This window comes from Ictalurus furcatus, chromosome 20 (assembly GCF_023375685.1).
Source record: "Ictalurus furcatus strain D&B chromosome 20, Billie_1.0, whole genome shotgun sequence".
Taxonomy (NCBI): Eukaryota; Metazoa; Chordata; class Actinopteri; order Siluriformes; family Ictaluridae; genus Ictalurus; species Ictalurus furcatus.
Window position 1 is genome coordinate 1,106,804 of NC_071274.1, and position 144,179 is coordinate 1,250,982.

A 144,179-nucleotide genomic window follows, 5' to 3' on the forward strand; every position below is an offset into this window, starting at 1 on the left:
GACACAAAGCCACTTTAAATAGATTCAAACGTCAGGTTTTTTCATATTAATAAGTTCGTATGTACACAGCTTACGTTAATATTTACACACAAAAAGAAAAACAGGGAGGGTCCGTGACTGGTGTTTAGTAAGATTAGATTATCTGAACACTCCTTGAAGTAAGCGCAAGCGTCACATACAGAACTGATCGCTTTTTTAAAACGGCAGAGCGTGGTAGCTGAACCTTTTCAGGCCGATACCATCTCTCACACCTCATGGTTTTTTTTTCTCTCAAGTGGCAGCGCAGGTTTTTCCTCACAACATTCTGTCACGCAGGTACACAACCACATCCGTGCATATTCGCTTCAGTCCTAAAGGTGTCATCGAAATAACCTTTAACGTTTAAACATAGTGTATAGTGAGCGTATAGTGTGAGGTCAAGAAGACTGTCGAGCTCTGTGGCACACACAGGAAGTGAGTAGGAGTGCATTTGGCACAAACAGGATGTGGGCTCAACTTTGCAAGTTTCCTATAAGTTTACTGCTCTCCCACAAACACAGGGTGAAATAAAGGTTCACATGCTGCATGGAAGTTTATGTGAATTTGAGAATATCTAACCGCTGCTTGATGTTATTATTACAACCTGTCTTTCTGTGTCAAATGGCTGTGCATGTTTGTACATGTAGTATTTGTAGACTTGCATGGTTTTCTAAAAGGCATTCAAGTACAAACCAATTAACACTTTTTTTTTTCCCTCCTCTTTCCTTCTTCAGATGGCGAAATTCCGCAGTCTGTTGTTCAGCTCAGCGGGAGAGCAACCTCGCTGTATGTGCAATAACTACAGACCCCCTCAGCCCATAAAGGGACGCAAAGTGCGCTCCAACTTTAAGTAAACTGCAGAACGCACCTCTGACCACACCCACTGAACGCATCTCAGCCAATCGTAATGCTTCTTTTCCTCAGAACTCTGCAAATCAATTCTAAGTTAATTCTAAGTTAATTTGAATAATTGACTCAAATTAAACAAATGCTTTTGGGTTGGTTCAGATGAATCTGGTTCAGATGAATCCGAAGATAACACAAAATCTAAAAAAATTTTTTAAAAATGCTATGAATCAGTTGGTTCATTTGTTTAAATTGACTCATTTGTGAACTCACAGTTGATTTGGTTCAATTGAACCAGTTGCCATAGTACAAAAGACTATTAAATGCTGTGAATCATTTGAACCGTTTTGTTTTAGCTGGTCAAGATGAATCAGTTAATTTGAACTCTAAAATTGAATTGTACAAAGTATTATGAAATTAACCACTCATTATTTGGTTCATCTAACTTTTGAAGAACAAACCCGACATAATAGAAAACGCATGAGTCAGTTGGTTAATCTATTCAAATGAATCGACTCCCAATCTCTTACAATTAGTTACATGTAAAACTGAAGACCTTATTGTATTAATTATTAATATTTTACTTTTTAATTGTGAAGACCTTCCACATTTTAGGAAAGAAAGAGTAATACTCACTATCCTCATTAGTTTCAGCTTCCTTTATTCCCGTTGTTGGATTATCTACTGAATGTTTAGTTTTTATGTGTTTCAGGTTGAGATGTGTGAAATGTTCAGGGTGCAGAGTGCAGCGTAGAAGAAACCCTCTAGCACTTTTCAACATATAGGACTTTATGAAATTCACTCGACAAAGCAGCTAAAGTATAGAGAACTAGAGAAATTATAAAATGTTAAGATAAAGATTATTGCTTATTGCTATTAATGTTAAGGTAAAACAGTGCCTGTTGTTTTCTGAGAGGGTGGAACTCTTACGAATAATAAATTAATATATTTAAAGATTATACAAGTGCCTTGTTTTTGTTTGAGAAAATTGAAAGCATTCACACGTCGGTTATAAAGCTATAACAGTCTGGTGTCTTTTGTACAACTGATCCTAAATGAAACATTAATGACGTACATCATGACATTTTGTTTTGAAAGTGACTCGCCTGCTAATCCTTTCAGACTATTCTTTAGTCTTCTCTCATCTGTTCTATACAACTAGCTACTGATTAGCTACTGACAAGCGAAAACATCCCTCAGGCTCTTTTTACCATGATCACATTCAAGGAATATTTTGTTCTTAAACAATTAAGCGAATGACTCATTGACTCATTTGTTCAACCGAATCAGTTCCTTGTTTGAATTCTTCAATATTACATAATAAAATAAAAAAATTTGAATGAAGACCTGACTCATTTAAACAACCTTGTATAAATTTGCCCAAAATATATCAGCTGCCATATTGGACTTCTGAAGTATTACAAAATAATAATAATAATAATAATAATAATAATAATAATAATAATAAATGCTTTGAATGATGAATTGACTCATTTGAACAACCTTGTCTTAATTGGCTCAAATGAATCTTTTGCTGTATTTCAATTCTGAACTAATATAAAGTAATAGAAAATGCTTTGAATAATGAATTGACTCATTTGAACAAACTCTTCTGATTTTGTTCAAACAAATCAGTTGCTGTATTTGGGTTATTAAATAATAATAATAAAAACAAAAACACAATAGGCTTTAAACGATAAACTGATTCATTTGAACAAACTCACCTAAACTGTCGCAAATGAATCAGTTCCTGTGTTTGAATTCTTAAATTTTACTAAACTATATAAACACTTTGAATGATGAATTGACTCATTTGAACAACCTTGTCTTAATGAATCGTTTGTCATATTTCAATTCTGAACTAATATAAAGTAATAGAAAATGCTTTGAATAATGTGTTGACTCATTTGATTCAATTGAACAATCAACAAACATGAATAGGAGAAAATATAGAACGACGTGAATCAATTGGCGATTTGCCTCAAATGAACTGAATCTATGGAGTGAGCTCACTGGGGAAGTTGAAGCAGCACTTACAGTATATTATGGTAGAACACACACACACACACACACACACACACACACATATATATATATATATTGTTTGTCATTTTGTGTTGTGATCTAACAAGCACGTGCAATTAAACAGTGAATTCACACCAGGCCATTTCACCTTTGTTTGCGCTGCGATTATGAAAGACGTATTCATTAAGTGTTGGCACACATTTCTGGATACCATGCTCCCACTTCTCATTACTGCATTGACATGTGGCTTGTGTAGGGTTGTGTGTGATCGTGGCGTTTGTCCTTTTTGAGGTCTCTGCCAGCTTTGCTTATCCAAGCATGAATAGCTTTATTCAGCCTCAGTTATGACGGCATGAGACACAGCGAGAACACTGGCCTGTATAAAAAAATCATATAAAATAATGTTGTGCTTTGTTTGAGCATTTGGAGATTAAACGCCAAGGTTCGTCTATAATATACGTTACAATATGACCTCGACAAATCACAACAATCTGCTGAGACTTCGAGCCTTGAATTCCTTAAATATAGACAGCAAAAATATTTTCAATCATATGCAATTAAATCAACATGACCAGGTCGGTGCATCCTTCTGCGCGTGCTAATAAAAATCACCGCTTATTAGACTTAATGAACATTTAATTCTGCTTTTGCTCTTTTGTACCCTGTAAATCTATTACTAAAAGGAGATATTCAGCCTTAGCATGTGCATGAGCAATACCGAGATGTCAGTTTTTATCCTCTGATTCACATGGGTTTAGATCCTGAAAAGTCTCCTATTCAGAGTTTGACAAAAGAAAGAATGTGTAATTACGTTCTCCTACGCTTCGGGCTAGTGCAATCAGTCTAAATACATGTCTCACTCTCACTGTCTGGTTACAGAGGAGAGACATTAGAGTGCAGACAGACAGGGAAATGGAGGAGTGATGATAAAACGAGCTGGAGACAGACAAGAGGAAGAAATGAGAGGAAGTGAGACGTATCAGGAGTTTAAGCGTCCTCTTATGGTGCACTATCTGCCAGCATCATTCATTACATAACAATAAAGCCAATAATAATAATAATAATAATAATAATAATAATAATAATAGTTTGTATAGCTCCTTCCATATTGAAATACACATTAACTGCTTCTATGCAAAACTCTTCTGCAACTACAAGGAAAATATTGACTTCCTGTTTTCTTTCAACCCCATGTTTGTTAGCAACAAGCTAGCTAGCTAAGTGTAATGAGCGACGTATATTTTCCTCCTCAAAACACTGAACTTTATAGACAGGGTTATAGGGTTATACATACATTTGTCTGTATGTTGATTGATCTAAAGCATATACAGTACAGTATAACGCCTTCAAAGATAAGAAGTGCTGCTGTGTTTGCTGTTTACGCCGTGAGCCGCCATGTCGGTCTGACGTCACGCGCTGAACTCGGGATTGAGTCGACCGTCCCAGTTTTCCGTGTTTGAGGGGGTGTCTTCTTTTGTTTTTCCGAGTCAGAGGTCGGAAAAACAGAGTAACCAGCCTTAGTTGATCCTTTTAAGGAAATAAGACAGAGGGCGGAGCTAATTTCAGGGCCAGAAAAAAAACATACAATTGAAGCATGAAGTAAAGAAACTAGGCCGATCCGATCCACTGCACGACAATATCGCAAATGTTTAAGAAAAACAGATTCTTAAAAGTATTTCTTAATTGTATATAAGCGGTGGCTGGTCGCGATATTAAATAGGCAGGATGCAAAATATTCTATGACTTATCGGTAACTCTGCATAGCTATTCATCACAGGAGTGAAAGTATTCTGCCTCCTCACAGGAACACAGTCACTGAAAGCACAACAGGAAACAGACACTGGTCCCTCCATTAGGCAGCTCTTTTTTTTCAAAGCACACAAATATTCTTTCTGTAATTTGCCTATTTGTCTTCTAACTTCCTTCTAATTTCTCCTCCAGTCCTCGGGTTGATGTTACCGGGTGCGTCTGAGCAGAAAAATACACAAAAATGTGCTCTGAAAGAGGAGAAATTGGGGGGAAAACATTTTAGATAAATGCATGCAGACAAGATAATGGCATTTATGTAAATCAATATGCTACACTGTGTGTGTGTGTGTGTGTGTGAGAGAGAGAGAGAGAGTGAGTGAGAGAGAGAGAGAGAGAGAGAGAGAGAGAGAGAGAGAGAGAGAGAGACAGAATCCAGGAAATTGAGTTTAATTATCCTAATGTGTGCAATCGGGGGTTTCTGAGGTGTTGGCAGATGATGTTGATGTGGTTAGCGATGGGAAAGTAGGCTGCAATTCTGTGGAATAAAAACCCTTTGCTTGCACCACACACACACACACACACACACACACACACACACACACACACACGGGCACAATGTCGATCGTTCGATGAAGGTTTCAGAGTACTTTAATAGTAGGAGCATAGTAGTTACCCGAGGATTTGAGTTGCAAACTGGCCAACACACACACAAACACATACACACTTCTCCAAAGCGGCTTAGCATCATATAGCAACTGAAAAAAAAGGACTGTGCTATCCATTTCACACGTAGCTAAAGCAATATATCTGTTCCGCATTCCTTGGCATGAAGACCAACTAGCATAAAGCATTAACGGGTCTGCTAGCCATAAAGCTGTTTTTGAGGATTTGAGGATTTATGGCGGTATAACTCTCTCACGCATGACTCAAAAAATGGTTAAAATGCTTGTTTTAGGGATGGACTGATCACTGCTTCTGTGCTTTATTGTTGATCAGCTTAGCGCTAAAGTTTAACAATCGTAGTTAGCATCATATCTTCACAGAAACGTAAAAGGGAACTAGCACTAAAACTAGCCCTGAAACAAAAGTCCGTTTTCTTTACATTTAATTTAAACTTGACGCACTCGCCAGAGATAATGTTTACTTTTTGCTGTTGTTGTACAGAAGTCAGCAGAAGAGTGGGCGAGTCCCGGGGCTGTGCAGCTCGCTGATAAGCACGCTGATAGGGACGGGGTGTGTGTGACCCTGAGTGTACAATTATGCAACACCCAGTGCACAAATACACAGCGTTTCTTTTTTTCTGTTTGAATAATGCCTGATGATTAAAAGCTGTAAAGGAGTACTGTTGGATAAACACAATACCCAAATCAGTCACTGTGATGTAATCAGCAACAGACTGAATGCATTCATGAGTAATGCATGACTGTCCAAATAATGTCCACAGACATGTTGGCTCACTGGAGGGACTTGATTACTTCGACTGAAGTGAATCGTTAAAACGAACTGAACGTCGTAAACAGATTAGAATTTATATTAATAAAGAAATAATAAATAGACGGAGTTAGACGTCAGTGCGAAAGAACGCTACATGGTGCACAAGACAACCTCATGCAGACATTCACAACAATCAAGTAATACGATTGTTGTCATTTTGATTCGTTTGATTCACCAGAAACTCACCAGAAACTCTATAATCTGGACAATTACAGTTACAGTAATAACTGAAGTTAAACCTTTAATACTATTTCTTATAATTAATAGATATTAAAGCTCATTTTATGGATTTGATTCTTCTGAATCATTCATTTAAGTGAATTGAAACTTTCACATGTTGATTCATTTGATTCACCACTTAGAGTGGTGTCCAGAAACTCTAAACTCCATGCTATTTAAAGTAACTGAAGTTATATCTTTAATATTATTGCTTACAAATAATAGCCACTGATGTTACAGTGTGGCTCATTTTAGGGACCTGATTCTTTTGAATCATGCACTTAAATGAATCTTTGCATATTTTGATTCATTTGAATCTCTAATCTCTAGACTAACTGAAGATAAATCTTTAGAAGAGAGTCCTTTAAAATGAACTAATCATTCAAGTCAAAAACACCTATAAACATCCATAAACATTAGCATTAACACTCAGATGAATGAAATGAACATCATTTGTTGAGTGAGTTTATTTATTTATTAGCATGAGTGCTAATGTTGTTAATATGGACGCTAAAACACAAATATGTTAGCCATTTGTGAGAAAAGTGTTGCTAGGCAACTGGGAGACATGTACTGTATGCTAAGCACAAGCTTGGAACAAGAACTGAGGAACATGTTTGCTTAGCATAAGTTAGCTAATTACTGAGGTGATTTAGCTAGCACATATACCGACAATGAACAGGCAGGATGATCAACCCAGTCAAAACTATCAAGAATATCAACTTTTCTTTCAGATGTGTTGGTAAATTGCTAAGAAATGATGACTTATCACTAAAATTACAAACATTAGCATCGAGTCATTTGGCGTTGTTGTGAATGCTACAGTAAAGCTAATAATTTTATCTACTCCATCTATTTGTATATTAGCAGTTCTTTCATTTCTGTTAGCTTTTTAAGCTGTCTAGTTACAGATACTACATTTATAATCAGATGTATACTTTTATAATCAACTGTTGCATCAAAAGGCGTACTGTCAGTTACACCAGTTTGGATCTTTGAAGGTGAAATTAGCAATAAGATTACTGAGAGAGATTAATCAGTAAACTTTAAGACCTGTGCTACAGGATTTACAGGTGTGTGAGTGCACACTGCAATACAGATAAAAACAAACACACTACTTTGTGTTGCTGCCGATTCAGTGCTTACCTAATAACCTTCTAGCTCTGAGCTGAATTATATTTGCCGAAATCGTAGCAGCTAAATTGATGTTTTACGTCCTCTCAAACTCGCTTGTAGCCGTTTCTAAGCCGCGATTTTGTATTTAATGTTAGCTAGCATTAGCGTATAACCTGTGATACCATGTGAGCGAGAACAGGGACGAACTTGTGGATGTTCCACAACCTTAAATATAACCGTCATTGGATAAACGTACGATGGAGTGATCATTAAAAAGTAAATAGTCGTCTAAGAGGATAAACAATAAAAAAAGCTCCATTCTGGAGGTTCGAGGTTGGAGATAGAAGGCACTAATTACGGTTACTCCTCTATGATGTGAATGCACTGTTAACCTGTCTGTATGCTTGCAATGAATTATGGGAAAGGATTGACACCGAATGACTATTTTATGACTGTAACAAAGAATTTGTTAGAGCAGATCGTGTGTTGCTTTAGCATCAGTTGGTTACTGGTACAAACACTATTTAAGCATGACTAGCATGACTAACATTTGCGCTGCATGTATACGCCTGTTACAATTTTTATTTCTCCTGCACACGGTTGCAACTCTGAACACAAACGGCCTCAGGGGATTGTGACGCGCCCAAATTACACATCTTGTCTGTATGCTTGCAATGAATTATGGGAAAGGATTGACACCGAGTGACTACTTTATGACTGTAACAAAGAATTTGTTAGAGCAGATCGTGTGTTGTTTTAGCATAAATTGGTTACTGGTACAAACATTATTTAAACATGACTAGCATGACTAGCATTTGTGCTGCATGTATACGCCTGTTACAATTTTTATTTCTCCTGCACACGGTTGCGACTCTGAACACAAATGGCCTCAGGGGATTGTGACGCGCCCAAATTACACATCTTGGGTGTCTTGGTTTATAATCGTAAAAAGAACAACACCAACACCTTATCTTACAGACTCGGGTGTAAATGAGCTCTGTAATTTATCACGTGAATGTACAAAGCTCTTTCTAGGTAAGAGACGCCCGGACCTGAATAACGAGTTCAGTAAGTACGGAGTGTACTTTTAGTGCTTATCATCGTTTCTCATCCTCAGTGTCGGTGAGTGAAAAGATTGGCTGCTCCAGAGGCGTTTTTACACTCCAGATCTACGTTTCAGATCATGTGCGTTGTCATGGAGCAACTGAAACCCATATTTCTACTCGAGTGGATTCATTCTGGAATGTGTTTACTCACTTCCAGATCTTACTTACGTTACAGGACAGTCATCTATCTCGTAGCGTTCATTAGCACACCCGGTTTGTTTGTCTCACGAAGTGAAAGTGTGAATCACTGCATCGCACAAGTGACCACATGTGTAAAGGAAATGAGTGAATTATTCAACCACAACATAATTTTTTATTTTATTTAGAAAGCTAACCCTAAGAAACTTTGAGGAGGGCTTTTAAAAGGCTACGTGGAACCAAGCTAACAGAACAACATATCATAAAATAAATCATACATTTTTTTTTTCATTTTAAAAAAGGTTCTAGAACCCTAAAATGTTCCCCAGCTTTTAAAACGTCGATAGAAAAACCCACAACTTTACAACAAAGGATTTGTACTGACATGTCAGTTAAGCAGGCAGTTCTTGCTCATGAATTTGTGCCTAAAAATGACCGGACTCTGTAGTAAACGCTAGAAGTTAGGCTTGTGAGAATACTCGACAAACTCTACTATAGCTAGCAGAGTAGCAGTTTGAGGTAGTTAGTGACACGAAACCAAAACGTTTCATTTCCGTCAGCTAGTTTGCTAACTAATGTGAAAAAGCTACTTGCTAACTAGCTAGCAAAGTGAAGTTACCGAATACATTCCATTTCAGACTGAATGACTTTTTAATGATGTTTTAATGATTTCATCATCCATGGGAATATTATAGAAATTTATTATTACTATCATTAAAACATTATTACACACTTTTACACTTACGCTGCATTATTACATCTAAGTGTCCTTAAGAGGCACACAAAATCAATAATCATCTTCCATCCTGCTTTTTTCCGTCTCTCAGGTTCATGACAACCTCCTCGCCTCTCTCTCTCTGTCTGTCTCTCTCTCTGTCTGTCTCTCTCTCTCTCTGTCTCTCTCTCTGACTCTCTGTCTCTCTCTCTCTCTGTGCCTGTCTGTCTGTCTGTCTCTCTGTCTGTCTCTCTCTCTCTGTCTTTCTCTCTCTCTTGCCCTTTTGCCCTCTTCCCTTACTTCACCCAGTGTGAGATCACTGGCATGTGGGTGGAGGTGGGTGGGGTTTTGCTCTGCTCTAATCATGACTTGCCACCTGTTCTTGGCACCCTGTTGCCCACCCTGTTGACCCCGATGACATACCCTTGGGGCAGCTGCTTACAGAATCTACCACCTCGACTTAAAGATGGTTAAAAATCCCCCTTCTGGTTAATACGACCTCCATGTTGGATTTTTTTACCCAGTGAGAAGTGGAGATCCTGAATATCTTGTTCCTGGGTACAGAGGAACTACAGGGGGAACTGATTCCTGAGCTCTACACTGCCACCTGTTGGTCAGGATAATATCCGCAGCTCTGTCAATGAAGGAAAATATTTAGACTATTTTACATTGTTAAAAAAAAAATGAATTAAATGTAACTATAAACAGATAAAAAATGTTGTGTTGTTATTATATTACTACTGCAAACATTTATAAGCAATGTTATTAAGTATATATTTATTTATTATTATTATTATTATTATTTTTTTACATATTATGTATCCATGAAAATATAGTTAATGTTTATATATATTTATAAATATTTAAATCAAATTGCAGTTTCAAAAATTGTTGTATACATCTCTACAAAAAAGAGCATGTACTAAATTTGCTTCCAATTAAATTCTCTAACCTCGGTCATGTCTCTCCACCATGAACAAAAAAAGTCTATTTGTTGTTACAATAGTGAGATAGCTGCATATTTAGAACATGTTTGATCACCTGAACTGATATACAAATATATCTAAAAATGGTCAGCTGTGGTAATGACGTCTCCGTCCTATTCCGAATTTTAGATTTGTTTGAAAATACAGTGTTCTGTGTTCGACGGTTCCGCCTCTACATGCTGTGATCAGAGATCAGACAGATCCGTCCTGATATCTGTAGGGGTTCGGGGGAATGGGCAGCGTGCCTTTACATGTCTACTAACATTCCTCACCTACATTTACATGTATGGCATTTGGCAGACGCTCTCATCCAGAGCAACTTACAGAAGTGCTTGTGCTTTGAAGTCTCCATCAATAAATACATCCTGGTACTGGTTCACTGGGTCATGGACTAATAACAATAACTAATAATATCTCTCTCTCTCTCTCTCTCTCTCTCTCTCTCTCTCTCTGTCTCTCTCTCTCTCTGTTTTTTAGCTATATTGAAGTATTGATAGCTGGTTTTAGGCAGGAGAGCCACAGACTTCCCCCTTCTTCAGAAATGGTTTGTTCCATTCTGACACACACGGCCCTTGTATTTCAGGTGTTTCAGGAGCGTCCCTTGTGTTTCAGGTGTCGTTGGATGTCTGACTCTTGACTTGAATCTTGACATCTTTACTATATAAAGTTTTAAGGTGGAAGCAAATCAGGATTTTTTTAAAATGTAAAATTAAAATGTGACGAACCACATTTGAAAATAAATGAATCGCACATGAAAACGTTGAGTCACATGAAAATTAAGAAATCACACGTGAAAATGATTGAATCGTATGAAAAAAGTGAAAGTGGTCTAAAAACCATGTTGGAAGTAAAGTGACTTTCCTGTAAGGGAATTTATACAAATCATCAGAATTTATTCCAACGTACCGTTTCACCTTCAGACTTTATGCTTTAGAAAGAAATCACTTCAGGAAGAAAACGTTCGTCTATAAGATTTCGGCTTTTTAGCCCTGAGACGTCCTTTTGTCCTTATGTTTATAGTGGAGACGCTTCTGTGGCTGCAGATTTAGTGCGTCATGTTAAACTGGTAGCCATAGGGTTCCATTACTTTTGAGCAATATTGTCCCCATAGAGAAAGAGAAAGACAGAATGCTTGAGATGCCTCACTGAGTGTAAATCATGTAGAGGCCACTGTGGATTTTTGTGCACCACCTTAAGCAGGTACACTGAGTACAGCTGGGCCTCAAATAAAATGTGTGTGTGTGTGTGTGTGTGTGTGTGTGTAGTGTGTGTAGTGTGGGGGTGGATCCTTCTGCGGTACCAGGCAGCACCTTGTACAGGTACATTGACACAGTGAGCACACGCATGCACTCTCTCTCTCTCTCTCTCTCTCTTACATGCTTTCAGGTTTTAGTCACATGATCATGGATTAGCTGTTGCACAACATGCCTTTTCACGCCATTCAGACACACACACACACACACACACACACACACACACACGCACTGCTTCCTAGGAATGTGTAGGGAGATAGAATGAGAGGATAATCGTTTAAGTGTCTCGCTTTACATACTGTGTGTGTGTGTGTGTGTGTGTGTGTGTGTGTGTGTGAGCAGACAAAAGGCAAGCTGACCAAATGCACCACCTAAGAGATTATTAGAGAGAGAGAGAGAGAGAGAGAGAGAGAGAGAGAGAGAGAGAGAGATATGGATATCTCCCTCTGCTCTCATCTTTCTTTCTTTCTTTCTCACCCTCTTTTTCCTATTCTACATTTCTTTCTCCATCTCTTTACTCTCTTTGAATCGTTCTCTCTTTCTCCATCTACTATATTTACATTTCTCCTTTAACCTCTCTTTTTTTAAAAAATCACTTCATCTATATCATCTATTTCAGCCATCACTCTATTTTTATCCAAACCCCCCATGACTGCTTTGCATTTTCCCACGGCCTCTCTCGTCTCCTTTTTTCTACCTGTTTCTCTTTCTCTTTCTCTCTCTCTCTCTCTCTCTCTCTCTCTCTCTCTCTCACACACACACACACACACACACACACACACACAGCCTATCACCATCCTCCTCGCTCCCTTTTCATCTCTTTTCTCTTCCTTGTTTGTAACGCCTCAGTGCTCATGGTTTCCATAGCAACTGCATGTTCATGGAGATCATGTAGTGGAAACTTCGGCCGATTCAGAGGTAAAAACGCCCTTTAATCTTTTCCCCACAGACAAAACACAGGCAGATACACATGTGTGTTTTGTCTGGATTTCTCCACAATCAATTCCAAAACTACAGAATGTTTATCACTAAAAAAAATCACAAACATGATAAAATAAACCCCCTCACCTAACATCAAGCTTCTCAGTAACGAATCGTTCGATCACACAGGTGAAGGTGTAGATTTATTTTCTGTAATAGCAGCTCACAGGTTTATATTAATGCGCTCGTGTAATCGTTGACCTGTGAGGAGACATTTCTATAACATTTACGGGAAGGAGTCTCCAGTGTCAGCGCTTTGTAACCTTACACACTGCAGTTTCTTTGTCTTATTAACTTCAAGGGAGAGAATAAAGAGATGCTGGTGAGGGAACGACTGTTTATAGCTGCTGTAAAGTAAGTAAGAACAGGAACAAATTCGTTTTGAGGACGTTCTAAAATATTAAAACACAACGGAAACACTTATAGAATTTGTAATGGCTTTAATCGGAATTGTATTGGTTTTAATGGAAACTGTAATGGTCCATGTGGGTCTCTACTGGTAATTTGTTTCCTCCTATTGTTGGCAGGTTATGTCTAGTGGATACCACTAAGGACCAGTAATGCTAATGGTGATTTAATGGTTAGCTGATGGTTTGTAATGGTATACATAGTGGAAACCATTAGAATTTCTGTATTATGAGTTCTATAGTTTTTTTTTCAGCAGGGAAAAGAGGAATAAGAAAGTAGAACTATCCAAAGGCGTAGTTTTACATTTCAGAAGTGGAATGGTCAATCCTTTCCTCCCGCGAGTTTATAACTCCATTTTGATGGCGTTAATTGTTCCACACATTGTAGATGCGTTTTTGGCAGATTGGTGCACCTCTTCCCATCTTTACTTCTGAAAGACTCCGCCTCTCTAAGATCCTCTTTTTATACCCAATCATCTTACTGGCCCGTTCCCAATCAACCTCCAGCTGTTTCTTTTTTACTAACACTTACTTTTCCAGCCTTTTGTTGCCCCGTCCCAACTTCTTTGAGACGTAATGCGGCCATGTATGTACGGTATGTATACTCAGTTTAAACATTTGATAACTTTTCTATGTTCTGTTGTGAATAACATACGGGTTTATGAGATTTGCAAATCATTGCCTTCAGTTTTTATTGACATTTTACACCGCATCCCAACTTTTTTGGAATTGGGGTTGCAGTAACACATTCAGGAAGAGAGACGCAAACTTTTAAACTGATATTGTGCTGTTTTTTTTTTTTTACCATGTGATAAATGTATAAATATCTTGCTAGCTGGTTTAATCTGTTAAAGTTTATCCATGAAAGTTCTCCCTTAATGGTAGTTACTCAGAAAGTCATGAAACTCTATTTGAGTACACTGTTGTATGTTGCATCTATTGTATAAATCTAGCTGAATTAATTAGTAATATATATATATAATTAGTTGTTAAAAAAATATATATATATATATATATATATAGTGTCTAATTCCAGTACATCTTTTGTGCCGTATTTGGCTCCATTCATCCATTCCCCACAACACCATGCTACCACCACCATGCTTCACAGTAGGGGTGTTTTCCACATGTTTAAGCGACCATATGAGAATTTCATGTTGTTGTTGTTGTTGTTGTTATTGGTTGTTTTTTTAAAACAACGTCTCTACAAATCAATGCAGTCCTGTGAACATTCTGTCTCATGTGACCCGTGGATCTGTCGAGCTCTTTTAGAGTAATGAAAATTCTGCTTACTCACTAACCCCCTGTTTCATTATTTTCCCAAGAGCTAAATCTTCTAGAAGCTCATGAAAGCCGCACCTGTTCGGCATCGTATCACCTGAAACGCACGTCCGATCGCACAGACACTGCAGATCAGCTTTCACTCTCCGATTTGTGGAGTCTTTGTTCATTTCCTGCGTTCCCTCAGGTGTTCGGTGATCTCAGTAGCGGATTGTGTGTTGCTGAAATACAGAGCCGCTTTATTACTGAGCCAGATGGAGTGAATGGTCTGTCAGGACATAAATAATATAAAAATCAGCCTGTATGTGGGAATTATAGAAAACCGTTCTGATTTAATTTGGGACAGTATGTGATGTAATAAACACTAGCAGCACTGTCGAGGCTTTACTCTCCCCCATGATTCCACACTATAAAAAGACAATCTGATTAAGTTTGTGTGATAAAAAGACGACAGGACCTTACAGGCAGTCAGATCTTAACAGTAACTCAAGTGTCACCGCTAACTCAGTGTGAGTCGAGATGGAAAGATGAAAGAAGAAATAAAAATACACAAACCACCGAAACGCATCTGGAGTTTGTTTGCTCAAGATGTCAAGAACATGAAAGTGTACATTTAGATATGTGTGTTATTAATTATACCATATTGTGGTTCTAGCAAATCTGGTTCTACTTCAGTGACTCGACCTGCTCAGGGCTTTAAACACCGGCTGTTATTGCGTTAGTGTCGTTGTCACAGAAAAAGCTTTTGGCACCGAAGTTAGCCACAATGTCTTTATTATTATTATTATTATTATTATTATTATTATTATTATTATCATTATTACAAATGTCATAGTGAAAGATTGCTCCATATTACCTGAATGAATTCCTCTAGGCTATATAGTTTATATTAGTAGTTATTAATCTAAACTAGTTAAACTGGTTAAAAAAAATCCTAGAAGTTGCATCTATACTTTAAATTTTTACTTTTGTCAGTTTATTAAATCTGCTTTGGCCAAATTTAAAAATGTTTAAAAACAGTTGACGCGATTACACGTTATTGGAATACTTTAATCTTTATATTGGTCAGGAATTTCATTTTTATTTTGTTCTACAAAGTAAACAAGCTAAAGATACTCTATACGTATATTTTTATTTAGTTTTTAGTGCATTTGTGTGTTCTTTGTGCAGCATTTTATTTTTATTCATTCATTCATCTTCAGGTGGTGCTGGTGGTGGATCTGGAGGCTGTCCCCGGATAACTGGCACGAAGCGGGAATACGCCCTGTATGGGACGCCACCACACACACACACACACACACACACGCACACACACGTTTTTGGAAGAAGGGAGGAAACCAGAGAACCAGGAGGAAACCCACACGGACACAGGGAGAACAGGACACAACCTCAAATACAAATACAAAAAAGTACAAATACAAACAGAAAACTCTAGAAAGCCACACTACAAAAATGACAGTCGATTTAAACCCGGATATTGAAATGAACATGCGCTGAAACATGCTGTGTGTCGAGCTTTAGCATTTGCATGTTTATATAATGAGTAATGAATCTGTTTTGGTAAGTTAAGGCCACCCCACACGAGCTCTGTGCCCCCCTCTGGCCACCCCAGTCAGTCCTGTGCACAGGTAGTGACACTAAGCGGATTATTTTCTCATGCTGACTTTCCACTGAAGCTGCTGCGTTTTTGTTTCCTGACATTTCCGGCATCGCATAAATAAAGCACCAACCAGGCGGCTTTATTTTATTTTATTTTTTGCATGTTCCTAAACCTTTGGAAGTGGTTTTCACCACGATGGGCAGTTTGACTACTAATTATGTTCCTGAGGTTTAACCCTGCTTACATAACATCATGCTTATGCTGATACGACTGGATGCATGCAGCTTTTCCGAGTGGAATCAGATAATCCAAAACATCAGATAAATATCACGCATCAGATGAGTTCACAAGCAGTTTCGGGTCTTAAGGTCATATAGCGCTTTGGAAAAAATGGGTTCTTTGATGGTCCATTGGATAAATACAAGTTCTTAACTTCCAAGACATGCTTGTACAATTCCTTTTCTAGTCTGTCTCGTAGTCTCTCCTTTTGTCTATTGAAGTCTTTTGAACTTTTTTCTTATCACTTCACTTAACCCTTTGAAGTTGCCCTCTGTATGTTATTCTTCCATGAAAACAGAAATGATGCTCACGTTAATTCTCACTCTCCTTTTTTTTTTTTTTATATTCAACAATACCGTTGCAAGCAAATGGCTGGTAGTAACCTAGCATGTAGCAACGTTAATCAGATTAGCCAACTACAAATAAGCACTTAAACTACAATCGCTGAACAAAAATATGAATGAAATTTTTCAATTTACGCTGAACTGATGTTAAATCAGTGTTCAAATCTGACTAGCCTAGCATGTCGCATTGCAATGCTAAATTTACATTTAGCTACAATCTAGCTAGCTGAATTTAACATCGAGTACGGCTCCGAAGACTTTCATCACTTCTTAAGTTTTGCACGTTACGGTGTTTCATAACTGAAACGTTTTTTTAAAATGGCCAATCAAATGATTCTGATTCTGAGTTTCATGACTCGAATTAGCTGCGAATGACCTGAACACACTGCTACGTGTTACTTTACTCAGTCATGCTACAGTCAGCCTGAGCTCTCTGGAACTCTTTTGTTCTTTTGTTATTTATAAATTCCAGAAGAGATAAGAGATAAGCGTGTGCCATGGAAGTACAGTATGGAAATGATGTCCCAGGTCACACGGTCAACTTTGATTACACAAAGATAAAACTGATCCAAGATGTAAATTCTACAATAAGCCTGGACAAACAAAAGCTGCGTTCATCAACTTCTTTGGTCCATGTGCATTGCAGAATTTGCATCTTGCATCATTTTGAACTTTGTTTAATGAAAAAAGTTGACTTTTTTGTGTCTTGGGTCGTCATTTCCATGTTCTCATGGCACGCTCTTATCTCATGGAATTTATAAATACTCCAGAGTTCCAGAGAGTCCAGGCTGAGTGTAGCGTGACTGAGTAAAGTAAAGTAAAGCGGAAAAAAAACCAACATTTTTTGTGTTGAATAATATAAATAAAATAATCATTAATTGGATGGCACGGTGGCTTAGTGGTTAGTACGTTGCCTCTAGGGTTGGGGTTTCGAATCCAGCCTCCGCCCTGTGTGCTCAAAGTTTGCATGTTCTCCTCGTGCTTCGGGGGTTTCCTCCGGGTACTCCGGTTTCCTCCCACAGTCCAGAGACACTTGTTGTATGCTGATTGGCATGTCTAAACTGTCCGTAGTGTGTGAACGTGTGTGCGATTGTGCCCTGCGCTGTCGAGGATGTCCAGGATGTCCCCCGCCTCATGCCCCGAGTCCCCTGGGATAGGCTCCAGGCTCTCCGCGACCCTGCATAGGATAAGCACTACAGAAAATGGATGGATTATTATTATATATATTATAAATATAAACTTTCAATCTTTGTACTCATGTATGACAGAGCAGTGCTATTACTGTTGTACATGTATTCATTTTGCAGACACACGGCTCTCCCACGGCATGTAAACACATCGCACAATTATCGAGAATCGGACACAGTTGCACGTTACAATGTGATTAGATTAGATGAGATTAGACCTAGAGCTCAGAACATGACAAAGACCTGACAACATGAGACACAACCTGATTCCTCATGCAACAAAACAGATTCAGAGTCAGAATCATTTTCAGTATCAGATTCAAGTTCAGAGTCAGAGTCAGAATCAGATTCGGGTTTCCGATTCACAGACTAAGAATCAGATACAGAGTTAGTTTCCGATAAATAAGATTCAGAATCAGAATATATATTTATAATTCACATCAGTGTGATGTGTTATGGTGTCTTACTCTACCGTCTTTCAATACATAAAATAAAACTACATTAAATCTAATAAACCGTAAACGTGAAATGAACAGTGCAATAATGACTAATAATCAGTTTTTTTTTGTCACATGTAGAAACAAATTTGTGGAGAATATTGTTCTAATTACAGTATCTACAGATGCTATAAATATTTTATGCAGGCTATTGTAGGCTATTTTAAAAAAATGCTGTAATATACAAATAAGACAAGATAGACATTTAAAATCTCAGAGTGGATTACAGTTTATTTTACAGGTGCAGCCCATGAGATATGGATTCTAAACACATTAATCATTAAATGAAGGTAAAATAATAATAATAATAATAATAATAATAATAATAATAATAATAATAAAGCTGATGCCCGGTTAATCTCCAAAAGTGAAAATAAAGTGTGTACAGTAGTGTTTAGACATGTGCTTACCCCGCCACCTGGTGGTAAAGCAGTAACACTACAGGCTGCCTTGGCTTTTTAACGTCAGAGAAAAGGCATCTGTTATTTTACTCTCCAGTGAATAACACCAGTCTTTCATGACGATATCCGATTATTACCAGGTGCACAGACAGGTGCAGCCCCAGTCTATAATTTCTGCCTTTCTCCTACTGAATGTGTCAAAATGACAGAGTGAAAAATACTGTGAGAAATTCTGGCACGTGAAGTTATTTCTCTTTTACTCAAATGCTTTAAATTCTTTCGTTTTTACTCTTAACTGGTTTGATATGTTTTCATACTTAGCCCTTCATGACGTTTTATAACCGTTTCTTTTCCCTATATTGTGCATTTACAGACTGGAACTGGTTTATAACGGAGGGTTTCTGATCACGATGATGATGATGATGATGATGATGATGATGATAATGTGATAATAAAGCTTTGTATGAAATGTTAGTCATTATTACAGCATGAAATAAAGGAACATAAGTAAGTAAGAAATAAAAGACCGTGTGTTCCAGTAAAATCACGAACAGCAGAGTGGTGCGATGAAGCGGAGATACTGTTACCACTCTGAAGATCATTTTCCAATAACAGCACACCCTGAAGTGTTTTATTCTTCTTCCAGCACAACGATTCACAAACTCTAACGATTACAACTATAATACTTACAGAATGACACGTTTTGAAAATCTGTTTATAGTTACATTGAATGTTGTGTCTGTGTGGCTTCCATCCGTTCTTTAGCTTCCTAAGAGAGGTTCTGTTTAGAACCCTTTCTGAGAGAGAAACCATCAGTTGTAGGATTCTACACAGAACCTCTTCGAAATTTACACTTTAAAAAAAAAAAAAAAAAAATGTGCTGAATTACTTTTAGGAGCTACAGAAAAACCTCTATACTGAACACCGTGTGCTTACTGAAGATGAATGGATGAATGAAAGTATAATGAACGACTCAATGGATAAATTGATGGATGAATGGATAAAGGGATGGTTGAGTGAAGGGAGGGAGGAGTAGGTGGATGCACGGTTGAATGAACGAATGAACGAATGAATGAAAGAAAATGGATGGATGACTGCATGGACAAGTGAATACATGGATGATAACCGAGTGGAGGAATGGATGAACGGATGAATGAGTGGAGGAATGGATGAACGGATGACCGAGTGGAGGAATGGATGAACGGATGAATGAGTGGAGGAATGGATGAACGGATGACCGAGTGGAGGAATGGATGAACGGATGACCGAGTGGAGGAATGGATGAACGGATGACCGAGTGGAGGAATGGATGAACGGATGACCGAGTGGAGGAATGGATGAACGGATGACCGAGTGGAGGAATGGATGAACGGATGACCGAGTGGAGGAATGGATGAACGGATGACCGAGTGGAGGAATGGATGAACGGATGACCGAGTGGAGGAATGGATGAACGGATGACCGAGTGGAGGAATGGATGAACGGATGACCGAGTGGAGGAATGGATGAACGGATGACCGAGTGGAGGAATGGATGAACGGATGACCGAGTGGAGGAATGGATGAACGGATGACCGAGTGGAGGAATGGATGAACGGATGACCGAGTGGAGGAATGGATGAACGGATGACCGAGTGGAGGAATGGATGAACGGATGACCGAGTGGAAGAATGGATGAATAGATGGATGAATGGGTAGATGGATGAGGGATGAATGAATTATTTAATATGGTGATAAAAATGAATGAATGGATGACGGATGGACGAATGAGTAAATAATGAATGAATTAATGAATGAATTAATGAATGCTCGAATGAATGGATGGGTGGATAGATAAATGGTAGATATATGGATGATGGATGAATAGATTATTTAATGTGGTGAAAAAACGAATCACTGGATGGTTTGATGAATAAATGAATGGATGACTGGATAAATGAGGTTGTCATTTATGCAAGTATAGAAACAATTAAAATGACAAACAGCATCTTTAAATTGACGGATGGATGGATGGATGGATGGACGGATAAAAGCATAACGAACAACTCAATGGATAAAATTGATGTATAAATGGATAAAGGGATGGTTGAGTGAAGGGATGGATGCACAGTTGAATGAATGAACAAATTAATGAAAGAAAATGGACGGATGAATGCATGGACGAATGAATACATGGATGAATGGATGACCGAGTGAAGGAATGGATGGATAGATAGACGGATGAGGGACGAATGAATTATTGAATATGGTGACAAAAATGAATGAATGGATGATGGATGGATGGATGAGTAAATGATGAACGAATTAATGAATGTCCGAATGAATGGATGGGTGGATAGATAAATGGTAGATATGTGGATGATGGATGAATAAATAATTTAATGTGGTGAAAAAATGAATCACCGGAGGAGTAAATGGACTGATGAATAGATGAATAGATTATTGGATGGATGGATGGATGACTGAATAAATGAAAGGCTAAATGAAGTTATGTCATTAATACAAGTAAGTAAGTAAGTATGGATGGACGGATGGACGGACGGACGAAGGAAGGCTGAATGAACGAATAAATGAATAAATAAATGTAGTTCTGCCACTTTTCACAGATATAGAAACATTTGAAGTCAGAAGTTCCACATAAAGGTGTTTCTGTCCTCTCTTCTGGAGGATAATTCGGGTCCAGCGGGGGCGTGGAGACGAGTGCGGGAGTTGGATGATCTGTAAAAGTAGTTCTCTGCATCAGCGACCCTGCATGTCCTTGTTTCCACAACACTCTCCTCACTTCATTAGCCTTGTAAAGGTTAAACCTTCATCTCAGCTGAGACTTCACCCACAGCCCCCGGCTTTTTAATAAGCACTTTTTAGCAAACTGTAACCGGATCTTTCAGGTCCTGAAGCCTCCCAGAGGTCCGGGTCTGAAAAATAATAAACCTCTGAGGAGATGTACAAGTATTTTATTATTTCCATTTGTTTATGCAGACTACAGGAGGCGTGTCTTTGAGCCCATATATGGAAATGCGGGTGTGTCAGTGAGTGTGTACATGCAAATACAAGCAGCTCTGAGTGGACATGCCCAGCTTGCCTTTGTTTTACCTTAGATATAGATATTTATATTTTTTAAATTTCTCAAACAATTTAGTACGAGATATACACAAAAACAGAAGCAATCAGGATGGGGCAAATACTTTTTGACAGCACTGTATGGAAGTCTTCAGGTAGACAAAATTAATCTATTGCCTTTGGCGTATATAGAATACAGGTTGTATATCTTTGAGTCCATATATGGAAATGTGGGTGTGTCCATGAGGACACGCCTTTACGTCCATAGATAGGAACCAGGGTGTGTCTTATATAAAGCCATATATGGAGGTCTTCTAGTAAAAACAAAGAATGTTTGTATACATTGTCAACAACAGGCGTGTCTTCAAGTCCATATATGGAGATGTGGGCGTGCGATTAAGTGTGTTTATGGAAATATGAGTCGTCTTCGGTCCCAGCACGGGATTCTTAGGGAGACTCGGTAGTGTGAAGCAGTTAGGGATTAAGGGAGTTACTGTGTTTTCATCCACATACTGAGTTATTAAAAAGGGTCACAGAAGTATTGCGGAGTTCCACATTTTCTATTCCCGCTCCATCATCCATCCGTCTATCCATCCATCCATCCATCCATCCAGATCCTCCTTGTCTGTAACTTGAGTATTCACTCTCTCGCTCACTCTCACTTTTTTTTTTTTCCTGCCACTAAATAATTCAAATCATTCATCCTTGAAGCTGACAAGCACTTTACTTCTGGAGTGCAAACTAAAACCTCGCTGTCTGTTAAATCTCAATCTCTCAGACTCTTCACCCCTGATGTTAAATAAAAAAAAAAAATATGAGAGAAGCCACATTTCAAAGTTTATACACCCCCTACCCCTTAAACTGTATGTCCAAAAAAAAAAAAAAACTCCCAGAAAATTTGAAATATAACCAGAGATTCTTAATTAAATGAATGAATGAATAATTAAAGAAAAAAACATTTTGGTTGTTCATTCCTTTATTTCTTCTTCTTTTTTTTTTTTTATAGAATGAAGGAATCAGTTCATTAATGTTTGTTCATTCGTTCACACGCCTTTAATTAATTTAGTTCTTCTTCAGTATTTATTTATGTAGTAAATAATTCTTTCTTTCTTTCTTTCTTTGGCAAAAACAGTCACAAAGACCTGAAAAAAAAAAAAATGAATAAAATCTAATGTGCAGCAGAAATCCGACTGCATTTTCCCAGGTTGAACAGCAGGGGGCAGCACAGCCAGCAAAGTTCACACCGAAACAGGTTCATCATGAACAATCTCTCTGGTTAAGGAGGAGATTGAGACACATGTGAAGAGGTAAGGAGTTCAATCAGTATTCAGGATTCAGCTGCGATGATGGATAACGTGTCTGATCAATCTCACGACGCCTGCTCTCGGAAGCGGCTGTAAACTACACACGGGCTCGTAACCGGTCATACCTTCACATTCATATGAACATTCTTATAGACTGTATAAGCGGTATAAATGATCACACGTAGTGCTTGCACGCGAGTAAGGAGACGTCTGTGTGAGACGTAATAAAATAAACATGTTATTACACAGGTATACCTACTATACTGGGTATAATTCATATAATAAAGAGTTTATTATTATGATAAACAGTGCGTCAAACATGAGTACAGTGGAAAAGTCTCATTTACAACAAACATTTTAATTTAATTAATTACGTGCGATTTCGCCGATTCGGGTAGTTTGCCACAAAAAAAAGCACAAAAAACTCCACAAACTGCATCGAAATTTAGAAAATCGAGCTTTTTTTGGCCGCAACTGCCACAAAAGAATCTCTGTGAAATCCTGTACGGACTGAATATTAGACTGACCACGAGCAGTTTAATTTCCTCAGTAAAACCCACTCTGACTAATCCGAGCTGATTGATGGCTTATAATCACCCGAGTCGCTCCGTTCGTGACGAATCGATCTCTCCGTACTCGGGACATTTTTATCCCGAGACTCTGCGTGTGGCGTGGAAGTGTTTCCAAATCCACTTGTGTGACAAGGTTCTTGTTAAAACTGTTTTCTTTTTAAGCGAGCCTTCTGAAACATCCTTGCGTTTGATCTCTCTCTCTCTTTTTTTTTTTTTTTTTTTAAAAATCTGTTCTGCCTCGAACCGGTTTGCAATCGGGATGAAAATGGAGCGACAAAAACAACATAATGGCTTCCTGCTGCGCTCATGTTCGATTTACTTCGACATTCCTGTAGCTCCGACGTGTTTACAGGACGTTCTCCAGCCTCGGAAATAAAGGAATTATTTAACAGAATCTACATAAAGGGAAAGATTATTTTTGAGGAAAATGGAATGCAGAAGTGATTGACAGGATAGAAGAAGTAAAAACGCATGTCTTATCTAGAACTACAGAGTTCATGTTGTGGGACGTGACAGGTTAAAGGGATTAGTTTTTGAACAAATATGTTTTAAAATTGTATTTTTCGCTCTAAATATGATGTGTTGAATAAAACATGCTGTGATTCTGTCTAGAACCTTCAGCACCTTTTCGAGCACAGATAGTTAGCATCTTTATCATTTTCACTCCAAGCAATTAGTGTCTCTGTGTCCATTGGTTACAGTGAAAGAGGCGTGGCCTCTGTGTCAATCAGTTACCGTGAAGGAGGCGTGGCTTTTCTTCACATCATATCTCACTGAAACGGCTCTTAATCTTGGATTGGATCATCAGACTGATATTTCAGTTACTACATAATTCCAATGACTGTCTTCCATTGATCCATTTTTCGAATTGAATGTTTCTGAGAAGTGAGGAAGTTCTCTAAAAGCATCGCTTCAGTTCAGGAGGTCTCATGCCGAGATCCGTCATAACGGCCGCTGGGATCCTTACACACGATCAGACATGGAACATGTCTCACACACACTGGATCTTGCTATAAGTGGTGCCTTAGAGTCCCCCAGACCACCAGGGGGTGCTATGATTTTTAAGGTCGCCCGCTTGTCGTGTGAAAAGAATAGAAACTGCAATTTATGTTAACTAAATTTAAATCAATCACCTACAGGTCTTTTCAGAATGATCACAACTCGAATAATTTGTTTCTTGTAACGAAGGACAGGGGCTCAAACAGCCCTGAGGGTGCCAATACTTTACTTTTGTTAAAAGTAGCATGAATATGGAGTGCAGTCTTTCTCAGGGGACATTAAAATACCGTAAAAACAAACAAACCCTGAAGCAGTCATGCATTTTCTTCCACTGAATCTTGGCGACTGTTGACCAATCGATAGCCTGCACTCATTCTAGCTCCACCCACACATCCTACTTAATCATATTCAGTATTTTATTCATTTATTTTTTACACATGGTCATTTAATAAATCGGGGCCGGAGCTTCTGATGCAGAATTAGACAGATGATGGAAAAATCGCAGCCCACAGAAGTGCATAAAAACAAAATAAAATCCATTTTAAAAAACACTTATTGTAATTACTATCAGGCAGTCAGTTATTTCCTTTAAAACATTAGCGTGAAATCTTTAAACGAATCTAATTAAATACAGTATAATCACATAAATTGTCACCTAACCCCACCTCATTCGTTCAAAGCCCCGCCCCTTTTACAGTCATCTCCATCTGAACTGATGGTCACTATAATACAAATCAGCCATAACTGGACATTATTATTCCTTATTTTTTTTGGTAGAGTTCGTGTTCAGACAGTGAATTACAGGACAGACGGAGCTTCCGAGCAGGAATAAACCCGAACTGTATTTACAAGTTCAATCTGCGTGCGCGTTCTACAGCTACGCCACGTGAGCACATAAAACGTGATTCAGTCCTGACCTTGAAGTTCATCTGTAATAAACCGGGTTCTTGCAGGCATCTAATATACCACAAACCCCATGCTGATGGATTATGAGAAAATAACTCTGTGGTAAAATTAAAGCATTTCATCACTGAATTATTAAAGTACATTCGATCTGAATTATTGAAACCTTTTTCTAGGTGGAAGAATTCAGCGTAAAGGTTTAGCCACGTCCGTGATTTAAGCAGCGTCGAGTCTCAGCACTGCAGTCTGGATAATAAACGTGGCACTGACTGCTGATGGGTTTCAATGCTAAAAGGCTAACATCTGTCATCTCTCAGGCTACAACGGTAGCTCATTAGCATGCATGGTGCAGCTTCAGCAGCTACACGCTGAATATAAAAATCGATCCGTTAAGGAAAACGAACATTGTAGACGTTTCACCTCAAACGGTTTGGAATTCATTTTTAAACGAAATTCGCTGTTTTCTCTCAAGTACCTGGATTTGTTTTTACTTGTTTCAGTAATTCCAGACTTTTTTTTTTTTTCGGGATAGAAACCCAAACCCTACAGCTTGTCACGTTATCTAAAAAACGCCAAAAAAAAAAAAAAAGCCAAAAAAAAAAAAAAAAACAAAAAGTGTAAACTCTTTTGTTCTGAAGATGTCGGAAAACAAAAGTTCCAGCTTTACCCCTGACAGTGGAGACTCCTTCCATAGATTAAGTAGTAACAGCTCATTCACAGTCGCTGTTACTATAGAAACGATAACGTATTAGAACGAGCGCGTTATTATAAACCCGCACTAAACATGTCGGAGAAAGTTAATCACCAACCGATCAGACTCTATAACCGCACAGCACGGTGGCGTAAAGTGTATATACACCGTACCACGTCCCGGTGTTCTTCTGAAAAAGATTCCGTCCGCGTCAGAGTTAGCCAAACAGTTTATAATAACGTTATAATTGATGAGCTAATTTTCTGCATCGTGTGGCGTTCGCATTTAAAAAGGACGAGCGCTGCTCGTGTTTCCCAGAATGCTAATTTGGATATATGCTCTTGTCTAAGATTTACAGCATAGAAATTCCTCTCATTCCACTTCTCCACGATCAGCAAATCTACCCTCGGTTAGTCGTTCCCTGCTCCGGATCTGCTGACGCTCTCCGTGTGCGTTACCCAGTAAAACGTTCTCCCGGAAAATCAGCCCGGTTTTACAGCGTCGTCTGTCGTCGTTAAGGCTAGTGGGCCACGTAATTAACTATTCGGAATGAGACAGATAAGCCGGCGCGATGACGGTCTCATTCCTCCGACTGAAAGCCGACCCCTGGAATTTAATTACTAATACATGAGCTTTAATTGAACTTCTGTCGGAGTGCATGCCCGGAGTAATTAAAATGTGACCGAGATACGCTTTTAAATGTTAATCAGAGAATCTGCGCCCTATTATGAAAAAGCGAAGATGGAGACGAGATCCTGAGGAAGGCGCGCTGGAGTCATCAGCGAGGCCCTGGGTATCCAATCTCAGTGTTAACGCCATCTATCACATCCCCCAGGCAAACATTATATCTCCTGCGGTGCTGCGAGCCCGTTTAGTGGATGATTAAAAATGAATTTTATTAAACAATATATCAGAGGTCTTCAATCCCTGAGAGTCTCAAGAAAGTGCATTTTCGAACTGCTGCAGCTCGCAAAACACTGTTCATCATCACCTGGAGCTGGTTAAAACCGGCACAGAACGGAAATATGGGACGTGCAGAGCGTGTTTGTGGGTTGGATTAAAAAAAAGTACCTAAGTATATGCAAATGTCTGACTATAAAAATACTTTACGAACCCGTGCTTTTAAGGATAATACACAATCTTACATACTATACCGTATTGATTAATATTTTAGACATTATTTGGTCTAGAGGCTTATTTCAAACTCTCTTATTGCAAAATCCACTCACAGTTTAGCAGTTAAAAAAAACATCCGCGTTTGGATCATAATCCGATTTTCACGATCTACAATTTTTAAGCTGTAACGTAGATGTACGAGAAACAGCAAGCTTTCAAACAAGACCTTTTAACGGCTATGTGTTCTGTTATTCAGTCCCTACACCTCAGTCGACCGTCCGGAGATCACGAGGGTGAATCCTGGCGATACAAAAGAGCTAAACTGGCCGTGAGCTCTGGGTGCGAGGGGTACAGGGGTGACACTAGGCAATGAGCATCTGTGAGCTCGTGTATTTAGAAGGCGGCGGATAGCAGAAGGCTTTCCCCTACATGTATTACGCTGCCCTGCGATGCTGAAGGTAGCTTCACGTGTTTCTTAGGATGAGTTAGCCTGAAATCCAAACCGGGGGGGAGGTACAGCTTCGAGTTCTTTGCTCATGATGACGTATAATAAAAATACAAACTGCCAAAGTGTGAAAGTAATAAAAGGAAAAAGTAATAAAATGAGAAAGAAGTCTGCTTCCAATCGCCCAGATTTCCTGATCTCGGTTTCCCAGTATTTTCCCATCTAAAGGAGCGTTAACGAGGTAAGAAATAAAACACGGCATGGTGGTGTGATTATTTTCCTACAACAGCACACCCTATAAAGTGTAACTTCACATACTAGAGAACTACTCCAACTTTTCCTTCATTTATTCATGTACAGATGTCCTGTGAGTCGAACCCACAACCTTCCGGTCTTTAGCGCAGCACCGAGCCGGCTCCGTCCCGACGCCAACCTCACGTCTTAAACAGCAGCAATAAAACAAACCTTTTACATTTTAAACGTTTATCGATCTCCATTAAACCACAATAACACGCTCTGATATAACTAGCTCATAATAATTACAGCTTAAACACTTCCTGATATTGATATTATATTATATTATACACAGTAAAGCATTTATGATTCTCCCAAAGCTTTTTTTATGTTGGATAATCACGGCCCGATTCGAAACGTTTATCACAAAATTTGTTTAATTCAATCCAATAAAACTTTAATCATCCAATAACTACAACTGCTCATTTATTACAGACATTAAGTTTTCGGAAAAGATTTTTTTTTAAACATCTCTGGATTTTGCGGTGATAATAAATGAACCCCATACTGTACTGTGGTTAGGGATCTAAATCTACATCTCTGTAAGACTGCGTTGTGACGACGTCTAGTGTTAAAAATCATGTTACAAATAAAACTCAAACCGAATTCAATAAAGTACAACATTTTTAAAGAAAATTGTTCCATTGTGCGTTTTCAATTTTGATTTGAGTTTTCATCTGGGGTTGGAGATGAAAATGCTTTTTAAAGCAGTGCAAAAATAAATAAACAACCAACCAACTAAATAATAAATTTGTAAATCGGACATTTCATGTTTATTTTTAATAGACTTGTTAGAATTGCACTGCAGACTATAATAGTCAAAATAATTCATTATAATAAAAATTGCTTTTTATAATGGGATTTCTCTCTTACTATGCTGTATTTTATGTAAACCTTTACACAACAAATATAAGAGTAAATAAATAGTAAACAAAAAAATAACCTAAAACCGAACCTAAATAGTAGACGCAATATAGCCTGCCTCTTCTTCTGAATAGAAGATGACGTAGTGGTGATTTTCTTTTGGCGTGGTCACATGATATAATTATGGCACACTGTTTACAGTATAAGCACTTATTACGCCTATTATAAACACTATTATAAAGTGAACCTCCGCATGACGTCGAGTTGGAGGATCTCAGCAGCCAAAGAGCCGAGTTCCTCAGAGCGCCTCTTGGGCCGGGCGTGGTTCTGTGGACCTGTGAGTATTTATATTGATCTCTGGAGCAAGTTAGGATTCAGAGCTGAGCACTGTACAGGAATGATCTGATCTTCAGCTGAAGGCCTTTCAGTGTAAATGTCTTCCTCCAGTTCTACGCTCAGACACCGCAGAGCCACATCCAGCACCCGGCTCCGGGACACGCAGTACTAAAGGGCTCCTCCCATCAGACAGGCCGAAAGGTCACCTTTGATTTGCTCAGGCTGCCGCGGCTGAGCTGAATCTTGCCTGGGAAACGTACGGAAAAAAAACAGAACAAAGAACAAACAGGTTCGATTGTGGAAAATCTCCGAACGAACAACGGATCAGCGTGTGTCAGCGCTCCTGCGGTGCCGTAACCTTTCATTCGGTCAGACTGAGACGGAGGACGAGCAAACCGCGGGTGCGATCAAAGTCCGAGCAGACAGATTTTTATTCAGGCAGGTGGTGAAGACGAGTGTTTAGTGGGAGGGATGATGGAGGTCGGTGGAGGTGTGAACACCAATTGCAGAGGTTGTGCTGACAGATTAGATATAAAAAGAGCAGAAAAGCAAGTAGCAGCTTTAACCCGAGACCTCTCACCACCAGCAGCTGTAATAGGCTTTATGATAAATTTAGAAAGCGAGCGCAGCAGTGTTCAGATTCATGTCTAGCACCTTTGTGATATCATTTTAATTGACTGATGGTGACACGAGATTTTATATCACAGTGATGAAATTAACGCTCTTCACAGAAACGGACCCTGATCTAAAACGCTTCTTCCTGCACGACGACACGCCAGGCATCCACCGAGTGTTGATACTGTACTAAAGCAAAAATAAATATTAAAAAAAACAAACAATGAGGCATGAACCTAATGTCCACCATTTTGCAAGCCTGCGTACACGCAAGTGGCGTATCGAATCGATCAATCGAGCCACAGTTTGAAAATGATTCTCCTATACAGAAATAAACCCGAGATTATTACAGCGAAGGAGCTGAAAAGCAGTCCCGGCTGTGGATTTGAGTATTCAGGTCAAGTATGAAAATACACCCCGAGTCCTGGGAATGAGCACAAGACAGAGACTTCATGCCGATCACTAATGAGTTGACTATAAACATGCGAGAAGTATTAGGAAAAGAACTAGGTCAATAAGCATGCTTTTAACCTTTATTTTAAAAAAAAACAAACAAAAAAAACAAAACAAAACCAGATTTTACAAATGCTAAAAATATCTACGTGCTGTTGCGTCTGTTAGCTCGGAGATCCAGGGTCGCAAAGCGGAAGCAGATGGATGCACGCGCAAACCGTTTATTCTTAAATCAAAAGCAAGTGCAGGCGAAAAGTCAGACAAACAGAACAAAACCAAAAGTCGAAAAATCTAAACTCCAAGAACAGAGAAAGAAAAGCGCTCAGAGAGGCACGCTGGAACGGCAAGACCGTGGTGAATGAGGTGGTAAATACACAGAAGGGTAACTGAGGGCTAACAGGAAACAGGGGACTTCCATAGACAGGTGTGCGAGAGATAATATCCAAGCTGGACTGGATTGTGGATTCACAGTGGCTTTTGGATTGATGGGGGTTTGGAATGAGACAACCAGTCACTAGTGGGTGCGGTTACACTGCTAGTGGGCGTGGTTAGATTAGATTAGTAGCACTGATGGCCATCATTCTTTCATATCCCAGCTAATTCTCATCTAACACACAGCAGCTAAATCAACCAGGAATATAGAGTGAATTTAAAGGAGCTGAAGAAAAACATCTGCAGGTTAAAAATAAAATAAATAAAGTCACGTATTGTTGATTCTTATCGACAAGACAGAAGAGATACCGGAGCGTTTTATCCCTCCAGGACATGACCTGTGATTTAGCACTGGCATTCAAACCTTCGCTTTTCCGATTTGGGAATTCAGTGATGACCCGACGTCCCGCTCTTGTGGTGAATGGCATTTAACGATTAGATCCGCATGATGCGGCGTATCTCTGGAAATATCACAAAACCACAACAACAAAAAAGAAAAGAAAAAAAGCAAGCAGCAGCGAAAGGAAATTTGTATTCAGTCCGCAGCAGTGTTTAGCCTCGGAGTTGTTATAGATCTTAACATCTATAAGGATACGAGGACTCACTACGAGTGGTTTAGACACTTAAAACACATTATGTCCATAGAACACGTTATGTTTTATATTGTTACGTTTGTCACCATGTGATTTTCTTACATCTCATATAGTATTGTTCACACACTACAAAAACAAGCCTACTAGAAAGAAGCCAAATATTCTGAAATATAATCAGGTTGTTTTGCATCAAGCAAGAAATAAATAAATAGTTTTGCTTGCATAGAAATCTTAAAACTAGCGTAAAAGTTTAACCACTGAAAGACCGTAATGGACCATAAAACGAGACAAAAATACCAAAGTTTCAGCAATTTGTGCTTATTACAAGCAATGGACACTCAGTTATTCAAGAGAGATTTACTTACAATGAGTATTTTGGTGTCTCGACTGAGCTGACTTTAAGAATTGACAGCTAGGGGTAACACAGAACAGGTGCGAGTGATCAGTGGGGCGTGTGACATGGTCATGTGATGTACTGGGGCTGATGGGTAATGTAGTTCAGTGTGGATTTCAGCATAACCGTGACACATAGCTGCTTCATTGAAAATTAAGGTTATACAAGTGGTCTTAGTCTTAAAAGAAGGAAAACCATCCTGTTCCTCTGCGAGGAAATTACACACACAGTTGTTGTGGCTGGTTACTGGTTAAATCTAGCTCAAAATGAGCTGGAATATCTTATTAAGACAAAGTTAGATATATTTTGTTAGAATGAGATTACTGTACTTTTCTAATGCAGAAATGTATTTTCACACAAAAATAACACTCATTTCCCAGAAACAAGGCTTTTTTTGCTAAGTTTAAATTCCTTTTTTTTTTGCCGTGTATGATATTGTTCATGTGTGAATTTCAGGGCACAACACGGTGAAATTCACCTTCACATGTCTTTCACGTGGGATCGTATTCTCATTCACGTAACCACATGTGAATTGATGGTCGTTTTTCCTTTTCGTTTTTCGGTCAGTGTAAAATGTCTGTTTTCTCTGCACCTTCGTTATATCGCATTACGGCTCTATCCCCGGTTCCTCTTCGTTATGACTGACAGGACGGTCAAGTGCTCTAATCGTTGCCTTGGTGCTCGAAATAAGAGCATGCGCAGGTCTGACTGACGGCGGAGCGTTAAACGATATCCGCTGTATTTTTCTTCTGCCTGATCCACGGCGTTTGCTCATTATTTCTCAGGAAGCGAACACAGATACAAACTCAGAGCTGCCCAGCCGCAAAATATGCACAATAACGAGAGACTATTTATGTTAACAAGCAAGGACACTGTTCTACTGTAAACCCTGTGCTCCGGGGCAAAAACATGGCTGCCACCATTACAGATACTTCCTGTCAGTTTCCATCGAATAGCCAAAAATGAGCCGCGTGTAACCGGGACCAGTACTGGCTGGTTCTGTCCGGGTTTTAGACCTCGCTATAGAGGAAAGAATGGGAATGTTCTGGATATAAAAGATCCTGGAAATGTAGAACCCTGGAAATTGAAAGTTCTGGAAATAGAGCCTTGAAAATATAAGGTTCTGGAAATAAATGGTTCCGGAAATGAAAGATTCTGTAAATAAAAAGTTCTGGAAATAAAAGGGTCTGGAAATAGAGCCCTGGAAATACAAGGCTCTGGAAATAAGTGCTTCTGGAAACGTAAGGTTTCGGAAATAACAAAGTTCTGGAAACAGGGCCCTGGAAATATAAGGTTCTGTAAATAAATGGTTCTAGAAATGTAAGGTTCTGGAAATAAATGGTTCTGTAAATAGAGCATTGGAAAAATAAGGTTCTGGAAATAAATGGTTCTGTAAATAGAGCATTGGAAATATAAGGTTCTGGAAATAAATGGTTCTGGATATTAAAGATTCTGGAAATAAATGGTTCTGGAAATAAAAGGTTCTGGAAATAGAGCCGTGGAAATACAAGGTTCTGGAAATATATGTAAGGTTCTGGTAATACAGATATTCCGACTGTAGCTCTGCGAAGGAACTCGAACTGCACCTTTAATAGTTTCTTGCTACATGCAGAATTGAGGTTTAGCTTTGAACATCTGCAGAACCGGTGAACATTAGCGAGCTGTTAGCATGCCACAGCGAGCCGGCTGTTTCACTCCGACGCCTCCTAACACACCCTGCAGAGTTCTCGATCAAAGTTCAACGAACGGCGTACAGCCGAGGCCGACAGAACAGCGTGTGCTTCCTCGTTTTCATGACTGGTTACTCGTCTAAATAATTCATGAGTGCGGCCCTGTTGTCCACGCACCGGCCTTTACAAAGCACGGGGAAGTGGTACAGTTCTGCAGTGCTGAGAGCAAAGAGTCAGTCATATTAATAGATGTATACACTGTTCACATGGCTGCATGTCTTCATCTATCACCGCTCACATCCGCCGTCTGAATGTCAATGAAGCTCATTGTGTGGAGGGCAGATCTTCTATTGCATTAAATTGCTCTTCAGAATATTGCTCTTTCTTGGGGATAATGCAGAGATCAAAGTGACATTTCCACACACTGCATCCCTCTGCATTGTCTCTCATCCTGCTTTCTTTTTCTTTCATGCAGAATAAAAGCGTATATATTGTCAGACTGATTTTTAAGTTTTAATCCTTTCACATATCCATACATAGTATGAATGAACTAAATAATGCATATGCATATATTTACAAGAATTTCAGGGGTGCCAATATTTTTGAGCCAAAAATCTTTGTGTAAGTTTTTTTTTCTTCTTTCTTTTCTCATAATTTATGATTTCTCTCATAATTGCAGACTTTTTTTTTTAATCACCTTTTTGAAAAACCCATCTTTACCAAGGGTGCCAATAATTATGGCGTGCCAGAATTATTGGCATTCTTCGTGACAGTAGGCCAAAATGATTAAAATATTTCACCTCAAAATTGGAGAAAATATATTCACTCTAACAAACATCGTTCTAATAGGAATTTAAATAAATAATAATAATAAAAATATATAGTATTTTTGTTGTTAGAAATATGTGGTGCAAAATTATTGGCACCCTTTGAAAGAACAAATTGGAGAAAATACAATACATAAGTATCACTCATAGGCAAGATAATTAACAGAATTATTATTATTATTATTATTATTATTATTATGATTATTATTTACATTGTTGGGATTTGAACGCTATGGTATGAATTTTAAAGGCGGTTCAAGGCTTGCATTGAGGCGTCACTAGATGTTAAGTATGGGGTGCCAATAATTTTGAGACCAGTATTTTGCTGAGAAATTAACATTATATGACACACATTGCATGAGCTGTGCATTTTATTTATTCGTTCTTGTTCAGTTTAAAGAGCAGTGGCAGTAATGTTGGAGGTCACGTGGTTGGAGGGCACGTGTAAACGTGGCCAACTTCAAAATTATTGGCACCGTTAATGTTAATTTTAGTGTAGTGTGGAGAGTGTGGTGTGTAAAGTGTGCGGTGTAGAGTGTGGTGTAGAGACTGTTGTGTAGTGTAGAGAGTGTGGTGTGGTGTGTTTGATGGGAAGGATTCCCATTTCATTAGATTGCTCTTCCTCGAGGGGGCTGAGGTGGGGGGACGGACCGCTGAGATCAAAGCGTGAGTCATAGCGATCTGTGCTATTCAGTGTGTGTTATATGATGCAGAATTGGGCAGTGTTGGCAGTATTGGGTTAGAGTCAAGAGCTGATAACAACAAGAGCTTTCTCTTTCATTCATAATAAAGTTTAATTAGTGTGATACCTTGTTACGGTTTCAAGTCGCATCATAGCGTTCCTCAGTCTTTATTTATTTTTTTAAATATATATTTTGTATTACTGATCTCACTTACAATGAGTAAAGGACAAAACCCAGCTGTCATATTTACATATTAATATCAGCATCAATGTATATTTATGGTATTCTGTATTTACAGTACACTTCGAATATCGGCGCATGAGTGTCTTATTGACGTATGATGTACATTCCTTACACCATTCCAGATCTCGATTATTTGGGAAAGCACACATTCGCACTGGTCAAAATGGGAGCTGAAAGATTCAACATTAACTGGAGTGTACCAAATGATCCAACTCACTGAAAAGACCTAGAAATCCCATCACTACTACTACCTGTGGAAGAACATTTCATTAAGTGTGTTGTGCTGTATGGTTCTCCACAATGGGAATATTGAGTACTGGAAATATAGAACCCTGGGAATATAGGATGCTGGGAATATCAGTGACTGGGAGGTAGGAGCCTGGGAATATAGTATCCTGGAAATATAGGACCCTGGAAATATAGAACCCTGGGAATATAGAACCCTGGGAATATAGAACCCTGGGAATATAGGACTCTGGGAATATAGGATGCTGGGAATATCAGTGACTGGGAGGTAGGACCCTGGGAATATAGTATCCTGGAAATATAGGACCCTGGAAATATAGAACCCTGGGAATATAGGACCCTGGGAATATAGGACCCTGGGAATATAGGATACTGGGAATATAGGATACTGGGAATATCAGTGACTGGGAAGTAGGACTCTGGGAATATAGTATCCTGGAAATATAGGACCCTGGAAATATAGAACCCTGGGAATATAGGACCCTGGGAATATAGGACCCTGGGAATATAGGATACTGGGAATATCAGTGACTGGGAAGTAGGACTCTGGGAATATAGTATCCTGGAAATATAGGACCCTGGGAATATAGAACCCGGGGAATATAGTATCCTGGAAATATAGGACCCTGGGAATATAGGACCCTGGGAATATAGGATGCTGGGAATATCAGTGACTGGGAGGTAGGACCCTGGGAATATAGTATCCTGGAAATATAGGACCCTGGAAATATAGAACCCTGGGAATATAGGACCCTGGGAATATAGGACCCTGGGAATATAGGATACTGGGAATATAGGATACTGGGAATATCAGTGACTGGGAAGTAGGACTCTGGGAATATAGTATCCTGGAAATATAGGACCCTGGAAATATAGAACCCTGGGAATATAGGACCCTGGGAATATAGGACCCTGGGAATATAGGATACTGGGAATATCAGTGACTGGGAAGTAGGACTCTGGGAATATAGTATCCTGGAAATATAGGACCCTGGGAATATAGAACCCGGGGAATATAGTATCCTGGAAATATAGGACCCTGGGAATATAGGACCCTGGGAATATAGGATGCTGGGAATATCAGTGACTGGGAGGTAGGACCCTGGGAATATAGTATCCTGGAAATATAGGACCCTGGAAATATAGAACCCTGGGAATATAGGACCCTGGTAATATAGGACCCTGGGAATATAGGACCCTGGTAATATAGGACCCTGGGAATATAGGACCCTGGTAATATAGGACCCTGGGAATATAGGACCCTGGTAATATAGGACCCTGGGAATATAGGACCCTGGGAATATAGGACCCTGGGAATATAGGACCCTGGGAATATAGGGCACCTAGATCATTGGACTTAAATCTCTGGGAACATAAGGAAGTGAAGTAGTGGGAAATCGACGACATCCATTTGATAATCCTGTTTACTGGTTAGACAGTAAGTATTTTTGATTTCTCTTCTCCTTTCAGCGGGTAGGTATTTGTGCATGTTCCCGGTTAATTTGGGTTTTACTTATTATTTTGGCTCGGTTGACTCGCTCTCATCAAACAAAGGAAACACATTCTAGTCTTCAAAGCTATTCTTTTATTTTATGTTGCAACCCGACTATGATGGGTGTGTAACACAGTCAGTGCTGTATTTCTCAGCTTCGTGACCTTGTTCTTTGCGGTTTTTTGTTTTGTTTCTTGATTTTTTCCACCCGCTAGTTCTCCAGCCTTGTGTTTCTCTGGCTGTGACCTCAACCAGCCTTGTCTCGGATGTGATAATGGATCTGCCAGCATTAAAGCCGTCTGCCTGCTTTATGACCCCTGGCTTCGCTAACAACTCTGAGAAAAACTGTAATAAAAACACTAAGACCCTGATTCACCACGATCACAAATAAAGAGGCTAATTTGTGCGAGCAATCGAAAAAGTTATGTGTGCAATAAATGTCATTAAGATATCATAATTTCTAAATAAAAACCCTTATTATTTTGAGGCATTTGAGATCCCAGCATCTAAGACCTGGAATGTTTGTTAAGTCTCTGTAGAGACGTAGAGTTATTTTTTTTTTCATATCCCCTCCGAAACTATTGGAACGGCAAGACCAACTCGTTTGTTTGTGCTATACACCAAAGACATTTGGGTTTGAGATCAAAAGATGGACATCAGATATCAGCTTTTATTATTATTTCATCTAGATGTGTTAAACAACATAAAACATAGAACCGTTTGTAGCAGACCATCCAAGTTTTAGGTGACTTCTGAATTCATTCTGCTGCTACCATCATGAGTTCCATCACCAATTAAGATTAGTGAGAATGTTCCAGAAGCAGCCATGCAAGCCCAAGCCATGACACTACCTCCACCATGTTTCACAGATGAGCCCGTATTGTGTTTTGGATCCACACCAAAGTGTAGAGATCCTTTCTTTCCAAATTGTTGTATTGGCTATGCCCAGTGTCTCTGTAATGCCTCTGCTTTTCTCCCATAGACAGCTCTCTGATCTTCATGTTGGTTTATCCTTTTTAAACGACAGATGCAGGCTTCACAGGTGAAACTGAAGGCTGAAACCAAGAGTAGATGTTCAGAACTATTTATTGTTTAAACAATCAATCAATCTAACAGGACACACCCAGGTAACAATAAACACCAGTCAGTCACGTGTTGCGATATTTTTATTTGCCTACAAATTGTGTGATCTGATACAAAACGTGCGATGTTCTATGTCGATTAACACGTCTACATATAAATACGAGGAAATACAAGCTGAAATTCTAAACTCTCTTCTCATATCTGTCTTTCGATCTCAAACCCACGTGTCTTCAGTCTACAGCGAAAACAACTGAATTGTCCTTGTCGTTCCGATAGTTTCAGAGGGGACTGTACTGTATATACACACACACACACACACACACACACACACACACACACACACACACACACCGAGCTTTAATAAATTAGGTCTTTAGCGTTTAAACACAACCCACTTTTGATAAATTGATGCAAAATCAACAAGTAAAACGGAAGAATTGGAACCTTTAAAATTGAGTGGACTGTGATTCGGCTCAATCGCTTAATCTCGATCCAAACCTAATATACCAGAAATGAGACGAAATGGTGGTGTACTTTTAAAGATTTGAGCCTCATGCAGACCGAGTCTGAGTGGTATCCTCGTGTCTGGATGGAAAGACTGACACTTGAAAGACCACCTGATGTGCTTTTGATACAGTCAAAAAAAGAAATCTCTCCGTGTTAATGATAACGTTCTGATCCAGTGGAAATGTTAATCGTGTGCAAAAGTGCTCCGTTCTGGGAAAATGTCAGCGCCACCCTCTCCATTATGCTTCCTGTAATTAAAAGACGCTTATGGACTCTTTTTTTTTTTTTTTCCTTTTCTGCTACACAGGCCTGGTGATATTTTATTTTTTTTAATGATTGAGCGTGTCATTGCTTGGACCCCAGAGTTGATGCGGAAGGTGCATTCCCTTCACTTTTTCTCTATTATAAGATTGAGCTCTCTTTATTTAGGAAGAAGTTTGTCCTTTGTATAAACACACAGGAGGTTACAATGCTAGAATGCAAAAAAAAAAGAAGCCAACAAACAAACAAACAAACAAACAAACAATGTAGCTTGTCATGTTACAGAGAAACCACAAAGCTTAAACTCCTCTCTTATTCAACAAGAACACGGGTTTTTAATTGGTTTATGTGGAGCGTCCGCTGTACAGGTCCCTGTGAATGAGTTGTTACTATGGAAACGATACTGTGTTAGAACCTCAGGACCTGTAATTATCCAACAACGTACTGTAACCTTTTTTTTCTAAATGTTTACAGTTCATTATACTTCATAATGTTCAGAATGGCACAGTTTTAGTGATTTGAGCTGAAAGCTCTCTCTCTCTCGCTCTTTCTCTCCCTCTTTCTCTCTTTCTCTCTCTCTCTTGCTCTTTCTTTCTCTCTCTCTCGCTCTTTCTCTCTTTCTCTCTCTCTCTCGCTCTTTCTCTCTTTCTCTCTCTCTCTCTTTCTCGCTCTTGCTCTTTCTTTCTCTCTCTCTCGCTCTCTCTCTCTCTCTCGCTCTCTCTCTTGCTCTTTCTCTCTCTCTCTGGCTCTTTCTTCCTCTCTCTCTCTTTCTTTCTCTCTCTCTCGCTCTTTCTCTCTCGCTCTCTCTCTTCTCTCTCTCTCTCGCTCTCTCTTCTCTCTCTCTCTCTCTCTCTTGCTCTTTCTCCCTCTCTCTCTCTTTCTCTCTCTCTCTCTCTCTCTCTCTCTCTCTCTAACTCTCTCTCTCTTTGCTCCTTTATTTCAAGATGTAGCAAAACACCCCTGAATGAACATCTGCGTGTGATGACAGATCCAGTACAAAAAGCATAATCTCTCTTTCAATATTAACCCGATCAATAATTCCAGTTTCACCCGCAGGATAAAGACGTCACCGGCGTCGGATTTACACGTGCTTGCCAGCGTATGAAGCTCAAGCTTTGATCTCTGCGTTTTTCTGCTCCCCTGAGGAACAGCGATCTAATGAAGTGCTAATTACACGGGAATTCTCTCCTCTACTCCGTCAATGAGAGGCAGAGTAAGAGGACAGAAATGCCGACTAATAGCTTGGTACACATAACTGAGTAGAAACACTACAATCGTCATTTGAACTGATTCTATTATGGCTTTATATACAAATCTTTACATTTACTGTTATTTTAGATATTATATACAGTATAATATCTACCCATAAGCATGGATTTGTTGTGCAGAAACGTGCACTGTAAAGTGTACACTTCTTAAAGGAGCAGTGTGTAATGTTACACGCCCCCCTGCTGGACGGTAGACAAATTGCAGCTGGAATAAAATCACTGAAGTCTTCATTCACAGGGACTCGAATGACAAATGCTCAAAAACCAGTAAGAAATCGTATTTGTTAAAGACCAACATGTCATACTTTTTATCCAGTTATTGTTACCTTTAATGTTGTCAAAACAAGTTTCTCACTTACGTTATAGCAGGTTCGGTCACCGAAAAGAGAACTGCAAAACAAAACAAAACAAACAAACGGAAACAGTTACAGCTTCACCTCTGACTGTTACAAAGACTTGACACTGGAGACTCCTTCCATAAATACACACACAAAAAACCATATCAATGATTACCCGTGTTTTTTAAACGAACGAGCTGTTTCTATAGAAACGATGACGTATCAGAACGAGCGCATTCGTATAAACCTGTGACTTGGAGCTGCGCTACTGTCAGAGCTGCTGTTAGAGAAAACTAATCAACACTCTCCTTTACATATCGTGAAGTTCTGAAAGTTTGAAAGGAAAATATAAAAGAAAACTGGAAGTGAACAATAAACATTTTCGTTTATAACAACACACAAGACTAATTATAATGCACACGTTCAGCGGGTGTGTCCGGGGCCGAGCAGGAAGATAAACAGGAAGTAAAGAGGACCGTCTCAGAGACAAAATGGCAGCATTATGGCTCACACTGTCTGTGCGTAATCTTATTCTATTAAATTAACCTTCACCCAGCGCTCCGTCTCGTCCCGCCTCCGCTTTAATGAAATGTTTCTGTGAAAAATGGCCCCGGACCTTCATAAAGTTGTTTATATTCATGATTCACAGCCATCAACTTCTATCAGCTCAGCGGTCAAAACACAATAACAGTCCCCGTCTTATAGCGGCTCCTCGGGGAACTGTGAATTCATAAAAATGTAAAAAAAAAAAAAAAAAGAAATACATTAAACAAATAATAATAAAAATAAAAACAAACCGCACAGAGCAGCGCTTTGCTGCTGCACACAATCTTCATGACAGGACACAGGCACGCTTACGGGACGCTCATTAGCATCTTCTGAATCAGTATGCGCAGGAGGTTCGCTCTCATGACCGCGAGAGCTGAAAGAACGGTAGAAGTGACTGCTCCAATCTCAGAGAGGTGAATGCTGATGAGCGTTGCTTTCCTGAAAACCGAGAGCCCCCCGAGCGTTTGAATAAACACTCGCTCGCATTTCTAATGTGTAAATATGTATTACATTACAGCGGTATAGTAGTAAAGCTGATTATGTGAATGATATGAGATGCACACACACACACACACACACACACACACACACGAGTCATTCATGCACATTCACTTCACACTCAGGCATAAAGCGTCATTCAGTCCTGCCGTAACGTTAAATCAACCGTTCGCACCGATCTCCTTTCCATCACACGACATGCTCGGTGCTCGGTTCCACGTGAGGAGGAGGACATTTCTTTTTTTAATCACAGCCTGTTTAATTCTGGATTGTGATTGGACTGATAGTGTTGATGAATTTTCTATAACGGCGGACGGTAGCGCAGCTCCGAATCAAAGGTCTATATTAATAACGTTAGCGTTTCTATAGCAACAGCTCCTTCACAGGGACTTGCACTGCGGACGGCGGGCGGATTTAAGGAATTGTCAGCATTTCTGTGAGCATTATTTATGTTTACGTAACGTTTACGGAAGGAAGGAGTCTCCAGTGTCAGCACTTTGGAACAGTCAAGCTGCGGGAACGAGTGTTCATACCTGCCATGACGAAAATGAGAACGGGAACTACCTCTTTTCACGGACATTCCCCAACACTACATGTCACTATAAATAGATAAGAAATAAAAGTATGACCGGTAGTTTTTAAATAATAGAACTTGTGAACGGTAATTTGCGGTGGAATAAGAGGAATGAAACACGTTGGCTCGTGCTCTTATAGGAAAATAATCAACTATAACTCCTTTGAGCTTTTTTTTCCATCCATCCGTTCATTTTCTGTGCCACGTATCCTACACAGGGTCACGACGAACCTGGAGACTACCCCATGGAACTCGATGCGTGAGGTGGGGGACAATCACACACACACACACACCCATTCACACACTAAAACAATTTAGACATGCCAAGCAGCCTGAAACAAGTGTCTTGGGACCGGGGAGGAAACCGGAGAACCCGGAGGAAACCCCTGAAGCATGTGGGAGAACATGCAAAGGTTGCACACACAGGGCGGAGGCGGGATTCGAACCCACGACCCCGGAGGCGCGAGGCGAACGTACTAACCACTAAACCACCTCCAAAAAATGCAGTAAATCAAATAAACACCCGAAACGCACAACAGTCATTAGGATTGACTTTTTTTTTCTAGAGGAATTTGGACACGAAACAGAGGTCTAGAAAACCGACACACTTATTTGCAATGAGAAATGCAAAATAAAAAAATAAATCAGGTTTTCACACTACTGCCTCGTAGTGTTTGGAAATGACCTCGGTGCTGATTGGAAGGTTGAAGTGGGTCAGCTCTCATCATTCGGGGGTTAAATGGGTAGTGGGTTCAAATTTCAGACCCTACAGTAAATCTTCAGTATCTCAGCACTGCGTGTGTGTGTGTGTGTGTGTGTGTGTGTGTGTGTATGTCTCACTTATAAATACCTTTGCTGAATAAAATCAATGGGAATGTGCTCTAACTCTGGATTTGAGTAACAGGTGCCAGTTTGTTGCTCTGTTACAACATAACACATATTTATATGCACATCAATCAGAGTTTATTTAAAAAAAAAAAAAAAAACACTTAAAATAAATGTTCCAAAGCAAAGAGTACACGGTGTACGCTAGAGAGAGCCGAGCAGCAGCAGCAGGAGCACCAGGACTCCGATATAACCAAGGATAAAAGCTTTGCTTGTCCACTGCGGCAGAAATCAATGTCTTGAACGCAGCTGGCTGCCTGCCTACACACACACACACACACACACACACACACGCACACTCACACACACGCACACTCACACACACACACACACACACACACACACACACTGCTGAGGGTTAGATTGATGAACAAACTAATACTTGTAATACTAGGGAAAGAAAAGGTCTACAGAGAGGTGTAATGTTCTTTATCTCAGAGGGAACTTTGACTATATTCAGGATATTTTCACTTATTCTACAGAAAAGCAGCTAATTACGCAACATTCGCACGAGATCAACCAGCGAACAGGATATATGCTTAGCTTAGCTACCTAGCTGGATCGCGCTGTAGTACATTTCGTCTTGTAATCTCACAAAACGGACTTCTATCATTCTCTAGAGATGTTTCAGTTCTAAACCTCGCTAAGAAACCCCTCCTTACCCTTCACAGGGATGTTATAACCACACACCTTTTCCCCGTAGCCCTCCTGCAAACATGCAACGCTACGTTCAACACACGTACTTACTCACCACTGTGAGCCATATTCAGAGTTACGTCCAAAAACGGCAGTGTGTGTCAGTTTTTACGCAGAAAAGGTTACGTGTATTCAGAACGGGTTACGCGCATGCTTAATTAGATTTCCCGAGGTCCACGTCGAGAAGATTCAAATCTGAGAATCACTGAAATCGGATTCGTAAGTGCAGATCGCAGCTGTCGTGATCCCGATGCCCGTGGCTAGAAAAGTGCACAAAAGACGTCAGATGGTCTGTGGGCGGAGCCTCCGAGGCTGAGACTAGGTTTTGTGTAACTTCTTGGTAAAGCATTGTGAATGCTAATGAATGGCAAGAAAACGAAAAGTCCATTTTATTTTCTTGCATTTCCATTCCCCAAAGCAAGCGAATTTGCATAAGCATCAACCCCCCAAAACAACAACAACAACAACAAAACAAAACAAAAAAAATAATCAGAATCACAGATATTATTCATGCCTACTTCCTTCGATGAAAACCTAAAAGTTATGCTAGTCAGGAAGATGTTTCCTATAGAGACAGTAAATGGACTGTGTGTGTGTGTGTGTGTGTGTGTTGACCTGAATGTGCCATATTAAATTTGGCATCGTCCACACTGATAGATGGTCACTGGAGAACACCCGAGTGTGTGTGTGTGTGTGCGAGAGAGAGAGAGAGAGAGAGAGAGAGAGAGAGAGAGAGAAAATGCTATGGACCTCCTCAGGTGAGATCTTTGCATGAAGGTTCCTCACTTATATACACATACACATATCATAAAGATTTGATTAGATGTGACTGAACTTCTTGGATCTTGTATCTGGGCAACCATGTGTAGAGCGTAACCATGGTAACCTAATGTCTCATCAGCAATTCAAATGAAAGTGCACAGGTGTGATGTGCTCATAAACTCCCTCCCACATCACCGTCGCCAAATATGACACAACCATCACCTCTTTAGCTTGCTGAACAAAAGTATTGACACCCTAGAACGCGTGAATCTTGTCATGTTTTTAAATGATGAAATAATAGAAAATGTATTGTTTATAATGATAATTATTAGTATTTTTGAAAAATTATTATTACAGGTAATTAGTTAAAATGTGTGTGTCCTGTAACAAGCCGAACAATTAAGAACATAAACGAGGGTCTAAGTTTGGAGACAGTTAAAGAGTTAATGTCGATCAAATTACTGGAGAATATTGGATCACAGTTAAAGAAAGAGATGCGGATTTTCGAAGTATTTTTCAGCACTGCGTGGTGTTTTGAATCATTTTGACTGCAAGTGAAAATCCACTGCGCTGATACACCCCCCGACATACGGTAAAATACATCTTCAACGTGGAGCACTGCAGTGTTTCCTCCCTACGTGTTCAACACAACGGTGTTCAAATTTAATACTTAAGAATTCAATGGTTTTAAACATTCTAATCTATCCGTCTTATTTTTTATTTTTTTGCTTCCATACCATAAAGTTCCAGTGTTCAGAGCTCTTTGGGATTCGCTACAAATCCGACTCACAGCTGGGACGTAACGAGGGTCATGAGGACGGATGCAATTGAAGGTGAGAGCTTTATTATAGGAGAGATAGGCAGACAAATCCAAACCATGAAACATAGGCGTGGTCAGAACAGCTCAAAGGGTCAGGCCAAGAAAAAGAAGGGGAGGGGTGGAGCCAAAGCCAGAATAACAACACGTGATCACAGCTTGGTAAACAACAGAGAAAAGTTCATCATACTTCACAAAGACCTTGTGCATGAGCAGTCTCTTAAGTAGCGTGGCGTGATTGTCAGTGTGATTGGGAACAAGTGTCTGTGATTAGTCCCCGGGATAAGGCGACGTGTCTGTGTCTTCCATTGGGAGTTGTAGTCGTCGGCCATGTTTGTAGTTCCTGGTGCATTCTGGGAAACGGAGTGACATGGAAACAGGAACCTGGGAGGTCTTTTGTTTGAGTACCATTTGAGTTAATTTGAACTGAAATCATTACAGGATTTATAGGTCTGTGTAAATTAGACAGACCCGTACACTACACACTCATTTTCCCCAATTGGCCTCTTTTGCCCTCCATTAGCTTCTTTTTCTGTGATTGTCTGTTTGACCTATTTTGTCTAATAGAGGTTAAGTGCTCTTGCTGAAATGTTCTCAGGAACTCTGTGTTCTTTTGCAGCCGTTTAGGGACTCGAACACAATGTGCTTTTTTTTCTTTTCTTTCCCCCGTAATGGCTATTTAAGACAGATTAATTTGAGAAATCAGAAAGAGCTCCTGGTTTGTTAGGGTCATCCGGGCCATCGTGAACGCTTTACGAAGAAGAAGAAGAAGAAGAAGACGAAGAAAGTCGACGCGTTTTCCAGACCGTTCCGCGTTCCCGTCTTTCTTTCGCACAGCTGAATAAACAGCATGACCGGAATGCGGCTCGATTTATTTTGAAAAGATCTGTTTACAAAGCAGCTAATTTTCCAAAGCAAGCGCTGGAGCGGGAAGCGCAGACGCCGAGCCGCCACCTGAGTCACGGCGGGGTGGAGAGGAGCAGAAATAACTCTCTCTTTTATTCGCAGCTCTGTGAATGAGAGTGCAAACGGCAGCATGTTCGTAATAAAGAGATCAATTACAACGCGCCATTAAGTCTCGCGCTCGTGTTGCAGACTGCTTTCTTCTGCACCGTGTCTGCTGGTCGACTTCCAAAGGCAATGTTTCGCGCTTCACTTCACCAACATCTGTACTGCAACGAATAAAAATACAACGTGTTAAATGCGTGTTCGGATTACCAAAAAAAAAACAAAAAAAAACGAACGATCGAGCAAACAAACAAAAATAAACAGTTTAGATTCTGGGAATTAATTACAATATAAAAGACTTTTAGAGTCTCTTAGAGAACACATTTGTTCTATTTGATTCTTAAATCCTTTTCAGTGAGCAGACGTGTAGACTTTTGCACAGAACTTACACGGTGAATAGAGTTTTTTTCTATAAACACACACTCACGATAAACGCAATCAAAAGCGCCATGATATTCATTTTACCTTAATGACTTTGTAAAAAAAAAAAAAAAGCATCGTGAAAGTGAAGCTAGACTATTATTCAGAGTAATTACAGATTACAGAGGCGGGGTTTCGGGACTGGGGGCGGAGTGATACCAAACGGCGCTAAGAACAGTACTAGCTCACGGATGGACGCCACAATAACGCATGGAAGCATAAAGATTAGACGGTTTATAGCAATAAGTAAGGAATAAAGCACTCTGTTCGTAGGAAAATAATCAGTGATGCAGCGCTGTTACGTGTACCACAGCAGAGTTGATTATTTTCCTATAGCAGCATGTCCTGAAGTGTTTTATTCCTCTTATACTACAGCAATTTGGCAATAATGATCATTTTAAGCTCCTGTTGTCACTTATGTTATAGCAGCTATAAACAGTCTTATCCTCACCAGCCCTCTCGTTATTCTCTCTCTCTCGAAGGAAGAAAAAAAAAGAGCATCTTGTCATGTTACAGAGAAATCACAAAGAAATCTTTCCTGAAGATGTCGGAAAAGGTAAAAGTTAAAAAGCACTGGCACTGGAGACTCCTTCCTTAAATGTTTTAATGAATAAAAGAGTAGTCATTGGCATATTTATGTGGTATAAGAGAATAAAACAAATCAAGTCCAGAGTAGTAAAAGTTACTTTTCTTGTTTTCCTACAACCGCATGACATGAGGTGTTTTATTACCGACATCAAACCCTCTCTCAGTGTACCGCCTCAGTTCTGCTCCGAGCGAAGCGTGCTCTTCTTCCAGAGATCACAGAAATATTTAACACTCAGAATCTTTTTTTCTCTCTTTCTTCCCCAGCCTTTCATTTCCTTTTCTGTGCAATATTCAGGAATCCCCAGGTATACACACTTCAACATGTGAAATATGCTTTCATTGTCTTTACTGCGCTTCTGTATACAGCACCTGGGTGCGATAAGCTTCCTCGAGCCGCTGCCTACACCTACACGCTCCAGCAATACATCACTTCCTTCTCCACGTCGCTCCGGTGCCATCCATCATCCGGCTGCGGCAGTCACGGCCCGCGCCTGTGGGAAAACTCTCTCTCGGGGAGCGGACGAGAGCAAAGCCCAGGTCTGAAAATAAACCATGCGAACCTGACAGAGGAAAAGAGTGAATTATACAAACAGGCAAACTCAGCTGTATATTCATGTGCCTATATATTCAGCTTTTCCACAGAGACGGAGCGCTCGCTCGTGTTCGTGAGTCAAACTCTTACGTAAAATCAGACGTGGGAGTTTAACACGCGGTGGGAAAACGTGAAAGTTTTATTTCTGGGATCGAACACGTCGTCAAATCCATGCAGCGTTACTGCAAATCACGTGAATTTGTAACGGTCATGTGTGAATATTAATGAGTTGGTGTGAAGATCATGTGAAAATGAATGAAAGACATGAAAATAAACGAGTTGTACTCAAATCATCGTAGAAATCACGTGACAGATGAATCGTGTGAAAAATCACACGTGGAAACGAAACCGCGTGCGTTACATGTGAAACATTTCGCTGAAATAGAAATGATTCATGTGAGAGTCGACTCTTAATGATCAGCTGAGAACAAAATCTCCATCGGTAATACATCTGTTTTTTAAGTAAATATATACATGTCGGTTTTTTTTTTTTCACAGGAAGTGAGATCATAACTGAAATGGTGTTTAGATCAGTGATTGCTTCAGCACATCAGGATGTTAAATGAAGTGGCAAAAGTTTTGCATGTTTACAGCATTTTTTTTTTTTACGTGTTAAAGGAGTCATAAAGGAATTAGCAAGGAATCAGAAAAGAGTCAACAAGGAGTAAATAAAGAATCAGCAAGGAGGCAACAAGGAATCAGCAAGCAATCAGCAAGGAATCAGCAAGGAATCAAAAAGGAATCAGCAAGCAATCAGCAAGGAGTCAACAAGGAATCAGCAAGGAATCAGCAAGGAATCAACAAGGAATCAACAAGGAATCAGCAAGCAATCAGCAAGGAGTCAAGAAGGAATCAACAAGGAATCAGCAAGGAGTCAACATGGAGCCAAAAAGGAATCAGCACAGAATCAAAACTGAATCAAACAGGAGTCAACAAGGAGCAATTTGAACAATCTGTTAACCACTAGTGTCCAGATCCTTCCCAGTGCACCTTTTACCCTTTTAGAGCTAAGGATTTGTGTGAGGTGCGAGACTGAAGTCCAGCGTGCAGCGAGGCTTTCCCTCTGATCTGCAGCTGTAATTAATTAAACTGTAATTATCCCAGTCTCCAGTGCAGGATGTGTGAGATGTTCTCCAGCTCTCGAGTGTATGGAGTTATTTAGATCGGAGATGTGAAGGAAGCAGCTGGGGCTTTCACTGGATCCCTTAGATCATGACTGTTTGTCCAGAAAGGGTGTGTGTGTGTGTGTGTGTGTGTGTGTGTGTGTGTGTGTGTGCGCGCGTGCGCGTGTGCGTGTGCAGCTGCATAATCATTACAGCTTTGAAGTGTGTGAAGCTACTCTTCCTTCATCGAAGGAATCTCTCCACAGCTCGTGGGAAACACAGACCTGTGACTGTCATGTTCGATTTATCTGCTCTCTCTCTCTCTCTCTCTCTCTCTCTCTCCATCTGTGTCTCTCTCTGTCTGTCATTCTTTTTGTCTCTCTTTATGTCTGTCTCTCTCTCACTGCGCCTGTCTCTCTGCTTCAATTTGTTTGTCTCTCTGTCTGTGTCTCTCTTTCTCTTCTCTCAGTTTCTTCTCTCTCTCTCTCTCTCTCTCTCTCTCTCTCTCTCTCTCTCTCTCTGTGTGTGTGTTTCACATCTTCACAAAATGCTGCAATCCAAAAGCAAATGACATTTTCGATTCACTTCCTGCAGTTGAGTCGATTCAGAATCGACTCAGTTTCTGACTGGAGTTTAGTTGGAAGTGTATTGAGACCGCCTCGCTTAGATGCTTTCGAGCGTGATAATGATTGCTGCTTAAAGAACCACACCGGGGAGCTGGGGAGCCGGGGGGCCGGGGGGCTGTGGGCTGGGGGGTGGATGCACCAGGGTTCCATTCAAACACACTAAACACTGCATATGTGAAAGCTCTGTAAGAAACAAGGCACAATTAAGCAAAATGACTCACACGAGCAGCCGTGTTTGTATGAGTCGCTCTACACAGCTGCACCTCACACAAATCACACAGCAAATTACAGTTACATAGTTACACACCATGTCCAGAACCACCACTTTGACCATAAACTGGCAGTCAATCAAGGTAAAAGCTCACACTCAGGACCAACGCAGAACCATATCAGGATAAGTCGTGGAATGAAAAGACCTGCCTCTTTAATGAGCACCTACATCAGCGCTAATCACGCACCGCTTACGCCACTCCATTAGCTTGTTGGTGTTAATAGACGCGAGAATAAAAAAAATGCTAATTTCTGTTTAAGAATGTTTGCAGTCAGAGCGGCTCACAGAATTAAAGCGGCGATTAGAGAGAGTAGGTGCGAGTGAGCGATGGTGTTGGGTTCTGCGTCCTGCGTGTGCAAACATGTACACAAAACCTAAAACTTCATTTGAAAAATGATGAACAAGGAACATGTTCCTAACACGCGCGTACGCAGTGACAACGCACTGCACATCGTTATATTATTTCTGAAAATGTAGTAGAGGTTATAGCGATGTTCTGTATATTATGCTTTGTGAATTGTTATGTCATGTTTATATCACATTAAAACACTAACTGCAAGTTTGAATGATCTGTCATTCAGTGCTTATTTATGGAAGTATTTTGCGGACAATACTCAAAAGCAGTTGCAAACTGTATTTGTGGACGCATAAACTGGGACAGCATTCAAATGAAAACGCCATTCGTGCATTACCGTTTGCATTTTCATTTACATGAACGCACCGCGTCTGCCGAATTTCAAAAGGAAACGCAAAGTCGATTTGCAATTGCATTTCCCGTGTGTTCTGAATTCTAATTGCTTTTGAACATTGTCCGCAAAATACTTTCATACTTATTTCTCTACGTCTAGTTGTAACTACAGTGAACGTGGGGAGGCGGGGCTTTATGTACACAGCCACGAATTGGAGGTCAAGGAGTCAAAAGGAGTCAATGAGGAATCGACAAGGAGTTGACGAGGAATCAGCAAGGAGCCAAGAAGAGTCCACGAGGCGTCGGAGGAATCAGCAAGGAGCCAAGGAGAGTCGACGAGGAGTCGACGAGGAATCAGCAAGGAGTCAACAACGAGTCGACGAGGTATCAGCAAGGAGTCCACGAGGAATCAGCAAGAAGTCAACAAGGAGTCAATAAGGAATCAGCAAGGAGTCAAAGAGAGTCAACAAGGAGTCAACGAGGAATCAACAAGGAGTCAAAGAGAGTCAACAAGGAGTCAATGAGGAATCAGCAAGGAGTCAAAGAGAGTCAACAAGGAGTCAATGAGGAATCAGCAAGGAGTCAAGGAGTTAACAAGGAGTTTTGAATAAATTGCCATTCGGCGCTTATTTCTCTACGTTGAGTAATAACTGCAATACGTTGAATATTTTAACATTATTAATACAAAATTACAGTGTGAATTTGTAAATGTTATAAGTTTAATAATCATTTAATAAATACAGAATTCAACAGCGCTGTTGAAAACCTTTGAGGAAGGGATGAATTAATCTAAAGCTGAAATGGTGGTCAGAATAAAACCTGCAGATGATTTTGCCTTTCAGATTTATTATTTTCATATATTTCAATAGATTTCTCTGTAAAGTTGTCTCTCAGATCCACTGCAGTGGACGTGGAGGTGTGGGTCGGGCTGCAGGGTCGAGGGATTTGCATCAGCCGTGGCTAACATGATGGTCAGAGCTATGTGAAGTGTGAAATATGCAGCCTTTGTGAACCTCAGTGTGTGTGTGTGTGTGTGTGTGTGCGTGTGCTATTTGACCCCCCACATTTGACTTCCTGCTGTCAGTCCACAGGGAAGAGACACAGGTTATTGAGCTTCAGTGGAAAATCTGTAGACCGATCATGTGAAGCATCTGCTTGCCCATATGAGGCATCTGACTGGCTGAAGGTAAACTACTCTATCAAAATGAAAGCTAAGCTTAAATTTGCTAGCAAATACATCTAAATGCTAAATTTAAACTACACATAATTACGTATCGTCAATCCTTGAAGTTTCTTTTAACATTAATGCTAGCTACAAACACCAACACTAGCATGCTAAACAACTCAGCTGCAGGTAACTATAAGTTGGCGTTTTGTTTAATGCTAGTTAGGCTGCTAACTTAATTTATGCTAACTAGCTAACTAAGATTAACCAAAGCAACAAAAAAAGTGAAAAAATTGAGATTATTATATTATTATAGTTTGGAACTAAAACAAATGACATAAATGAGAGGGAAACAGCTTTAATGAAAAGCTTTGTGAGGTGCGCGTGGGTGTGTGTGTGTGTGTGTGTGTGTGTGTGTGTGAGTGGCAGGTCATCAGAGTGTTTTGTGACATAAATGTAACACATTTTGCACCACTAGCAGGTTGTTTTCATTTATTTGCTTTCCCATCTGTCACCACCTTCTTTCTCTTGTCTTCTTGTCAGCCCACACACACACACACACACACACACAAACACACACACACACACACACACACACTTTTTTTTTTAACAGTAAATAACTGAAAGTAAATGCATTGCAAGTAAAACAAGCACACACAAATTATCCTTATTGTTACTGTCATAAGCAATCCCAGTGAAGGGGCATGGGCTCTGTATTTGTCAGTCAGTGAAGGAGGTGTGGCCTGTTAAAAACAACAACAATTTAGCACTGAATCATCTGAATCATATTAAATGATTCACTGCTTTAAACGAATCTTTGAACATTAGATTGCGTACAGACATGTAGTTCTCTGCACCACTTTATTTACCTGATAATAGAATTGATCCTGTTTGTCAAATACTGTTTTCACATTCATAATGTGTGTGTGTGTGTGTGTGTACTGCTCAAAACTATCAGAATTCTACAGCTCAAAGCTTCTCTCTCTCTCTCTCTCTCTCTCTCTCTCTCTCTCTCTTTCCATCTCTCAGCTGTGCTCGTTACCGCAGAAAAAGACCTTGGATGAGTCCTGCAATGTCAAACACATTTGATCCCGCTCGTATAAATTGCTCGGAGAATCAAACCGTTACAACACAGACCTAGCATTTACGCCCTAATTTCCCACACCGCCTTTGATGACTGCTTTTATAGCACGGCGCCGGACGCGGGGCGATTTTCCACGCCCCTGTTCAACACGGCAGCTTGCATTAAAAATAATGAACTACATAATTGCCCATTTCATTACTGGCCCACAGATGACACACGGCCTTTCGGTGCTCTCTGTGAGGGTAATTACTTTCGGGGACCTCCGTGCCCTTTGTAAGATGTGGACCGTGGGTTAGTGCCGAGCTTGTTTATCAATCGGTTTGCACTCTGAATGAACAACGGGGTTTTTTCCCACCTTCCAATTTCTACAGTAATAGAGAAAGGAGGGCAGAAAGTGAGCAGTAAGAGCCATTTTGGAAGCTGTGTAAAGCTTTTTTCATCAAGCAGTTTTGCTATGAATGAACACTGTTGATCATTTGAGATGGTGAGTTTTGATGGAGAACTTTATAGCTGCCAAATATTGTTGTGTTTATAGAGTTGGTCTTTTATAGAGTTCGTGTCAGAAACAGTTTGCTAATGAATACAACTTTCTGGAGACTCCATCCATCCATCCATCCATCCATTTTTCGTACTGCTTACAGGGTCTGGGGGAACCCGGAGCCTATCCCAGGGATCTCGGGGCACAAGGTGGTGGACACCCTGGACGGTGTTCATAATCGCGCACACATTCACACACCATGGACTTTGGAAATGGAAATCAGCTTACAGCGCATGTCTTTGGACTTGGGCAGGAAACCGGAATACCCAGAGAAAACCCCCAAAGCACTGCAGTGGAAACCCATACAAACTCAGCGCATGCGGGGCGGAGGCGGGATTCTAACCCCCAGCCCTGGAAGTGCTATGCAAACGTGCTAACCACTAAGCCATACAAGTGCCTGTGTGAGATGTTACTATAGAAACGATACGTCTATATGTGGCAGGTGATATAACTTTATTACACTTTACTCTCACTAGCACTGTAGCTACGTGGTTAGCTAGCTAGTTCGTAAATCCAGTTATCCACCTGTCCAGCTGTCTAATGAGCTAGCTAGCTAGAAGGAAGAAAGAAAACAAAACACTACAACTACCCGACGTTGTTCTTGGCACCGAGGGCAGTTCTCTTTACTTTATATGTACTTTCGAGTCAAGAAATTTACATTCTAATTTACCAATTGCTTCCTCTGCACTGCGGTTTTCCTTTTATCATTTGCAATATCCCCATTTTTGCCTTTAATTCTGAGGGAAAATCGAGGTTTTATTATTTCAGGAATGTTCCTGAAACAGTAGTGGAAGAGAAAAACTGGGCTGGATATATGAAGCAGAATAAAATGCTTGCAGGCTTATTTTGAAAGAGTCGACAGTAAAACGAAGCACTCACCACAGGGAGGGAATGGTATATAGGCTATGCAGAAATGGTGAAAATGAGGCCATAGTGAGGACAGCAACCATACATCATGTGGAACTTTAGTGCACTGGATTTAATCAAGGTCAACCATGTTTTAACCGTCTAAAGCAGCTATAATAGTGGCTCTGGTGGTAGTTGTTAGGCCAGGTCTGAAGATTTTTTATTTTGCTCAACAAAACTATTTCTAGTACTTATAATTTGTGGAATTAGTACCAAATTATTAGACATTACAGGCTAATTACAGCTCTGGCTCCGCCCACCTTCTAGATATTTATAAAGTCTTACATAAGCCGGAGGAATTATCAATCTGGCGCTACAATTTCTGAGGTAGATTTAACTGTATCTTATGTAGAATTTTGTTATACTGGTATATTTTGTTAGACTGTGAGGACCGCCATAGCATATGCTAACTACATGCGGGTCATTTGCATAAAATACAGGAAATCAGCTCAAGCGTGTGCGTATAACTCGACTCTGAACATGTGTAACTATCCCTGAGTAAAAATCCATTTGAGTTAATTAATTAATTAAGTGTTCATTTGGGACTTAAGTCGCTCTGGGTGCAGTTTGACGAAGCGTTTTTCTACCAGAGAAAGCAAAATTCAAAAATCTGACGCGGTTTTCCTCACAGAATTCATTTCACTGAGAAACCGAACACTACCCAGTGGATTTAGCATTGCTAAGCCTTACTTCAAATTCCACAGGGTCCATGTTGTACTTCTGGGTCTCGGCTCTAGCTCATTTGCTTGTTGGTGATTTGTTATGTGATCTCCGTCTGTTCACCTGCACGTTCAGACAGTGTTCATGGAATAATGTTCTAATTATTGCATGTTACACCATATGAAGTTTATTTGAATATTTCCCCTGATGTTCGTCATTCCTTTTGGTCACTTTTTTCACTATGACCTGATCACATTCATTGTTCTCTGCGAGCTTGAGTCGAACTCGAGCGGCAGATGTGAAATGACGAGCTCCATATTGACTCAGTCATGCTCTTTCACACAGCAGATAATTAAACGCTGTGTTTGTTTATTTCTCGGCTGCCATCTTCAATATCAGCCCGTCTGTCATCGCTCTATTTCCCCAGGAGACCACCGCTTAAAGCTGTTCAGACAACCCAGCTCAAGAGGGACCATTGTTTGGATCCTTTGAGCCTCATAAATCCTAATTTTTATTTATTTATTTATTTTTAAACCCTCGCCTTCTCGCAATTAAAACATCCCTTAGACATGCTATTCAGCTCTGTGGGTGCCACTCCAAACCCTGCTGCTGCAAAAAATGAGATGATCAAGAGAGCAAACGGTGCCACAATTAATAAAGTCCCAGAGGAGCCTTCTGTGAAGACCCTTAGCAGGAAGTGGTACATTCTGTGAAGCTCATTGTGCAGAATAATATCATGTCTCCCTGTTTTCCCTCACACTCACATGCTCTTCATTAAAGTTGTGCATTTGATAAATGTGGGAAATACGGTGACTGAATTCTGCTGGAAAAGATGAAAGGTTGTGGCTGCACTAACATGAAGCAATGGTGTGAATTTGTGTGTTTTTTCTCTTTTTTTTTAGCAAAAATATTAAGTGTGGTGACAGACGTTAAATCTTTCGTGATACACTCTTTAAATGAATAGTTGACTGTGGCCAGCGCACCTCCCTAAACAATCTCTGTGTCATTCTGTAGAGTGCAGACTTGCTAAAGTTTATGATACGGCTGTCTAGATGTGATTGTATATCACCAACAAATGTTCTAATATTTATTACTTGTGATCATTATTTAAAAAAATAATGAAATGAGTTTCCTTTGATAAGCACAGAGGCCACACCTCCTTCACTGACACTGACACAGAGGCCACACCTCTTTCACTGACACTGACACAGAGGCCACACCTCCTCCACTGACACTGACACAGAGGCCACACCTCCTCCACTGACACTGACACAGAGGCCACACCTCCACGGGGACTGATATGTGCAGAGACCACACCTCCTCCACTGGCACTGATACATGCAGAAGCCACACCTCCTTCATTGAAACTGACTGACACAGAGGCCACACCTCCTCCACTGGGACTGACATGTGCAGAAGCCACACCTCCTTCATTGAAACTGACTGACGCAGAGGCCACACCTCCTCCACTGGGACTGACATGTGCAGAAGCCACACCTCCTTTACTGACACTTAAAGGCACAGAGGCCACACCTCCTCCACTGGGACTGACATGTGCAGAAGCCACACCTCCTTTACTGACACTTAAAGGCACAGAGGCCACACCTCCTCCACTGGGACTGACATGTGCAGAAGCCACACCTCCTTTACTGACACTTAAAGGCACAGAGGCCACACCTCCTCCACTGGGACTGACATGTGCAGAAGCCACACCTCCTTTACTGACACTTAAAGGCACAGAGGCCAAGCCATCTACACTAACTAGCAGAGTCCATACCTCCTTCACTTAGACTGACAGACACCTAGGCCACACCTCCTTCATTGAGAGTAACAGACACATAGGCCACACCTCCTTTTATTAACCTTACCAACACTGGAGCAGTTCTGTAAAAAGTAGTTTTGGCTACTTTATCCTTTCCTGAAGATTTTGTAGTCTCCATACGCCATCACAGCCTCTCAGCCTCTTAGCTACAGATCCTTCCCTCTGAAAAAAGTCTCAAGCTTAAAAAAAAAAGGGTGTTTTACAGAAACGTTTATTGATGGAGTTCAGCAACTGACCTTCTACTGTCAGTGAGCTGGGAGAAAACAAGTTTTCCATTATTTTCTCGGTGCAAAGAAACGCATCAGAATTCTTGTGCATGCTGATCTCCAGACCCAGCAGATAGAGATATTGTATTCCTTGAAGACATTACAAATGAATTGTTGGATAAAGTTGGCTTTTCTTTACTTTAAAATATTAATAAGAGCATTTTTTTTTATTCCTTAAACTATCCTTCATGTCAGCACTGCAAAAAAAAACACAACAACAAAAAACCCACTATTAAATTAGCATTTGATTTTGAGAAAGGTCTTGATTAGGCTGTCAAAAGGAAATTGCCAGAGGAGATGTAATAAAAAATGAAGGTGCTGTGTTTAGTATTGGACTTTTCCTCTGAATTAGCCGTATCATAAATATTACTGAATTTCCCTTCAGGGATTAATAAAGTTTATTTTATTTTGTAATAAATACTGAGACTGGTTCAGTAATCCATGTTGAAGATTTTTACAGCCTTTGTGCATCGAGTTTAATGCATTTCCTTTGCAGTGTCTGGCCTTAAATTAAAGCTCAATAAATTGCTCAGGATTTCCTCTGAGATCCTCTCATAGTGCCTCGCTCGATGTTTGGTCTTAGCTGATGATTAAAAGACTTTTGCAGTACTTTTCTTCGCCGTTGATTTAATGTGTTCATTTTGTTCAGACAACACACCTCCGCTTAAAGCCGCGCTCATTACCGGCGTGAATATAATGCGGCGGTTTGGCCAAATAACCTTTCTAAAGGTCAATATGACATGACTGAGGTGAACGTACAATTGTTTGCAGATGCAGTGTTTCACCAGTCCACAAGAAGAAATACTGCAGCCTGCTGTTCATTAGAAAGAGGTTAGTAAAAAAGAGAAAGGGGGGGGGGGGGGGGCAAACTCGCAGGAAAAACCACACACTATTTAATTAAGTGCCCAAGCTTTGCTCTCACTCAAGTGAAGCTTTTTATTCTCTGTAAAATTTGTACTTGTGAATTTCAAATAAGGGCGCATTGATATCGATAGTAATATTGAGCATTAGTCTGAAATCCAACATGCGATACCAAGTGATGTATGCCTAGTGTGTGATGTGGCACTGATTTAAACACAACAGGAAATGACAGCGATCTGGATGTATTTCACGATTAACGGTCGAGAGGACATTGAGGGATTCCAATGCCAATTCAAATAAAACGAAAACCATGGCAAAACCCGACTATCGCACCCATACAGTATGTGCGTGTTGAACATCCCAATCCAGATTTATTCCCCCTTTGCTGTTATAATGCGCTCCACTCTTCCCTTCTGGGAAGGATTTCCATTAGATTTTGGGGCGTGGCTGTGGGTATGTGTGTTCATCCAGCTATAAGAGCGTTAGTGAGGTTGAGACCAGCCGCTGATGTTGATGTGAGAAAGCTCCAGTTCCAGTTCATCCCAAAGGTGTCGAGTGGGGTTGATATCAGGGCTCTGTGCAGGACGCTGGCGTTCTTCCATCTTCTTCCAACCTTCACACACACCATGTCTTCATGGAGCTCAGTTCGTACACAGGGGCGTCGTCATGCTGGAACAGGTTTGGGCCTCTTAATTCCAGTGAAGGGAAACTGTAATGCTACAGCATAGAAAGACATTCTATACAACTGTGTGCTTCAAACGTTCTGGCAATTATTTGGGGAAGAACCACATATGGGTATGGTGGTCGGGGGTGCACATACTTTTGGCCATGTAGTATAGCTAGCTAATGCACTTCATTTAAAATCAACTGGCTAACTTTATAAAGAATGAGCCTAGCAGTCTAAGCACATGACAAACATATAGAAATGTAGCATGTAACATTTAAGGCAATTTTAACAGTGGACATTGTCCCAAAGCAGCTTTACAGAAATATATATTAAATATAAATATATATATTCAGAATATAAAATTTAAAATTATGAATTTGAGCGAGCCGGTGGAGACGGTGGTGAGGGAAAAACTCCCTGAGACGATATGAGGAAGAAACCTTGAGAGGACCCGGACTCAGAAGAGAACCCGTCCTCATCTGGGTGACACCGGATAGTGCGATTATAAATAAATACACCCCTTCTATAAATGCACTAACACTACATGCTCAAATAGTGCAGTCGTGTAACCAGGAAATCCCATTACAGTTTTCACATGAAGTCTGTTTGGCTGAACTTCTCCACTGTTCACTGATGGACACTCGAGTGCAGAACTGATCGTAGTAATTGCAGTGCTGACGCTATGAGAGCAATTGTAGTCCTAGCTCCTAGGATAAATGGCATCTATAACATGTCATCTCTTACGCTGTAGTAATAAAAATGTCAAAATGCAACAGAAAATGATTTATTTCACTGTTTTTGTTCATTTTGAAGAAAGCTCCACCCACTTCACAAACATGTAATGTTATATTAAAAGCTTGTTTGTCGATGTCTATTCATGTCATTATGATGTCATTATATGCATATATATATATATATATATATATATATCTCCTTACACTTGCCCATTTTTCCTGCTACCAACACGTCAACTTCGAGAACTGAGAACTCTATCCCTATATATTAAAAAGATATTCCAACACACTTGAATTGATTTCTATAAATAAATGAACTTTAAACTTCAAGGTGTTATATTCACAAGCTATATTCTGCCTGAATTTCTCACCAGTGCAGCGTCATCGAGTCTGTCGCTCTGTTGACGTTCCGTTGAGGCACGATATTCACGTGACGATAATCAGAGGAACTACAGCTCATTAATCTGTAGATCATTAAAATAATCCAAAAAAAAAAGTGTTAGACTCCATTTTTTTAACCTCTTCACAAAACCTCACAAAGGTGTGGATTGGTATGAAACTCCAGAAACACAAACCTACACCCTGTCAGAAAACCTTCATTAAATTAATAAAATCAAAGACAACCTGAAATCAAAACAAAGAAAAAAACGAATGCCGTTAGTTCCGTGGTCCATGTTGTGCATGATTTGTGAGTATCGATCGCTTCAAATACCAATTTCTCTTTTTCTGTGATGGAAGTCCATCCAGTTATACCGCCTTTAAACATCACCAACAACGAATATTCATATCACGCCGTATTCCAGGGAAAATTCTACACCTACTTCGTGATGGATGAAACCATCTATAAGTCCAGCTATAGATGATCCCACCCTTAAAAAAATGTAGGTAGATATATTAATACTCTATGTGTAGATAAACAAACAAACAAACAAACAAACAAATAACTTAGTGCCTAGTATGCCGAGTTTTTCTTCTTCTTCCATTTTAATCATATCGAGGGTAATGCGTCCCGGATCTCGGCTGCTCGAACATGAAAAACCGCTCTTTTGATGTTTTATACGTAGAACGTGGAGAAATTCAGTACTAGATGATCTTAAAACACGAGTCGGAACATGATGCAGAATTTTGACTGTCGAGTCTGTACATAATAATCTTAAATTACATACATGCACTTACACACATATTACACACAATTACACAAACAGTACGACGTGCTGCAACACTCGAGTCGTTATGGAGCTGTCTGGATGTTGTCTGGAGCTCATTTCAGAAGAGCAAAGAGAGAAAATAAAGTGTTCGAATAGACTCGAGACGTGTTTTGCGAAGAGTTAAACGCTTCTATTCTTGTCCTAACAGGATTACGTTAAATATCGGCACTGAGAATGAAGCCGCTTTCACATCTTCCTCTGAAAGCGCCACAGATTTTCAATACAGTCGTATCCGTAATTTACTGGGATCCATCAGCGACCCGGGTTTTGTGAGCACCGTGTTAGAGCTGCTTTATTGACCGGGTTTGAAATCCCTCACTGATTGTGAGGCAATCGTGCCGTTTCTTTGTTTTTTTTTTTCTTTTCTTTTTTTTGACGAGTGCTGATTGCATTGTGTTGTGCCCCCTGCAAATTAAGTAAGGAACAGTGAACGGGACGTGGCACTTAATTACAGTACTGTGCGCTTCACAACAGCAGCTAATTTACTGGATAAAGACTCGTGGGAGATTAGCTGCGATTGTTTAGCGGTGCTGAATGAGCGCGTTTTCTGCTAGGAGGAGAGCGGCTATGACGGCTCACTTAACGACCGAGAGGTGACGATCATCAACGTGGCGCACACGCATCGTCAGGGATCGATTTTTTAGTAGCGGTGTGTTTTCAGATGCCTTACTTTAATCAACGAGAGCTCAAAATTACATTCCATTGCTTTAATAGCCATATTGAGAGTTTATTTATGTGAATATAGCGATGATTTAATGCCAAAATTGCGCATAACGCTTGTACCTCAGATGTAACTACAGACTTAAGCGCTATTCCGACAGACAGAATGTCTAAATGGATAAAATTACCTTATAGTAAGCTGTTATTTTAAAAAATATAGATAAAGTTTATAGCTAAAACACTACTAGAGGAGTGATGTTAGCCATGTAAAAGAGATCTTAGCCACAAATCTGTATTTTGCTACTGACATCATGCTAATTGGTTGCCAGCAGCGACTGTTCAGCTGCGTCGGAGTTTATTTATTTATTTATTTATTTATTTATTTATTTATTTATTTCAAAGCATGTTTACTGCAAATGACTTTTTGTACTACGCGACTGTATTTTGACTTTTTGACCAAGGACTTGTCTCACTCACGTCTTCTCGGTAATGAGGGGTTATCAACGCCGTCACACGAGACGGTTAGCCACTCGGAGGGGAACGAACAGAATTACGCGAGGTGAAAATGAAGACCCGACGTGCTCTTATTATCATAAAGATTACATTTGCTAATTAAATGTCTGCCTCTTGAATACCGATTAAGATAAGACATACTGTGTGAGGACTGAAACGTGTGTTCCAGCGGCCGCTTTGCTCTTTCCGGTCCTCATCATGGCTCTTTCGAGGGCTGCAGCAGCCGCGTGGTTTGATTTAACATGGCCTTAGCGCACAGCCTTTAACAATCACACCCTCATGAATTATTCATCAGTACGAGCCTCTGTTTATATCCAGCTAGGGTAATGTGAGGAGCGGCGACTGCTCACTCTTATTTCTTCTTTAAACAGCCAATTAGAATTTCTAGTATATTTTTGGAAATAACTACAATTTTGCAGTCACGGGGGTGACTTTTCTGACACTAATTTTGCGTAAATCGTACATAATTTATTCATAGCTAAAACTGAGAAATGAATGACCTCTTTTTTTTTTTTTAAAAAGTTGAATTCACATTTCTCACAGGCACCAAAATGTCTTTTGAAGACCTGCTTTTATTCAAATATTCCAAAACAAAATGTCCTCGTTCCACACACACACAAAAATCTTATAAATTCATGTTCTATGAATATGCAAATCAGAAACACTACCAACTCTACAAGCCCCTCCCCCTCCCACTTTGGAAATCATTCCTGCATGTCCTGCATTTGCATATTAGAGCCTAATTGGCTCTTTTTTTTTTAACGATGCAATAAGATTTGCCTGTAATTTTCCACATCGAATCAGATGTTTCAGATAAATTCAAACCAGCTAACGTTATCGTTCAACTTTGCTAACTGTACGAGAAAGAAGCGTTACCTGAGGACATCCTGCGTTTATATCATATCGGTTTGATTTTCATTTGAAGGCTGTACTTTTGTTTAAAGGGCAAATTTATTTCCAATAATTATTCCAGTAAACAGATGTTTATCCGTATTAATTAGTCCGATTTCAACTGCATTTCGGATGACTCGTTAAGGCTGCTAAGATATTTATTATTTATTATTTAGATTTCTTTCGAAATCTTGGAAAAATAAGACGAACGAATCATACAGATTTGCTTGGTGGAGAGCGGTTTACGAACAGAGTGGGATACTGGCGTCTGATGTGTAACCATAGCAACAATTGTATTTAGAAAGTTAGCTAAATAAACTGACAGTGAGTTGTTTTCTTCTTTTTTTTCCCCATATCATATCATATCATATCATATCATATACCAGAGGAAGGCTCCTTTTTGAAATTCTGGTTGAGGCGACTCCGCTTTGTGTGGCGTTATCCGCCCGTCTCGTGGTATTTTCTGATATCCGGACGCTTCGTTCGCTCGTTATCTTTTGCATATTGCGCAATGCTTTATGAAGCCATGCCTAGTCCAGGACAATCGTCCTCGTCGTTGTCGTCGTCATCATCAGCGGCACTAGAGCAGATATTACAGCTTGTGTTGTTCGCTTGCGTGCTGCGAGACTGAGGAATTGATCAGGACGAGATTGCAAACACAGACTTTTCCCAGTTGATTCATAAGTCGTGGGAACGTAATAAAAGGTGCCCAGTGAAGCATTTGAATCCAATTACCTTCTACAGAACGCTGCTGCAATCCAATTATAACTCTTCCAGTTCTCAGGAATTATAATAAGTTATTTTCTTAGGTTTTGACAACAGTGATTTATGTTGAATTGCATGCCCTTTGACCTGAGGATGAAAAAAACTCAGTGTGAGGTGAATAAATGTGAGAAGAAAAACGGAACACTGGGATGAGCAGAAATGGACTGCGTCATGTTTAAAGCTCGACGGCATGTCGAAGTGTTTGACTGATTTACACGACAGTGTTCACCAAACCCTCACCAAACCTAAACTAGCTTAACTGTAGATTAGCAAACTAGCTAGTTTTTACCACAAAATAGCATGAGCTGTTGCTAGCCAACAAGGTCAACTCCGCCCTCTTCCAATCGACAACGCTCCAACCATTTATCCTCCACCAAGCCATGTTTACTGCTAACGAGCTGCTTTCGTAGAGCAAGACACGCCCCCCGGGGTGGAGCCTATATGTTCTCGAGAGCATTGAATTGGATGAACACAAGACAAGTACAGGATGAGTCATCGAAAATAAAAAAATCGATTCCGCTCTAGTTATGAACTGTACAATTAAAATAGGAATATCTCCAAAACTATATTTTTGAAAAATATATATTTTTCTAGTTTGTTGTTTATTACCGTATTGGTGTCCATAACGCTAAGGCAGAGGTACAAGAAGCTCTGAAACACCCGTTATGATTTCAGGGGCACGTACCTGAGGAATAAACCAGTATACAAACCTTTCCTTTTTTTTGGGGGGGGGGTGATTTGATTCACTCACTTCGTTTAGCTTCCGCTGCAAAAGAACAAATCTACAAATATAATCTCATTTATTTATCCGCAATCATGGACTTTATTAAGCAATATAAAATATACACCAGGGAAAATAGTTTCCTTTGTTGGTCCTTGTGTTTAGTATTTTCTCTCGTTTTCTCCAAAAAAAAAAAAAAAACCCGAAAAAATCCCCAAGAGTCAAAATAATCCCACGGAAAATTTTGACCAAAAAAACAGTGAAAACGGAACAACCTTTCCGTGCAGGATCATCTGAACACCGATGAGGAAAAAACAGACACGATATCGGGGTTTTTAAACACACCGAGCGGCACTAGAGCGTGTGCTGACCGCTTCTCTCCTGGAAAAGCGTTGCGAGTGAGTGAACGTCAGGCCACGAGGCGTCCAGGTCGAGCGTTTCGGGTTCATACGGAGGATCAGGAAGGTCCAGAGAGCTGATGGAGCCGGACGGAGAGCCCTGACCTTCGTACGCGTACGTCTGCAGCGAGTCGTACGGCGGCCCGCTGGTGTCTTGATCCGCCTCCACTACCTTCAGCTGGATGACTTCCTGGATGTCCTGAACGGGCAGGGACAGGGACGGGCTCAGCGTCTCCACCCCTACGGCCCCGAACTGCTCACACTGCGCCTCCTCTTTCCTCCTCTTACATTTTTTACGAGCCTCCGCCGCGGCCTCGGGGTTCCTCAGAGCCGCCATGTCGAAGGCCTCGGTGTCCTCCTCGCCTCCGCCTTCATCGTCGTACGTCACCACGTTCTCTCTGATGTCCTCCTCGGAAATGATCAGCGTCTCTTTTTTGCTCTTTTTGCTCCGCAGGGTAACGAACAACACCACGATGGCTGAGAGAGACAAAGAGACAAAGCCTGTTCCCTTAGCAACAAGGCACTAAGCATGTGAAATCAGTTCTAACTGCAGGCTAATAACTAGCATTGAATGTTACAAACAACATCAAGCTAAAAGCTGAAAAGGTTTCAGTGGAATTAAAGAAGTGACAACGATACTAATAATGCTAAAAATGAAAATAACATTAGCCACGAGCCTCTTACTGCTAACAACAAATACCAGATACTGTTCACAAATCATGCTAATTTTTTAGCTTTAAAGAAGTAACATGAACAACGTTTCAAACACTGCTGATAGCGCAAACAAGATGCTAGCAGCGGTTTATTATAGGATTACCTTGTTAAAAGTGTGGTTGTCAGTGTGACGTGGACCAATAAAAGGGACAATGCTAACTCTGCTAAAAATGAAAACTACTATGGATTACGTGCTAACTTTGCTAAGAAAAAGACAGATTAGCCAAAAATAGAAATTAGTTGAGTGAAATCATGCTAATCGGTAGATATTTGTTTGCTTTGTCTGTTAGCACATGTAGCTTCATCTCAGTTCAAGAAGTTGGAACAGATGCTTTCAGGACTAAAAATTGCTACTGATCTGTATCATAGGAGTTCATGCTAATCAGAGGCTAGTAGTTTACTGTAACGTGTTCAGCATTTATTAACTGGCTTTAAAAGCATGAAGTGAAGATCATTGTTGATCTTTTTGCGAATAAAGTATTAACTTTGATTAGCATCACTGTATGCTAATAATAGTCCGTGTTACCCAGCAGGATGAGGATGCAGAGCAGGATGGCGATGAGAGCCCCTGTGCTGAGGCCGGCAGAGGAGAAGAAGGCCTGGGGTCGGCAGGTCGGTGATCGGAGGCCGCGTTGGCATGGACACACACGCAGAGTGAGGGTGGTGGTGCTGCTGAGTGCCGGCTCTCCTCCGTCCCACACCACCACGGCCAGTTGATGGAGCTCCTGATCGGCCCGACTGAAGCCCGAGCGCCGGGCCACGATACTCGCACTGCTGTCTGTTAGAGACAGAGTGGATATTAGGGATGGAACTCAATACAAATTCTGATTGTTCTAAACCCATACAAATACAGATACACAAATAGGAGACACACTGTTCTGTTTTTTTTTTTTTTTTTTTTTAAAACAGTGCCAATATGCTGCATATCAGAGTGCTGATGAGATTTTTTCCCCAGTATTTTCCAATATTTTGTATAGCTTTCACTCGTTAGGTTAGCTTGACCTTGCTGTTAGCTTTCACTCGCTAGGTTAGCTTTAACTTGCTAGGTTAGCTTTCACTCACTAGGTTAGTTTTCACTCACTAGGTTAGCTTTCACTCGCTAGGTTAGCTTTAACTTGCTAGGTTAGCTTTCACTCACTAGGTTAGTTTTCACTCACTAGGTTAGTTTTCACTCGCTAGGTCAGCTTTCATTAGTTATGTTACTCAGACTCAAGAGATACTTTGAGCAGGAACACCGTTTTGGAAGTAAATATCAACATCACAAAGTCTTGCGATTGGTCAAGGTAATCTTACTTAACATTAAGTCAAGATAAGTCCCACGCACTTCACTTTAAAAAGGCAGAAGTCTTAGGGAAGTGCATGTAATCAATAGAAAGTCCTTCCTCTGTGGTTTTACCTCAGTCTTCCCTCTTTCTGTGTCCACCTGTACTTTCTTTTTATTCTCTCTCTCTCTCTCTCTCTCTCAGTCCTAAGCCCCACAGTGCATGTGTGAACACGATCATCTGTGATGCTGATTCTGGCAGGTGATGGAGGGAGGGATGTAGTGAGGGAGGGCACATCTCCACTTCAGAGTGCCGTCTGTCTCCTTCTGCATGCCAACTACTGTGTGCAAACAAACACAGCTGGGGAGCTGTACCTCCTCCTCTTCTTCATGCATGACTTTTCTCTTCATAGACCAGAGTCACATGACGTGGCACCAAACACAATTCACATAAACGCCATGAAAGTGAGAAGTATTCACATAGCAACACCCTGAGGCAGAGTGTTATGTCTGGGAAAACAAACACAAAACAGAGCCAACAAGCAGCAGCAGTGCAGATCCTTCATTAAGATTGAGAAACACAGAGTCCACACCTCCCTCACTAAGACTGACAGGCACAGAGGCCACGCCTCTTTCACTAAGACTGAGAGACTCAAAGGCCACACATCCTTCACTGAAACTGACATGCAAACAGGCCACACCTGCTTCACTGAAATTGACATGCAAACAGGCCACGCCTCCTTCACTGAAACTGACATGCACAAAGCTGTAGGTTTGTAGTATGACAGGCAGTTACAGTGAAGGGGGTGATATGGTTCAGTGATTCGGTGTTTAGAGATGCATAGGCCACACCTCCTTAACTAGTATTTACAGATGCATAGGCCACACCTCCTTAAGTAGGATTTACAGATGCATAGGCCACACCTCCTTAACTAGGATTTACAGATGCATAGGCCACACCTCCTTGAGTAAAATGCCACACCTCCTTAACTAGGATTTACAGATGCATAGGCCACACCTCCTTAACTAGGATTTACAGATGCATAGGCCACACCTTCTTAAGTAGGATTTACAGATGCATAGGCCACACCTCCTTAACTAGGACTGACAGATGCATAAGTCACGCCTTTCACTAGGACTGACAACTACAGAGGCCACGCCTCCTTCACTAGAACATACAGGTGAATAGGCCACACCTCCTTCACAGAGACTGACATATTCAGGACCACCGGAGATATTTTTTTCCATGTGGACGTTATTTAGTTGCAGTTGGAGAAAAAGAAAATGCAGAAACACACCGAACTAAAGCTCTAAAATCTCCGACAGCAGCACTCTGAGCTCTCTGAGTCTCTCAGCGTCTGTTTCTTATCTCCCAGATTGCTTCGTTAAACCCTCACAGCCCTCTTCAGGCCTCCTCCATTGCTATTCCCTCGTTTCCTCTTTCTCTCAGCCCTCTAAAGGAGCAGTCTGCTTTCTGCACATGAATCATTTCAGCCTGACCATCTCGGAAAAAAACAAAACAAAAAAACCAGCCATGAGGCAACACCGTCATGGAGCCGGTTTCCAGGGCAACAACACAGTTGGCCCATTGATATGAGAAGAGCGTGGTTTGATGAGGGAATGAGCAAAGATCTACGTGACAACACATAATGTTAAATATGTTTGCCTTGAGGCGCTCGTGCTTTACTCAGAGCAAACATGTGGGACTCGGCACTCACAAGGTGAATTTCATTAGTGCGATAAGAGCAAACAGGTTCTTCTGGATCTGATTTGACGAGGTGAGAGAATCCGCAAAAACATTCCAGCTGCTCTAGCTAAGCTCAATTGGACCAAGGTGTGAATGAGACTGCATGGTGCTATGGGATGGACAGGGGTCCTATACGTGGGACATTTTTATCATTAGGATGTAAACACTAGGTTTCAACTACATCTTGTACAACATCTTGCACGGTGAAGGGTGCTTTGGAGTTTTTGCAGACTCGGCTAGAAGCGTCTCTATGAGTCTACACTAAAAATCGATGGCAACCGATGGTTTGCTGCCAAGAGAGCATAAACTTGTCAAATTTTTTTCTTAAACTGTAGTGGCAAAACACTAAGCAGAGTCAACAAACTGCAAACATTATCAGTCAGCGCAATGTCTCCGGCCAAACCACGCATTTCTACCAAAGGTACTGATGGCTCTCCGGTAACAAAAAAAAGCCTTCTTCATATTGTCAGGAGATCGCAAGTTCGAATCCTGATGATTCCCCAGCCATACATGTTAGTTAGAGTTACATTTATATAGCACTTTTCTGTGTGGGGGGGGGGGGGGTGTCTCCTCAACCACCACTAGTGTGTATCCTCCACTTGGATGATGTGACGGCAGCCATATTCCTCCAGAACGCCCACCACACACCAGATATTAGTGGAGAGGAGAAAGTGATGTAGCCAATTCAGAGATGGGGATTATTAGGGGACCGTGACAGAGAAGGGTCAATGGGGGAATTTCACCAGGACACCGGGGTTATACCCCTACTCTTTTACGATAAGTGTCCTGGGATTTTAATGACCACAGAGAGTCAGGACCTCTGTTTAACGTCTCATCCGAAAGACGGTGCTGTTTTTACAGTATAGTGTCCCCGTCACGATACTGGCGCATTAGGCCCCACACAGACCACAGGGTGAGCGCCCCCTTAGTTTTCCCCAGGAGGTCTCCCGTATTGGCCAGGCTCAACCTTGCTTAGCTTCACTGGGAAACCAGGTGAGAACTGCAGGGAGATATGGCTCGGGAACTCACTGGATGGGCGGGATTGCATACTCCCCTGTCAATCAAAGTGACAGTAGCCGATCGCATGTCTCTGTGGGCTCATGTATGCGGAAGAGGGCAAATAGCGTTTTCCACTGAGTGTGATACTGCATGAGCAGCAGTTTGAACAAGATGGAGCAAGCTGGATTCAAGTATCTCGCACATGTTAGCCTTCAACTTCCTTACTCGGTAACTGTTGTAAGATGGAGCAAAGCTGGTTGGGGGGTGGGGGCGCCGGGGGGTTGTTAATGTCACTGCACAATGTTTCAACCTCTATGAGAAATGTGTGCCCCAGCTGACTAACCACAGTTCTTAATAGTGAACTCTAATTTCTGACTTTCGTACCGTCATTATCCTTGAGGGTGAAGTTTGGATTGGCAGGAACGTCTGCTGGCAGAGTGAAGGAAAAGCGTCCATTGGCAAAGTTGTCCCTGTCTGTAGCCCTGATGGTCTGGATAACCTGCAGAGACAGAGCAACACCGAAAGACTGAAATACACCACAAACACACTTCCATGTAATTGCCGTGACTGAAGCCATGGCCTGTTTTTATTTCTTCTCTGTCTAATCCAGCAATCTCTTCACGCTCCCTCAGATTCCCTCTGCTCGGATTAAAGGGTGTTTGGCCCAGCGTGGCACCCGGATCGCAGGAAGCAGATGCATGCGATGATGTTTTGTCAGCTTGTTAACCTAATTGGCTTCCTCATGCAGGTCAGGCCTGAGACGGACCAATTATTGGAGTTCACCTGTGGGTGTGGAGAGGGCTTCGTCTGCCATGAGCTGGAAGGATGAGACATGTTCACACCGACTCCATCACGCGCTGACTTTCGCTTCCTGCTTCTAATAAGGGCTCCAGGTTGTGATGGCGGCTTCTCTTGTTCGTTACTCGCTGCTGTCACCACTTCAAGAAACACGGGGGCTCTTGTTTTTTTCTCTTGTTATGTTCATAATGCTTGGTGTGGAGCCAAAAAGACAGAAATGTATTGAAAAAGAAATCCGCCATGTTTTTTCAGAAGCGTACCTCAGTGATGGTGTACATTGTAAATGTCGTACATAGAGAGAAAAATATCCACTTGATTTGTAGCATGTCCACGATTTTTCAACACTTTTTGATATTTTGTGTAAGTCGGAATGTTATGTTAGCCATCTCGCTTGGTTTTAATTTTAGTCTGTGTTACAATTTGATATGGAGTTGGACCAATAGACAAGGGGAGGGGCTTAGGTCTTACACAAATGACGTATTTTTGATTCACAATGTGTGTAGGTTCGGCTTAAGGGTTCTCACTTCTAATACATTTTTCGACTTAGAAAAGGTTTAACAGTTATTGAGTTGTGAAAGTTTTGCAATTCAAAATAAAGTTAAAAGCATAATTGTATTAATTGACGCTGTGTTTATTTATTTATTTATTTAAATAATCCCATCCTTGTGTCCTATTGATCAAGTTCATGGGTTGTTAAGGTTACTAATGTGCATAATGCAGGTCATATCATAGTGCTGTTGAATTCTGGATTCTGATTGGTGGTGATCAGGTGTTGATTAGTTTTCTATAACAGCAGCTCGGACAGTAGCTGCAAATCACAAGTTTATATGAAAGCGCCCGTTCTGATACGTTATGGTTTCTATAGTAACAGCTCGTTCATGTACGGTGGACGCTTCACTTTATAAACAGATAAAAAAGGGTGCGTGATTGTTTATATGGCGAAGTTTTCGGAAAGGAGAAATGTGTTTATTTAACATTTATGGAAGGAGTCTCCAGTGTCAGAGCTAGAGGTAAAGCTGTAACTTTAAGTTTTACGAGATTTTTGTTTCCTGTGGTTTCTCTGTTTATAGCTGCTATAAAGTAAGCGACAACAGGCACCAACTTACATTTACAGTTATTCATTTAGCGGATGCTTTTATCCAAAGCGACTTACAAATGAGAAAAGTTGTTTCGTGAACGTTCCACAATATTAAATGCAATGATAAACGGATAAAAAAAGTACTTACTCGATTATGACAAACCGTAAGAGGAATAAGAGGCGTGCTGTTATACTGTAAGAATCAACACGGTGTTAACGGTAACTCTGTTTCATCACATGACCACATTGTTGATTATTTTCCTTTAACAGAATGACACTGAGCGTTTTATTCTGTCCGTACTGTATAAGCGATTATCATCACAAATGCGTAATCGGTCGGAATTTTGTCTGCATAAAAAGCAGATCAATAATAAACTGTCATCATTCAATGGGAAAAAGATAGTCCGATAGTCAAGAACACGGCAACGATGACGATCTGAGCGGCTCTGCTCAGCTGCACATGGTCCTGAATTGCAAAGTGTGATGATTAGCATTTCCCGGGCCTCGGTGTGGGTCGCTATCTGCTCCTGAACACCGGATACGCTGAATTATTTATGGGTTCAATAGGCTTCGGAAGTCTGCAGAGCCACAGATAAATCCAAGTTTGATGGTGTCAGACATATAAAGGGGCAGTGTGTATTTGTGTGTGTATGTGTGTGTGTGTGTGTGTGTGTGTATATATATATATATATATATATATATATATATATATATATATATATATATATATGTGTGTGTGTGTGTGTGTGTGTGTCTGTTTATAAGTTCACAAGGAGAAGCAAAGTTGAAGACAGAAGAGGGATAGACTGTTTGCGGAACGGTAAAGGGTTTAGACGAAGAACAGTGAACAGCAGAAAAAAGGGATCAAAGAGAAAAATGAGAGCGTGACAGGGTGAGAACAGAGAGAGAGAGAGAGAGAGAGAGAGAGAGAGAGTGGGTTTCCAGCCGTTCAGAGAATAGACGAGAGATGAAAGTGTGACAAGGAGAAATAGAGTGCTGGAGAGTCAAGCGAAAGAAAAGAATAACTAAAAAAGAGATTTCAGAGTGATAAACGAACCTGGCCCGCTTTGGTACTCTCACACACGATGATGTCACTGTCAGTCTGGACGTACGGCGTGTTGTCGTTAACGTCCAGGACTTGAACTGTGACCTGGACGAAGCTCACCAACTTGGGATTGTCTGAAAGACACACACACACACACACACGGGCAATTTTCATTATCCCATGGCACTGTCGAATTCTCAGATGTGATTGAATCAGAAGGTGTTTATTAACTTTCTCTAACAGCTGCTCTGACAATATTTCAGCTACGATGTATTTAGCTAACAATAACAGTATTACAATAACAGTTATCTCATAGCTGGCTAGCTGGCTAACGCTAGCCATAAAGATGACCAAACATCTATAAATATGACTTACAAAGGCTCTCAAAAATCTTGTCAAGTTAGCTCATGATTCTGGCTAGTGAAAGTTAGCATTTACCAGGGGCATTAGCTGAACTGTTAATCATCTGGGGATGAGCCCAGATTCTTCTCCATCAAAAAACTTTGTAAAATGTACTTCTAAATAGACCGTTTAAACCCATTTACTGGTAAAAACATAAAAAAAATCTGCAAAACCATTATACTGGTTTCCCACAGTTCGCTCCTGGCATCAACCTCAAGTTAGCTAACTGGCTAATGTTGGCAGTTAGCTCATGTTAGCAAGCTGACTAATGCTAGCAGTTACATCATGTTAGCAATCTGACTAATGCTAGCAGTTACATCATGTTAGCAATCTGACTAATGCTAGCAGTTACATCATGTTAGCAATCTGACTAATGCTAGCAGTTACATCATGTTAGCAATCTGACTAATGCTAGCAGTTACATCATGTTAGCAATCTGACTAATGCTAGCAGTTACATCATGTCAGCTGGCTAAAGCTAGCAATAAATATTACGCACATTTATATAAATGATTTAAAAATCTCTCAGAAAATCCTGTCAGATTAGCTAGTGATCGAACACTAGCAGTTAGCTATTGTGCGCTAGCTAGTTAATATTAGCAGTTGGCTCATGTTTGGTAGCTAACATGTAAAAATGTATAAATCACAAAAAAATATTTTGAATATATGTGAATTCAGCTCATTTTTATATTATTGGATTGGGTTTTTTTTTTTTCGACAAATACAAGATTATTTAGTGTATTTGTAGAAATGTTGACTAATTTCTACTTTTAAGTATTTTGTTTAGAAAGAAACTAAATTATCTGCCAGTAGAATAAGAAAGGAGTGAAAACAGGATGAATAATCTGATATTTGATTTGTAATAATCTCACAATGAGAAATATTACCTCAATTTTCCCATACTCAGGATATTTTCACTTTCTGCCATTTTTCTGCAGCGTAATAATGACATTTCACACATAAACTAATCCCGTCTGAATAGGGCTTTTAGTGTTTAAATTAACCAGTCTCCACACCAACACCTAAAGCTGATCGTTTCCTAAAACTGCTCAAATCTCTGTCAGGATGATTATCGTCAAAACCCGACAGGTCGTTGTGTAGTGAAAATGCACTCGGGATTTATTTTTCACATATGACGATGATTATGATCATTATGATGATGATAGGCCTCATTTAGGTGTTTAAATGATGGGATTTTAGACAGCTATCACATTTCATCAGTTCCATTCAAGCTCATGTGAGCAGTCTGTCTGTCTTTTCCTGCAGGACCTATTTTAAAATCTCCGGAGCTTTCTTTACATAATCAGCCGAGTGCAAACAAACAGAGATGAGAGGAGAAGCCGAGACTGGCGGCGGCTGTGTGAATGTAAATTTCATGAATATTTCAGCGGTGCTGGAGACACTGTGAGATTATATATATATTATATATAATGTGAGATTATATTTTCACATTTTTAGCTGTAGATGGTCTCGGCATCACACATCTATGTGCACAGGGGATAACTGATGGTGCTGAAACACTGCGAAATGCTCAAGAGCAGCAGAAAAAAAAAAGCAGCAAGTCTATATTATTGGTCATCACATGACTTCTGAAGGTGATTGAACAGGTGATCGGTTATATCACGGGAAAAAAAGGAATCAAAGAAAAGACCTATTGTTTAGATAAGTGCTGGTGAAAGAAAGAATGAAAAGAAGTCATTCAGCCTATCCACTTTCATCACGGCATCACATTACCTATAGCAATGGCGTCAATCCCACAATGCAACGCTCCCCCAGTGAGTAATTTGCTTCGGTCAATAATATTTACGTCTTCCCTGCGGCTCCCGTCAACATGAGATGAATGTGACTGAACAAAATGCTGATAATATTCGGCTGATAAGATTAACAATTTAGCCGTTGCTAAGCCCCGCCCACTCGGATACCGTCGCTACGTTCGAGAGACTTTCAAGTTCAGAATGCGAGTGATGAGTGTTTTAATATCAAACGGGAAAAAGTACAGAAAGTTTGCTACAGATGCTGTGCTCATTAAGAAGCACCTGTCTTTGTGGGCGTTTCTATCTTTGAGCTGTTTAGAGGGGCGTGTCTTTGAGCTCATACTGTATGCGGATGTTTTTTAACAGGTACACAGAAAACACACAGGGTTTAGGATTGCATTGCATCTGAAATATCCGCTCACCTTCGTTTATTTTAACCGTCTATACATGTTAACAGTGAAAATAACAAATACTTGTTTTAGCAATTAGCTAGTTAGCTAGATAGCTAATGGTGACAATCACCTCATGTTAGCTAGCTGGATAACACCAGCTGTTAGCTCATCCTAGCTGACAAACACTACTTGGAAAGAAACAAAAATAAAGAAAAATAAAAGCAATAAAAATTTCTCTCAAATTTTCTGTCAGGTTAGCTCATTTTAGCGAATGTAAGTGTTTAGGTCAAGTTAGCTAGCTGGCTGATGTTGGCAATTAGCTCATTTTAGCTAGCTGGATAATACTAGCATTGATGATTATGAAAATGTACGAATATTATTAAAAAATCTTCTCAGAATTCCCTGGTTACGAGTTTTTAGATAGCTGCTGAACATTATTGCGTGTCAGCTAGATAGGGAACGCTAGCAGTTAGCTAGCTAACACTAGTAGTAAAGCTCATGAACATTATGACTTAAATAATGCTCTCAAAAATCCAGTCAGGTTAGCTTGACGTTAGCTAGCTGGCTAAAGTTAACAGAGAAAAATTATTAAAATATATAGAAAAATCCTGTCAACTGGTTTCCTCAAGGTGGCTAACTGGTTAAATAAGTAAATATTGTTAGTTTAACCCCAAAACTGTGAAAATATAAGAGTATATATGAATGCAGGTGTCTTCCTTCTTTCATTTCTAATATATACGCCTCCAAAGATACACCTTATGTGATCTGCTACCTGTTGACAGAAGAGCTATGATTGGTCAATAGCACTTTAGAGGTGGGGCTTGGGTAAGAGAAAAGATATTAACTGTATATAAAATACGTAAAAAAATAGTGCATTTGTGGAGATTGTGGACCGACAGTGTAGTTACTTACCAACCTCTGCAGCACTGACAGTGATGTTGTGCCAGGCCACGCCCTCTCGATCCAGACTCGCCGTGGTTTTAATGAGGCCGCTGTTCTCATCGATGCTGAAAAGCATCTCTCCATCTGCGCTCTCGTCGATGGAGTACCTGCGGATCAGAACTCTGTGTCAAACGAAGACGCGTGGCTAATTCATCCGCGCTATTCTGAGTAAACATAATGATATCTCATTAAACAATTGCAAGGTTGCTGAGCGTGCGGAATATTTAAATATTTAAATCAGCCGTGCTGAATAAGCGAGCGGAGCTAATGCGCTGAAACCGCATCAACATTCGGGAGTCGATTCCCAAGTGAACATCCAGCTGTTCCAGTTCCACCACTCTGCTGGGAGTAGAAGTGCGTTCAACACTAAGCCAGTTTCCACACGCAGCAAAAACCGGCTCATGAAAAGCACACACTGTAGCTATAAGGTTCAGCTAGTCGCGCCTTGTTCTAAAACGTTATCGTTTCTATAGTAGCAACTCTTTCACAGACATTTGCGTGGCAGATACTAAACATAAACGGATTGTAAAATGTATGATATGGCGGAGTTTTCAGTAAGGAGATGTTTATTTAAAGGAAGGAGTCTCCAGTGTTAGTACTTTGAGGAATAACGTACTTCAGGGCAAGCTGTTATAGGAAATTAATCAACGACGTAACTCCGCTTCATCACACCACCCCATTGGTGAGTATTTTATTACAACAAACTCCTGAAGCAGGTATACTCTGACAAATAAAACCAGAACATGGCGGTGAATGAGGGTGCCATTACTTATTGCGTCGTGAACATGGTCATTTTCAGCATTTATCTCTCATCCAATTTTTTCCTTCTTTGTATTTACTCCGTAATTCAGGTAAAGCTCATTCCCTGTGTGAGTCCAACTGCTTATGCGTGACAGCGGCGCCCGATTTAGCTCGCAAGGGGCTCCGCTAATTAGCTAGCAATTTGGACACAGTGGGGAAAATGCTAAACAGTGCACGGTGTCGCATGCTTGATATGCACTGCTGTAAAAATCTGACAAAACACTGAGGATGTGACAATATCACAACATCACAATGTCACCTGTCACCGGCTAAATCATGTAAAAACAATCCCACGGACGTGTATATCACGCATCACAGCAGATGACTCGCTTAATTTGTTCTCTGCGGCAGTCACCTGATTTTTCCCCTGGCGTTGTCGGGGTCTTGAGCCGTCACAACGCCGACGTCCGTGCCGGCCGGCGCGTTCTCGTAGACGTCCATGATGTAATAATCCATAGGAAAGATCGGAGCTTCGTCCACGTCCCCGACGATGATCTTCAGAGTGGTGGTGTCTTTGAACGGGCCGAGGTGCGAGAAACGAGGGTCCAGGTGTGTATTCGCTCCCTCGATGCTTAAAGTGTAGGCCTTCTTCTTCTCATAATCCAGATGCTGTACAGAGAGAAAAACAGATGATTAGACATTATTTTAAAAATGTACATGGCGAAGTTACTGGAGTTACCGTTTTCACCCCTAAATGAATTACTTTTACGTTTTATTCCTCTGAAACGTACAGATTTACAGTCCATAAAGGATTTCGCGCTTCGAGTTTTTTTTGCGTTTTGAGAGTTCGGCGAAATCGCAGTCGCACGGAATTGTTCTTCGCTCTTTCACGGTGATGTTTGTCGGTAAACGAGACCTTTTAGCTGTACTCGCGTTCGACGCACGTGAATCGAAGAGAGCTTTGGCTGAATGCACGTTGCGATGACGTCACGTGACGCGTCTCGGCCCAAATCTGCGGTAATTTTTGAAAAATTGCAAGCTCCATATCGCGGATATTCCTTGAGTTTGTGTTAATTTCTCCGATCGCAAAATCGCCAAATTCTGGAGGGACTGACTGAAGCTCTGATTGTTACAATTGATTAATGTTAAATGAACGTGTCCTTACAGAAAACGTCCCCATACCAACAATTCCACACATTTTTTTGGTCCCAGTGAATGAGCTGTTGCTATAGAAACGATAGCACTACTGTCAGACATGCTGTTATAGAAAATTCATCAACACCTTCTGAGCGGTCAGACTCGAGAATATAATAAACATTTTTTTTTGTTTTTGGAATGAATTGGAATTGTTTCAGTATGGGTTAACTTTTTCACACCTTTTTCAGGGAGATGACCCCCTCTCTCTTGTCACTGTCAGCAGAGATGGAAAACATGGCCGCCCCTTCCTCGTTGGTGATCTTGTACTCCATCTCTGCGTTGATTCCGAGGTCTTCGTCATTGGCTTTGATTTTTCCCACAGCTTTCCCAACCTGAGCAGACTCAGGGACGTAGAGCTGGTAGTTTTCTGGAGCGGAAAACAGGAGTTTGATGTACAGACTGAACCTTGAAACAGAACCTTGTACTTGGTTTGAATGCTGATGCTAGTTGGACTGCATTTCGTTTACTTTTCTACATGACTGGCTCAGACTGGTTTGAAAAGAGTGAAGCATCACATACTTTGAGGAAACCTGGGTGGATTGTCGTTGACGTCGGTGAGTGTGATGTTGACGGTGGTGGACCCTGAAAGACCCCCCACTGAACCGGCCATGTCTTTGGCTTGGATGATGATGGAGTACATTTCTCTGGTTTCTCTGTCCATGTTGGCCAGCGCTGTCCTAATGACACCTACAACCAAGAGAACAAAATATCGAAACAGTACATTTGTAATGTTTGAATTGTTTTGAAAAGGAGGCACGGCTACAGGACAGTCAACACTGGGAGTTTTCTGGGATAATCACTTAAGTGCACAAAACTGTCACAGGTCAAAATGTGGGAACCCCCTAAAACTGCTGAAGGGAAATATATAAATATATACGATGGGAAACGAGGTCTTGCATTTGAGGAAGTCAAAAGAGAAAAAAGGAAATGAGGAAGCAGGACAGCAAGAATTGTTGCATATAATGACACCTGTATTGATGATGACAACGGAAAGACAAAAATGCGTTTAGGTACCTTCGACATTTTCGGCCAACAGACAACTAAAGGAGCCTAGAAAGAAATTTTAGTGTTCCAGTGGGAAAACTCTGTGGAAGGCGGGATTAGTCAAAATTTCTGTGGGACAAGTCAGTGACAGGTTTTATGGGAGAAGATGGGATTGGCTGAGATTGGTCAAAACTTATGCGGGAGCAGGTGAGATCGATTAAAAGTTCTGTGGGAATGTTTGGGATTGGTCAAACTTTCAGTGAGTGTGTGCCAGATCGGTCAAACTACTTGTGGGAGTATTCGGGATTGGTCAAACATTCCGTGGCAGCATGTGGGTTTGGTCAAATTTTGAATGGGGGTAATCGGGATTGGTCAAACTTTCTTTGGGAGTAGTTGGGATTGGTCAAATGTTTTGTGAGAATATTTGGCACTGGTCAAACCTTCGGTGAGTGTGTGCTGGATCGGTCAAACTTCCTGTAGGAGTAGTCGGGATTGGTCAAATTGGTCAAACATTCTGTGGCAGCAGGCAGAATTGGACAAATTTTTAGTGGGGGTAGTCGGGATTGGTGAAATGTTTCGTGGGAATATTTGGCATTGGTCAAACTTTCTATGAGTGTGTGTGGGATCGGGAGCGGGGTCAAACTTCCTGTGGGAGTAGACAGGATTGGTCAAATTTTCTGTAAGAGCACGTGGGATTGGTCAAACTGTCCATGGGATAGGTCAGTATTGGCCAAACCTCCTTTAGGAATAATCAGGATTGGTTAAACTATATTTTTTATAAGTTAAACTTTGTAGATGTGTGGATCATTCAAGTGATTATTTATTTCATAATGTCGTGTATATATATATATATATATATATATATTTTCTTTAATACTGTCCTTATATGACATTCATTGTTTGTGTTTTGAGTGAGAAACTTTACAGCAGTGAGCTTCAGGAGCAGCACTTCGATGCTGTGCATGAATTGTAAATTTGCCACTAATTTGTAGTTTTAAGTCAGCTCCAATACAGAGCCTTTAACCGTTGGTGCATTTTTAAGACGTGGGGTCTCCACAGGTTTAAAGTACTGCATTTAAAAAAAAACCAAAAAAACAACCCTCATCATGCAGCATCACCAGAGTGTTAATTTCTATTAGCCTGGAACAAAAGATTAATTGGACTGTGACATTTGAGCCAGAGCTTCACTTCCTAATTAAGTAACAGCGCAAGAGCTGAAACCTGGCAAAAACTTTGTGACCCCTCAGCGAATTCAAGCCTCTTTAAGACACATACACACACACACACTCTGTCATGCCCAATTATTGAGTAACACACAGGCCAAAAGGTTCTCTAGGCTTTATACACACCCGTGCATACTTTCCCGATGGAATGGAGGATGACTGGAGAGAAAAACAGGTCGGGTTAGCGCATTGCATCTGTACATTCCCTGAGGAATCAACACTCCTTTAGACTACAGTGCAAATGCGGCTGGAAATTAGAAGCAGACCTCAGCCAGACACACTGCTGTGAGCAAAATTTACCAATGAAAGCCGTCTATTTCTGACAGTGCGTGAACTAATTATTAGCGCCTGGGCTTATTATACACCTCAGGATCTCAGGTTGCTCATTAGAAGCTGACATTGAGATAAATGCCAATGTGCAGCTTTTGATATGCAGATATAGTGTGACCTACGGAAATGCATAATTAAATCTATTTCATGCTGCAGCACGTTAATGTATTACGTTTCTCAAATTAAGTGACAACAAAAAAAAAAAGTTAACGCCAGCGTTCGTAAAAAGTATTCGTCCTATATGACTTTCCATAGTACTGAAAAAGTTCACTCAAGTCCTTGAGGCCTGTGAGTCCAGAGAGAGACACAAAGTCATTTTATAAGTCATTCTGGCTAAATGTTCATGACTCCACTATCAATATGGCACCGGAAATGTGCAGTTCATAGCAGAGTAGTGAACAGAGGCCATTTTTTTTTTTTTAAACAAAGAGGAATATGAATGTTTCCCTTGGGTTCGACATAAAACACATGGATCATCATCTGGTTCAGCACAGCGTGTTAAAATGGATAAAATATGTTCTATAGTTCTAAGAAAAAGATGAAAAATCTAAACGTTACGCCACCAGTCCAGCGTGATAATAGTTAAGAGGTGAATTAGCGATGGGAAATACAAAGACCTGAGTGACTTTTCTAGCAAAATTTAAACAACTTCTTTTATCTGTAAAGCTCAACTCATGAACATGCTCGAAACCTTGTCTTTAAATACGCAAAGTAAATGCGAGTCTTGTTGTTAATAACACTGTCGGTAAGAACATCATGAAACTAAACCGCGTACTGTAGCTCTGAGGAAATTATAACACAGCTTCGTGCATTTTGTAAGATAAGTGTCAAATCCGTACGAATACATACTGTATATGACCGTACACTAAAAATATACACATCAGTCTGACTTTATATACCGTCTATGTACTGGATCTGTACTTGCTTCTGGATTGAACTGGAAGTGAAATTATTGCAGATTTTTAGTTCGTTCTGAATAACTTTTATGAAAGAAATTATTATTAAATCTTATACACAATAAAACTGCACTTTCCTGGAAAATCTACCACATAGAGTATAGCACATCTTTTTTAAAAAAAGAATGCAATCACAAAATCTAAAATCTAAAACAATAAAATATAGTACACTTTAGTTCATTTGTAAGTGCACTCACGACAGTATAAGCGCATTAAGTACATCCCGTATAATCTCTACTGAACTATACTGGATGTAGACGAAGAGTACTAATTCTGTACACACTTACTTGTAAAATGTATACGTGTAAGTAAAACGATTACAGTTTTAGTTCACGCTGAAAAATACTTGAAAGATCCTATTAGTAGATTAGCCAAGCAGGTAATAACGACTGTACTTTACTTGAAAATACACAAGATACAGACTCAAAATCTATTTAATTGTTTTATCTGTATGGATTAAGACTATAGATAGGTGCATAGAGTACCGAAAGTACATATACAAAGAGTTTGCTAGTTTATATGCTATTTGTGAACTAATTACTGTATATATGGCTTCAAATATAATTGGGACAAAACCTACATACCAGTATACTTTAATGATACTATATACATGTTATTATTATAGCATATGCATATACATATAGATATAATGACAGTATTTTACTTGAAAATAAACAATGTGCTGCAAGGTAAAGCTGACAGAAAGTTTTATTTGTAACTAAATCTGTAACTTTTAGCCGATTATGAAGGATGGTTTGAAGAGTTGTTAAGTCGTTAATGTAAAATGGCGGCTGTTTACTCAAAGTAACCTACGTATTGATATGAAAGACCACTTTTAGCTCACTGTACTCTACCAGGAGATGTAATAAACTGCTGCATTTTAAAGCTAGTTCTGAATGGATTCCAAGTCGTGCCATCTTTATTCATGCGGCACATTTAAAGCCAATGCTTGTCAGCCTGAAATGCTAACGAGGCAGATTAAAGAGGTTTTGAACCTCGTGTACAATCACAATTTAGAAATAAATTGCTAAAATTGAGCATGTTGTGTAACGCTGGATTAAAACTTACGAGTGAGCTAACACTTTACTTCTCATCTAGTATACAGTACATAGAGACGCTAGTACATCGAAGTCATCTGTAAGCATTTTTGGCAGTTAGTTTACTTCACTACTTGGACAAATTTGTAGTAGACTTAAATTACTGTTATTTTTTTTTTTGCATGAAATCTTTAAGGATGTTATTTGTGAATGCTATAAGCTTTTATCTGTAGATGAAGAAAGAAACGTTGGCTTAAATCGCTAAATAAAAACGATCGTCTTGTCGCTTAGGGCTGTAGATAAAAATGTTAAGTGTTTGTTATGAGGTCATAAAAACAAACAAACAAACAAACAAACAAAAAAACGTTGTACATAGAGATAGAAAAATTCTAAAGCTGCTAACACTAAACCAAAGGCAAGAACAGATCTGCTAGCATAACTTAGAGCCATATTAGCTGAGCTGGAAACTTGTTAGCATAGGATGAAGTTTTTGTTTTAAAAGAGAAAAGTCTGGGTTACGCATGTACCCCTGTTCCCTTTCAAAGGGAACTTCGACGCTGCGTTGAGCATGACACTACGGGAAGCGCCTCTCGCGCGTGTTATACAAAACGCAACGTCGACGTTCCCTTTGATAGTGAACGTCTGGGTTATGCATGTACGCCTGAGAAGGGAACTTCGACGGTGCGTTTAGCATAACACGCGCGAGAGGCGCTTCCCATAGTGCTATGCTAAACGCAACGTCGAAGTTCCCTTTGAAAGGGAACAGGCACAAACCGTGAGAAAAAAGTTTCAGCAGACAGAAAACAGGTGGTGCGAAGTCCACAAAAGCCTTGGAGCTAAAACGGATTAGCATGACGGGGCAGCCAAAACTCCGTTCTGTCTCGCTGATCGATAGCTGCAGGAAGTTTTCTGGCTCCAGTTTTATCTCCTGGAGAAGAGCATTACACAATCTCCATTTCTGTAATATCATATTTTGGCTAAGTAGCAACCTGATAAAAGATAAGTGCAGAAAATCAGATTGCGACAAATAGCTTCTTTATACAAAGCCATAAATAAAGCATGCTCAATTTAGCCAGCGCCTGCCTCTTGTATCGCTTTAATATATTACAGTGGCCGAGTTTCACGGCCAAGGTTAGCCAGACTTCCTTTTTCATTATTTTACAGTTGACTATATAACCTTGAACGATATGAAACTCGGCTTTCTGAAGGCTCCACGTTTTAAAATGCAGCCATAACATCAATTGAAGAAGTGAGTCGTAAATTCCGATGAGGCGTTGCAGAGAGGAACCGGCGCTCGGGGACGGATCTTTTCTCAAAGCATAAATACAGATCAATGAGTGCGTAACATATTTATGTACACGCACACACACACGCACACACACACTATGCACAACAGGTTGTAATTACGAACTTTCAAACATTTAGTTTAATTACAAATACTTTTACTACGCAATCTAAAATTAGAACAGGGATAACAGACGTTATATGTAATTATTATATGTTTTTTCAGCTTATAAAATGCTCGATGCTAACCCTTGTAAATCTGCGCCATGATATAAAAAGTAAATAAATAATCCATAAACTATTTATTCATAAAACGGTACCAGTGTTGAAGTTAATAGCACATACATGGTCCTTCTTGCAGACTGTCAAAATGTCTTAAATATTACCGCAAAGCTACAATAATAAAACGCTGAAAAGCTTGCATGGCTTTTGACTCGAACAGACTCCTAACGCACGCCAGAGCGAATAAACACGCACTGGCGTTCTGCCCCAGAGAACGCCACACACATTCAACCTCACATGTCCTCAGCAGATCCCACCTGCCAGCTCGCGGGATTTCAGCGTGCCACTGAGCGCAAAAAGCAAAATGTTCACGCTAAATAGTCCCTCGGTGTTTTCGCTACAGGCAGGAGAGTGAAGAGGGAAAATAAGGTCGGACAGCGAGGTGGAACAGGGCGAGGACTTCTCTCGCAGTTAGCAGAGGAGCATGGAAGCATTGGACAGTTTCTGAAAAGCTCTCAGGTAGGATCAGCAGCCTGTGCGATGCTGTCAAGGTGAGGTGTGGGGAGGGGTGGGGGTGCGGGGTGCGGGGGGGAGTGACACGAGAGGCCAGGCACTGGAGGAAGAGGCTCTCACGTTTGCTCATACACAAATAAAAAAGAATCCCTCATCAGTTTAATATCGACTGAGCTCTGACGAGTGATGGATGATAGAAACGAGACTCGCCGAGGTCCAGATTTTTTCCGAATAAGAAATTTTTCTTTCAAATAAAAATGATTTGATCAAACATGGAGTGCAATGAGGATGAGCCTACTCGTTTTTTTTCTTAGCAGGAATTTCACACATGCCTCATTGTGAAAATTACTGATATGCACTACAACAAACTGCAAATATATATTTATATATATATATATATAATGATTTCTGATGGCCGAGAATTATGGATTAAGGTGGAAATCCATGCGCTCGCTGGCCGTGAGAGTGATGAGGAACGCTTTCTTTGCAGCATGAAAGATTTTCCATTCGAAGTGCAAAGGCTTGAAGCAACTCTGGAGATCGATAACCAATGCACCAGGCACGGACGCCGTGTTTGACCAAAAAAAAGGTCAGTGGAAAACTGTTATAACTGTCTTCATAAGCACGTACATGTATACAGTCAAACACTGGTACTCGGGGTGTAACAATCTGAGGGTGTGATTGATTGAAATGAATCGATGCGACAATCGTAACTGGATTATTATCGAACGAGGGCCGAAGATGTGTGCAAAAATAATTCAGAATTTTAAACTCGTAAAATAGTCCTTCTCTACGCCGCCATCACTGGCGAATTGATGTTAGGCCCTACTCAAAATTCAGAACAACTGCTTGAACTGGCAAATTCGCAATTCCACGGAATTCTTTAGCAAGGTCTTTCGCAGTGATGTTTGCCGGTAAATTAGACTTCTTTTTTTTTTTTAGCTGTACTGTTCGACGCACGTGAATCGGAGAGGGCTTTGGCTGAATGTGTGTTCTGATGACGTCACATGACCCAATCTATCTATCTATCTGTCTATCTGTCTAGCAGATTGTTAGCAAATCTACACAACACAATACGTAAAGAAAGAAAGTTCTGTGTTTTCTTGGTCCCATTCATCCTGATACAAACCACACGTTAGCCTTTTTCCAAAGGAGTTATACCGTTATAAATAAAATATATATCGTATAATAGAAAGACCTTCTGTCCTGCCATATTCTAGTTATATTAACATTATTTGGTACACTTTATTCGCACTTGCCTTGGAAAGCCCACTTAAACAGTGGGTGGAAAATACGCTCATAACCTTTATGCTCAACGCGAACCATTTTCTATCGCAATAGCTTGAAATGGTCAATCATTTTTGGTGGCTTACAGCACAGAGCAATATCATTCTCCTTGAAATATCGCTGGAATTTTATATAACAGACCTTTACGGCAAGGTTCAAGTCCAGTTCAACATATAATCGATGCCCGTTCTCTCTCGCTCACCCAACACTATCTATCTCTTTCTTTCGCTTGCCTTCTAGGCACCATCTATTGCTGTCTTTGCACACACACACACACACACACACACACACACACACACACACACAGTCCGTCCACTTTATGCACTCAAAGGGCTATACAGACATTTACAGAGAAGCTTTTCCCCACAAAGACAAGGCAACAAAAGACGCATTCTGCTAGTAGAAGGGAGGGGACCACTCAGAAGCTCTTCTTATTTCTTTCGAAGCACAGAACAGCAACACTGAAAGGCTCTCCACAATAAGAGAGGCCGTCAATTATAGTCTGCAGAGGCAGGCACAATAACTAGCACAATAAGAAGGTTGTTTAATGGGCTCCCTGATGCTCTGGTCTTAAGGGTCTGCTGCAGTGGACTGACTCACTCGCTGATTACTTTCCAGCTGGAGAAAACGCACCACCCCACTTTTATGATAAGCGCCGTAGTCGCCTTATCAAATGTTTCCAACAATCCAAGGAATACGAGGTGCAAGCTCCTGGGGTGTATTATGGAAGTTAGCGGGAGTATTTGGCGTTTAGAAGCCAAGCTTTATGCAACTTGCATGGGAACTTTCGATAGATATTGCTCAAAAATTCGCAAAAAGAGTCAGTCGACACGTGCATCAGGATTGATTGACAGTTGCGTAGGGCAGGGGTTCCCAAACTTTTCCAGGGCAAAGCCCCCCAGATGTCATTAACATTTGACCGAGGCCCCCCTTTTGCAAGATGTCTTTAAAACACGTTAAAAAAATACAGACTTCTGAATATATCCCCCTTTTTTATTATTAATAATTACATCTTTACATTACATTACATTAGGAATTGATTGTGTGTGTGTGTGTGTGTGTGTGTGTGGTTGTCTGAGAGTGAGAAAGAGAAAACATACTAGTGGGAGGGATGGGCTTGGCGGCTCCGACCAAATTGTTGAGGCCCCCCGGGCGCCCCCTGGAGGCCCCCAAGGTGGCCGCGGCCCCCACTTTGAAAACCACTGGCGTAGGTGCTTTCAGCTGTCTGGTTTTAACTAACGCCCCTCCCGAAAACCACACCCCCCCCTTCATAAAAAAATGGCAGTTTAAAGTGTAAAATGGAATAATTTACAAATAACTGTAAAGGTAATGATCATTAGAAAGTGATAAAAACACTGTTTGCTCGGTCAAGCCTGTCAAGGTAGAAATGATATACGCGTAGATACGAGGTTTTACGGTAATTACAGGCACTTAGCGGGGAATAAAGCTGCCACGTGACTGTTTTCATGTTTTCAGATGTAGACACTAGAGTCTAGAACAATACACACTTCCTTATTCTTAACTCCTGCAAATAACAATGCGTTTTCTACCACAAACGTTTCAAGCGTCTTAATTAAAACAGACAGGTGGCAGCTTTTCCTCGCCAAGCACCCGGTGATAACCTTAAACCCTGTACCTTACGGTTTGTGAAAGGACTGTATTGAAAATGAACTGCTTAGCTCGGTGTAGAAGTCGGAATAACAGAGGGAAAAAGTGATAACTATATATAGATAGCACCATTAGGGAGGAGAAGAAGACATGCTCTGATTCTGCTCACCGGTTTTCGGGTCGATGCTGAAATATGCCTGCCCCTGCAGGACGCTGTAGACTATCCTGGCGCTGTTGCCGTACGTGGGGTCGTCGGCGTCGGTGGCAGTGATCTGGATAACTGATGTTCCTGTGTGGAAGAATATAAAGATGTGTTTTAGAGCGAGAGGGTTAGTGAATTTGAGCACCACAAGCCAATGGTACATAGGGCACTAAGCCTTCTTGCTCTTTCGGTTGGAAGAAGATTTTCCAAAAACCTGGCCTGGAAGGTATCACCTCACCTCTCAAGGTCGAACTGCCCAATATTTCACAGGCACTGTGATTCTGAGGCTGTATTCCAATACAAATACAAACCTTTCATCAACAGATGTTCATTCTGAGACCAACAAAACTGGTTCTTCTGTGGAATCGATCCAAACCACCTTTTCCTGCACTGTTATTTTAATATCGTGGCTCTGAGCCGCTCTCACACTCAATAAAGCAAACGTTGACACGAAGAGAACAAATTCAGACAGTTAGAGAGTTTCAGCGCTGGTGAGCGGGTGAATAGAAGTTCAAACCCAGACCTCCCAGAGCGCCACTGTAGGATTGAGCAAAGCTCTTAACTCGCAGCTTAACAGCTCGAGGAGCGCTGTACCATGGCTGAGTGTACACCCTGAACACGGCTTCCGTTAACAAAAACAACTATTTCCTCTCAGGGATCACTAGTACATCAAAATTTTGCCCTTGTTAAAAAAAATCCAGACGCTCCTGCTGACTCGTTCGGCCAGGGAACGTTCCGTCGACACAAACAAATCGTTACATCCATCAGCGTCCTGCAACGGAGACTGCAGAGCGCTAACTCGATCTGTAGCGGTTATGTATTCTGTTTCATAATTTATTATATATTTTGTCTGAGTGGGTGAGGTAAGCCGAGTTGGCGAAGTAGGCAGTTCCGTCAGCGTCCTCTGATGTGTGTGTGTGCGAGCACGCACGGGTGATTGCGAAGAATCGATCACTTGGCGGCTCTTCGGCCTGAGCTCGGCTAATCGATAGCGAGAGGGAGGCAAAGGTCTGCGCACAATTAGAGCTTTCCTAACACATTCCTGCAGAGTTATTTATCAGCTGCACTGGACGACACTTGCTTAGGTGAGAAGCAGGTAAGTGTTGTGTTTTGCTCAGCTTAAACGGCAGCGTTCGAGAGCTGGGAAACGGTCCAAGGAATCACGCTCCAGGATCATCGCGTCAGCACAAATATTACTAAAAGGGGTTTTTTAAGCGTGTGAAATGTGGCGTATACGGGGCTGATCCGGCTTGCTGCTGAAACAACAGTTCTCGCTCCTCGGCTGAAGCCGTTTCAGAAAAGCCGGATGCTCTCGTGAGGTTCTCTGTAACCACGCCAAGACTTCATAAATTGTAGCTGCAAACAAGCGAGACGTGGAAGAAGCGGAATGCTGCAGTGCTCCATCACAAACTGATGACCCAGCTAATAAAGCCATGAGCAGCTCACAGATCAGACAGGTCCTCCCTTTTCTGTCTTCTTCTCCTTACTAGCCTTACACTTAGTGGTTTCTAGTCTCGCTTTGTTTCTTGCTGTGTTTTTTTTTTTTAAAAAATACATAAATACGTGTCTCGGTTGTCTCTTAGATTTGTATACATGCCGTCTGTATCACTGTTTAATTTCTTCGCTTCGCAAAACCTGCGACATAAAAAAATTCAAAGAAAAAATCCATAAATGTGCTAAATCTGACCAAATTATCACATGAATCTCCTTCCAGAAGACCCCCCCATCAACACACACACACACACTTCCATACACACTCACCGATGTCGGCCATCTCGGGTACGGAGGCAGTGAACGGGCCGTTGGGGAAGGTAGGTGCGTTGTCGTTCACATCCTGAACCTTGATGATGAACTCGGACTCGGGCTCCACGGTGTGGTGCGTGACGCTGTGGATGGCTCGAGCGTGGAGGACGTAGTGGTTCTTCTTCTCACGGTCCAGGCTCTTGGTGGCATGAATGTCTCCTGTAGACTCATTAATGGTGAAGATGGTGCCAGCGCCTTCTCCTGAAAGGAGATAACGCACCGAGCCGTCGCCCTTATCCGAGTTGGAGCGCAACTGTAGGACGACCGAGAAAATAAACGAAGTCTGTAGTGGATTATTTAATCACACCGCGAGTAAAGAATAAATCACTTCAGGCAGTGCGGTTATAGGGAAATAATCAGCTTTGGGGTGTAACAGTAAACTCTTCTTCATCACAACGTCCTGCAGTACTGTCAGAGGTAAAGAACATGAATCAACGCCTTCCGACCAATCAGAATCCAGAATTCAACAAATCAAATCTAACGGATATTTACAGCTCAGCTCTGTCCATGTTTGAAATAACTGAATGTTTTGAAAAGCCACAAAGACGAAGAAATAAAACAAATAATATCATTATTAATCATACTGTTCTCTTCAAAAAAAAAACCGTTAAAAGGAGTGAGACCCAATCCTGAGCATGCTTCTGCATGAACTTTGATGTTTTGTGGAAACCTTGTGGAGAATTTGTTAAATAATGAATGAAACGTTTCAGAGAGCAACGGCAAGCGCTGTATTTAAACTTCCTTTGTTTTTAAACAAAAATCTTAACACAATACCGAGCTATTATTCCTCATTTAGCGCACTGTGAACTGGCTTTCGGTGAAAGTCTTACATCCTGTAAATACCAACGGTAGTATGTCTTGATTGCTGTTAATCGAGTGAGATGAGTGTGTTGCGTTACTGTCTCAAAGTGCCAGGGTTCCAAGCATAAAACCATAACCACAAGAACCACAAAACTGAAACGTGGAAGACGAAGCAGTACGTTTCCATGCGTATCTATAACCGACTTCATGATTATCGAAATATTCGTATTCATGTGCTCGTATTTGAAACTGTGCATGTGCTGAACATGAATCATATTGCCTTTCATGAATCAGTATTTGATTCAGTGAATCTTTCTGTCATGACCGAGATTTGCTCCTGTCATGTCTCATTCAATGATTCAGTGTTGACTCTTTGAATCTTTTGGTCATGACCTTTTTCTGGTCCGCACTTGGTCATTGAATCACTGAGTAAGTGAATCTTTTCAGTCACAGCCAAGATTCGCTCCTCTCTTGTTCAGTGAATCAGTGTTTGAGTGAGTGAATCCTTTTTGTCATGATTGAAATGAACTTCTCTCTTGTTCAGCAGATCAGAGAGTTAACTCAGAGAGAATCTTCGGTTATAGTAAAGTTTGTTCCTCTCTCATTCAGTGAGTGAATCAGTGTTGACTCGGCGAATCTTTCAGTAATGACAGAGATTCGCTCCTCTCTCAATCAGTGAATCATTGTTTGAATTAGTGATTCCTTTTGCTCATGACTAAGATTCATTTTTCTCTCATTCAGTGAATCAGTTGTGTCAGTGTATTCAGTGAGTGATTCAGTGTTCACTCAGTGGATCTTTCGGCACTGACAGAGATTCGCTTCTCTCCACTCAGTGAACGAATCAGTGTTGACTCAGTGAATCTTTCGGTAATGACCGCAATTCGCTCCTCTCTCACTCAGTGAGTGAATCAGTGTTGATTCAGTGAATCTTTTGGTAATGCAAAGACTCGCTCCAGTCTCATTCAGTGAATCAGTTGTATCAGTGTATTCAGTGAGTAAATCAGCGTTGACTCTTTCAGTAATACAAAGATTCACGCCTCTCTCACTTAGTGAATCATTGTTTTAGTTAGCGAATCCTTTTGCTCATGACTAAGATTCACTTCTCTCTCATTCAGTGAATCATTGTTTTAGTTAGCGAATCCTTTTGCTCATGGGGCGCACGGCGGCTTAGTGGTTAGCACGTTCGCCTCACACCTCCAGGGTCGGGGGTTCGATTGCCCTGTGTGTGTGGAGTTTGCATGTTCTCCCCGTGCTGTGGGGGTTTCCTCCCCCAGTCCAAAGACATGCATGGTAGGCTGATTGGCGTGTCTAAAGTGTCCGTAGTGTATGAATGGGTGTGTGAGTGTGTATGTGATTGTGCCCTGTGGTGGATTGGCCCCCTGTCCTGGGTGTACCCCGCCTTGTGCCCGATGCTCCCTGGGATAGGCTCCAGGTTCCCCGTGACCCTGAAAAGGATAAAGCGGTATAGAAGATGGATGGATAGATCCTTTTTCTCGTGACTAAGATTCACTTCTCTCTCATTCAGTGAATCAGCTGAGTCAGAGATGGAGATTTCCAGAGTTTCAGTGCATGCAGTATTAGTGTGTTTTTAATTGTTTAAAAAAAAAAAATACTTCTGCTAAACACGTACGTTATAAGTTAATTATCAAATCAAACAAAATATTTTAGTGAACTATTTTTACACGACTCAGGCTTTAGACGGCAAACTGAACAAATTGCTGAACAAATCTGAACGACTCATTTAACTGAATTGACTCAAATGAATCAAGTCATTAAAAGGACTCACACATTTAATCTCTGCCGTTGCATAACGTCATAATACATTGTATAAAATACTTATATATTAAATATAATGTAGAATACATATGTATTGTTCAGTATTTTATGTTTGTATTAGTCCCTAGCCCGTGTTTTCGTCCTAACCTCACGCTGCCTTGTGGATTTATGATTATGGGCTTGCTGTCGAAGACACTGTCTGACTCTGTGTTGAACCCAGTCATTGATCCGGACCATGATTTGCGGACCAGCTACGATAAAGGAGCACAATTTCATCCAGCTGCAGCGCCGCTCCGTTACAACTGAGGGAAAAAATTACAGATTTAATTAAAGAATGTTATCTCAGAAATCAACTATCTTTTAGGAACTCATTTCGGAGCGTTCAGGTTGCCTCAGGCATGGAATTATTTCTGTTTTTATTAGTGCAATAAAATAGCAGACGCTACACCAGGCAAGTGTAAAAAAAAACCCAAAAAACAAATAAAAAAACCCCCCAAAACATTGATCGTAGCTTAAAGGCACATCTGTGAAACTGACCGCAACAAGTTTGAAAGAAATTGCTTTTCTCTCAAACAGATTAGACAGCCTTTTAAACAGGTTTTCACCAGCGAAGGGTCAGAGTTGTTTTTTATTTTTTATTATTATTATTTAAAATTTTTTTTTTTTTTTTTGTAATATTTCACCTGCAAAATGTTCACAGAGTCTCTTTATCTCCTCGTGCAGAACAGGAGAGTCTAACAGCGTCTCCAGCGCGCTCATTGATTTCCCTTCACATTCAAATGCAATAAAACACTTTATTTATTTATTTTTTTTGGAAGAACCTGATTATTTTTTAAATTGCCACGCTATATAAGTAAGGAATAAAACACTCAGTGTCATGTTGTCACGGGAAAATAATCAATGCCGGAGTGAAGTTACTGTTCCCAGCCTCAAGTTATTTTCTTATAACAGCACACACTTTTACAACGTTTATCGATGGAAGAACGTCACGTCGTCCTTTTTGTCCGTTTGCCGTCGCGTTTAACGTCGTGGAACGTCCTCGAAAACGCAAAGACGCGTAAACTCCTCCGTCCTGAAGATGTTGGAAAACTTACCGCTTTACGTCTGACCGTTAGAAAGCGCTGACACTGGAGACTCCTTCCGTAAATGTGAAATGAATGTCTCTTTTATTAAAGAAAACTTTTTTTGACTGTTTTAGAAGGAGTGCGTCAATGTGAACCTGTCAGAGCTGCTGTTGTAGGAACCGAATCAACAGCTTTAGACCAATCGGGATTGAGCACTGAATATAAAGGGGATTTACAGTATGGGGATCAGGTGGTAGAGCGGGTCGTGCACGAATCGTAGGGTTGGCGGTTCGATTCCCGGCCCACGTGACTCCACATGCCGACGTGTCCCTGGGCAAGACACTGAACCCCAAGTTGCACCCGATGGCAGGCTAGCACCTAGCATGGTAGCTCTGCAGCCATTGGTGTGTGTGTGTGTGTGTGTGTGTGTGTGTGAATTAGAAACTGTTTAAAGCGCTTTGTAGAACCGCTAAGGTTAAAAAAGCTCGACATAAGTGCAGACCATTTATATTTATTTGTATATACGGTTGCTTAAAGCGTCCAAACGTGAGAATCTAATACATATCCTGATTCCTTTTTTTTATTTTTTTATTTTAAAAAAAGAATCTTCATTTTAGTTCCAGGAACTTCTCCCACCACAGTGACAACTCTAACACAAGAGTTCTCTCACACATTCCTTCAGCGTAAAAAAGTTTGTACTTTTTGGGCTCAGGTGAGACACAGGGTGCAGACACTCAGCTCCTCTGACATTTTGAGGATAAAGCCTTTGGCGCCTGGCTGGAATAAAGTAGAGCTGAATATGAAACATGAGCAGAGAGGTAAGGGAGTGTGGACTGATTCACGGCGTCTTCATCTCACTGTATTTCCCCAAACGCTCAACTTAAAATAACTCTAATCATCACCGTTCAAAGTTAAACTCTGATGGTGAAGTGGTGTGGAGGAAAATGAAGCTGTGGGCACAGAAGAAGAGCAGGTATATATTCATGAACGTAAAATAAAAATATTTTTAAAAACTCAAAAAGATGATGTGTAAATGATTCGGTTCGCTTTGATGTTGATTCTGATGATACTGATTCGTTTTCATCGCGGTTTAATTTAAGTTAAAGGTGACAAAGCTGATTTTTTTAGTCATACTTCAATAAATAACCTGGAAAATATCTTAAACAGGATTTACATATACATATACACGTGTATTACATGGCTGTCAGGAGAAAACCTGTTGTTTTTTAATTTTTTTGACGGGCCTCTGGTCAGCCATTTTATGAACGCTCCCGAACGAGACTTGACTCCGCCCACTTCTCAGTCTGAAATCGGTAAGCGCCTAGCACAGCCAGACGATTCCCCAATGAGCCAAAAAACTATACTTTAGGAAACAGTAGTAATGCTGCACAAAACATGGACTCATGTATCATTGGTAGGCGTGTGTGAGAGGAATTTTTAACCGATTTTGTTATTTTCGATTTTAAACATCGCGATAAACAACTGAATCGCCCAGAATCGGCCGCCTAAACAAGACAGGAAGTATTTGACTTTAATATGACGTTGTCTAAGCGGATGTTTCAGACTTATACTTGTTTATCTCACGTTCTTTATAACAAACATATTTACTCCATTTCCAACAAATTACGGTGCCATTTCACCAGCTGACAGGAACTTATTACTGTGGTTGTAGGATTAGAGAAACACACAGCCTGTGGCCTGCGTCTGTGTGTGTGTGTGTGTGTGTGTGTGTGTGTGTGTGCTGATTTGCATTTCATTTGCCTTTATCTACTTCCTCATCAGTAATGTGGTTATGAATCTTTTATGCAGATTTCAAACGTGTTCTCGAAGTAAGAACGCGCTTCTCGTGCTGTATGTACAATGAGAGAATCAAGCAACTGATATTTTACACATTCTCGCAAATCTGTAACAACAGAGCGTTAACGCGAAGGGTTTTTTTTTTTTGGGGGGGGGGGGGGGGGGTTTGTGCAACAATCCATAATTACAGCAAACGCATTTACAGCTAAGCAGCTCCGTGCCAACAACAAGCCCGAGGGTTAACAGGAAGCTGAGAGAATCGCTCGAGAGAAGTAATCATTTTCAGGTTACTTATCCAATGATCCATGCTGACATTTTATTCGCTAATGATCACTACAGAGGGCGTGGAATGAGCTTGATCCAAAAAGCCGAATAACACAATCTGCCAGAGCATGTCCCTGGGTGAAAAAAAAAGCAATATAATAACTTGGCATGCTGATAAGGCTGATAGTGAAACAACACACACACACACACACACACACACACACACAAAGTGTATCTCTGGATCTTGGCTACTGCTAAATTCCCACAACAGAGCGCAATTAGTCAGGAAGACATTGACCTTCTAAAGTTCCTCCCTGTGGCTACAAGGAACGTTCACCTTCACGGAGACTTGTGTAAGGCCAACGCTTTCCCCGCTTTCTCTCTGCACCTGCAGACCCCACGCTGTGTACGGGAGTCATGGGAATTGTCATGTACACCCAACACACACACACACACACACATATACACAAACACACACACACACACAGCGAGACCTTCACAGAGCCCTGCCCCAGCCATCTAGGACCACACAGCATGAGAGCATTCATTTAAAGGGAATCACAGATTTGAACTGTACTAAGGATGATTCATTCAAAAAAGAGTCGACTCTTCGAGACACCGGGAGTCGACTCGCGTATCTGAAGAGCCGTAATAAATGCTGTCACGGCTCTGTTCGTGGAAAAGTCATGTGGTATAATACGTTTTCCCAACGTGTTCATGATGATGTGAGTAATATGTGATCATGTGTGAACAAAAAAAAAACCAAAAACACGTGAAGGTGCATTTCAACACGTGACACCAACCTGTGAGCAATCTGTGTTTACATGTGAACATGAGAAGACATGACATATACGTGAAAATCAGCCTAAATAAACGAATCATGTAGAATAAATGAATGAATCACATGCGAAACATGAAATTGTGAGAGAAGAAATCCATATAATATTGTAAAAATGAATCAATTTAAGTGGAAAAATAATGTGGAAATAAACGAGACACGTGAAAATCACGTAAAAGTACGTAGAAAGATATCATATACGAAAGTAAATGAATCATATGTAAACATCACATGTGGAAAAAAATGACTCGTTAAACTCACGTGAACTTAAATGAATCAAGTGTAAAAATCACCTACGGAAAATGAATCATGTGAACAGTGAATCATGTCCGAAAAATCACGTGGGGAAATAAATTGGGTGTAAAAATCACGTTATGAGAAACGAATCTCGTAAAATACAGTATAACTCCTGAAGAGAATTGAATCGTGCAAATAAGCGAATCCTGCAACAAATGACTCGTTAAAAAGAAAAAAACACGAACAAAAAAGCTCCGTCCTTGCTAGCCACATTCCTGTTAGCGCTGCGTGCTACACTAGCGCTAGCATAACAGCATAATAGCTGCCTTCTGCAGTCATCAATTAGTGTCAACTGATGGTTTTATTGCATAATTGTATTTGCTGTGCTGTGACTGTAAACCAGTGATGTGTAAGAAGTTAATTAAAACATCTATCCTATGTGCTAATCGAGTGTTTCGCTAATCCATCGGTTAAGGTTAAATTGTGCGTTCTAGATTGTTTTTCCTGTATAAACGTTCTGCATATAGACGCATAGAACTGCATATTTAGCAGTGTGTGTAAGTGAAACTCGTGTACCTGTTATAATGCCATAACAAGCTCCTCATTAGAGATGCCTCGCTTGGCTAGCAACATCGATCCCGTCCTGACAGTTCCTGTTAAACGGCGTATCAATATTCATAACGTGGTATGCATCAAGCGACACGAATAATCGGAGGGTGTGCGTTTGGCCTGGCTCTTACCGCACGGACTCGGAGTACAGTCCGAGAGACCGAGCTCTGCCTGTGCGATAAGAGGCAGGAGAAAGGAAACGCTTCAATTACCCGATACACCGTCCTCACCACAAAAGCCTCCTGATTAGATCAAGACTCGGACGCCGCATCCGCTGACCACAAATTACAGCGCCGTCTGGCACAAAGGTCAATTTTACACTACAGCAAGTCTCCGATCTAGAAAGCACACATGGCGTGGATCGTTTGAAAAAAGGTGAGCGGTTCCGTTCGGATTTCTATCTCGGGTTCAGACTCGCCTCAGTGGTCGATTCGTATCTCACGAGCTGTGAGAACAGCCTGCAGCTGAGTGATATCCGACTCCACATCTTTATCCTCTTCTTTATCCTCTTCACATACTTTATTTATATATATATATACGCACCGCTAAGAACGGCTTTGAGTTTAATAATGAATCAATAATCAGCACTTTCAGTGCTTTCAGTGCTCGGTCAGCATATCCTTCAAATCCATGCCGTGTTTTTATTTACAGATGTTGACGTTATTTTATTAACCTGACATAAAGCCGTGATAAGGAACATCCTGCACACGTTACAATTTCTTTCACGATCTCAAGTTAGTACAACTAACCTCTCAGAGCGCGATATAAACAAATAAAATACAAAATAATAGATTGTGCTGGATCAAGTGCTATTCCATGTGCTGCTGAATAATGACTGTGCAAGCTGTTTTTATTCATTTTTTTCTTATTTAAGCAGATATGAATGGGATCCTTATAACTTGTTCTAGACTCTAGACTCCTGTTAGACTTATTTCAACGCTCTTCTCATTCACATGTTATTAAATAATATCAAAATTTCTTGAAATACTTTCCTTAAACCACAGTCTGGTAAAATATCGTTTTCACTCTGGAACGATTTTCGATTACGTTCAACTTTGTCCTTTCCGGTTTTTCGTTCCCTGTAACGTCTCGGATCCTGTCCGTCTCGTGTCCTTATTACTCCAGAGCGAAGTATTGTCTTGGAAATACATATACCTCCTGGCGATGATCACAATGTATCGGAAGTCGCATTTGATGTAGAAGGAATGTAGAAATAGCACTAATTAGCACTCGAAGCACGAGGCATCTGTGCAGTCTGGATCGATAAGTGATAATACAGGAACGGCTCGAGCCGAAGCAGATGGTCAGTGTGTTGAAAATTATAACCGGTGTTATTATATATGTTTTTTTTTACATCTACTGCAGCTTTTCAGTGCACACTCGCTTTCTTTCTGCCCCTATACACACGCTTGAGCTTCCAGACTGTTACCAAGGAGATTAAATAGAGAGAAACAGAGCATATTGCTAAGAGCAAAGCTGAAGCTGTTTGTTTCTGTGTGCGTGCGAGTGCCAACGAGATGAAAAGGCAATCTATTTGTTAACAGCAGCGTATAGGAAATTATGCGTGCGTAATGCATGATGGTACCGCAAACGGATTCCCGCATGTTCGTTGTTTCTTTCCATCGGAAACGAGTGGGAAAAGTCGCTGAAATGGGAGTTGGATGTCTTCCACGCCGCACGCTGCTGCGGCTCGGGTGATGGAGGAGAAATCAAAGGCCTGACAGAGCGAGTCCCTCAGGAGCGTTAGTGTTACTTTGCCCTTGAGCTAGGCACTTAGCAGACAATCCCACAGCACACTCGCGGTAACAAATGCATAGCGCAGACGGCTCGTGATAACAGCATTAGATCACGTCTCTCTCTGTGTGTGTGTGTGTGTGTGTGTGTGTGTGTGTGTGTGTGTGTGTGTGTTTTTTTTAAATCTTTTCAGGTTGTAGCCCTGAACAAATCTTCTTACAGTAAGCGCTTCCTGCGTCTGCTGTCTAACACACGCCTCGTCATTTACGCAATGCAATTTGAAATCTGAGCTGATGTTACAGGAGGAAGTGAATATTTTAACCAGGTACTCGTGAGTTTGTATGCGTGTGTGTGTGTGTGTGTGTGTGTGTGTGTGTGTGTGTGGGTTTATCACATCCTCCTACACATATCCAAGAGAGATTTCTGGGAAAGATAAAGCGGAATAAAAAACATTTGATAAAATATTCATTATGGGTTTTTTCAGTGATTAATAAATAATGACCCAGTTTCAGCGGTGTGTTAAAAATGTTAAGGATGTAAAATGACACGATTAAAGATATCTGATGCTATTAAAATTATGTGTGCTTAGGATTGTGCATAGATTTCTCTTAAATAAAATTTAAAAAAAGAGTAGTGAGAGGCCACACCTTCTCTTCTGAGATTAACAAATACAGAGGCAACACCTCCTTTACACGGACTGACACATAGGCCACACCTCCTTCATTGAGACTGACACATAGGCCACAACTCCTTTATTGAGATTGATACAGAGGCCACACCTCCTTCATTGAGACTGACACATAGACCACACCTCCTTCATTGAGACTGACACATAGGCCACACCTCCTTCATTGAGATTGATACAGAGGCCACACCTCCTTCATTGAGACTGACACATAGGCCACACCTCCTTCATTGAGACTGACACATAGGCCACAACTCCTTTATTGAGATTGATACAGAGGCCACACCTCCTTCATTGAGACTGACACATAGGCCACAACTCCTTTATTGAGATTGATACAGAGGCCACACCTCCTTCATTGAGACTGACACATAGGCCACAACTCCTTTATTGAGACTGACACATAGGCCACACCTCCTTCATTGAGACTGACACATAGGCCACAACTCCTTTATTGAGATTGATACAGAGGCCACACCTCCTTCATTGAGACTGACACATAGGCCACCCCTCCTTTATTGAGACTGACACATAGGCCACACCTCCTTTATTGAGACTGACACAGAGGCCACACCTCCTTTATTGAGACTGACACAGAGGCCACACTTCTTTCATTTAGACAGACAGTCATTAATGCCATGATGTCTTTGCCTGAAACTGACAGATAGAGAGGCCACGCCTCCTTCAATAAGACTGACAGACACAGAGACCACACCTCCTTCACTGAGACTGCCATGCAAAAAGGACACACCTCTTTTACTGTGATGACAGTCATTAATGCCACACCATCTTTACCTGAAACTGACAGATAGAGAAGCCACGCCTCTTTAAATGAGACTGCCATGCAAAGACACGCCTTTTTTTTTACTGTGATGAACAGATACAAAGGCCACGCCTCCTTCATTTACATATGTTTTTGCATCACAACATCTCCTTTTGCTATTCAAACCGAGTGAACGTGATGGCAGTGTTGTAACGTGTCATCAAATTCAGCGTTGTTTTATTTGGTCCTTCATTTTCTTGCCACATTTACTGAATAATCACACAATTATTTATATTTAAAGATTCGAATGAAGGTTTGTTATCTTATTATTTGAAGGCATAATAACTTAACAGTGCTACAAGCTCCACAGGAAATTACAGCTCACGAGACAAAAAAACAAAAGAGACGATTTCATTTGTAATCAGGAGCATCGTAATAAAATCATTTCATTCTTTTATCTAGGCTTCAGGACAGACCGTAGCAGCCAGAGGGGCTTAAACGACACATATCACGATTAACATCTGCGCTTTGATGACTAATATTTAAAAAAAAAAACAACAACATTTATTCATGCAAATGAGGCTTCATCTGATTAAATATGAGCACATTTGCATTTTTAATAAAAACAAAAAACCTACGATAAACACTCTTCTTTCTTTGTGTGAGCGGTTCGTCGGAAAACCATTTTTATTGTTTAATTAGGAAAAATACTAAAAACTGTTATTAAAGTTTTTAATTTTCACGAATTCACGTCATAGAATATATACCGAAAACACGCTGCTTTTTTCTTCGGACCTCAATTAAAAATACTTTTGAAAAGTGCTTGTGGAAGGTGTTGAGTCAATTCCTCTAACGGTTCTATTACTGCACTCGTCCTAACACTTTATGCTTTCGTCGACGTGGTGAATTTATTTGTAAGGAGACGTTTATTGAAGGTTTACGGAAGGAAGGAGTCTCCAGTGTCAGCGCTTTGGAGCAGTCAGAGGATTTTGGTAACACGGTAAGCTGCGTATTTCTTTTTAAAGTTGGGATTTGAACCCGTTCCCTCTTGGTCATTAGGACAGGACTTCCTGTTCCTGCGCCACTGAGTTTCCTCTTTTAGAAAATAAAGCGAGAGAGAACTCCAGACAGCCGGCTGCACTTTATCTGGAACATTTCCACTTTATTTTGATGATTCGCTCTGTGTTCGGCGTCTAACCCACAAAACAAGACTCCCCGGACAATTCCTCGTTTTTTTAATGTGACACACTTTCACACCGCCATCTTCAGTTTGAGGTCAGACATGTTTTTAGTACGCACCGAACACCCGTCTGGTCGCCTCGTCTCACTCTGTCACTGCCTGTTTGGGAGACCACTGAGGTGTGTGTGTGTGTGTGTGTGTGTGTGTGTGTGTTGGGGAAATAAAAGACACAGATTGTTTGCAGTCCCTGAAGGTGTGTGATGAGAGAATATTTGTCTCATTCGAACATGACCCTGTGATGAGATTGAGCCCTGGCGCAAAAGGAAGTGCCATCTGATTGGCTGTTGGCTGGAACAAGGCGATACGAGCTCTCTCTCTCTCTCTCTCTCTCTCTCTCTCTCTCTCTGTATCGGTTTACAATTTTACATTATCAGCAAATCTGTTCCATTTGAGAGCTAATATGGAGTCTTGATCACATTCAGATCTCTCACTGTCTCTCTCTTCGTCTGTCTCTCTGCCCATCTCAATCTCTCTCTCTTTCTCATTCTCTTTGGTCTCTCTACATCTATCTCTCCGGGTCTCTCTCTCACAATCGGTCTCTTTGTCTGTTTAAAAGTCTCTCTGTCTATCTGTCTTTCTCTCTGTACCTCTCTGTCTCTCTCCTTAGCTCACTCTGTTTATCTATCCATCTCTCTTTCTGAATTGCTCTGTCTCGGTCCATCTATCTATTTCTCTCTTTCTTGCGCTCTCAAAAGCAGCTTCGCTGTCTCTCACTCAATCTGTTTGTCTCTCTCTTTTCGTCTTTCTGTCTCTCTCTCACTCTTTTCTCTCTCTCGCTCTCTCTCACACACGCACCCATTTATTTAATAAGTCTGTTGTAATTGGAAAAAAATGACACCCTGTATCTATTTAAATTCGATAAGGAGCATTATGGGAAGCAACTCGGCGCTGCAGCTCATTTGGCTCCATCACGTGATCTCAGTGGCGTGAGATTCATTTCCTGCAGGTCGGAACTCGGGCTGGAGATACGGCGTGTCTGTGTGGAAGAGGATACGGCGAGGACGAGGCACTAAAACACAGGAAAGAGAGCTGATAGGAGACATAAACATGTGAGTTTCTCTCGAGGGGGGTTAAAACCTCTGTCGGATGATGTTTAGGAGATGAAGCTCACATCTCCGCACTCGCACCTGTACCTGAGAGACGCAGGTGCTGACACGTGACCTCCGCTGCCCCTCGCGTCACATACTCACACGTCAACGTCAAACGCTGTCTAAACCTCGTTGAATCGGACTCGAAGTCCGCCTCGGAGTGTAATCCAGAAACATCCGGAACATCATCTCCACATTATTTACAGAAGAGTCACGTGAACTTGAGCGCACGTGATTCTTTCACACGATTCGCGTATTTTCATCTACACACGTGCTTTGTTCAAATGGTTCGTTTATTCTTTTTACACGCGACTCCCGCGTACGCACGCCTCCTTCCCGATTCGTTTATTTTCACACGATTCCTTTATATCATTGTCGTTCTCACACACAATTTATTTCTTTTCATTCGTGATATTCTCACACGAATAACGTCTCCCCGCACGTGATCACGTGTTATTCACGTGATGTCACGGTTTTACCGCGATTCCCGGGAATGACACGGTAAACCGCACCTCGCTCTGTGAAACGAAAAACGAATGCGATTTTTAAATTGATTCTTTTCTTCTTTTTTTTTTTTGTAAAGCTTACAACGAGCAGCGTGCAACACAATTAGCAGCGAGCTCTTCTCCCCTTCCTCCCTCTCATAAATCACGAGGCTCAGGCTGAAAGGGAACAAACGCCCTTGTTTTAATTATCACGGCAGCTCCGTTCTTGCATACAAGCTTTATATGAGCCAGAGAGAGAAATAAACAGATTAAAATGACCAGATTTTTTATCTCGACTCTCAATAACAATGTCCTGTTCTGCTGTCTACGCGAGGAAAAACCTTAATTAATGACCCAATTTTCTGAAAGTGTGTATCGTCAGAAAAACAACAACAACAACAACATGCTGTTAACTGAAATGAATCTTAAGTGAGAAAACATTGAGATTTCGAGAGCGCCGTGCTAACAGAAATTTAACAGCGCTCCGTCAGACGCTTCACATCAACACGCAGGCTAACGCGCTGTGTTTTAATCAGATTTTGGGGAAAATGAGAATCACCCCACCGTAGATTTCTTTGCATTAGTTTACCTTAGCAACCGCGACTCTATTGTAGTCAGGCTTGAGGTTAGAACCTTTCTGAAATATTCATGTTCTCCACAGCATGTTGGACTAGCTTGATAAATAGTCAAATCTCTATACTTTTGTGAACATACTATAGCAGCTCTTACCTTTCCGACATATTGTGGCTCCGGTCCAATGTGCTCCTCCAAAACATAGAACTGATTCCACACCCAACCCCTCTTGGGCCGGTGATGGGGGTCCTTCCCTCCCTCTGGGAGTTTAGTCCGATTTTGTGCGTGTGCGTTCAGGACCGAGCCCGCAGAAAGTCTGGTTCGGTTGTGAGCGTGCGCGTTTAGGACCGGACCCACGGGAAGTCTGGTTCGGTTGTGAGCGTGCGCGTTTAGGACCGGACCCACGGGAAGTCTGGTTCGGTTGTGAGAGTGCGTGTTTAAACCAAGGCCTGCCGTAGACGGGCTGCCGAGGCTCCTCTGGAGCGCGAAGAGGCCCAGCAGCAGAGAGCTCAAACAGGCTCTCATGTTAAAGAGAGGCCTGAGGACGGAGATCAGGCCCAGCCTCCCAGCTCAGCGCACCACATGTCCATCTTTATGCTTTAAACCCATCCTCGTGCTTTAAACCCAGACACCCGCAGAAGCCCGACAAGCCGCATTCACATCCTGGAGAGATGGCTGGGAGCTGCAGGGGTCACAGTTCGTTGGAGACTGGGATTCCACCGAGGGATCTCTACAGGCACTCCATAAAACATCTGTGGGAAGACGGAGAGGATGAGTCAACCGCTTGTGCTTTTGGCAAATTGAAACAGAGATGAATGGACAGTTACGGTGAATGACGGAACGGTAGAACGATGGGATGTTTTTCAGGCAAATCCTACTGAGATAGTGGCTCAGATTCTCACACAGATTTCACACCACATAAAGTAACAGATAACATTACGAACATTAACGTAATTACAAAGGAGGACGAGGGAAAGAGTCGATTACTGGGAATACGCAGGTTAGACGATAGCACGGTGAGCAAGCCGGAAGAGGAAGATCAAACCCCGCTGAGGAGTTGGGGGGAAAAGAAGAAGGTGAGACAGGTAGTTAAGAGACGTATAAAGGAGAAGGAGGGTTTTGAATTGAATTCTTTGGGGAGGCGTGATATGGTCTCGGGATCGGGTGCTGGGAAGAAGGGGAATGAACCTGTATAATAATGGATTGGGACTGGATAAGAGCAACAGATCATACAGTACAGTAATGTGAGGTATTTTTATATTACAAAATAGAGAAATGAGAGTTTCTTTGAGAATCAGCTCAGATGCTACTCCATTTACTGAATTTCAGTCTATTAAAACAGAACTATAAAACACTCTGAGGAATGTCCCCACCATCCAAAAACACCTCTAAGCTCTATACATGCTGATTTTCTTTTCTTTTAGTCATGATGTGTAGTCGACTCGACTCTATCCGAACAGTCTGAATCTGCTGCTGGTTAGCCACCCAGTAAAACACCTAATGCATTTTTGATGGAACATCTGGAATAGCAGGGATAGTATTTGGCAGGCCAGGGCTCCGTTGTACAGCATGGCTACGGGGCATGAATTGATTTTGGCACTAATGGAAATATAGTGCACAACTTTATAAATTTGGGTGGACAAGCTGTACATCCATAACCTCCACAGTGCACATATACAACGTACTAACCATCATTTCATAGCTTATACAGTGATGTAGTGCACTACAGAGAGGGTAAAAGATGTTCATTACTATCCTACCTAGTGCTTATGACCTGAATAAAAAAATAGGTCCTTATTGAGTGTCTAGAATTGGGTAGTACATTGGGTGAAGGTGCCATACGTTCAAACTTAACGTGATTAATATCAATGTCACGTACATATGACTTCGTCAGCACTGAATTGAATCCTAAATGGGTTCCTAATGAATATATATTAAAAGGTACACTACAAAAAGGTATAGATGTTGTTAGTTCATACACTGTATAGTATGATGTAATTATATAGGAAGTGTGTTTGTTTTACCTGGAAGCCATGGAGGATGGAAACCTTTTGCACTCAGCTTGTATAACACACTACATATGGTGTAAAGGCAACTGCTTTCTTTCCTAATTATTACACCCATATAGGGGATTACAAATGGGTCCTACATGTCTTTACATATGGTGTGATCACGAGGGGTAAGAGTTATGGTATAGATACACTATATGGACAAAAATCTGTGAACACCTGACCGTAACCTGACCATTGTATGTGCTTGCTGAACATCCCAATCCAGATTTCTTCCCCCTTTGCTGTTATAATGTGCTCCCACTCTTCTGGGAAGGCTTTCCACTAGATTTTGGGGCGTGGCTGTGGGGATTCATGTTCATTCAGTTACAAGAGTGTTACTGAGATGAGGCGCTGATGTGGATGTGTGGAGGCTCCAGTTCCAGTTCATCCCAAAGGTTGTTGAGTGGGGTTGAGGTCAGGGTTCTGTGCAGGACACTCGAGTTCTTCCAACCTTCACACACCGTGTCTTCATGGAGCTCGCTCTGTGCGCAGGGGCGTCGTCATGCCGGGACAGGTTCGGGCCTCTTAGTTCCAGTGAAGGCATTCTATACAATTGTGTACTTCCAACTTTGTGGCAGTAATTTGGGGAAGAACTTCATATGGGTGTGATGGTCAGGGGTCCACATACTTTCGGCCATATAGTGTATCATATCATGATAATTGCAGACATTGCTATAAATATGTTGTTCACATGGCAATAAAGTTTGACGTTTTATGCAAAAGTACAGGAAAAAAAAAAAATCCACGAAAGTTGCGAAATATCTGCTTCGGCGTCTTTGAGTTAAGGAGTGTTTATAGCTGCTATAACGTAAGTGAGAACAGGAACTAACTTGGTTCACGGATGTTCCATCGCAATAAATGTAACTATAAATGGATAGAATGTACAGTATGATACGTTGTACCGCTGAGGAAATAAAACAAATAAGTAAAATAACCTGTGAGTGATGAAACCTCGTCAAGGTCCAGTACAATATCACTTGTCTACATTTCCCAATGCTGTGCATTTCAAATGACATGGAGAATCGTCATAAACAGAACTCTAGACGTTTTCCTATCAAAATCTCTCGTAATCTCCTCCACAGTACTGGCTCTCCATCGTCTTCACTCCACAACCCTGTATCTCCTGAAGACATCTTGCATGAGCTGTAAGATGGCGCCTTGCCTTTCCCGTCTCTAGTTCTATTTCACGAGTTCATATTCAAAGAAACGCTGAGGCGAAATCCCAAGTGCTTACCTCAATATGAGAGGAATTCCACGCTGCGTATCATGAGCTGACAGCTGAACGTTCTCTGTGTTGTGACAAAGATCTAAGCACAACACGTTAAAGCAATTGTAATCTCTCAGGAACAGCGAGATGTCTGTTTCCCGGCAGTGTTTTCTCGAATAAGATCACCTGTCAGAAGACAAGCTCGGTAGATAAAAAACTTTTTATGAAGAGGTCTTTCAGCCTACGCTGTGATGAACATGAAGGGAACCTCGACTTTCATTAGTTTCCCTTTTTTTGAGATGCACGAGACCAAGATTGAGAGGACTTCGTTCTTACGCTCGTTCGTCTGGGAAATGTTTTTACCTAGAAATCTACAACAGACAGCAAATCCAAGCCTTGGATAGCCTCTGTCAGATAAACTAGCAACCTTCTACAAGGTGCTCACAAAACCAGAAGGAGTTGGTGACTGCAGATTTTGATGAGGCGGGACAACATTAGCCTCAAACAAAATCAAGTCGAAAGGCTATCACACTTGACTCATGCTAAAGAGCTAATATCATTAACCAGGGTTGCCAGATTTTAGCTCCAGCCCAACAACATCTCAAAAATCACACAAAAGACCTCAGACTAGCCCAAACAGTTCTGGTATTGTAAAATGGAGGCACATTTTTTTCTTTTTCTCAGCCTTTGCATGAGAAACAAGGCCACATTATCCACTCTTTCCCACATCATAGACACAATGTCTGCAATTACACTTTACCTTTGTGGAAATGTATTATATTTAATTCTGATTATCTTGCTATAATAATACAAGATATTGGTCTTGCTTTGTACGTAGCCCAATTTGATGTAAAAAAAAAAAAAAAAGACCCTGTTATTAACAGCTCCGCCCCTGAGCGTTACGCGGCATCATTCCTTCCCCAATGGGTCCCTATTAGTATGTGTTGCAATACCCATGTTTGACCACAAGGTGCAATAATGACTCTGTGGAGCTATATGAGGCCGTGCACACTCTGCGATACTACTGTATTGTCTTGAAGTCGTTGGTCACTGAAAAAAAGGTCATGAGCATTTCAACAGAATTTAAACTATATGGCGTGAATGAGGATGAAATGTTTATGACGATTTGCTGAACAGCTGATAGATATCGTGGGGTTCTGCACAACCTGCCCCCTATGGACAAGCTGCCACTACTCAGAAACTTAACCAGTGCGAAACAACATATCTTGAGAACAGTAATCAGAAACCCAGAAATGTCAGGGCACTGCGAGCTCAGCCCTTAGAGCCACACTAATCAGCCGCCGAGAGACCTAGGGACATCTTAGCTGGCTTGATGACCCGTACAACGAAGAGCTCTAAAACACAAAACAATAATCAGGCCACAAAGTACAGTCTTCACTACATTCTGTAAGTTCCTGTAACTTCAGTCATGTCGCAATCAGCCATCAGCGACAAATGGCAAATCACTGCATTCTCATTTTCATTCATTGACTATTTTCAGGAAACACCATCATCATAAAGAATGGCAGACGAACAGCACCAAAGTCACCCGGGCGAGCGGTGCAGAACGCCAAATCGCCATTTACAGTCATTTCTGATTGGAGCGACGGGTCCTGAATTCGCGTCACTGACACACATATTTCAGACCTTTCCTTTACTACATTAAGGAGAAGCAAATCTCAGTGCCTCAGAGCAAAAAGCAAAAGAAATGGGTTCTTTTGATTCATTCGATTCGATGCAGATAATCAAATGAACCCAGAAAATGGGTTCCGTTGGTCCAAATCTCCAGACCGCGTGACATTTCTGCAGCACCACAACTCTGTTCTTTGGCATCGTTTAGCAGATCAGATCTACCAAGAAACCCTGCTATCCAAAACACATTCAAGCCTGCTTGATTCATTTTCTGCCGGTGAGTCGAATCAGAGTCAAATCGCTTTCTCACTAGGGTTCACCTGGAAGCAGATCGAGAACACCTGTACAGGACGTGAACGAGATCACCGCTCTACGGTAAAAAAGGAGTTATAAAAGCAGCGGTATCGTGGTATAACTATATCACAATCAGGATATCACATCATCATATTGTCCAGCTCTACCTGTAATAGGCAGAACGTCAAATTGTACTTTTTTATTGCTTTAAAAAACATCCATTTCATAGAATAAATCATTCCCTGAGCCTCTCACTTGTTGTCTTCTGTTTCCACCATAAGCATTTTTTATGTTCAGTACCCGGTGTCTGCCCTCTGTAATGGGTTGTTTCCATAATTACTCACTGTTCCATCCAAGGATGTGTTTGTTGTTTCTCGTTAAGATGTCTGCTTGTGGTCCACTCTCTCTCTCTCTCTCTCTCTCTCTCTCTCTCTCTCTCTCTCTCTCTCTCATTCCTGTCTCTGTCCCTAGTTCTTTTTGTAATGAGCTACCTGTTGAATTTGGTGGTTTTGAGGACAGACACAAGGACGAATCCCCGTAAGATCATTTCTCTCAGAACCAGACGCTTTGTGCCGTGTGTCAGCTCCTAGCTTTACTCATTACTGTGCCACTCTTGTGTATGCCGCTGCTGGTGAAATGTTTTCCCTGCGTCATCTATCTGTAAATATAGCAGTAAAAGGAATGGTTTTATAAACAGTGTAAATATTAATACCTTAAACACGGCTGCTCATACGATCTGTCAGACAACTCGTAAGTGCGCTCAAAAACATCACTGTATTTATTTCTTAATCCTCTTAGAAGCTTACTCTTAAAATAGAGAATATTACGAGCCCTATTTGGACGGGATTATGTCCCCGATAATTCCCAGCAGTTTCCCAACAATTACAGCTTTTTATTTACTTATTGAAGACGGACACATCGTGCTGTATATCTGTTTATAGTTTATGAATGGAAAGGAACCACCACTGAGGAGATATTTTTTGAGTGGGGGTTTATTCTCAGTTCTCAACGCTGCTGTAGATGATCCACTTGTACAGTACGAGCACCACATGACAGCAGCACTAGCATGAGAGCACCAAATGATGCATCTGCTAAATGGCACTCCTATCATGGTTTCTTTTCATTTATACATGGAGTGAAGAGGTGCCAATATATATAATCTACCCATGCAATGGAATCAATACAGGAAATAATGTAACTCCACCAGTCTGCGGTTGGGAAAACTGTTGAACATGAAACCCATCAATTTACAGCGAGGTGAAGAGAGGACACGTTCTCAGATAACCTTCCGGAGTAATTTGTCTCAAGAAATAAGACATGCGTACTAAATATCTAATGCACACTTAGCGCTCGTGTTCTCCCTCTAGGCTACGACGACAGTTTGACAGCCAGTTCTCTCCCGGAACATGTCTCGGAGATCTCCAGACCTCCCCAGAATGAACAATTCATGAGCTCGAGCCCAGACGAGGCCTTGATTTGCACAACAGTCCGGTCGGCAACAATAAAAAACAGAGTGGGAGTCTAGTCCCGCTGACACTTTTTAATTAGCATGCAACGATTTCATTAAAAATGGAACAGAATTGATTAAACAAATGGATAAAGAAAGAAAAAGGAAAAGACCTTGAGAGCGGGCAAGGCCGAGATGATAAACAAAGCAACGGCAGTTAAAAGGATAGGAAGCTAATTAAGTTAACAAAATAAAAAGGGGCCAAGTGGAGAATAGGAAACTTTTTCCAAGTTATGAAGAACAAACATAATCCAAATAAAAACAAACGAGTGCAGACCCACACTTCTGACCCGGACCAGAGCATAACGTTTTAGCTGTGTGGTACGGCTGAGAGATACTGTATGGTGATATAATATCCATATCATGTTAAATTGTGCATGTCACGAAGAAATACAGATACACTTCGGAGCAGGCTGTTATCGGAAAATAATCAACTTCGGGGTGCTAACGATAACGCCGTTTCATTTTACTCCTCGCTTACGCTCATGCAAATTAACACTCGGTTTCGCAGCAGCTGTCTATGTCGTTAGTCATACGTTCCTCCCAGATGCTACGTCTCTCATTAAGCTTGATTTTATCCAGTCGCTAGATTTCTTAAGCGAAGGCGTCCGATCGTTCTTTATAAGCGTCCTGGACTCAGATTGCTGAAGGCAGCTGCCGGGGTGTATATATTTCAGAGCTCGCAGCCGTGATATGCCAAAACGAGATGCATTGCTTAATTACGACTCTATCTGAGGGCAAGCATTTGGCAAATAGTCATGGATATGCTTCAGCTGTTCACGACAACCAGATGTTTACACTCAGTCATAAGCGATTGCCGGTATTAAACTGTCTACACTGTAAAGAATTATAATTCTCCACGATAAAACGCCAATGCGTACGTTCAATGCCGTAGGAAGCGTTAGACGGGGTTTTACAGCTTGCTGCGTGAAATTCTGGGGAAATGTTTACAGTAAACGGCATCAGAGGGAATTGTTTAATTTGATAAGACTGTACAGCGATAGTATTATTAACTTCACGGACAAACCTGCAGCTAAAATAAAAACGGTTATGTGAAGGGTAAAGCTAGGAAATGCTAGGTGATGTTAGCGATTGTAAGCAGGGTACGGGCTGCGATCGATGTTAGGGGCGGAGCTAGCTCGTGGATAGACTGGGCGGGGCATCTTAAGGAGTCTGCGGTAATTATATGATCGAAATGATCACTTAGCTAACTGACACAACAAAGCGTGAGTTTAAGATTGCTCATGGGGCGTATAAGTAAGGAGTAATGTACAGTGCTATGTGTTGTGCCGTTATAGGAAAATAATCAACCTATGGTTACCACCCTATCCTATAACAACACGTGGTTTATTCCTTTTAAACCACAGCAAATTGCTAACAATTGCAATTTTTCTTCTTTATTAAAGAACAATGTTGTATTCTTCTCCATTTATAATTACATTTAATTAGTTCCTGTTCTCACTTACCCTACAGCAGCTATAAACACTCGTTCCCTCACCAGTCCTCTCTTTATTCTCTCTCTTTATTCTCTTTATTCTCTCTCTTTATTCTCTATTGTCTCTCTTTATTCTCTTTATTCTCTCTCTTTATTCTCTCTCTTTATTCTCTCTTTATTCTCTCTTTATTCTCTCTCTTCAATCTCTCTCTTTATTCTCTTTATTCTCTCTTTATTCTCTCTCTTTATTCTCTCTTTATTCTCTTTATTCTCTTTCTTTATTCTCTCTTTATTCTCTCTTTATTCTCTCTCTTTAATCTCTCTTTTTATTCTCTCTTTATTCTCTTTTATTCTCTTTATTCTCTTTATTCTCTCTTTATTCTCTATTGTCTCTCTTTATTCTCTCTCTTTATTCTCTATTGTCTCTCTTTATTCTCTTTATTCTCTCTCTTTATTCTCTCTTTATTCTCTCTCTTCAATCTCTCTCTTTATTCTCTTTATTCTCTCTCTTTATTCTGTCTCTTTATTCTCTCTTTATTCTCTTTATTCTCTCTTTATTCTCTTTATTCTCTCTTTATTCTCTCTCTTCAATCTCTCTCTTTATTCTCTTTATTCTCTCTCTTTATTCTCTTTCTTTATTCTCTCTTTATTCTCTCTCTTTAATCTCTCTTTTTATTGTCTCTCTTTATTCTCTTTCTTTATTCTCTCTTTTTATTCTCTCTTTATTCTCTCTCTTTATTCTCTCTCTCCGAGTTAATAAGACAAAAGAAGTGTAAACTGGTCCGTCCTGAAGATGTCGGAAAGCTTAAAGTTCCAGCTTTACCTCTGACTGTTACAAAGCGCTGACACTGGAGACTCCTTCCTTCTATAAATGTTAAATAAACATCTCCTTGCAGAACACTTCACATCTGTACAGAGTCCTCTGGATGAGCTGTTGCTATGGAAACAATAACGCGATAGTACAAACACCTTCTGACCAATCAGAATCCAGAGTTCATCAGCCCTGGGGTAGAGTTCTGTGTTCAAAAGGAATCGTTCATTTCCATAAAACCGAAGGAAATAATAGAGCGCTTTTTTTTTTCAGGAATGTAAATTACACATTAAACATTATTAACCTTTAGCTGCGGGTTAAAGCAGAACACTTGAACACTTGGAAGCGATTCGCTAATGTGATGGACTCAAACAATTCAAGCTGAACACATTAATGACCCTGAGACCAACATCTCCACTGCAAACAACAGCCTTCTGTTAAAAAATCAATAAATCATTCTCCATTAGGGAGATTCCTCATTTCCATAGTCAGCCTTTTAATTCAGCGTTATTCGTTTGGCAGGTGATTTGATCCAGATAAAGCCCAGAACCGAGCAGTCGAGGGTTAAGGAGACGAGATCGGATCTGCGGGATTTGTACTCGACCTGTCGGTCACTGGTGCAGAATCCCAGCCGAACCACGGCACCTCGTGTGAACACATCTGAGCTGTCACAACGGTACTCACACTGACGCACTCTGCTCTTAACTGCTCGGTTTAACGTGAGAGAACATAAATCTAAACCACGTGGCGTCTCTAACGACCGGTTAGAGGAACATAACTGTAAAGGAACCTCGTTAGGGTAGTAATCAGACCTTAAACAGGAGTGGCGATTTAACGCTTTAACGGTTTGATGCACCATAGTGCTGCTGAATTCTGCATTCAGAAGGACGTTGATCAATATTCCATATAAACGGATGAAAGAGTGCGTGCCGTCGTCGATATGGCGACGTTTTCTTCTCGGAAGGAGATCTACGGAAGGAGTCTCCAGTGTCGGTCGGGATTCTTCAGGAGAGACGAGTTCACGCTCTGGGGGTTCTCAGTAACATGAAAAGCTGCGATTTATTTATTTAGTCTTATTAAATACCAGAGAGAGAACGTAATAGAGCATACCTGCTACTTTAGAAACAGATCTTGGCGATTTACACGTGAGTGGCATTCATCATCACAGACATGCTAGAATGCTGTAAAGGAAAATCGGCGTATCGGAAACGGACTGTAGTGTGGAAGTTCGGTTTGGTTTACGCAAACATCTCCACAGAACTTTACGTTAAAAGATTGATCGACGAGGTCTGCGTAAGAGATTTTATGGAACCCTTGTTCCCAGAAAAAGCCCTATTCGGACAGGGTTAGTTGTCCACGTGGAGGTGTGTAATGTAATGATAACCGGAGCACCTCTCTGACTTTAATCCTGTCCAAATCCAGCTTTTTTTCTGTTTTATTGGAAGTAATACAACAGCGTATTTGACCTTCTGCAAAACGAGCAGTGGAAATACCGCCACGTGTTATACATCCTGTCTGAACTGACATTTTCATAATGCTCGCCTTTTATCCCGTTGTAAAAACGCCCCCCCCGCCCGCCCCTCACTCCAGGAAGCGTTCGCTCTTCGCTCTTTTCTTTTCTTATCATCTGTCGCCAGGACCAAACGTCTCAAAATGCAGCAGGTTGAAATACAGACGACGATTAAAAGGAGGAGCGTGTCGGAGAAGTGGCTCTCGGTAAGTTATCCTCTTCAGAGCACATGGTCATGTGACCTACTGATCGTTTAGTGCGACTTGCACGGACACGCCCCCGACAACGAGCGCTTCTGATGAAGGATTAAACCATCAGCTTGTATTAATAGGAGCATGAGGATGTTGTTGACACGCCCGTCTCTGTTATTTACACGGAGCTCGTTTATTACGGGTTACGCAAATCGATCGGGATTACTACAGACGCCGACGCCGACGGAAAACTAATCCCGCTGAAAGACTTACAGTTATTCGATTTGAAACGAAACTTTTAGAGAAATATTTTGTAATAAATGTTTTTACCACTGGCTTGTGTGTGTGTGTGTGTGTGTGTGTGTGTGTGTGTGATATCGTAAAACCGTGATATTTTTGTCATACCGTTTAACCGTAACACTCGGATCCTGTCCGCTTTAAGCATCACTAGTGTGTATTTTTAAGGTGTGTTGTTTGCTCTGAAAAATCTCTCTCTCTCTCTCTCTCTCTCTCGCACACACACACACACACACAGCTGTTTAAACATTCTGCGCGTTTAATATCGTCAATCAAGTGAGATCATGTGACACCTTCAGCACTTCATGCAGCTATTTTTATTTATTATTTATTTGATTTTTTTTTTTGTCAGAAGCTCACAATCTGCTCGTGCACTTCTCAGCTCCCAGCCTGCGTTTCCCCCTTTTCTTTCTTTTCTTTTCTTTTCTTTTCTTTCTTCTTGTAGTCGATCGCTCATTTTACAGCAGTGAAGCATTAACTATATCACCGAGATGGACTTCAGAGAGGCTCTTAGGTGCTGTTTTGGCACCTTGACATAACCGCGGCTTGAAAGCACTAAACCTGATGATGAAGAAAACACACACACACACACACACACACACACACACACCGCGCGCATGCAATCAAACAAGGTGGCGGAAAAATCAATGCATCACACCCAGACGGTATCTGATCATCACATTAACTTCACTTCCGCTTAAAAAAAAAAAAAAAACCACAACAGAAAACATTCCAGTCAGATCAGACACCTGAGAGACATCCACACACCCCGCAATGCTGCTCTCCATCCTCATCCTCTCTATCAGGATCAACATGCGGGTATTTCAACACCGCGTGCGCCTCGTGCACACGTTATGGAACTGCAACACACAGAAATACATTTATATTTATATATATATACACATAAAAATAAATAAATAAATAAACCACAAGTCATTTGCTTCTCGTCTCATCTCACAACCCGGGGAGTTGATCTACACGCGGTCTCAGAGCAGCTGCACACCAACAGCAGAGGTTTTCTTTTCCTTCTCTACGCGCGCGCCGTTGTGCAGAAACCCGTTCATCATCATCATCATCATCACCATCACCATCAATATGCATGCGCATGTTTTCGTGTATTTATTTCTCTACAGCACCACACACACACACACACACACACACACGCACACACGCACGCAGTCGTTCACACACTTTCCCCGCGCGCAACCCTTGCGAGCTTTCTGTACACGCGCGCGCTCAAAAAAAAAACAAAACACAAAACCAAAAAAAGATCTGACTCTTACCCTCGCGCTTCTGTCTTCACATCTGCAGAGATATGGAACTGGGTTACCTCCACTGCACTCTGAGGTGTGTGTGTGTGTGTGTGTGTGTGTGTGTGTGTTGGTTTGTTCACAATCCACTCCACTATCGCTCCCAAGTCTGCCAACCAGCAGCAGCTCAGGAGAGGAGATCTGCGCGCATGCACGCATACACAAGCATCTCTCTCTCGCTCTCTCTCTCTCTCTCTCTCTCTCACACACACACATTCATACGTAGATCAGCGTCAGCGTCTCACATATCCTGCTCTCTCATACACTCTCTCTCATTCTCTCAATCTACCACTCTATATCCTTCCTGAATCACTTCTCTCTCTCTCTCTCACTCTCTCTCACTCTCTCTCTCACTCTCTCTCTCTCTCTCTCACACACACTCACAAACTCACCCTTTCTACCTCTTTCATCACTCTCTCTACATTATATACGGTTTTCTGCCTTCATCTCTCTCTCTCTCTCTCTCTCTCTCACTCTCTTTCTCACTCAACATTTATTGCCCTCTAATTTATATCATTCTCACTTTTTCTCCATCCTTCTCTCTCCTTTCATTATTCAACCTCTCTCTCTCTCTCTCTCTCTGTGCGCATGTGCGGGGTGAGTGGGTGGAGACTGAGTGTGAGGGTGTGGCTGTGGTGTGAGGTATGAGTGGTACCTTTTTCTTTGTCTTGGTTTTTGTTGATTTGGTTATGGTTTGTAGTTTTCTTTTTTCCGTGGAGTAATTGTGTAGAGTTTGGGGAAGTGTGTGTGTGTGGTGTTTGTCCGGGGCGTCTGCTCTCGCGTGCCTGGAGACTGCTGAGACCCTTAGCTCTATTTTGCAAAGTCCCCACTCGCCTCTTAATGACTCGTGTCACGGGAGTTCTCTTCCCAAACAGGATCGACAAACCTGAGATCTCCGTAGCTTCTCTCGTTCTCTCTCTCGCTCACCCCTCTTTATTTTCCCATGCCTCTCTCTCTCTCTCTCTCTCTCAACGTTTCTTACACTCCTCTCTCTTTCATTCCCACTTTCTCTCGTCTTCTCTCTCCATTCCTCAGCCTCTTTCATCGGTCTCTTTTAGTAATCATTTCTTCACTTAATCATTTCTTACTCTCTTTTTCCATTTCTCAGTCAACCTCGCTGTACCTCTTTATCCCTCTCTCTTTGTCGGTTTCTCACCAGATCCTTTGCACGGTCCTTCTTTCTCAGTCAACATTTCTCAACCTCTTTCATCACATTTCTCAACCTCTCTTTCTTTTCATGCCTTTCTCTCTCCCACATTTTCCACATTACCCTCATCTCTCTCTCTCTCTCTCTCTCTCTCTCTCTCTCTCTCTCTCCGTCATAATCTCCCTGCCTCTTTGGATCACTTTCTCTCCCCCTCTCTTTCGCGGTCTTTTATTCTTATTTCTGCCTCTCTCTCATTCTCTGGCATTCTTTCCTACGCCACCTCTCTGTCTATCGAATCCTACAGCTCCTTCCATTCTGTAAGGAATTAAACCCTCTGTGCCGTGCTGTTAGAGGAAAACCATCAACACTGTTGGTGGGATGAAACCACCTTCTGACCAATCAGAGTCCAGAATTCAACAGCACTTCATCAGATGCACTTATTTCCAGGACGTGACTGCTGTCAGTCTCAGTCATTATTCGCTTTAAGGCTCACTAACGAACAATATTGGTGTGGGAGTCTGGGACAAGCCGAGCGTGAAGTCACTCTTTTATTCTTTCTGGATTTTTCTCTCTTCCTCTGTCAGCGCAGACTCTCGGCGAAGAGCTCATGGGAGAAAATGGCGGTCTACGCATCAATGCTTCGAGCCACCCGGCCTTCATCCCCGTCTTCCAGCTCTATCCATCACTCCTCTCCGTCTCTCCCTCCTTCCCTCTGCACAGACTCATAATTTATCATTTCCGACTGTTTATTTCTTTTTTCTTTTTTTCCGCACCGTCCCGCCTGCGTCCTGGCAGGTGGGCCTGAGGTGAGCGTATGCAAAATGAGGCTGCCTTGGGTGGAGGAATCAAACTCCATCACGCCACCGTTCACATCCCACAGCGTGATTCACAGATGAATGAGACTTCCCGCCGCTTGGAAACGCACTTCTTGCGGCACGCTAAGCCTTATTGATTCGTAGCGAGACATAGCACTCTCACACTGTTGTATTTCCCAGTCATATACCAGACCTAGAACTCAGATGACGTTACAGTAGGGGGGTGACACAATTACATCACGCGTATCTTTTTAGACAGTCACCAAGGATGAACGACTGAGCGCTGTACGTTCACGTTAACGAGCGTCGTCTCGGTGTGCACAAGCAGCGCAACAGAAAAGTCCCGATGATGATCCCGATGATGTCCCAGCTATCCACGGTCAGGGGTCAAGAGAGCATGGTTTGTTGTGCTCTCTGGGTGGGCGGGGCTTACTCTCTCTCTCTCTCTCTCTCTCTCTCTCTCTCTCGTCTTGTTTGTGCTGGACAAACAAGTCTGATCCATGGAGGCCTGACCTCAAGGTCGCACACTCACAGGATTTAAAGGATCTGCTGCTAACGTCTTGGTGCCAGATACCACAGCACACCTCGTGGAGACCAGGCCTCGACGGGTCGGGGCTGTTTCGGCGGCACGGCTAGGACCTACACAATATTAGGCAGGTGGTTTTAATGTTTTCGGGGTACATGCACTCCAGGTTCTATCACGGCCGGCTTGATCGTAGTCTGAATCATGAGGTAAGGTCACGCTCGATGTAAGATGGCAGTAGCGTAACGAGAAATGAATTACAGTGGGATGAGGATCTATACGAAACGAAATCGTGACTGTTTTTCTCATCTGTACAGGTAAATTGGTTAAGTGTGTCGTGCTCGTGGAAGTCAGACAGCATTATGAGCGCTGATGATGCCTAATCAGTGAAGGCACGATCTCCTGCCAAGCAATCTTCCATATTAATAACGTTGTCATGAAATACATTTACGACAGCGAAAATAGTGACGAATAAAATAACTTGCTGATAAAAAGGAAAATTAGACCTTGAACGATCAGTCCTGATCTACTTTTTCTTTTTCTTACAGTACGACGGTACAGGATTCCGCTGCGTTTTTTTTTACGTGACTGTTCGGGTTTAAAAACTCTCGATTTTCCTGCGGCTCTTTTCAAAATTTGCGGCGCGACTTGCAGAGTTTTTGTGCTTTTATTTTCTTTGAGGAAAACTACTCGGACCGGCGAAACTGCAATCGCGTGAAATAGTTTCTCTTCTCTTTCTCTTTCAGTGATGTTCGTTGGTAAACGAGACCTTTTAGCTGTACTCGTGTTCGACACACGTGAATCCAAGAGAGCTTTGGTTGAACGCGCGTCGTGACGACGTCACGTGACGTGACGCGTCTCGGCCCGAACCCGCAGAAAATCTCCTCGTAATTTTGCGAAGTTTGCTTGATTTCTCTAAACCCCGGAAGAGCTGAATGTAAAGGTTCGATTTGTTGTCGTTACAAAATAAATGTATTAAAATATCATATTTTATTCGTGTCAGGAACAGGAAGAGAAACACTAAGGTGAGAATAAAACATTAACAAAGATCATGAAAACGAAGACAGAACCGATAGCGACGAAAGACAAACGCAAGACTAGGAGTGCAGTGCAAACTCCGCCTATATACACACGGGTGCTCGCAGACTCCGCCTATATACACACGGGTGCTCGCAAACTCCGCCTATATACACACGGGTGATCGCAAACTCCGCCTATATACACACTGGTGCTCGCAAACTCCGCCTATATACACACAGGTGCTCGCAAACTCCGCCTATATACACACTGGTGCTCGCAAACTCCGCCTATATACACACTGGTGCTCTCAAACTCCGCCTATATACACACTGGTGCTCTCAAACTCTGCCTATATACACACTGGTGCTCTCAAACTCTGCCTATATACACACTGGTGCTCTCAAACTCCGCCTATATACACACGGGTGCTCGCAAACTCCGCCTATACACACACAGGCGCTTGTTAAGTGAATGAGAATCAGGTGCAGGTGGTCATGTGATGATGAGGATGATGATGATGATGATGCTGTGGTGCAGTGGCTGCTGGGAACTGTAGTCCAGAATCCCTTCACAGAATCTCCATGACTATTATGAATAATCGATTCGTCTTCAGTTGCATCTGTACACTATATCAATGTCCTTTTGTTTACTCAAGCAGTGCAGATTATTCGCTTGATTATTTCATAACGAGAACTTCGCAGCTCGAAACTTCGCATCGAAGCAGAGGCGATAAAGAGGCGATAAAGTACACACAGCAGAGGACCACTTGACCCTCTAAAGTCCCCGTAGTGCTGACACAGTGAAGTGTGTGTCAGGATGTGACAGCTTCAGACAGATAATCAAACGCGTGGTTTAACCATTCTGGACAAACCTATAATCCTGCCCCTCATCATTTACTGATATGAAGGAAAAAAAGAAACGACAAACGTCAGGAGGAGTGTGTGTGTGTGTGTGTGTGTATGTGTGTGTGTGTATGAATACGGTCCAGGAACTAAAAAATACAACAGAATTTGGCGTAGGACATTAAGCGTCTACACGGCCGTGTGCTCATAGTAGTGGTGTTGATTAGTAAGGAATAAAAGACTCTGTGTCACGCTGTAATTGGAAAATAATCAACGATGTGATGGTACGATGAAGAGGACTTACTGTTACCATGGTAAAACTGAACACAGCAGTGTTTATTCCAGTAATTTGTTCAACAATGACAGTTTTTTTTTTTTTTCATATATTAAAGTACATCATCTCATAGTTTTTAATCCCATATAACTGTTACAAAGCAGTGACACTGGAGACTCCTTCCATAAATGTTAAATATACGCTCGCCACGTCAATCATTACCCATGTTTCTCTTTGTTAATTACTGTTACACTTAAACATCAATCGTTATTCAATTTAAAACCAAGAAATTGTACCTAAGAACCAAGCTACGGAAAATATTTTTAAGGATACATTAAAAAAAAAAAAAAAATTTATTCTCTTAGGGGTGTCAATAGTTTTGCCACGCATGCCCTTAAGAGAAAGCGTTATTTAGTGCGAGATTTAATCGTTAATCCAATTCATTTGAAGCAAAAAACCCACTTGAGTCTGTAATATTTATACAGTCGGTTTGGCTCATTTTTTGTGAAGGGGCACGGGTATGTTTGGAAGAATATATTGTGATGATATTGATATATAAACCGTGATAAACCTTTTGCAAATGATCACGATATGGAAATGTAATATCGGGGCATGCCTACTTATATATGTAATAAAGAATATATTTGATTATTGTGGCTGCCTAATGCACCGGGAGCCGTGATGTCTCTCTCTCTCTCTCTCTCTCTCTCTCTCTCTCTCACACACAAACACATTTAGATCAAGATCAGGTCCAATTTTGAAGACAACACAGAGTCACACAGAGGCAGACGCAGAGTTTTCCATCTGCTAGGATAAAGAGGACGAGAGCTTGATTGATATTGAGGGAAAAAAAGTCGATTATGCACTTGAAGGCATCTCATTTGAAGACTGAGTTCACGGTGTGCGAGTCTGTGTTGGGGGCCAGACGACGGCCGTGCCAAGGGAGCTGATGAACGACCCGTGTAAACTGTTCCCGAACGCCGAGGATCTCCAGCGTGGAGCTGGAACGACGTTTCCTTTCTTTCCTTCGCCAGTTTTCAGCTCTCTGCTGATGCCAGAGGAAGATTATGGCTGTCGAGTGAAATTACACCGCCGTCGACAGGAAGCCATTAAACGCCACGCGCCATCTGTAGCCACAAATATTTGCAGTTTGTAGAGGTGATACTGAATTCTGTACCATGTGCTGGACACTAATTAGGCAGGACACCAACCTGGGATAATGTTCGGCGCTGTTTCCTGATTAGTTCATGTGGTAACATGCGCGCGATGCTACAGCGGCTAATTGCGTAACTCACAACGCACACGAGAGACGAGCTGTAGTGGCCATATGGTCCTGACAATCTCACCTGACAATGTAAATGTGGAAGAATTGCCACAAGCGACTTGTAATAACTTTTTTAAAGCGCTAGAGTAAGAGAGTGATAGCACCGGCAGCTTTGTGCACAATAAAATTGCATAATTAAACAAATACGTGAAGATGGAAAAGTACACTAACGACCGTAAAGATTTCTTTTGATATACTAGCAGGTCGACGTATATGTGACGTGAAGTAGGCTAGGTTTCAAGTTTCTTAAAGCATGACATGCTAGCATGTCTGTGTATGTTAAGGGCGTTTTCACACTTGGGCCGAGTCTTCTGAGCTTGTTTTATGGGCGGGGCTTAGAATTGCAGGTTTGCTTTCACGTTAAAGGATTCCGTCCGATCCATGAATCGATGGCGTGTCACGTTTGCACACACAGATCTGCATAACGCTAGGTGTTCATCCATTTTCTTGTTATTTTTCCTTTGGTACTAACACTCAAACAGTGATATATATATATATATAGGAATAGATGCAAATGAGGAGCCGTTGTCATGGTCACCAACTCCAGGCTGTTCCTGGAGATCTTCCTGAAGACTTTATCTCCAACCACAATGGCGCCCACCTGACCATCTAAACACCGCCTTAAGAAGTTCTTGATCTGCTAAAACAGGTCTGTTAGATGTTGGTTGAAGATGAAACCTGCAGGACGGAAGAGGGCTGGTGAACACTGATCTCCATGATGCTCTCAGCACTCGCACCATGAAGATGAACAAATGACAGAACTCCAGTCCTGTGATGTCTGGCTTTCCCAACCATCTGGAGACTTGAAACAAGGACGTAACCTGAGAAGTTGACAGTCCTGAGAGCAGACAGCTTCCACACTTGATGTGGACTACAACACTTTTGGACTGCGACCAGCATTTTCCAGACCAAGGATCAGTTTTCTGGACTGCGTCTGGGCTCGAAAACAGCTTTCACACTTCACCATCTCAGCACAAAATGGTCTGTAAAACTAATGCAAGTGTGAAAACATCCCCAGAGAAAGTGTACCAGATGTCGACTTCAGTATACTTACAGTGTACTTTAAATATTGTAGCATGTCTAAGTACATTTGGAGGTTGTAAGTATATTTAAATCTTAATATAGTAGCCTGTCTAAGTATACTTGAGAAGTGCACTAGATATGAAATATACTTACAGTTTACTTTTAATATGTTAGTACCCCCTCTACTCATTAGAATCCCATTAGGGGTCCAGGCACGGAAGATGTAACAGCTCTATTGTAAATCTTTGTATTCTTCTTCTACTTCTACTTGGACATCACCGTAGCCCATTTACAAACTTTAGCACATTTATTTGGCATTGTTCCAAAAGTCTTCTTACTAGTTTTGGGACATAGCGCCACCAACAGGCTAAAGTTGGATCAATGTTTCTCACCATTACACATATTTCACATTTCCAAACATTCTTTAGATCATGCCAAGTCCAATAATTACCACTTTCAAGGGTTTCAAGTTTGGCCATACTGGAATGATTTCACTATGGTTCCTACAAATTTGGTCCAAACATAATCTTAAACTTCAACTGGACAATCTTGAGACAGAGAATTTTTATTTTGTCATTCCTTAACGTTTTTATTTATTTTATTTTTTTATGTATAACGGACTAATGAAATTGACACCGAACAGCCTGAATTTCACCAAACATGGTAGGTGCACTTACAGTAAGACCACACCCTGAAGATGCTATGATAAAAAAAAAACAACAACAACTACCAAATGCTCATGAAAACCTCCCTCACAAGATTAAAAAGATTAATCACATGAACTATGTCTGCATCATGGAACCAAATGAAAAGGATCAAGTCATTATTTGCACATCACATAGTGCTTGGACCCCTTAATTGCTCCTTGTCTGTATATCTCACTGAACGAGACCATCCTAATGCCAAAACAAAACTTTTTAATTTTTTTTTTTTTTAAGTTTCCCATATTTGAACAGTGGTCTACAGCAGTTTGGGTTATTCTGGAGTAACCACGCCAGAGTAATATTGTTAGTGCGTAACACTCGATGCTGAGCTGGAATTCAGGGAAGCGGGCGTTTTAAAATAGTTAATATTACGTTAGCAAATTGAATAATCGTGGATTATGACAAGCCGGCAGTTACACCTTTCCTCTCCGAGCTGCTCCTTGTAATTCCTCAGTGGAAATAATTATTCTATTACATTATATCAGATTCAGGTTATATTATTTCCTGACTCTGTTAGAGTGGAAGCTCTGACATATTTGAACATAATTGTCTTTTACAGTCAGTCCATCTTGTGTTACGGGTCATAGTGCTCTGGATTTGAATCAGATTTCATTTTCAACTACCTGCCAGTGATGTGTAGCTGAACCGCATCCTTGACATTTAACATACGATGTGACGCTGGGTGTCACAGCTCACACATGAGGCGGACATTTTGCAAAAAAACGAAACCTCCATTGGAGAGCAAAGCAGAAGGTGTGATATTATCCCGATCGGACATAAAACAGGAATTCTCATCATACTGTAGCTGAGGGACGGATACGAGCTCCATCTGAGTCCTGTTTAAGTGCTTTCTGTTCTCTCCATTACACAGGTACCTGGTTAATGAAGCTTAAACTGGGAACGCTTGCAGAAGAATGCATTAGCTCGCACACAAACCTGCCCAGGACTCAAAAAAGATATATTTTTTTGATGTTTACAAGGACAAACATTAGACTTCCTGATTATTTCTGCGGCTTCTTTATAGCCCTAGCGCTAGACCTCATGTTCCTCACTGAGAAGAACTCATTTATTTGAACAAATCCTCACAAATCTCAGCGTGGCTTTTTTGACGGCTTTCAGCTGAGAAGATGTTCCGTCGTGCAGACTGTAACGTGATAGACAAATGAACAAATGTGCATGAGTCAGAGCTCCATCTGATGGCTCACTGGGGTGCAGATATAACGGAGACATGAGAGACAAACCAGATGGGACTTGAGAAATGAATGATGCGACTGAGGTACGCGCTGAAGGACGTGTCTGAAACCCTGTTTTAGGACAAACTACTGAACAATAAGAATTATAACAGCATGGAGCTGTTGGATAATAGTACGTATACAACATGACACAGGTTATATTAATGCGCTCATTCTGATACCTTATTGTTTTTATAGTAACAGCCTAATCTCAGGGACTTGTACAGTGGACGCTCCAGTTTTCTCTAAGGAGACTTTTATTTGACGTTTTTTTGTTATGGAAGGAGTCTCCAGTGTCAGCACTTTGTAACAGTCAGAAGTAAAGAGGTTTACATTATTATTATTATTATTATTATTATTATTATTTGTGGTTTCTGAGTAGCATGACAAGCTGTGTTTTTAGTCTTTTGAGCTTGAATAAAGAGAATAAAGAGAGGCTGGTGAGGGAACACTACTATAAGGTAAGCAAAAACAGGAACTAAGTTGTTTTGTAGACATTTCACAACATTTACCAAGAAACATCATTGGGAAAGACCGGGCAAAACAATTACGTGTGATTGTAATTTCACCGAGTCAAGTAGTTTTCCTCAAAATAAAGCACAAAAAACTAATTGCACATGAACTCTTCCACACTCTTCCAGCATCAGATTTTCATTGCCCTGTGATAGCTCACTGACCAGAGAAGACCAAAAACTAGGGACGGCCTTGGCTAGGGGAGACCCTACAGTAGTACTGGGGGCTAACTGCCCTAACAACCTCACGTCCCCTGATACATCCCTCCACAGCCCATCATTCCTTCTTAGTCTGCTTGGCTTTTATGATCATTCTTAGATCAGGTCTATTAACAGGCTGTGATTCTGGCCGCCCGATTCCCCTGGCTCTCCATGGGGGAAGGCAGGAACCATACTCACCTTCTGTGCTTCCTTCACATTAGCCTGAAATGAGCCATTTCCTCTTACCCGGGCCAGTCTAGATTTAGTCTTTCAACTGCCCTAGTAATCACTTCAAGCAGCTCTTTATATGCTTGAGAGCTGCTCTCTGTTTTTGGTGCAATGGCACCCCCTTCTGGCTCCTTGGATTCAGAGAGGGTGTTTTGGCTTTCCATAACGGAAGGAGGAGTCTCCAAAATCCGGTGGAGAACCACACCCGGAGGACAGAGCAAGAGATAGAGCAGCACTCGTATCTGGCTCCTCTTCCAGATCCATATGAGATTCCCAGGACCTGAGTCCCAGATCCGCGAGGCTCTGAAACCCAACTCCCTTTGGCCGAGAAGAGAGCGAGCCACGAGCGGAGCTGCCTCATTGCAAGGCGTGCACAATGCGCACAGTTAGACCTCTTGAGGGCCGCCCTGGTGTGCTCCAACCCTAGACACCTCACACAGAAAGTGTTACACAAATGACCGACATGCAGTCTCGCTGAAGATAATAAGGCTGACGGCGTGGTTCACAGGTGCCGTTTTATATCACGCGACGTTCTTAAATGCCACGTCACCTGATCACAGCAGGCCTATAACTAGGCATGATGTTTCACAAGCTTCAGATGCCAGTCACGCGCGAGGACACTTCCCACAGCGTGAAGCTCACGCAACGCTGAGTTCCCTTTGAAAGGGAACAGACAATCTTGACGTCTGACACTGAATCAACTTTTGTTTTGTTTTTATTTCTTTATTTCCTCTGCTACAACTGAAACTTTCTTCTCATTGATTTTACTCTTCCCTCCGCACTTGGCAGCTGCGCTTTCAGAAATGTTTTTCTTTTATTTCCTTTGAATGATGAGTCTCTGTTGTGGAGACTCAAAAAAATAACTGTCTGCAGAACTGAGGAAGGAGTGTTGAGAACTCGGTGAAGGAGACGTCGGTAGGCAGCGTAGCGCAGGGTGCAGTCCTGATCTGCGTCTTTACTCAACCTTTCAACTTTTTCTACAGTTTTGTTGTGTGTTGTTCCATTTAAAAATGGATTTGATTGATTTTTTCGGGAATAAGGATGCACCCAACTTGTTTGTAATGCATTTTGGCAGTAAACATTCAGACCTTTTTTTTTTTTTGCAATATTTTGGCAGCAATTACAGCATTAGCTTAATGTGTAAGTCCACAATATTTCTGCTTCCTAAAGCTTAAATTTCTAAACATTGTGCATTTATTCATTAAATTAGTCTCTTTTCTTTTCTTTATAAATAAAGAAGTGCAAATCGTGACAGTTTACAAAATGACCATACCTACTGAAATCCTTTGATTTGTCCCTCTAAAAGTTCTATTTAATCTAGAACCCTAACCAGCAATAAAACACTCCGTATCATGCACTCTGTTTATCGCTGTCACGCTACATCTTGACCAGTCGATTGTTTCCTGTCGTCCGTTCCCTTTTAATCCACCCGGGCAGGAACCTCATTTGTGACACAGTCAATTTATCTCAATTTGTTACAAATGAATTTTCAACAGGGTTCCATGGCCTGATGGCTCTAATTGCTGTACTCAGTCCCATTACAGAGCTAAAGCATGACACCGCCAGCGCCGCCACCATTAATCACACGGCAACACAGGATCCACTCGGTCTAAACAAACAACAAATGCTAGCACTCAAGCTGCTTTCATGAGCCACTCACAGCAGCATCTGGTCCACTCATACTTCATGGCTGAACATCCAACAGAATCTGTACAGACGTCTGCGGAGTTTGGATTTGTAGCAATTAGTCTCGAGGGCAACCGCTTGAAAATAACACAATGCCTCGTTAGAACAATTAAAGAATGAACAGAAAGAATTAGCAAGAACTACTCATTAATTTTATAAAGTCCGCTGCTTTATCGCTTAAACGTTCTCTCAAATTATTCAGGAATTAAAAACGATTCATTCCTCGGCATTGATCTCTCCGTTATTCTTGAACAGATACTCCACAACGTTGGCTAAAATGAGCATGACAGAGGTTCCACCATGTTCTCACCAACTCATCTCCTGACATCTCAGGACCATTGTGAAGGAAAAACCTAACATTTGTATAAACTTAAAAACTTGTCCCATTAGCTAACATTGTAGTGTGTTTATAGTAATATAATTCTTAAAGAACCACTGAAGAACCATAGGCTACTGTATAGGTGGGTGCATTTGCAACCTCTTAGTAAAAGGGTTCTTCACAGGTTTTGGAATGTATTCCTTTCTAACCCTAACAAATCCTGAAGAATACATATCTGACGATCTTTAAAACAAAGGGCTGTTCAGAGGTTCTTCAATCGATTCCTGGTTCAACACGCGTCCCTCAGTCGCTTCCTGTCACAATGTCCTCAAGAAGAATCCTTACGGGTTCTAGGTTTGGACGTTTTTCTTAAGGGTGCATGTATCAGGTAATGTTAGAAAAGGGGTTCTTTAAATGTTCTTCAGCGGGTTCCTCTCAGGATGGCTTTAAGAAGAATTCTTAAAGGTTCAAGATTTGGCCTTTTTTGTAAGGGTGTATTTATCCAATAATCATAGAAAAGGGGTTCTTTAAGGGTACTTCAATGGGTTCCAGGGCTTCACAGTGTTCTCAGGAAGAATCCTTGTACATGGTTCCTCGATGGGTTTCTAGTAAAGTTAAGGATTCTGAGCCTCCTAAACATGACGTTATGTCCTAAAGGTTTGGAATCCTTTTCTGGTAAGCAAAAACCCTGTTGTAGCATTCTGCATGGAACTTTTAAGGGTTCCTTCAGAAAGACTGCTAAGGAGACTTAAATGGTTTGCTGCAGTGACAGTGTAGATTAATGAGTAAGGCTCCTCTAAGGTTGTGGGTTTCACCAGAGAGTCAATTTTGGGGTCTTGACCAAAAATTTAAACCCTTTAACCACTCAGCTCTGGGCCTGGATTTGATTCTCTCTCACGGGAAGTTTTACTTTGGATAGAAGCGTTTACAAAATAGCTTGCTGCAATACACGGGGTCCAAGAACCTTTTCTAAATAGTGCCCCCAGTGGCCTAGAACATTAAAAAGACCATAGATGAAAGTAATGTTCAGGCTAGAAGTCCAATTACAGATTAGCGTAATGATGCAGCGCACCAAATTTCAGCTCAGATTTCAGTGCTTGGACCCCTAGTATCTGAATCAAGTCACTAAAAAAACGATGAATAATTGAAAAAGTTTGCTTCCCTTCTAACCTGTGTGGGTTTTCCTCCTGTGCCCGGGGCTCCCTTTCTGCAGAAGCCATTCAGTTCCTGCTGCGTTTTGGTGCTGTTTAAAAATGAATAACTTTCTTAGAAGAAAGATAAAAGAACAGTGGATTCTGATAGGAGTGTTAGCACAGTATGCTGCATGCTAAACAACGCTAAACTTCCAGGCTCCTGTTCTACAAAAAATAGACCACAAACCCTCATACTTTTACTCTTTCACTGACCGGATTCTGAGATCACGGAGACATTCCTGAGCAAGGCTTCTCCCACCAGATCATCTCTTTAGATTTTATAGCCATAAAACTCGTACTTGTTTCCCAGTTATTAGCAAAACAAACAATACTGATGAATAAAAGGTGGAGGGATGGCATGCCACACCTACATCACCGTCTTGTTTCTTTCACCACCAGCATTTTTAAACACTTATATTTTGCATTGAAATAATAATAATAATTTTTTAAAAAAAACTGTAAATATAATAATTTCATAAGTATTGGTACACCTCAATAAAAATGAGCAAAAATGATTTTATAAATTGAACACTATTTATGGAACTTCTTGGAAAACTTTTGATGCTTTTTATTGTGAACCTGAGGCCTGATTATCTGAGATATTCAAAATATTTATAAATATTCTTCTTCTATATTTTCCTAAAATGTATTAAAAAAAAAAACAACATTTCAGCTTAGATGTGCCAAACATATTGCCATAAATGTTTTGGACACGAAAACAACAACAACAAAAACGACAACAACAACAACAACGATTTCTTCTGAGCATTACCTTTCATAAAAGTAAAAAAAAATCATATTTTCTTAATTTTTATTTTTAGAGCAGATTTTTATAAAATTACTTTGTATAACATTTGTTTTGTAGCACCATTGTTTCACCAGGTTTGAGTAGCTGGGTGCCAATATTTCTGGAGTTAATCATATTAAATAAGTAATTTTGGCTTACTATCGGAGAAAGTTTATTAATCTTATTAAAATGATCAATTTGATTGATTTATTTGAATATTTTATTCTGTGTGTGCTTGACTAGAAAAAAAAAAAAAGGTTTTAAAAAGATGAAAGTAATTATTTTGATAAATATACTGTAAAGATATGTAAATAATATAAACAGTATAAAGATATCAATTTTAAATGATATTCCTGTTTAATGAACCCACATGGACACTTGAATTTATTCCGAGTTTAATGAAATTATGACTGCACTTCTGAACTGCTTAGCATTACTGTCTGTTAGCTTGTGCTAGATTGTCTGATTTCTTCAGTCTTATTTTTAGCTTGTTCCTTGTTGTAGCATGTTAGAAGGTACAACAATTTATTTAGTCTAATTATAGTCCAATTTCCATAAAGGTCTAATTAGTGAGGGTTTTTTTACCCGTTCTATTAAACGCACTAATCATAATATTAGCAGCAGCTGTTATTGTATAGCAGTGTGTTAGAAGCTATAAACGTATTTTCGCTAATTGGTGTAGCATTTGCATAAAAGTGTAATTGCTTTATTTCATTTGTGTGTGTGTGTGTGTGTGTGTGAGAGAGAGATAGAGAGAGCGAGAGAGACCCACTAAGACTTTGTTTGCTTCACTTGTGCTGTCACTTTAACTACATTTCCTCGTTTCTTTTTGCTAAGTGTCTGAAAAGCCTCGTGCGGTCATTAGGGATTTAAAGACGCTACGATTTTCTGTCACTCCTGTTATTAATCTTCTTTATTACTTTTTTATACCCTGTGTTGTTGTTCTTGTGCTGTCCCGATGAAGTTGCTGCACTAGAGTACCCTCTACCAGGTGATCGTTTTTAGCCATGCTACGGAAAACGAGTGATCAGACAGACCAAAGATGATTTGGAAGTAAAACTCAGAGTTTTAAAACACGGTTTTGCTTTCTAGCAGGTGCGGTGGTAAGCGACGTAGCTAAGTGACGTAGCCTAACGATGATAACATTATGATTAGCATAATTTGCCCACTTATTAGTGTTTTATTAGCACTACCTAGTTAGATGCTAACATATCCACTCTAGTAATAATTAGCATAATCATAGAAGCCATGATTGGCAAGTAAAATATAATATAGAGTATTGTGACTAATTGAACTGTTTGTTATCCAGAGCCATACAGTATCACCCTGCAGTTCTCACCGGGTTTCCCACAGAAGCTAAGCAGGGTTGAGCCTGGCCCGTACCTGGATTGGAGGCCTCCTGGGGATAAGTAAGGTTGCTGCTGGTGGTATTAGTGAGGCCAGCAGGGAGTCTGTGTGATGGGGACACTATACTGCAAAAGCAGTCTTTGGGATGAGACTTTATGCCGAGGTCCTGATTCTCTGTGGTCATTAAAAATTCTAAAGAGCAGGGGAATAACCCTGGTGTCCTGCCCAAATTCCCCCAATGGCCCTTCTCTGTCATGGCCCCCTAATAATCCCCATCCTTGACTTGACTACATCACTCCCTCCTCTCCACTAATAGCTGGTGTGTGGTGGGAGCTCTGGAGCACTATGGCTGCTGTCACATCATCCAGGTGGAGGCTACACACTAGTGATGGTTGAGGAGATCCCATATACAATGTAAAGAGCTTTGGGTGTCTAGAAAAGTGCTATATGAATCTAAGGAATGTGTTTGTCATCACTATCTTCATCATCATCACCATCATCACTACTATCATCACTATAAATGCCATCATCACCATCATCACCACTATAAATGTCATCATCACCATCATCACCATCATCATCACCATCACTATAATCATCACCATCCTCACTATAAATGTCATCATCATCACCATCATCACCATCATCATCACTATAATCATCACCATCACCATCACTATAATCATCACCATCCTCACTATAAATGTCATCATCATCACCATCACCATCATCATTATAAATGTCATCATCATCACCATCCTCACCATCATCATTATAAATGTCATCATCATCACCATCCTCACCATCATCATTATAAATGTCATCATCATCACCATCCTCACCATCATCATTATAAATGTCATCATCATCACCATCACCATCATCATTATAAATGTCATCATCATCACCATCACCATCATCATTATAAATGTCATCATCATCACCATCACCATCATCATTATAAATGTCATCATCATCACCATCACCATCATCATTATAAATGTCATCATCATCACCATCACCATCCTCACTATAAATGTCATCATCACCATCATCACCATCATCATCACTATAATCATCACCATCGTCATCATCATCATCATCACCATCGTCACCATCATCATCACTATAATCATCACCATCATCATCATCACTATAAATGTCATCATCATCACCATCGTCACCATCATCATCATCATTATAAATGTCATCATCATCACCATCATCATCATCACCATCATCACTATAATCATCACCATCATCATCATCATCACCATCGTCATCATCATCACCACTATAATCATCACCATCATCATCATCACTATCAATGTCATCATCATCACCATCGTCATCATTGCAAGTCAGTGGCTGAGGATTAAGATAAAGAATAGTGGCAGTGAGTGATTTCTGGACTTGGGCTATGGAGGAGATTTAGAATGAGTGGCTCTGACAGAGGCCCATTATCCGATCTCTTAATCTGGCATCTGTGTAGCGTGGTGTCAGAGTGTATTTAGCCCTGCAGCGAGACAGCGAGTCCAAATTACTAAACTTACTTAAATGCCAAGGCATAAAGTCGATGGCTGTGCATTTAGAGGGGGCACTTAGGCTTGAGAAATAGACGATGAGATAGAAATAAAGAAAATGCTTTGGGATGTTCTGAAACTCATCAAACAGATTCATGAGCACTTTTTTTTTTTTTTTTTACAATCAGTGCTGTTATGATCGAGCAAAATGAACTCGTTGCAAAAACGAACAGCCTACAGTCATTAATATTCCATGATATCTGATACGTCCGTGTTGTCCCAGCATGTCTTTCTGCTCGCTTTTGTAATTAGCTGAACGTCCCGCTTCTTCGATATCTTTTGAATAAAATATGAAGCGCTATTAGGAAAAAAAAAAACAACAACAAATAATTAAACTAAACCCAGACACAAGTATGTGCTCCGTTCTGAAGGTTAGAACATCCATAACTCTGCGTCGCACCACGACATCTGTCCTCCTGCGATTCCACCATGAATTAAGACGCAGCGTGCAGTGCTTTCCTCCTGATCTAACGCTAATACATGCCCTAACGACCAGCCGGGCTCCCGAAAGATCGTCTGCTCCGTCTCGGGGAGCGAGGACTGCAAGCATCATTTCTGAAACATCATTTATTCCAGCACCACAGCAGGAACGAAAAAAAAAAAACAACCAGTAAAGAAGCTGTTTGGGGAGGAAAAAACACGAGTGCTAGCTCTGCTAATGATTTCTCACGCTGTAGTAACCTAACACGTCATCGTTGTCAGCTGACAGCAGAGTCGGGGCATTCGGGGTGAAGCGTAGCGTGAGATTCATCTCAACGTGTAATGGTCCGCTAGACAGCAGACCAAACTGCGGTGTGATCTTCCTAAAGTCCTAACGCACTGCTGATACACATAGCAGGCTAAAGTGGCTTCGTAGGACGCGGCAGCGAGACAGCGACCAAGCGTGGTTCGTTTTTGTTTCGTGTTTTAGCTTTAGAAACATTTACATTTTGGCTACGTCAGTTTCTTATCAGAACTATATATATATACTGTATATATTTAAAAAAAAAACCCAAAAAACCACTGGTCAGGTGACACCCACGAGTGAGAAGCGACTTGCTAGTGTAAATAACGACAACCATAACGATAACGACTAAAGAAGATCTTGTATATAGCTAATAATGAGGTCTGACCTCAATTTCTCAGTGATTTGTTGCTCTTCAACTTGACAGCGACGAACCTGAACTCGACGGAAAGGCGCACGGCGATCGGTCAGCTTTTCAGAAATCAGATTAAAATCGGTGTGGCATTTGGACGGAAATCTACCTGGGGATTGCTCTGAGCTGGAGTCAGTACCACGGAAAGCCCAATTCTGTGAGATTAGAGTCTTTGGGATGACGGCATTCGAGTGGCTGCCTGCTGCTACCTTTCACTGCCCTGGAGTTCTTGCCATTCATCAGACCTGCTGCCATCAGCGAGGCGTTTATTTAAGAAATAAACGATGCCCCGTGGACGCATGCCAATAGGAATGTATCTGCGTTAGAAAAAGAGAGATATCCCTTTTCATTCGTTCCTCAGTGAGAAACTGAATTGCATCGCTGAGCATGCATCAGATGTCAGAGGGAGAAAAATCGTGGCCAAATTGCTGCAGAATATGAGGGTATAATTCGCAGGGTGGTGAGTCAGACGGAAAAGCGGGGCAAAGTGGGCGTCAGGGGCACCGATGTCATTTCAGTCTCCACGAAACGAGAGGGAAAATATCGATAATGCCGCCGCCGCCGCCTCCGTGCTCTCCTTCTGTAACTAATCAGGAGGATCTACGAGGAATGTTGTTATGATTGAGCTGACATGTCAGACGAGAAATGAAACTTTTTTCTTTTTTAAATTTCATATCAGGCCAAGCGTTTCCCTGTTTTGTTTCATCACATTTTCGCTAAACACGATACGGGGCACGCGTGGAACAGCCTGCCTTGATTAATACTCCATCATATTAGATGCATCCAGAATCTTTTCATGCTCCAGCTCTCCATCACGTTTGTAATTAGGTCCACGGCCCCGTGCCTCATATCTTTCCAGTTTGGGGATAAATATCGCATTGAAATTCCACACTAGGGCATTATTCAGACATGACAGATGGATGCGGTGCGGTACAATCTATTTCCGCGGCTCTGCTGCTACCGGGGTTCTGAGGTTTCAGAAGAGACGGAATTAATCTGGTCTTGATCACGCCGGTCACTCTTACTGCTGCATGGTCAGAATGAACCCGAGCTCTGACTCACTGGCTGAAAAAAGTTGGATAAGAATGTGAGTTCGTAAAGTAAATATACAGAGACGTACTGAAAAAAAGTCTATTTTTAATATTTTTTTTTTACTCATTAACTTTAAGAGAGGTTTGTGACGAGACGACGGTTTATAACGTAAGTGAGAACAGGAAAAATCGTTTTCGCGAATGCTCCACGTCATTAAATGTAACTATAAACGGATAAAAAAAAAGGTATAATGTGTTATTCTTTGTTCTTTAATAAATGCAAATTGTATTTGTTTACAGATTACTGTAGTATTAGAGGAATAAAACATTTCACGACATGCTTTGGCGAGGTAACAGTAGCACCACCCCATCGCCGAATATTTTCCTATCACAGCGCAGCGCTGAGTGACACACCGCAGCGTACCTCGGCGTACCACGGGATCACCTTCTCTTTCACCTTCTCACACATTTCTAACGCACATGTGTGTGTCATGTGATTAGTTTTCCCGCTGTTTACCGACCAGGAGAAATCACACCGGCTGGGCTTCCTTACGCCTGAAAAATAAATCCCTGAAAGTGGTTCTTCTTCTCCTTATCGCATCCCGACAAACACTGTCCCGTGATCAGATAACGGCAGAACAGAGTACAGCGAGCCGCTGGGTAAAACGAGACGTGTGCATTTAGAGCAGTCTTTCACTAAACGGATCATCTGAGAGCATTTACAAGAAAACTCGTAGGGAAATAATCCGAGAGGCGCGCTTTTCCGTCTCTTCCGTTTATTCCGTTTTTTTTCTTCGACTACCTTGAGAATCAACAGCCCTGGATCACCGTTGCCACCTTGTGGAACAACTAGATAGTGCGGAAGAATGAAATGCGCACGTGCGACCTGCGCGTACAAAGTCCGTGTGGACGTACTTGGAATGGAAATACTTCGGGCTTCACGTGACATCCAGTTTTGCTCTGCGGGAGCACTTCAATCCATGCGCCACCTGGTGGATATTCTGTGAAGTGTAACAAATGTATTTAATTCTAAAAAAGTTCGTGAAGAACCGCGCATTTTCTGTATCTGTATGTCATTTCACGTCTTTAAAGAGGATATTTCATACGCATTCCTTTACACACTGTACGTTTACGCTCATGAGCCGTGTTTCTGACAGAACTAGTCAGGACTGGAACATTAGCGGTAATGGTGGTAATTAGAGCTGAAGTTAGCTTCGTGCTGCGGCCTAGCTTTAGCAGTGTTTGCCAGTCTGGAATGCTTTACTCCCTCTCCACTGAACATTATAGGGCTTTTTTTATCAGCTCATTAACGAGGCCTTCATTAGGGTAAAATGAGTGCGCTAGAAGAGGAGAACACGCTACAATGCTATTAGCAGCATAGAGAGACTGAAATATTGGCAGGAAAATGATTCATTTGTGTTTAATTAAGCCAGGGGATGTGTTCGTGCGCTGGCTCTCGAGCAAAGGTGTCAAATTCGTTTTAGGTAACGGCTCACATTATACTCAGGCAAATGCCAAGTGGGCTGGAGCAGAAAATCCGTTTAGTGACCGATCAATGACACGACATCAACGACTCCTTCTAAACGTGTTCATCTGACACACAACAAATGCTTATCGATCGCATTTGATCATAAATCGATTCGTGAGGTGATTTTTTTATTTATTTGGTTTTTTTTTTAACTGAAACTCTACCCCCGGATTCTGAACGAAGACCGCAGGCTTCTAAATCGAATCACGTCAGTTTTGCTCCATTTCTTTTTGATTGCTGTTACAAAGTAAAAATAAACCAATAATGCATTTAACCCTGCAGGGCTGAAAAAGCTAATTAAAAGACAATATGTGCAGCATTTTAATTTCAAGATCCAATCAAAATAAAGCCTATTCATGACCCTAAAGGGCGAGTAGTCTGTTCGCTGCTACGTGATAATACACAGTTAAACATGAGGATTTTAATCTTTTTTATTAAAACCAGACGTGATGTTGCGCGTGTTTTTTTTTTTGGAATTAAAACACAAACCACAACTGAACCTCGTGTTGCTGCTTTCTGCTATCAAACACGTCAGTGCTGTCATTCCTATCCACTTTTCCAGCACGAGCACTTTCACGACTTGTGTTTACATGACCTGTCAATCATTATGCAAACTAACACACCCACACGCGCAAGATCACGCAAGGAAGCCGAGTCTTTTTTGCAGCTTTATTTATAAAGACATAACGCTTCCTAGAATCTACCACCGGTTAATGCTGATTTAATATCAGATCTTTGTCACAAAGTTTCCTTTTTGTTTTATCTAAATAACGTAAAGTATGTTGCCGAGGGATTTCAGTGTCTTTCTGTCAAGCCTTTTCTGTTATTTTCTAGTATTGACTGCATAATAAATAAAGCACAGTGTGTAGTGTAGATTTCTGTTCCAAAGGACTTAAGAGGATGTGCGTTTCCATAGAAACGACTAATTTCCGAGCTCGCCTTCCTTCGGAGTTTTGCATCCGGGGAAAGCACTCGGAAATGTTAATAAATTGAGGGAATATGGAATCTTCGAGTGTATCTACGGTATATTTATACGTGTACCGCAGTTCACGGCGTATTACATTATATAACAATCTAACGCCGCGTGCGTTAATACCTCGCGTTTGTAGACGTCTGTAGCGAAGGAAGACTCACCAGAGCGCTCTGACTCGCGCAGGATGACGTGAAATTGAATTTGTGAGATCTGGAATTTATCACGACTGACCTAACATCGTGCGGATGAAATTAATATCCTGATGTTGTTATTTTCTTTTTTTTTAAATATATATTCACATTCCGGGCAATCGCAGAATTTTTCTTCTTCTCTTTTCATCCCACGCTGTAATCTCCGTCTCAGTTTTCTCCCGATTATGAATAATAACGCGAGGTGCGGTGATGGGTGCGGAGGGAAGACTTCATTCCTGTCCAACTGTCCAACTGTAAGACTTCTGATCAAAGCGCGAGGAGGATTTCTTCTGAAATGTTTTACAGTCGGAGAACAAAATGGTTCCCTGAATGTTCTTTGAACGGATAACGAAGCCTCGTGTTCTTGCAGTGGAGAATTTTTTCTTCCAAACTTCCTATGATGGAAACTGAAACTGTGGCAGGAAAATAATCAACAATGGCGTGATGACGTGAAGAGGATTTTATTTTTTTTTCTATTATCGCCCTGAAGTTCATTATTTTCCTATAACAGCACCTCCAGAGGTGTGTGTCCCGCCCCCCCCCCCCCCGCCGCTCTTACCCCATAGCAATTCACCAACAATTACAATTTGCATTCCTTTACAAAAATACGTTTTTATCCGTTTATAGTTACATCGTTGATTGTCTGCGAAATAAATTCTCACTTTCGTCGTAGCAGCTGTACACATCTTTCACTGACACTGGAGACTCCTTCCATGAATGTGAATTAAATGTAAATAATCCTTACTGTGTGTGCGCTGTTACTATAGAAACAATGATGTATTACTGTATAACGAGTGCGTTAACGCAAAGCAGTGATTTTGCAGCTGCACATCTGTCACGGCTGCTGTCAAAGAGAACGAATCAACACCTTCTGACCAATCAGAATTCAGCAGCGCTGTGGTGTAAGGAATTGTTTAATGCGTTCGTTTCCAGAAGCGTCTGAAGCGCACGGACGGCGATAAAACGCACGGAAACGCTTCCCGCCTCAACCGCTCGACTGATACGATTTGATTGGACAGCTCGTTAGCGCGAGCAGGACATGCTCGGTATCCCGCGGTGACTTCCTGCTGTGACTCCACCCCCATGTAGAACTGTAGCCGGCATGCTGAGCTGAGAAAGCAGTCTTTTGAAGTTCTCACGCTGTTGCTCAGAGCGATGGTCGTGTGTTGATTATTTTTTTCTGACGGCTCTTTCTTCTTCACCCCGTGCCCTCGTGAAGGCTGAAACGAAAGCAGGACTGAGCTCTTCTCAACATCTTTCTCGCTCTACATGATCTTGACATGCACTCAAAGCCCTGGGCGTTTTTTTTTTCTTTCCCTTTGCCGTTTTTGATCCTCTATCACTTCACTTGTCTTAACCTCAGCCATCATTGTCTGTAATCAGTGGAGGTGAAGGGAATCTGCAAGGAATATCGGTGCGATTCATACCCTCGGCTTCACTCGGAAGCTCACAGGTCGTGGCTTGATGAAATGACACGAAGAAGATGATGATGATGATGATGATGATGATGAAGAAACATTGTAGGGAAGCTTTGGCGGGAAATAAACATGAGCTGTAGCATTTTATGAAGCCTCAACCATAATGTTAATGGAATCTGTCTTGGATTTAAAATGGATAAAATCTGCATATACTGTACAATAGTGCAAAAGTTTGTACCCCCATGCTTTATGAGTGAGAAAGAAACATGTACATCAATTTACACTTTAAGTGTAAATATCCTGAATCAAGGCAAATTGATCTGATATTCTAATATATTTGATATTTATATTTTAAATAATATATCTCATATATTTTTGAGGGTATTCTAATACAAATCTAAGACAATTCCGCCTGTTTTTCCAACATTTCTCGCGCTCAGTGTCGTGTTAATCAATTAGAATGTATCTTTAATACCTTCCAGAAAAAAAACAAACACTTGAAATAGGGAAATTATTTGCCAATATATTAAGAGAATTTCACGAAAAGCACACACGAGATAATTAATGTACTTATTGGGTCTCACTGATTAATGTTTTATTAAAGTGTGCCAATTTATTCTTAGGCCAAACTGCAGAAAAAAATAACAAATCCTGCCAGAGTTATAAAAGTTTTGCTGATTTTATTCATATTCTCATGCACATGTTTATAAACACCAATCAGCCATGTATCACCGAGCCGATGTAAATCTAGCCACACCTATAAAACTCCATAAAAGGCAACGCTCACAGAGAGCTGAAGAAGATGAAATGGTGACTAAATGGTACCAAAGAGCACTTCATAAGCTTTGGTGTGTGATAAATCTTCCAATAATGCAGCCCATTGGCTGCCAAGGACACACACTAACTCTTCATCCTGTTAGAGGGAGCCATTACTTTTATCCCAATTGAATGGCTAGTCTTATAAGTGGTGCATACTTCGCATTAATGCCAAGTTACAGATTGTAGGTTTTTCACTTTGTCCTTATGATATAAAAGTATTTCTATATGAATATAAGCCGGTATCGTGTTGAGAGAGTCACGCTTCACACCTGGACATGAACACATAATAAAAGGAACTTCGATCAGAGGGCCTCGGGCTAAGAAACTGTAGCTGTCCGTGTGATTGATGAATCGGCCACCGAGGACGCTGACGCCTGCCGGGACACACATTAATCACCGGGGTGGTCTGTCTGATAGCTGAGAGCAGGGCCACGGGCTTGGACGTGTCCACACCAGCGGGTTTGTGTCAGCGTAACAAGACAGACCGGTGATCAATGTGTTTTGAGGCATGTCAGGTCCGCTGGTCACGCCGGGCTCCGCTTTTAGAGCACACGAGCCGAGCTTCTTCCTGAGGGACGCTTGTGGTGAGCATGATGGGGTTTTAGGTCGAGGCATGTGAAAAGAGCTGTGGGTAGTAATTTAGATGACATGGCTCCGAGGGGGAATCTTCAATAGATTCTTTATATATATATATATATATATATATATATATATATATATGAGAGAAAAATATTATATGGAAAGATAATTCGTTAACTTTTGTATCTTCCTTCTGTTTGATTAATTAATTAATTAATCAGACGGACAGAAGATATGAGTCCTGCCGAAGTCTTTTCAGTGTTCATTTCTTAAAATTATTATTATTAAATAAAATGTCCAATCTGTCAGGCCAGCAATGCACCGATGTCTTTATTTCTAAACAAGTAAACAAATAAATAAATATTAAAACAAATCAGTCTGCTGGATTTATGCTGCACCATACTCAGTAAGAGATATTTCTTCCCTGCATTGAGAGTGTAGATTTTGACAAAAAAAGGAAAAAATAAAATGAAATAATAATAATAATAATAAAATAATAATAATAATAATAAATATTATTATTACTAGTATTATTATTATTAATATTATCAGTATTATTATTATTATTGTTATTATTATTATGAATAACAATAATAATTAATATAATAATACATGTATAAAACATGAGTTTAGTATTAATATTATAGTATAAAAATTTATTATTAATATTATTAATAATAATACATATATAAAATATGGAAGCCATGCTGAATTTTTTTTCATCATTAAATAAAATTTCACATCTCTCAGGAAACCAATATACAGTCTTGATTTCTAAAAATAAATAAATAAATAAATAAATAAAAAACTAGGTTGCTGGAACGTAGTCATTAAGAAATGCCTGGAAAACCATGCCATTAACTTTTCCTTTTGTGCTGATGAGCTCGTCCATTTCTTCAATTACAGAAATCAACCCCTTGGCCAGGCGACCGTTACTCACTGAGAAGACGTCTTATTGGACTGCACACAATTCACGTAATTGTGAAAAGCTTTTATCGATTTGCAGAAATAGACACTTGTGGTTCAGTGTGTGTTTTCAGCTTGCCCGCTCCTTGAAAGCACACCACTGTAGTACGCCACTTAGCAAATGATCAAACGTGGTCAGAGAGATGACTTATCTATATTATCTACATTACATCATAGCAAAACACTGTTCCTGCTGAGTTAATGAACGCTATTAGATTTTAATAATAATGATTACTTTGTACTGATACAATGGTTTGCAATTAGTCCAAAGCTATCAGTGGTTTAAATCATGCAATTAATCAGGTTGGGGAGTCATTAAAAACCAATGATCATTTAATTCTAATTGACACCCACAAGTCGTGCAGTTTGTATTTTATATGCTGACAGAAGTGCCATGGATTTCCAGGTTCGAGAGACAGTAAATGGAAGTATGAAGGTGACAGATTGTCGTCCCCCCGCCAAAGAAAAACAAAAAAAAATCAAAAACAATGTCTGTTTATGTTCAGGAAAACAATATTAATGGACATATTTGAATACTTAGAAAGTTAGAATTTAAACAGGCATGCCTGGTATAGAATGCACTTTCCAGATGTGCTGTACTCTAGGGTCTTGTGGACCATGAAAGACCACATACTGAATGAGTTCTGTCTCCCTCTGGACCAGATTGATGTTCCCAGCTTCATAGTTCCGCTCTGTGGGAGACAATTTCTTTGACGTTTCTACACAAGGGAACAATTTAGCAGGTCACCTTGACGTTGCCAGGATTTCTCCCACTGTTCTACAGTGAACGACAGTGATGAGATCTCTCAGTAATATCTGGACAGGAAAACTTCCCTCAGAGGAGCTTTGAGACCTACCCTGGTCCTGAGGTTGTATGTATGAATCATTTGTAGATGTGTGACAGCAATAAAAATGGATGGAAGGTCGCAGAGGTCATTTCTGATTGTGTAGGACTACCTGAAGCTTCTGCTTTTCTGGGATCTACCAAGAAAAAAGCTTTTCAGTGCAGCACTAAACTTCTCAATACTGCTTTCTCATAGATCCCGTTGTTGGAGGTAATCAAGAACCTAACCATAACAGTCCAAGCATGTTCCTGAGGCTGCTTTGAGGAGAAGTTCATCCACGTTCCAGATGTTTCATTGATGAGGGGTTGGTTCAAGTTAATTAGGGCACTGGTTTATGTTCCAGAGGCTTAATTAATTAGTGAGGTCCATATTCTGGAGATTTCTTTGGTGGGGTGTTAGTCCATGTTTCAGATGTTTCACTGTTTCAGCATTGCTCTGTGTTTTAGAGGCTTCACTGATGGGGTTTCAGTCCAGATGCTTCATTGATGAGGTGCTGGTCCATGGGCCCATGTTTCAGAGGCTTCTTCGATTGAGTTTTGGTTCAGATGCTTCACTGATGAGGAGTTGGTCCAGCTTCCAAATGCTTCATTATTGAGTCATTGGTCAATGTTCCAGAGGATTCTTTAGTGTGGCAGTGGTCCATATTCCGGAGGCTTCTTTGGTGAGGATTGTATTTACGTTCAAGAGGGTTAATGGATGGGCATTGCTCAACCCAAACACTATAACTGATTACTCTTCTTGCTCATAGGGGGTGCTAAAATTACTTCCAAAAAGATTTATAGGCTCAGTAGAAGTGTGGCCTGGAAAATACCTTGTATGCTTGAATATGCCTGTGGGTAGAAGCCAAGAATGGCAAAAGGTAGCATTAACCACCCCCTCATTCATGCCTCAGCCATTTGAGGACTGTCATTTGTCTTTTCAACATCAACAACAAAAACAACAACAAAAATCCAGAATCTCACTGCCTCCTCTTTGCAGTACTGTTTTCTTTGGTTTCCTAGACCAGGACTAGGAAGGCATATAAAGGCAGACATGTCCAGATTCATCAACCAGAAGCTTAAGATCACAGATCAGTCCTGGTAGTACCGTGTCAGCTCTGTCACCTTGTTACAGACCTTTGTCAGATTTGTATGATAGGTAGTCGTGCTGCAAGAATGGCTGAGGCTCACACTAGACTTTCAGACACACAGGATCTGGAGACACCAATAGTACTGAGGCACAATGTGAGAATCTCTCACTTCTCTGATGAGATATCTGGGTTATGTTTCTCCATCCAGTGTAAAATATGTCAAGGTCTAAGAATACTACCAAGAAGTTGATAAACAAACAAAAATAGTACAAGCTGAGATTTTTTATTTATTTTATTTATTTATTTATTTTTTTTAAAATGTGCACACTTCACGCTATGAAGTACTAAGCTATTTTAAAATGAAGCCGTTTTCTGCCAGCTGTGCATCTAGAGAGAAAGTGTTGAACATCTAAAACAGAATATTTATGGGAATATGTACAATATTAGCGATTTAGTGATCGTAAAATGCGACAGGATTATTTATAGCGTCGAACGCAGTAGTGGTCTCGATGGCGCAGATGTAGCACTCGACAGCTGATGAGCGTTATGGGTTTTTGAGAGGCTTAAAAAGGCAAAGAACACATCGTGCATTCGCGTCTGACGTCTTGGTGGTTAAACATAGAAATGTCAGAGATGTGTGAGGAGGAATAGTGGAGAGAGATGAGGATGATAATTGCGTGGGATATAAGCCATCGCCTTGTACTCGGAAGCATGGAACAATTTAATGAACGTGAGGAAAGGACCGCTCTGAGAAGATAGATAGAGAGATAGATGGATGGATGGATGGATGGATAGATAGATAGATAAATAGATGCGTAGGCCACCATGTTTGGATAATACATCCTACTTTACTGATCAATAATGTGAATGCAATTCATCCATCTGGACTCTTCAGCCTGGTCAGTTCCCTGGAGGAATCATCAGACATGCATTTCGATCTAATAGCATGGGTTAATGTTTGATTGTAATAACCACAGCATGGTTGACTTCAGGATCGTGATTGGTCAGAACGTGTTGATGAATTTTCTATAACAGCGGCTCTGACAGTAGCGCACTGCGAATCGCAGGGTTATATTAACGCGCTCGTTATCGTTTCTATAGTAACAGCTCATGCACAGGGACTTGTACAAAGGATGCACCACATAAAACAGTAACAGTCAGAGGTAAAGTGGTAAGTTTACATGTACACTTTGATGGTTTGACGTTGGATGCATGTTACGGAGTGTTTCTTTCCTTACGTTTCTTCCCAAGTCATGGAACAGTGCTCGCACCGTCACTGAGACAGGATCTGGTGTCGGTGTCTGGACAGAGACGGTACCGACCGCTTTGCTGAATCGCTTGAGCATTTTATTGACAACAGCAAAACAATTTTAAAGTGCAACATAGGTTGATGCACGATGAATTCAGCTCTTGATTCTCCTCGCTCACACAATAATACACTGCAGCCTCCCGTTCATCTTCGGCACTAAGTGCTTGCCTCTGGTCAAACGGTCCATTACTCTAGCTGGCCCTTTCAGCACCCCTTCATTACCTGCTTTATCCAATTGGACCCGGGCCAGCCGTTGTGCTGTACCAAGGTCACATGGCTAATGCAGTTTATCCGTCCTCGCTGCAACTTTGTGAATTTTTTTTTTTTTAAAGTCGCCATAAAATTGCACATTCAACTGATTTGTGCAAACTTCCAAAGATATCTACTTTAGGCACGGTTATTTTCCAGGCTAGGTCAAAACAGGCCATTTTATACATGCTGGATTGTTTCATAAAGGCGTTGCAGATCTACTTCTAAATCTGAATAGAGGAGAAGAAATGGGTGGATTGATGGATCGATGCTTTATTGATCTTGTACAAGAAGGTCAATTGTTTGATGAACAAATAGGAACT

The 144,179-nt window shown here is 41.0% G+C and overlaps 2 protein-coding genes across 5 annotated transcripts in view; one reads left to right on the plus strand and one right to left on the minus strand.

Annotated features, from left to right (window-relative positions):
- cahz (carbonic anhydrase) overlaps positions 1 to 1,828 on the plus strand; it is a 6,530-nt gene extending 4,702 nt beyond the window's left edge. Inside the window, exon 7 of the mRNA XM_053651574.1 lies at positions 753 to 1,828. Within this exon, the coding sequence (XP_053507549.1) occupies positions 753 to 872 (120 nt within the window). The 3' untranslated portion in view covers positions 873 to 1,828. The remainder of the gene's footprint in view (positions 1 to 752) is intronic.
- A 61,787-nt stretch (positions 1,829 to 63,615) lies between these two features.
- Positions 63,616 to 115,331, minus strand: LOC128624107 (cadherin-18-like). Of its 4 annotated transcripts, none has more exons than XM_053651438.1 (13): positions 114,034 to 115,331; positions 102,895 to 103,490; positions 88,743 to 89,037; positions 86,949 to 87,068; positions 77,855 to 78,022; positions 77,515 to 77,702; positions 76,554 to 76,807; positions 75,368 to 75,504; positions 71,921 to 72,042; positions 69,372 to 69,486; positions 65,507 to 65,758; positions 64,214 to 64,743; positions 63,616 to 63,913 (listed from the first exon to the last, which is right to left on the minus strand). In XM_053651438.1, the coding sequence occupies exons 2-12, from the start codon at positions 103,261 to 103,263 to the stop codon at positions 64,223 to 64,225; spliced, it is 2,541 nt and encodes an 846-aa protein (XP_053507413.1). In that variant the 5' UTR covers positions 103,264 to 103,490; positions 114,034 to 115,331; the 3' UTR covers positions 63,616 to 63,913; positions 64,214 to 64,222. The 4 variants fall into 4 exon arrangements, with proteins under 4 accessions (XP_053507413.1, XP_053507414.1, XP_053507415.1 ...); XM_053651439.1 differs by lacking the exons at positions 63,616 to 63,913; positions 114,034 to 115,331 and adding exons at positions 108,267 to 108,580; positions 111,688 to 111,849 and having other exon boundaries at positions 63,937 to 64,743; XM_053651440.1 differs by lacking the exon at positions 63,616 to 63,913 and having other exon boundaries at positions 63,937 to 64,743; positions 114,957 to 115,330.
- Between the last annotated feature and the right edge of the window lie 28,848 nt (positions 115,332 to 144,179).

Excerpts from the sequence above, each read along its gene's own strand:
- LOC128624107 (XM_053651438.1), bottom strand. The coding sequence starts at position 103,263 with ATGAGAGCCTGTTTGAGCTCTCTGCTGCTGGGCCTCTTCGCGCTCCAG. Across the intron at positions 87,069-88,742 it reads ACCCGAGATGGCCGACATCG|GAACATCAGTTATCCAGATC; the intron begins GTGAGTGTGTAT and ends TCTTCCACACAG. Across the intron at positions 65,759-69,371 it reads CACCCTCAAGGATAATGACG|ACAGCAGTGCGAGTATCGTG; the intron begins GTACGAAAGTCA and ends TGTCTCTAACAG.